Source organism: Electrophorus electricus, chromosome 8, assembly GCF_041902795.1.
Source record: "Electrophorus electricus isolate QZ-2024a chromosome 8, ASM4190279v1, whole genome shotgun sequence".
In the NCBI taxonomy this organism is placed as follows: domain Eukaryota; kingdom Metazoa; phylum Chordata; class Actinopteri; order Gymnotiformes; family Gymnotidae; genus Electrophorus; species Electrophorus electricus.
The window spans coordinates 12,473,210-12,615,580 of NC_137504.1; the positions used below are offsets into that span (position 1 = coordinate 12,473,210).

General features: G+C 39.5%; 12 protein-coding genes across 18 annotated transcripts in view; 5 read left to right on the plus strand and 7 right to left on the minus strand.

The window, feature by feature from the left end:
* The first annotated feature begins 874 nt into the window (after positions 1–874).
* unc119a2 (unc-119 lipid binding chaperone a2) lies at positions 875–21,368 on the plus strand. The gene is made up of 5 exons (XM_027019132.3): positions 875–1,546; positions 16,585–16,698; positions 17,414–17,513; positions 18,079–18,251; positions 18,745–21,368. Exons 1-5 carry the CDS (start codon positions 1,234–1,236, stop codon positions 18,855–18,857), a joined length of 813 nt encoding a protein of 270 aa, XP_026874933.2. The 5' UTR covers positions 875–1,233; the 3' UTR covers positions 18,858–21,368.
* On the minus strand, positions 19,942–30,360 carry slc13a2 (solute carrier family 13 member 2). The gene is made up of 12 exons (XM_027019118.3): positions 29,510–30,360; positions 28,215–28,343; positions 27,228–27,364; positions 26,911–27,140; positions 26,393–26,582; positions 25,885–26,007; positions 25,485–25,691; positions 24,751–24,884; positions 24,516–24,655; positions 23,268–23,429; positions 22,726–22,863; positions 19,942–22,241 (listed from the first exon to the last, which is right to left on the minus strand). The coding sequence occupies exons 1-12, from the start codon at positions 29,663–29,665 to the stop codon at positions 22,110–22,112; spliced, it is 1,878 nt and encodes a 625-aa protein (XP_026874919.1). The 5' UTR covers positions 29,666–30,360; the 3' UTR covers positions 19,942–22,109.
* A 5,531-nt stretch (positions 30,361–35,891) lies between these two features.
* Positions 35,892–39,546, plus strand: vtnb (vitronectin b). The gene is made up of 9 exons (XM_035527506.2): positions 35,892–36,052; positions 36,632–36,751; positions 36,857–37,048; positions 37,127–37,266; positions 37,688–37,844; positions 37,942–38,097; positions 38,379–38,631; positions 38,923–39,065; positions 39,291–39,546. Exons 1-9 carry the CDS (start codon positions 35,998–36,000, stop codon positions 39,410–39,412), a joined length of 1,338 nt encoding a protein of 445 aa, XP_035383399.1. The 5' UTR covers positions 35,892–35,997; the 3' UTR covers positions 39,413–39,546.
* A 7,834-nt stretch (positions 39,547–47,380) lies between these two features.
* On the plus strand, positions 47,381–58,981 carry aldh3a2b (aldehyde dehydrogenase 3 family, member A2b). Of its 2 annotated transcripts, XM_027019314.3 has the most exons (11): positions 47,381–47,636; positions 48,551–48,713; positions 48,962–49,193; positions 51,697–51,782; positions 52,660–52,868; positions 53,141–53,258; positions 53,391–53,532; positions 53,780–53,946; positions 55,120–55,219; positions 55,433–55,671; positions 57,969–58,981. In XM_027019314.3, exons 2-11 carry the CDS (start codon positions 48,552–48,554, stop codon positions 57,984–57,986), a joined length of 1,473 nt encoding a protein of 490 aa, XP_026875115.2. In that variant the 5' UTR covers positions 47,381–47,636; position 48,551; the 3' UTR covers positions 57,987–58,981. The 2 variants fall into 2 exon arrangements, with proteins under 2 accessions (XP_026875115.2, XP_081575781.1); XM_081719655.1 differs by lacking the exons at positions 47,381–47,636; positions 48,962–49,193 and having other exon boundaries at positions 48,578–48,713.
* A 1,144-nt stretch (positions 58,982–60,125) lies between these two features.
* On the plus strand, positions 60,126–71,221 carry traf4b (tnf receptor-associated factor 4b). The gene is made up of 7 exons (XM_027019302.3): positions 60,126–60,516; positions 63,966–64,017; positions 65,130–65,234; positions 66,525–66,686; positions 68,386–68,547; positions 68,732–68,887; positions 69,505–71,221. Exons 1-7 carry the CDS (start codon positions 60,374–60,376, stop codon positions 70,159–70,161), a joined length of 1,437 nt encoding a protein of 478 aa, XP_026875103.2. The 5' UTR covers positions 60,126–60,373; the 3' UTR covers positions 70,162–71,221.
* Positions 71,222–89,900: 18,679 nt separating this feature from the next.
* ddx52 (DEAD (Asp-Glu-Ala-Asp) box polypeptide 52) lies at positions 89,901–99,621 on the minus strand. Its single transcript, XM_027019324.3, has 15 exons — positions 99,467–99,621; positions 98,574–98,802; positions 97,986–98,143; positions 97,674–97,859; positions 97,443–97,586; positions 97,188–97,299; positions 97,029–97,101; positions 95,258–95,461; positions 94,597–94,687; positions 94,086–94,208; positions 91,024–91,174; positions 90,783–90,858; positions 90,617–90,688; positions 90,279–90,377; positions 89,901–90,038 (listed from the first exon to the last, which is right to left on the minus strand). The coding sequence occupies exons 1-15, from the start codon at positions 99,551–99,553 to the stop codon at positions 89,975–89,977; spliced, it is 1,869 nt and encodes a 622-aa protein (XP_026875125.2). The 5' UTR covers positions 99,554–99,621; the 3' UTR covers positions 89,901–89,974.
* A 39-nt stretch (positions 99,622–99,660) lies between these two features.
* On the plus strand, positions 99,661–103,946 carry tlr22 (toll-like receptor 22). The gene is given in 4 exon segments (XM_035526904.2): positions 99,661–99,714; positions 101,268–101,405; positions 101,407–102,286; positions 102,289–103,946. Coding segments are annotated over 4 exon segments (2,730 nt in total).
* Positions 103,947–106,007: 2,061 nt separating this feature from the next.
* Positions 106,008–113,629, minus strand: hnf1bb (HNF1 homeobox Bb). Of its 2 annotated transcripts, none has more exons than XM_081720165.1 (9): positions 113,103–113,629; positions 111,465–111,664; positions 110,781–111,057; positions 110,430–110,650; positions 109,280–109,425; positions 108,576–108,696; positions 107,829–107,986; positions 107,275–107,372; positions 106,008–106,983 (listed from the first exon to the last, which is right to left on the minus strand). In XM_081720165.1, exons 1-9 carry the CDS (start codon positions 113,465–113,467, stop codon positions 106,947–106,949), a joined length of 1,623 nt encoding a protein of 540 aa, XP_081576291.1. In that variant the 5' UTR covers positions 113,468–113,629; the 3' UTR covers positions 106,008–106,946. The 2 variants fall into 2 exon arrangements, with proteins under 2 accessions (XP_081576291.1, XP_026873973.1); XM_027018172.3 differs by having other exon boundaries at positions 106,009–106,983; positions 107,840–107,986; positions 113,103–113,505.
* A 6,213-nt stretch (positions 113,630–119,842) lies between these two features.
* heatr6 (HEAT repeat containing 6) lies at positions 119,843–127,870 on the minus strand. 3 transcript variants are annotated; one of them, XM_027019168.3, is made up of 20 exons: positions 127,560–127,870; positions 127,142–127,249; positions 126,914–127,054; positions 126,711–126,826; positions 126,351–126,465; positions 126,135–126,236; positions 125,682–125,825; positions 125,223–125,503; positions 124,826–125,003; positions 124,490–124,696; positions 124,007–124,106; positions 123,228–123,577; positions 123,008–123,130; positions 122,782–122,871; positions 122,559–122,693; positions 122,326–122,448; positions 122,053–122,177; positions 121,853–121,949; positions 121,277–121,481; positions 119,843–120,922 (listed from the first exon to the last, which is right to left on the minus strand). In XM_027019168.3, the coding sequence occupies exons 1-20, from the start codon at positions 127,857–127,859 to the stop codon at positions 120,297–120,299; spliced, it is 3,666 nt and encodes a 1,221-aa protein (XP_026874969.3). In that variant the 5' UTR covers positions 127,860–127,870; the 3' UTR covers positions 119,843–120,296. The 3 variants fall into 3 exon arrangements, with proteins under 3 accessions (XP_026874969.3, XP_026874961.3, XP_081576082.1); XM_027019160.3 differs by having other exon boundaries at positions 124,826–125,006; XM_081719956.1 differs by lacking the exons at positions 121,853–121,949; positions 122,053–122,177; positions 122,326–122,448 and having other exon boundaries at positions 124,826–125,006.
* Positions 127,871–128,446: 576 nt separating this feature from the next.
* On the minus strand, positions 128,447–132,127 carry dynll2b (dynein, light chain, LC8-type 2b). The gene is made up of 3 exons (XM_027019582.3): positions 131,971–132,127; positions 129,065–129,201; positions 128,447–128,914 (listed from the first exon to the last, which is right to left on the minus strand). The coding sequence occupies exons 2-3, from the start codon at positions 129,194–129,196 to the stop codon at positions 128,777–128,779; spliced, it is 270 nt and encodes an 89-aa protein (XP_026875383.1). The 5' UTR covers positions 129,197–129,201; positions 131,971–132,127; the 3' UTR covers positions 128,447–128,776.
* Positions 132,128–132,936: 809 nt separating this feature from the next.
* On the minus strand, positions 132,937–137,860 carry srsf1b (serine and arginine rich splicing factor 1b). 3 transcript variants are annotated; one of them, XR_014124888.1, is made up of 5 exons: positions 137,411–137,789; positions 135,992–136,170; positions 135,616–135,788; positions 134,285–135,135; positions 132,937–133,580 (listed from the first exon to the last, which is right to left on the minus strand). XR_014124888.1 is itself a non-coding variant. In XM_081719212.1 (5 exons), exons 2-5 carry the CDS (start codon positions 137,602–137,604, stop codon positions 134,947–134,949), a joined length of 735 nt encoding a protein of 244 aa, XP_081575338.1. In that variant the 5' UTR covers positions 137,605–137,610; positions 137,726–137,860; the 3' UTR covers positions 132,937–134,946. The 3 variants fall into 3 exon arrangements, 2 of the variants coding, with proteins under 2 accessions (XP_081575338.1, XP_081575337.1); XM_081719212.1 differs by having other exon boundaries at positions 132,937–135,135; positions 137,411–137,610; positions 137,726–137,860; XM_081719211.1 differs by having other exon boundaries at positions 132,937–135,135.
* Positions 137,861–137,920: 60 nt separating this feature from the next.
* The window catches only part of pigs (phosphatidylinositol glycan anchor biosynthesis, class S), a 5,654-nt gene continuing 1,203 nt past the window's right edge, over positions 137,921–142,371 (minus strand). The window contains exons 6-12 of the mRNA XM_027018546.3: positions 142,078–142,315; positions 141,705–141,847; positions 141,506–141,620; positions 141,145–141,290; positions 140,877–140,977; positions 140,392–140,602; positions 137,921–139,686 (exon numbers count right to left, since the gene is read on the minus strand). Of these exons, the coding sequence (XP_026874347.1) occupies positions 139,408–139,686; positions 140,392–140,602; positions 140,877–140,977; positions 141,145–141,290; positions 141,506–141,620; positions 141,705–141,847; positions 142,078–142,315 (1,233 nt within the window). The 3' untranslated portion in view covers positions 137,921–139,407. The remainder of the gene's footprint in view (positions 139,687–140,391; positions 140,603–140,876; positions 140,978–141,144; positions 141,291–141,505; positions 141,621–141,704; positions 141,848–142,077; positions 142,316–142,371) is intronic.

Below are 142,371 nucleotides of genomic sequence, written 5' to 3' on the forward strand. Positions count from 1 at the left end.
AGCATATGTTTTCTGCTGATGAGAGCAGCTGATGACAAAGAGCATAACCAGTCAGCAGTTCTGTGAGATAAAATAACAGTGTGGGGGGCACAGGTACGCACATTGTACCCCCTTTCATTCTCAGTCTTTACTATCCTCTGGACAAAATGCTGTAGGTCTTATATGGCTATAATCTTACTTTTATTTTATGCTCCTCAATGTAATGAATCTACATGTGGTTAGCTTCATAGTTATGGAATGGAATACTGCACAAGTTAATGTGACAAACTGCTGCATGCCATGTTGTGTTTTTATCTTATTGTACAGTTTTAAACTGACAGCATAATGGATGGAATTGTTACTAATCAAATAGAATACATAATAAAGTACACAGTCCAAAAGTCATCCAGGCAAAAAAAAAAAAAAAAGGTTTTAATAAAAGAATATTTAAGTTTTATTTTAGTAAGCTTATTTCGTTTATTTTTGACAATGGCGTCCTCTTGTGGATAAAACCATAGACTACACAATGCCAATGTCAACTGGTAAACTGATCTATTTTTGACAGGACTTTATTTTGAGCATAAATATTTTTCTCTGGAAAGTAGTTTCCTCTCTTTATAAAATAGGGCAGACTTTCTGAGCACCATATGAAGTCTTAACATGATTCACTGTCCCCTACATATTTACTGGCACGTAAAATTTGTATTTCTTTTTAACATATTTCAAACACCTTACATAGATGCACTTCACATGTATAGGCTACTATTAAACCGTTAAAACACTGAACCAATTCGGCTCATTACATCAAAATGGGTCGTACCACAAGGAGAGGGGTGAAGAGGCTACACAGATGTCTTAAAAATTGCCTTGGAAGATAGTTGTTGTTCGCATGTTCACATTTGGTATAGAACAAAAGGTTTTATTCAACGTATTTTCGTGGGAGGCTATTGCACTTTACTCCATGCAGTTTACACACACAGTAGGATGAAGACTTTCATCAAACGGCGAATGTTGCCGCTGCGCGCGGGTGACTTCGTCGATTTAACGATAAGCGACCCCCTCCAGCGCTCTAGTGCACCCTCGGCTTCAGCGTGGTAGCTGGGAAGGCGATAAGTGTGACTGTGCGTGCGTACATCGTGTGAGTGGAGATCTAAGGTTTTTAATAAACGGGCGACCTGCTCAGCCCTACGGGTGAGGGAGGGTAACTGTTTTGTATCTTGCTAGACCGAGGGGCAGTGGGAGGAGGGACGGATAATGAGCTATTCTTGTACCAGCACAGGCAATAGCCAGGACCCATCGAGCTCTAAGTCCGGCGGCGTTAATCCCGACAGTTGCAATAGCAGTAACAGCAGCAGCAGAAGCAGCGGAGACATCGATCACAGTACCAACAGCCACAGCATCCGCGGCGGAAAGCCGAACTCGAACCCCAATTCAGCAGAGGCCATGAAAGTCAAGAAGGGCTGCAACACGACCGACGTGGGGGTACCCGTTACCACAGAGGAGGAATTGCTTGCCAACACGATAATTACGCCAGAGGATGTATTAGGATTACAGAAGATCACCGAAAGTAAGCAGTCTGTTTCTACGTTTGATTGATGAAACACCAGTTGTGGTCAAGGACTTAAATATATTGCGATTGTGCCTTATCACCATAAGGGTGTTCATTTTCTCATCTCAAAGGACACGGCGCTCAGATACCGCTGCTGTAGCAGCCTACTGCCGTTAGTGAACATGTATTTGGCTATGGTTGTTTTAAATGCGTCATGTACAAGCTGCCTTAGATACCATTGAATTTAAGTGATTGAAAGCCAGTGGCTTGCCATCGAAATCTTCTAAAGAATTATCCGCTGTCACTTTGATGACACGGAAGTACCATGTGTAGTATATTTCTTGGTTTTAGACGATGCTTTTTAAACAATAATTTTGACTACTCGATTGTGCACGTGTTCGGTTGGTGACCTTATTATTCCAAAATCTACCTAAAGCGTTAGTTTTTATCCAGACCTGGTTGAAGTGAGAGTAGAAGTGTTAGCCTTGATGATAAAAGTCAAATCTACTGGTATAGCTCAGGCAACAGATGCTATTTGTCTCTCTTGAATAATACAAAGATACAGAAAATAATATCAGTTTGTAATGAATAACAGGGTCGTATATCACCAGCTATATCAAATTGGGCTGCAGATCAGTTTAAAATACAATGACACACACAGGGATCATTCTTAAGGATCAGCGATATTCAGCCTTATCAGACTGTCCATTCTTGCAGTCCCAAATTGTTAGGTAACAGGTGGTAAGAAGGCCCTCCATCACTGTCTTTAAAGATGAATGCTTAGAAAACACCTACTACATGTACTTCTAAGCTTTTATTGTACTGGTCATCAGTGATTTTACTTCCTGCAAGAAATACTTGTTTATTGTGTATTTTTGCACAGTGAATCTAAATGTGTTTTCAGAATTTCTCTAGCACACATAGTTCTGTTGTTCCAGTCTACTCGTATGTCGCTATGTACAGTATGAAAAAGCGGTACCAAAGAATGTGGATCCCCTCTATGTTGACAGAGCACTGCTGGACAGTGAGGAGGGATATTCCTGAGGTCAAGTATAAGGGGGGAAAAATCATACATTGTACATTTTCGAAGTAAGTTTGTACAAATTTTATGTGTAATAACAGCCTTATTTTCAGATTAATGTATGCATGATTAATGTAAAGCTTAATTACCCTGTCATTTAAAAACCAAAATACTCAAACAAAAAAATTCTAAAACCAGATTTGATTCTACTATAAGCACTATAAGATACATCTATTTTAGTTTGTGAAGCAAGAAAAAAGTTAAGATTTTGTTTCCCAGTGTTATTTGTGCCCAGAGAATACGTCCCTTCACAATGGTGTCAATAAACGTGCCATATATCCTTAGGCCTGTCTGTTTTGCCCCAGCCAATCCATTCATTAATTAATGTAATTTATGCTATGTGATGCATCATGCTCACTCACTTGCTGTAAATGTCATTTGAGTTAACACCCATGTACTATTATACCTCCCTATCACACCCTAACCCACTGCACAGGTATCCATTGAGACAAAACATAAAGCCATGATATTCTAATCATAATCCATATAATTCTAGTGCAATGTTATAAATTGCTGGTTGAAAGACCTAAGATCTGACTGTTTTATCTTGCAATAATCAAAATAATTTCTTTGGAAAAGTGCATCATGAGTATCATTTTTGGAAACACTTTACCTTCTTTAGTATGGTACTGAGTGATGTCAGTGATTTGTTTAAAAAATGTTCAACTTAATGGTGTCTAGGAACTTTATACATGAATGGCTGTAGTGATTATTTTCAGAGATGTTGGAGAACTATTAGATAGGAAATATTTAAATATTAGATGTTAGTTTCCTGGAAATTATGTCTAGAACAAGAAAATGCTAATTAACAGGTAATGGAGAAGGTGAAGACTCTTTTATTGTCAATATATTGATGGACTAATATACATTCATTGTGAGGTACCAGTGGTAACGATCGTTATTAGGGACTCATGTCATGTTATGTCATCTTTTTATATAGAAGAAGCATATATTCCAGTGTGACTTGAAAGAGGAATCAGAAATGTAGGCATAGTAATCTAGATATAGGTTGAGCACAGGAAAGGAAGTATTATATCTGGGTTTCGTATAACAGTACATGGGGGTTTTCAATCTGGTCCTTAGGGACCCCAAGCAATTCCATATTCTCATTTCCACTTCCTAGCAAACCTGATCCAGGTAATCTGCACTTTGCAGGCCCTGATTAACTGTCTTTGGTGCTTTAGAGCTGAAACAGAGCAAAAATGTGCACTGTACGCAGTCCCTGAAAATTGGATGGAAAAGCCGTGTGTTAACATGTTTATTACCTCACTTTGAAGTTTTTCAGTACTTGGCACTAATATGTTCAAAATGCCAACTTTCTAAATAAATGCTCTTAAAATTTTCAGATATTTATTAAAGTTAAAAGGATTTAATGAAATTGTCATTCTAACAATAGGAAATCTTCTGTCTACACTTTTGAAAATGTGATATTTGTTTTTCTGCATGCAAGCTGCATGCACGAATTTATGAAGCAGTTCAAGAATTCATATTTCTAAAAAGAGCAGCTAAAAGAGGATGAAGACCCACTATGATATCTCCTTTATTAGACCCACTGGTGAATTAATGCCAAACACTACTGACCTTAATCCCTGATGCATACACCTGGAGTTTATTGTGGTAACAGGATCTCCTGTTTCAAGGTGGGGACTATAAGCCCTCATCACCTCTCCCTAATGAGTGAGCCTTAGAGCACATTTTAGGGCATTGGACAGAACTCCTCTTTTTTGGCAAATTATATAATAACATAGCCTGCTTTAGTAAGATTTAACAAATCCTCATATCAGATTAAGTTAATTTAACAATCTTTTTTAAGGTGTTAATCCTTGTTCATCTGGCAGATTTATATTGACATCACTCCTCATATATATTTCACCTAGCTTTAAAGGAATGCAAACATGCTGTTACTTAAAAGGGTTAATCAAAGTGGATTTTGCAGTGTTGTTGTTACAGAGGTTACTTTTATTTGTAAATGAACCAAGCTGGTAGTATGAATGCAATATATAGGAGAAAACATCCATGCACCCAACTATCCAGGTTTGATCTTGGCATAAATCACTGACATAGTGGATTTATCTTAAATGGGCTTTAGGGTTGGTGCATAAAGTGAAATTCAAAGAACGTCTTGAGAAATGCAGGTACACAGATCTTTTGCATTGCACTCTCAAACAGATTTGGGGAAAAAAATTGTTCAGAGCAAATTCACCTCAAGGCCCAAAAACTGAGTGCCATACTGGGACTAATCCAGCCTGCCAGTCTGGAGCCTGTCTGCTACACCATAATGAACCTGGCCCAAGGGTTAAGTCCATGCTGATTGGAACTGACAGTGTTGCACATTGTCTTTGGTGTCCACAACACTGCTGTATTTGTTTGTGTGTTATCTGTGCAGCCTCAAGAGACTATATTTTTGGACAAATAAAAAAAATCAGTCATGAAAGCTGTTGAATACAGGGTAGAATGAGAGTGTTTCCAAATTGTAAAGAAGAAGGTAAATAACATTATGGAATGAACCAGCACCTTGGAAACAATAAAGCATTTTCATCCTCAGTATTTGTGTAATCAGGAGCTGAATTATGAATTCTGTGTGATCTAAGCAGATGATTTAGTGACCAGAGACTACATTATGATATAATACTTATAGCTTTTCAATGTAGTGTCTAAATGTAAGACTTTAGAATAGTGTGTCATTTGTCCCTCATCTTTATGGCTGAATGAGATTTCCTTTTCCCTGTGCAGCGCACACAGGATGGCAAAAGAGGTCATATTTTAGTGCTGCAATTGTTGTTCCTAGAAATAACATCTAAAAATGTTTAAAGAGCTGCAAGATAGAAGGGCCATAATAAATATTTTCAACACATGATTACAGAAATGGGAGGAAAAAAAAGATTTTATAGCTTCATCAATCTCCATCTTTGTGTTAAAAAGTACTACAATGTTCTTGTCCATTGCTATGTTTTCAATAATAATTGGATGTGTATTATCCCAGGATGAAAAGAGGATATCCTTATTATTTTGTTTCCTGTTCTTGCAGTACATTTTATTGCTGTACTGTTAGAAGGAGAAAAGATGGACTTCCTCTGACCATAATACTTTTAGATTTTAGTTAGTATGACCCACTTTATAATAAATTGAATAATTGTGTTGAATTGTATTGTTTATTTCACTTTCAACTGTCAAGTAATGTATTAGCTTTTTGCTGGATCCCCATCTCCTTGATCTTCAGGACCAGATAAATTAACACACACTACTAGTTTGTTGTTTATCCCCTCAGCCTAAAACATGCATTCAGAAATATAGAAAGGTACACACTGCTACATAATGCCACACAGTAAGGTCTTTATGAAGCATGACAGCAGAAGCTCTGTCACAGACATCCTAGGCCACTGGTGCATTATTAACAAAGCATCGATATAAAGCCCACTTTTCGATGCCAGATGCATTGAGTCCACTGTCAGTTATTGCCCTGGCACACTGCCTAGCTTTCCTGCCATCTTATTAGAATACTGCCATTTGTCATATCATCAGCATTGAGGAATGTTTCATATTCGTGGCTTATCTTATGAACACACAAAGATGGGTATGCGTGCACTTTCTGGATGTTCCAACACTCTCTGTGGAGTAGCCAGTGGAATCGTTCTTCACTACCTTTCCCACTTTATTCCTTCCCGTCTCTCCCATTGCTCTCTGGTATGATTTGTTTTTTTATTTTTCTGTGTGCTGACTGCATGGGTCCTTCATTTAGCTTGCTCATGTTGCTGTGCTGGCCGTATCCTCTGATTAAATGGATTTGCTCCCACCACTAAACTAGATTAGAGAAGTTCAGCTTCAGTGGGCTGGAATGCCTTCCTCTGCTCGTCTCTTTGTTCTAAATGGACACCAATAATTACTGCTTCCTTTGTTTTACTACAGGCTGCTGTTTAGTGAAGGCTTAAATCCCCTTTACTGTGCATTTTTGTGTGAGATTATATCAGGCCTTGATCAGGTGGCCTTTTCTGACATGCACACCTTGCAGTGAAATATGGCCCATTGTTTGCAGTGATCACAGGTGAAGGGTAATAAAATACACATATTTCAGTTTTTGAAGTTGGATACTTACAAGAGACTTTGAACCTTCACTCCACAACAGACAAATGCAAATTTTGAAATTATATCTACCAAGTGTCCAATTAGTTTGACAATTACATAAACTGTGAACTCTGTACTTTTGTATAATTAAGTAAATTTAATGTTTCTGGCTAACATAGATATCTGTTTTCTATTGTATCTGTGGTTTATTGGTTTTATTCCAGATATCTGCCTCATGTAATTTTACTCACTGGTTTTGTGAACATTTTCCACTAAGGTCGGACTGTTTTTTTCCATCCTAAAACACACTGAAAAAAATAAAACAAAACCACTTTAAGATGTTGAATTTTTTAAAAAGGAAAATTTTGACAGATTCATTTGCAGTTGAATTCAAATATGTTTGTATGCATTTGTAGCTGTTCATCTACAAGTGTTTTGATCTGGAACATAAGTCCATGCATTATCAATATTCAATATAGTGTGATTTATATATTTAATACCTGAGTAGTGTTGATGAATTGCAGCTTCAAACAATTTGTTCCCTTTGCTAATTCCAGCATACATTTTTCTCTCATCAACATCTGATGAACCCGTCACACTGTGTTCCAATCTTGCAGGCTCACGCACTTGAAAGATGGCACTATGCTGCGCAGTATGCAGATTCACTATATAGACTCAAATATATCAGGCTTTTAAAAAAAATTCACCATGTTGCTACCTTGACAGTAACTGCATGGAAGGAAAATCCATTTCAAGGCTCTTCTTTTTAAATGTGCCAGCATTAGGCTGTATCAGCATGTGGGCTCATTATAGAAAGGACAGGTTTAAATGGGAAGCCTTGGACTGTTGCCAGGTTAAGGTATCATCTTTTTACCATTTGAATATTGTGAAGGAAAAAGCCTTTGAGAAATGGGCAAGCTTTGTGCCCTGGTGTACCTGTGGCTTCCTGTGGCTTATAACTATATCAGCACTTCTTAGCTCCAGATGGCTAATCTGCCAGCTTACTGCCCTATAAATGGCTGCTATTCTTTTGCAACCCAGTGGCCTGAAAAGACACACTTTTTTTCAGATCACATAATCTATGAGGTTTATATTGTACACAGTGCAGAATAACCATGCAAGAAGTAATAGGATTCTACTGGGATTAGTGGACAGCAGAGTATTTCAGGAAGCATGATGTTCTGTGTTAAGTCATGACTGTGATTTCAAGACGTTTATGTTTAAAGCATCTTTTTATGTTTAAAGCATGTTTAAAGGTGTCATTGATAAATTGTGATATCCAACCTGTATTTATGTCTAGCATTCAGCACTTGTGTGTCTCAACACACCATGGCTATCATGTAGCTATTAAAAAAAGAAATGACTAGTAAGCTAGTGTTGTATCTTCTGTGCTGTATGACTAGGGGTCCCCAAAAAGGCAGAGCTAGTGACAGGACAGGGTGGAGGGGCAGTTTGAGGAGATGAGAAAGAAATGCAGTTGGAGTCCAAATCTGAATGAGGGCATACTGAAAGAGAGGACAGCAGGGAAAATGGGTGGAGAAGAACAAGGAAGCTGGATATCTGACAGAGAAGAACCAGGTTACATGAGAACATCATATAGCTCATGGGCATGTGCCACTCAGTGGGAGAAGTAAATCTCTCAATCAAGAAGCCTCTACAGAATTTCCTTTAAAAAATGATAAATATGGAAAGAAAAACAATTTTCTGCTACTATGGATGCCACTTTTAAAGATTTCTTTATTTTCACTTTTTATTAAAGTGATTTACTAATGACAACTACAAGCAAACATTCAGCCAGGTTCACATAACACAACTGATTCCTTTCATTGTTGAGGTAAACATTTTCTCCATTTCCTCCCACAGCCAATGAACTTGGTTATTTATTTGTTTTTTAAAAGATATATATATATATATATATATATATATATATATATATATATATATATATATATATAATAAAATCATGTTGGAACATCAGAAACACTTGAAAACCTAATGAGCGTTAGTTCATGTTAGTCTTGATGAATATTGATTTCAAAGTTCTTTGTATATTCACATTCACTATTCATCTCTCTGTGTGGAGTTTGATATATAGGCTAGTATGGTATGTTACTGTTCATCTCACTGTGTTGAGTGTGATATATAGGCTACCATGATATGTGTATAGTGTACGTTGCCTTATGCCCACATCAGTTCTTGGGAAAATATGCTGGGACAGAATATTAACAGTTCTTGCTAAACTCCAGTTTGGGGGAATTGAATGACCAGTCTCTGTTAAGAAATAGGGGTGAAAAGAGCACTGGTGCCTTAAATCACACCATGAATCATCACCCTGTATCATCTGGATGAATCATGAAAAAGTGAGTTCACAATGAGTGACACTGTAGGAGTCTGTCACTTTTCTTGTTTGTCTCTGTGACATTATAGAACTACAGAAAAAAAGAAATTGCATGTACATGAATAGTCACATGCATAATTACAGATGTAGTGCCTGCCACCCCTTACTGCATGTAGATGTGCTAAACACTTGGTCTTGCTGGGAGTTTGTGAAGATTGGTGCTGCCCAGGCTACCGCATCTGTGTTGAATATGCATGCATGCTTATTTTCCTTCTTCAGACTATTTGGAGAGATATAGGCCTATAGAGTGAATAACCTAAATGCATGAAGGTTTTGCAACTTCTGTTTTACTGGTTGTGTGTGTGCGCGCGTGTGATGGAGAGAGAACGAAAGTGACAGAGAGATGAACACATTAAAAATGTTTCAGATGGCTCTTCCTTTGTGTTTCCTGTTGATATCAGATTCTTGTCATAGGCAGCTTACTGAGGGCTCTCATTTACCACGACATGGCACTCAAATCATCATGGACCTTAAATCGCCTCATAAAAGGTCTGTGAAGTGTTATAAAAGTCAAATTACATATACAGTAGACTGTACACTATTGAAATATGTATAAATAGTGTGGAGAGTGAGCAAGACAGAGTTTGGTGGTCCAGATTAAACTAATTTGGCTATTTGATGACAATTTACAACTATTTCCATGCAATGTTTTTGGGCATTATACATTTTGAGATTTCATTTTCGTTATGATAACAACGTGTTGCTGTCCTGGTTTCCTTTTTTTGTGTGTGTGTGTATACAGGCACATGTTTGTGAGTGGGAGAGAAGAAAAGATTAACTACCCACAATGTATGCCCAAAATAATGTTACTTATTTACAGACACACACGTAAGCCTACATACACACGCATACATGCGCATTCACACACACACGTGTAGTCATTGTCTCTTCCTCCTTTGCTTCTGTCCTGCTAGCATATTACATACTGCTTTATACCTCATGCTTTTACATTCATTCACTCATCCATGCTTTCCTTCTGTCTCCTTCTCAAGCTCTCTGATATTCCATGGAGAGCAGTATATGGTATAATGCTTCCACTTTTTCTATTTCTCCAGTATAATTTTGTTAAGGATTATATCAGGGCATTACACTAGTGTCATGCAAGTTCCTTAGTGGGAATTAGTTAATAGGTTTGAGATGAGATGGAGAGTTACATCTCATGGTGCAAATACCACAGCAAGAATGGGTATCATATTTGATTAAATGAATTTGTGGCCTTTAGAAGTCTTCATGATAAAAGCAGCCAGGTTCATATGGGGAAGTGTACATTCAGCCATGTGTACATGGTGAATACCAGGTTTACTGCTTGGTTGAAACCAGCAGGCAATGAGCACAAAATGTCACTGCCATTTGTAGCGGAGTGATAAAATTAGACACAGTGGGAACCGAGGTGTGGGAGCCCCATATAGAGTGTGAAAAACAGAAAGTGGTGGTCAAACGTCGGCAGCTGCGACAACGATAGTGCAGGTCGGCACAGTCGGCTCTGTCACGGCGGAAAGACGGGAACGCAGCCAACATCACCTCAAACAAGGCCACAGAACTGTGGCATATGCTGCAGTAGTGGGACTTTTATCACAGCCCCTCTGGTTTGCTCTCCCATTACCTTTCAGTAAGGTGGTGTCTGTCAAGATTGTGTACACACTGGCAAGTTTCAGTCTTTCGTTTGTAGCTGTGATATTGTGGCCATTCGTCTTGTTGATGCACATATATTACAATACTTAACCCCCCCCCCCCCCAATGAATAATAGTGGCTTTGGACAGTCTTTAAATGCAAATAAGAGGTGCATTCTCCTGTACTGTTTCACAACAGTGTTCTTTAATTAATGTTTATTATGGTTATGTTAATGAGCTCAAATTGCATTACAACTGGTATGAAAAAGTTTTACATTACAGTGGATTAAACAAAACTGTTGACCTGTTGATGCCCTATGGCTTTTAGTTTGGTATATATGCATGCCCACTAAAATGATGCTAAACTGAATGTGTTTCACATTCTATGAAATGGTATTGTGACATTGGTGAATCTTTGTTCTCCACAACAGCTTGACTTCAGTGAAACTCTAAAACAAAAAGATGACAGTTCGGCCGTAATGGCTCGTTGCGTTGAAATAAACTCAGGGCGCTTTTGAGTAAGTACAGACTCCAGGCGCAGAATGACTGGCCTTGTGCGGCACCAATGACAGGTACCTGTGGGCTTACATAACAGAGAGAACAAAAGAGTGAACATTGTGACAGGTGTCTTATCATAAAGAGCGACAATTACCTCAAATGATCAAAAGAGGATAATTTAGCATACATATTTATTGTTGCACTTGGTATCATATAAAAGATAGCAATGTGCAAGACACTGAACAGATATATTCATGCTCTGTTTTTGTTTGATAATTTGCCCTCTATATCTATTAACATATTTGAATGCAAATCTTTTTAATGCAAATGTATTTAGCTTTTTATTTTATATATTCAGCTTTTGGTTTTATACATGAAGCATTTTGCTCTTCAGAAGCACATATGACTAGCTTTCTCTGTGTGTCTGTCTCTTCCTATATTAATTTTTTATGTGGGTTTTTACTGTGGGTTTCCTAAGGAAGTCATGGATGATGTCTTTGGTTGTTTTACCTGTTCAGACAATGGACATATTGACCCATAAAATCTAAGACAAGAATTCCTCTGGCTAGAACAGTGGCTAATATTATACTTAGACATTTCAGAATCCTCCAGGATGATGCAGGGACCACATCCCTTTTAAGGATCATCCACTAATCTCCTACAGATGCAATAAAAAATAAATCAGACATGAAAATGAGAAATGTCTAGTCAAATAATAACTGTTGTACAGTAGCCTGTAACTGCTCTAGATGTGTACCTGACATCAAGACAATTTATAGCTACTAAATTAACTAGCACAGTAGGTTCAGTTGTTATCACCCATTATGCATTACTGTAGGAATTGTCTATTGTATTTCTTGCAAGAAAAGTAATCTGCTTTACATCTGAGAAACCAAGAGAAGACTTGTTGTTCATTTTTGGAACACCTTTGAACCATCGGAATGAAGGATTTGTTGTTTCTAATGGCATTTTAATGCTAACGGATACTGCATTAATAACATATCTGTTTGAATTGGTATGCTATGGTAGCAGTGAAATTATGAAACTCAAAGAAAAATAATTGATCTACACTCTTGGGACTTTAGTACTCCATGGAATGAATGTTATGTTTTTAAACATCTATTTTTTTAAAATTAAAAAATAAACTAATTTCACCTCCTAGAACTTTGTAGTTTGCACTTAGCACTTTGCTTGCACAACTGTCTATTGTCTATATACACCGCCCATATATGACGAAGATTCCAAGTGAATAACTGCAGTGTACTATAATAATAGATGTAGAGATATTAAAAATTGTAGTGAAATACATAAAGTTTCCAGCTAAACAGGATGTTTTGGATAGAGAGCCTTTATCAGCTGTGCAAGCTAAATGTTTCTGAATTCTGTATATACAAATGTATTTGTGAAAAAAACAAAAGAGGAAACATGATCAGGACAGGGAATTGAACTATCAAATTGCCATATAAGGAAGCCTTTGGATAGCTGCAAATATGTGAGCATTCTCTAATCACACAAGTACCATAAAGCAGAAATTGGAATTAAAGCAACATTCAAGTACCCCCATAGGGTAAGACAGGTCCTCAAGATTTAGTTGAATGGGAATAATGAGATCAAAAACACTTGTGCTAATCACTAGATATCCAGTAGGCACAATAAGCTGTCCAAGATTGAAGCTGCTGTTGTCATGACCAGAAAATTTCTCACAATGTATACATGGGGCACTCCACTCGAGATCCAAAACTCAAAGGTTGTACACCAGATAGAAGGAGGTGGGAAGGAGCCCTACAAAATGTGACATCCACTATTCAGGGTGAGTCACACAACATCCATTAATACATCCAAGGCCCCCAAGTATAAGCTGATGAGGGAGTGCCTCAGACAGAAATGAGATATGGTCACCATGGAAGCAAAGGTGGTTCCATTGCAGGATAAGTCCCTCCATGGAATGTACCACCGACTGTCAGCAGAGGGAGCTGAGCTAATGTAAGAAACTCCTACCAATGTCTGCTACAGAAGGCAGGAGTGAAAGACAGCACAGGCACTAATCATGGCTGCAAAGGTCCACACATTAAGCACTACTTCAGTCAATGCAAGATGCTGGTAGGTAAATCATATACTGAGAGGCAAAGAAATGGGAAGAATCATTTGCAAGAACATATATGCAAGGTGTATGAACTGAACACCCACAAGTGCAAATGGGAGGAGCCACAGAGATTAACAAGGTTTAGATCGTCTGGGACCTTCAGGTCCAAACAGATAAGCAAGTAGTGGTGAACCATCCAGACATTGTAATAGTAGATAGCATGCCATAAACAGCAGTGGTAATCGATGTGGCACTCCCAAGAGCTGTAAACATTTAAAGGAAGTTATATGAAAAGTTGGAAATATATGAGGAGTGGAAAAGAAATGGAGAGAGAATGTGGAAGGTTGTCCCAGTGGAGACCGACGCTGTGACCTGGACTGTGTGTGTGTGTGTGTGTGTGTGTGTGTGTGTGTGTGTGTGTGTGTGTGTGTGTGTGTGTGTGTGTGTGTGTGTGTGTGTGTATGTGTGCAGTATCCTCAAGTCTGCAATTGGTCAAATCATTATGTGCAAAGGTGCAGCTTACCTCAGGGACACAAGTTGTGTTCTTCACAGTATACTGCACTATATATCTACCTATGTCCTTCCTGTGACCTTCCTGTGATTGCCAGTTGCTAAGTAACAGTAATAGACACTTTATACTAAGCTGCATCAAAGTTGTTGTTTTGGGTTTTTTTGTTGTTGTTTTTTTGCTATAAGAACTTGCCAATATTCACAAGACAACTAGGCAATCCCAGTTTCACTGGACCAACATCCACTGCATTGCTTGGAAATGTCTGAAGGACACATGAAATTAGAGTGGTTTTCTGTATTTTAAGTGCTGGGAAAAGGGTTCAACAGAAATATATGTTTGAAACAATATTTGGAGCTTGCATTACTATTTTTAAATTGAAAACAAGTCATGTGTTACAGGCAAAAACAGGCAAAAGCTAAAGAAAAGGGTTGTTCAGCTCATGCCTGTGACAATATCATGATGTAGTCCTATTTGTGCTCTGTTGCTTTAAGATATCATACCAGTTAGTTTTCTGCTAGTAGCAAAGTCACAAAAGTTTTCTAATATTTTATATTATCCAAGTTGTCTAGGATTACATTAGCCAGGCCAGTTATGTAAAACCATGACACAGTAGGCAAATTTTCCATCTATAGTCATGGCCAAAAGGTTTGAGACTGACAGTTTTTGGTTTTCACAAATTTTACTGCCTCAGTTTTTTTTAGATCCTTGTCAGGTGTTTATGTGGTATAGTGAATTGCAATTATAAGCATTTCATAGGTTTTTTTCAAAAACGTTTTATTGACCAATACATCCAGTTTAAGCAAAGACTTTATATTTACAGTGTTGACCCTTCTCTTTTAAGACTTCTGCAATTTGCCTCGGCATGCTGGATATAAGCTACTGTGCAAAATCTTGACCGATGGTAACCCGTTCTTGCCTAATCAGTGCTTGGAGTTGATCAGTTTCTGTTTTTGTCCAACATCTTTTTGAGGATTGACCACAGGTTTAAGGGGATTGAGAGCCAGGGAGTTTCCTGGTCATGGACCCAAAATTTCAATGTTTTGTTCACCAAGCCACTTGGTCATCACTTTTGTCTTGGGACATGGTGCTCAGTCATGCTGGAAGAAGCATCAAGTTGCTGATGGAGGATGTTAAGGTACCATTTCTTATTCATGGCAGTGTTCTTACGCAAAAGTTTGAGCAACCCCGTACATGAATGGTCTCAGGATGCCTCACTGTTGGCATGAGACAGGACTCATGGTAACGCTCACCTTCTCTTCTCTGGACAATCATTTGTCCAGATGTCCTAAACAGTCTGCAGAGGGATTTGTCAGAGAAAATAACTTTTGCCCAAACCTCCCCAGTCCAGTCCCTATACTTCCTGCAGAATGTTAGTCTGTCCTCGATGTTTTTCTTGGAGAGAAGTGGCTTCTTTGCTGCCCTTCTTGACACCAAGCCATCCTCCAAAAATCCTTGTCTGACTATGCATACAGATGCAATCACATCTGCCTTTCCTGAGCAAGCTCTGCACTGGTGGTGACATAATCCCGTAGATGCATCCTCTTTAGGAGACAGTCCTGGTGCTTGCTTGACTTTCTTGGGCACCCTGAAGCCTTCTTCACTGCAGTTGAACCTCTCTCCTTGAAGTTCTTGATGATTTGATAAATTGGTTGATTTTGGTGCTTTCTTACAAGCAGCAATGTCCTTGCTTGTGAAGCCCCTTTTGATGCGCTGCAATGATGACTGCACATATTTCCTTCAAGCACCACCACCCTTTTAAAGCCACAAGTCTGCTCTTCTAATCAGCATGACGGTGATATCAGCTGTATTGTCCTCGTTAAGACTTTCTCCTGAGCTATCAAGATCACCACTGAAATGATGTTAGCAGGCCATTTTGTGGCAGGGCTGAAATGCAGTGGCTGGAATGCAGTAATCTTTGTGATTAAAAGTTCATTTTCATGGCAAGGAATGACTTTGCAATTAATTGCAATTCATCTAATCATGCTTCACAATCTAGAGTTAATGCAAATTGCCACCATAAAAATTTACTTTGAAAAACAAAATTTGTGCTAATCTCAACTTTTGGCCACAACTGTATGTGTCCTGTCTTTTTTCTGTTCCTTCTTAATTAATAATTAATTCTCAATGAACAGAACCTCAACTAATGTGATATCTCACCAACTGTACATTAATGGATAGAATCATCAAACAGACTCAGATTACCCAGTTTATTAGAAACACTTACATTCACTGGCCACTTAATGACTAACAGATGGGCCATAAGTCTTTAACTGTACACCTACAAGGTGTTTCTAATAATAAATGTTATAATCAAAATTTCTAATAAAGTGAGCAGTGAGTGCAGCAGTTTTTTAAGATAAAATAAAAACATCAATGACACATTCATCAAATAACTCAAAAGTTAAAGTATATTAATAAACTTCTGTTCAGTGTTTTGTGATTATATAAATCTGACATCAATTCACTGTCCATGGAGATGTTTATTTGGGTGGTGCTGACTGACAGTGTCACTTTTCACAACAGCAAGACAGATTATTGATGCAAAAATAGCTGTAGCATGTATGTGTAAAAGTGAGCGTGTATGCCTTTCACCTAGAGCAAAAATAACAGTTGGCAATCATGAATTTATAGTAATTATGTAACTTCACAGCCTGGAGTCCCTGGAAGGACGGAGGGCAGAAACTGAACATGTTGTACTCTGACTCATTCTTTATTACATACTAATTTCATCTTCTGATGGTAATTTGTGATTTGAAATTAAATAAAGATTGATTTGCAATGTATGTTCATTGCCACACTGTCCTTTCCCCAGACTACTTGTGTGGCCCAGAAGACAATGTATACAACATCGACTTCACACGTTTTAAGATCAGAGACATGGAAACAGGAACAGTGCTCTTTGAGATCACAAAGCCTCCAGCAACTGGTGAGTTTGACTGGGTGCAAATGACCCACTTATGCACTTGTTCTCCACCCACATTCAATGCAAATCACCCTGTTTCTAGTAACTAAAAGCATCTTTGTACATTTCATGCAAAATATTGTATGCAATTACCATTATACAATGGATTCAACAACAAAACATTTGATTGGTTACAGCGTGTCACATGTAACACCATGTTTTTTCACCATATCCTTATCATTCCTGTGGCCACCTTTTCCTGAGTAACAGCAATGAATGCTTTACTCTAAGCTGCTGATACCTACTTTTTGGGCCGAAGGAATTACCAATATTAAAATATATTTGAAACAATGTTTAAAGCTTCATTGCTCATGATTTTCTCTTTGCTGTGCAAAATTATATAAAAACAAAAATAAATTTAAAAACAACAATTAAACTCTTTTATTGCGCTATTGTGAAATACATTCACATCTTGTTCACATCTGTGACAAAATCACACTCCCTCTTGTGTTCTGCCTCCATTCAAAATACCTGCTGACATTAATTTTCTCATTTAATGAAACATCACCCATAGGAATTGATTTAATATACAGTAAGCTTACATTGTTTTCATTATCACAAAAAGTGAAAAAAGTTGTAATTTTCTTTAAATGCAATGTCAATCAAACACAAAGTGGCTAGACACCCCTACGGTTGTAAAAATGTTTGAATGTATCAGTTCTTATGTGCTTTACATTAGACAAAGGTGGAGAGAAAAGAGACATCGACCCCAATGCCGGACGCTTCGTACGATATCAGTTCACGCCAGCATTTCTGCGGCTGCGTCAGGTTGGAGCCACGTGAGTGAACCTGAGCTTTTTGGGACTGAGCAAGATATCGTGGAAATTAATATTTCTGAATCATTTGATCTTTAAATTGTTTAATTCTTGAATAAGCTATAGATGTGACTGATGACAGTAAATGCCGTGTAGAGGTCTTGGAGTGGATGTGCTCCACAGTAGAGTTCTGCTTTCAGTCATGTAATAGTGAATGTCTTACTGAGGTCTGAGAAAATAAGATGAAATGAAAAAGTGTCAAACATCACTCCTAATTAACACCACACAGTGATTTCAGTTGTGAAATGGATAAGGAAAACAAGACTAATGCAACAAGTATGTAATAAATAATGAGAGTGAATTCCCATATGCCATGCTCAGGACAAGCAGATGTCAGGCATGTGGAGCAAATGAGGAATGTGATTATTAATGGAATCTTGGAGAATATGACCTTCATATTAAATTTCATAAACACTCAGATACAGCGTAGACTATACAGCTGACTGCAGTACACTGAAGGCATACTGAAGATGATCAGATTCTAAATGAATCCTCCCCCGTGCTTCATTCGTCAGTGTTGTCATTTCAGTGTCGAATTCACTGTGGGCGACATCCCCATCAACAACTTCCGCATGATCGAAAGGCACTACTTTCGCGATCAGCTGCTGAAGAGCTTCGACTTTGAGTTCGGATTCTGCATCCCCAGCAGCAAGAACACATGCGAGCACATCTATGAGTTCCCCCCACTCTCCGAAGAGATCAGTAAGTACCGCCACACCTACACATAGACCCACTGCTCCATCTGCACCCATTTGAGCACAGTGGTCCTGGGTGGAGCGCAGGGTCAGGTTTACATAAGACTCAGGTGACTAAAGGTAATTAATAAAATTTGTTGAATGTTAATAAAGTCTGATGGTCTGTAGTAAAGCTGTGAAATGCAGAACATACTAATGGTGAGTTTAGCCTATGAGTTGGTGGGTTTTTTTTCTCCCCACCCATACAACAGCCTGCATTTCCATCAGTAATATAAACCGGTAGGACTCCAATTCCTAGATTGCTGGCATGGATGTAACCAGTTGTAGCATTATCAAAGTAAGATATACACCAATGTATTTGCAAACAACATGCAGTAGATCTTGTATTACAAAACACTGAATTTGGTGGTTAAGTTGAACTGGATCTTGATCAATGCCACATTTCCCTTTAAAAACGATTGAAATCTTTTCAAAACCAATTCTGATCTCTTCTCTTCCAGTGCGCGAGATGATCCTGCACCCCTATGAGACACAGTCAGACAGCTTCTACTTTGTGGACAACAAGCTGGTCATGCACAACAAAGCAGATTACTCCTACAGCGGAGGGCCCTAGGGAGGCCATACAAGCTGATCCAGGAGGATGGTCTGATTGGCTGAACTAAGGCCTTCCCACATTTTTTTTTGTGTGCACCAATCATGCTTTCCCTGAATCTGTCACTGACAATCTGCCTGCCACACATTAATGCCTGTCTGTGTGAGAACCAGTCAGTGATTCAAGCATTATGATTTCTCACACACATACATATCATAAATATGTTTGACACTGCCATTATTTACTACACACCAGCAGGAATGGCCACTTGAGCATTTATTAGTTACTCAACATTAGGGAATATTTTGAGGGAGAAGTGGAGTTAATTTCATGTATTGCTTTGTATGCATGAGAATGGCCAAGGGGATGATTTCTAGGTGATGTTTAGGGCTGTAAGCATGACTGCTCCACTGTGTGTGTGACTGGGTAGAGATTAATTCCAAGATCCTGCTGATTGGAGGTGTGTGTATGTGTTTGTGTGTGTGCGTAGGGCACTGGTAGACCCAGGCTGAGAAATATTTGATTTACTTTATCCTGCAGATATTTAAATATAGAAATACAAACATTTACTTAATTCTTTCCATTTACCAGTTTTCATACCTGTAAATGTTAGTCTTCATGTATTGATTTTTTTATTATGAGATTGATAGAATAGTTGATACAGTGAGCTTATATTTGTGATACATTACACACATTTTGATATGGAATAAATAACTTGTCACTTCGGCATATTATGTGAAAATATTTAATTAACCCACAAAAACAGAGCACATTATCCAAGACCAAAATATACTGTAATATACCAACAATTTAGATCAACATTTATTGTTACTGTAATAACTTGATCGCAAAAGATAACCTTCCTATATGTCTGTGTGAGGTTCTTGTTCATGTCTACATTGTATGTTCATTCAGGCATGAAGCAAAGAACGAAACGGGTTCTGTAAATAGACATAATACAGGTGAACCAAAAACGGTCTTACAGGACAGAAGAAGGAGTGCAATGTGCGTCATGGCCTTTGACATAAGTTCTTGTCTGTTTTTTGTGGGCTCTTTTGTACTTTTCAAAAAGCAGAAAAAAACTGCTTTTATGTTTTGTTCTGTGTTCTTAAAAAAAAAAAAAGGTCTGCAGACATATCTACGAGAGCTCGGGCCCTGTTTTTTTGGGTGCGTAAATACTGTCGCTACGTATTGGTTGCAGCGCCACGAGACCTTGTGCATTTGCGTAACTTGCACCACATGCGTTTCGATAGAGTTCGGCCTTGCCTGCCTTGTTCCTAGAGTTCTGCATAGGAGGGCGGTGCAAAAAGGTGGGCGGTCCATGCACCTGAGGCAGAGCATGTCGAGGTGTCGCTGTTTTCATGAGGGTTCAAGAAGCTGCACAAAGACATGGAATTAAAATATGACTATCTGTTTTACTGCTAAATAAGTGCAGTCTACTATGCTAATCAAGGCACTATATGTTGGGTGGAAGCAAAATCCTTGCTGAAAATCCAGATTTCAAGAGGTCATGGAATAATGTTCTTTGCGAACATAGTTTTAAAATTGTGGCAGTAAATGGACGTGACTACTAACAGTTACAAAACTATCCTTTGCGATAATTGTGGCAGTAAATGGACGTGACTACTAACAGTTACAAAACTATCCTTTGCAATATAGCTTAACAATTTTGTTTAATTAGAAGGTTAGATGTAATCAGTCTTAACTGACCCGACCTTTACGAGATGCGCACACTATATTTTGACTGTTAACTACAAGCGAACGGTCTGCCTGTCTCTGTTACTATAGTTCACAGAAGGCCGAAATACACGATCGCGGTCATAAATATTTTCTAAATATATCTGGCTTGCACCTTGGATACAAGTACAACATCTGTTCTGTAGTAAAATGTGTGTTATGTTTTCTAGATTGCACATAGGACAGAGATTTGAAAGGAACTGGCTGAGACGATCTAAGAGAATCACAATACCGTTCTGATTAAATTTCACTTAAACCAACCCTAACCCGCACAGTGCTATTATTGCGCCAGCATGAAAATAGCACACCTCTTATATATATACAACACCGTGACTTCGCAAGGAGTAGTAGCACTAAGACGCTGTGCTTTGTGTCATTGTGTTCCTCCCAGCCTTTGCATCGAGCATTCCTTCTCAAATGTTCCAGTGAGTTACGTCCTTATGGGTGTTAGAGTATATAGCTGAGAGTAGATTTAATATTCTATCCACAACTGTGTTGTATATATGATCTGTTTATTTGTAGTGCAAAAAGGTGCATTTAGGAAACTAATTTAATAAACCCTGTTTGTTTTTATTTCGAGTTGAATGGATGCTCTCAAACACTTGTCTAGAATCATAACAGTCAAGGTGGATGAACTACAATAATGTTTCTAGTAAGAACATGTAACAGCTCTTTATTTATTGTGAGTTACTGTACATGACTTTGAGGGGGGAAAACCCTGAAAAAACTGTAAAGTTTTGGACACTTCAAATGCCAGTCTGGAATACAAGAAATAAATGTATATGTGAATTTTGAGATTTAGGTGATGTCTTTTTTTCATGCATATTTAAATATTTATAATTTGTTAATCAGATTCTTAAGCACAGAAAATTATTAGTGATCAAATTTTCATTATATTTTCCTATGAAAATGCATAGTGAAAATGTAGCTATTTGTCTACCACAGTAGAGTATTGATTTGAATTCGAGAAGCATGTTTTGTTTGTTTTTTTAAATTTTCATAAGGATTTAAGCAACATTTGTGCCATTTTATTGTGAGATGGTATGTGTCTTCTCTCTCACGCTATCGTATGACTTTACGGAAATCAAGAGGCATCACATGCCTCCTCTGACAACTACAGAGTAACTAATGATCTTCCTGCCAGGTGCCACTGCCAAAAAGGCTCTGGAGAACTAGCTGTAAAGCAGCAACTGGGCTTACATTTGAGTAAGTATGTGACCACACAGATCCACATGGACTCTAGCTTTTCTTGGAGCAAAGTGATGGCTTGTTGTGTTGGCATCGATTGTAAAAGTAAAGATCTTCCTTGAAGAGCTTTTGGAGGCTGGCATTCAATAAGCACTTTAAAATGATTCAGAACTTTACCTCTGAATGTTTACTTAAGGTAGAGTACAAGAGAAAATAAATAAATATAAATATAAAGGTTGAGCTTTCAGAAAGACTCCCTCCTTGAGGCAGCATAAATTTGATCATTTTACTCTGTCCTCTCTCGTCATTGCTGCCTCACTTATTCCGAAGTATGTGGGATGCACTCGCTCATGGTTTCATGTGGGTGACATTGGCCCACGAGGGGAAGGTATCTAGGTGGAACATTGCCATTCCCCACGTGTTAATTCCCAAGTTGATGCACAGGATGCTGATCATGTTTAGTATGAAGCCAGCCTTCGCCTATGGAAAGAGCAAAAACAATTATCCTTCCACCTGTCAGGAATAAACAGAAATAATACTGCTGATGACAGACCTGGTCACATATTCTAAATGGAAAGGTATGACTAAAGTCCATCTTTCAACTGCCTTCTTAAATTAGGGCCAAGGTTGTCTATATTTTCTGATAGATGCAGAGGACTAGTAAGTAGAAATAAAGCTTTTTGTTTGCAGTGTTAGCTTATTAATGTTACCCACATTTCTGTGATGTAGAACTACTTGTAATAAAACCCTAACCTTTTTTTTTTAAATTTTTTATTTTTTACCAAGTTCATTGCACATCTTTATTTTATTTTATTCTATACTCTCAAGACCCAACTGTATACAACTGTTGTCTAATTTCCCCTAACCCATTGATGGCTGCTATTGATTGGTGGAAAATTCAGAAATGGTCACTTTCAGAAGTTCATACACCTATTGTAGGAAAATGGGTAAAGTGCATCTTTACCATGTCCAGAACTTTAAGTGTCCCATAGGAGAATGCAATGGCATTGGGTGGAGTGGCCACAGGAAGCATGAAGGCCATGGAGGCACTGATAGTGCAGGGCAGCATGACATACAGTGGGTGGAGCTCAATAGCAGTGGCCTGAAAGACAGATATTGTACACACAGCCAGATGAAACCTGCTGTGTGTATACTGTGGAGCTGCTTAAAGGAAAGAATTTATGTTCGTTCCAGAATTAATGGTTTATTAGAAAATTCTCTGTGGGTAGATCAATAATATTCTGGGCTTTCAAAATGCTACCATAACAAATGTGCTTCATGGCCTGTTAGTCATTATTCATAATTCATGAATCCTATATTTAACATTATTTAGCATGTAATTTCTCAGTGGTCAAAATAAAAGTAACTTCAATATGTTATTTATGCTTCAGAGGCTGATATTTGTCCTCAGCAGCAAATAATCACAGCTGCAAATAGTCACCTAATGATCTCTACTAGCCTAGTACACTTAGTCAACAAGGCAATGGTGTTCCACTAAAATCTTACCATAGAGGCAAGTATGGGTAGGAAGAGGGTAGTAGTGGCTGTGTTGCTGGAGCACTCAGTGAAAGTGCTCACCAACAGGCAGAGCAGCAAGGAGATGGAAAAGGGTGGGATGGTCTTCAAGGGGGCAAGACTCTCACCCAGCCATATTGATAGTCCAGACACCTCCAGAACAACAACAAGGTTAGCGTTACAGCTCTGTAGCATTACAAAGAGAACCTCCTATAGACTTCCATGGGGCATAATTTCAAGATTTAAAAATACTTTTAATCTTCTAACATGCTTCTAATGTACATATGATTAATTAATCTGTGCTCAATTGAGCAGTAGTTATGGGTTTATCACACTATATTATACCATGACTCATTACAATGACACCTGTTAAGTGGTGGGATATATTAAACAGCAAACAGTTAGTTCTTGAAATTAATGTGTTCAAGGGGCAAGTATAAGAATCCAAGCAACTTAACAAGGGCTAAATAATGATGGCTAGATGAGTTGGTCAGAGTATCTCCAAAATGGCAGGTCTTGTGGGGTATCCCTGGTATGCATTGGTTAGTATCTACTAAAAGTTGTTCAAGGATGAACAATCAGTGAACCGGCAAAAGAGTTATGTGCCCTCAAGACACTGATGTGCTTGGGGAGTGAACGCTAGCCCATCTAAACCAAACCCACTGATATGCTACTGCAGCATAATTTGCTGAAAAAGTTCATGCTTGTCAGAGTGTCTATGCTGTCCATTGCTGAATTTGGCACCAGGTTGTACTATGGGAAAAAGGTAATCTGACATGATTCACTGGTGTGTAATGCTCTAGGCAATGTTTTTCTCAGAAACCTTGTATCCTGGCATCATGTGTGCTATAGACCATCTACTAAACATTGTTGCAGACCATGTATACCCCTTGGCAATGGTTTTTCCTAATGGTAGTGGCCTCCACCAGGAGAATAATGTACACTGCCACACTAAAAATTGTTCAGGAATGGTCTGAAGAACATGACAAAGAGGCCTTCAAATTCCCCAGATCTCAGTCTGATAGAGTATCTGTGGGATGGGCTGGAAAAACAAGTCTGAGTCATGGAGGCTGCACTTTGCAACTTACAAGACTTAAGAAATCTTCTGCTAACATTGGTAACATATACAACAGGACAACTTCAAATATGTTGATGGCTCAGAGCTGTTTTGTGATCTACACAATATTAGGCATGTGGTTTTAATGGTATGACTTATCTGTGTATATTCTCTCTTTTTACCTTACTGCCGCTAGCCAAAGCAAATCCACCGCCCAGGAGCAGAATGATGTTCCAGGGCATGCGCTCGTGCACCACCGACCAGACAAGCAGAGCTGGGGGTGACTTCAGTTTTCTTGGGGCTGGCATTGTCGCATTCTCTTCTGCTTAACACAATGTCTGCTCAATTAATCTGTCTCAGGAGCTGTCTGCAGAGCTAGATGATGAGTTACCAGGAATCCCATAGAAGAGGTCTCACCTCCTTCACCTGTTTCTTCCTGCCCATAACCTTCCTCCTCCTCATCACTGCAGGAGGAGCTACGTGACAGCTGGGAAGGGATGATGAAGAACAGAGTTGCCATGAGAATGGCCACTGTGCCATCAGTCACGAACCTGTAACCGAGATTATTGAATGAATGATTCAGTTATTGACCTTGTAACCAAGATTATTGAATTAATTATGCAGTTCGTTGTAGAAAGAGTTTTTTTTTCCTGGTATTTTGTCATGAGGTTTGTGTTGATCTGAAGCAAATGCTGAACAGAAGAGTAGAATATAGGAAAATGATTTCCATAATGGTCATTCTCACATTTGATCACAGTAGCATTCTCTGTGCGTTTATATAATTACAACAGATATAACATACAGAAGCAGCTTTACTTTGTACTTTTTTAAAATTCACTGCAGGTCCAAGAATTCTGTTAGACTTTTTGATATGTTATTTTTTAAACTAGTTTGCACTGCATCAGGTTGACAGACTGGTGTTTGGAATAATTGTATTTCTAACATATTTTGTGGGAAATTATCAAGGACACTGCTTGTTTCCTGCTTTTGCATTAAATGGGACAATTTACTATTTATTTACAGTGCCCATTGCTGTTGAATGATGTATGTTCTGGATGATTACATTTATGATATAACATCAAATGACTGAGAAACAGCAGTGGAAAATTCTTCAAAAATGTATCTTTTAAATGTGTCAGTTTTGCACTTACTCTCCATCCTTGTTAAAGTAAGCTGCCCAACCTGGCATGAAGCCTGGATCCCTGGTGAACCACAAGACCACCAGTATCACAAAAATGGTGAGCACTGCACCTTCAGCAAACTTCATCCTGCCCAGCTTCTTATATTCATCTTTTATCACTTTGTAAGCCTCATGGTCCCCTTCGGTGTATGAGCCGCAGCCAAATGATTTCTTGAAGCTGAAGAGGAACAGCAGTGCTGTGGTAACAGGTCTCGGGTTACACATCAAGCATCGACAGCATATCATATTGAAGTAGGCAGTCTGACTGTTCTGTTATGTCAAACATTAAAAACCCATGAAAATTTAATATTTTACCACACACAAGTCTTAGTTCTACGTCCCACACATATGCAAAGCTTGCTATAACTCACTTAAAGCCCAAAAACATGCACTGCAGCCACATCCAGGACAGGAGAAGCATCAGCAACATGTTTGGGAAGGAAAAGCCAAACCAGCTGGCAAAGTTGATCACGCCACTGTTATTTGGGAAGATGCTATAAAGATAGAAATGTGGTTAGGAGGAAGAATGTCTAGATGGACTGACATTAGGATTGGAGGTTTGAATCAATATCAAAACTATCAAAATATTTTGCAAGGTGTGGAATTTGTTATGTTAACACAGAACACATGGAATGTCTAATGATTGGATTTTAACATTTCTCAGATGCTACAGTACTAAATTGGGGTTAAATGGTGTAACAATGCAAAATAAAAATACATTTTCATTTTTTAACAAGATTTGAACAAGTCTAAGAAATTCTCATAAAGCTATAAGAGGTTCCTCCCATTGTACATAAATTGCATATCTCCTGTCTAATAGAAACAGCTCAACCATGCATGTGAGAGTGCCCAAAGACAAGATTAGCTAAGGAGCCTTACTGGTCCATCTGGCCCTTGAGGATGAGGTTGGGCGTGGTGCCCGTAAGTGTGGCAGTGCCCCCAATGCTAGCAGAGTAGCACACACTCAAGCTCATCCCTTTATTTAGCAGGAGGTACTTCTGCTCACGAGCCTTCTTCCTGTTCTCCAAGTCAAGGTCAATTCCATGCGCTGCATCGGAGATCCCACCTGCTATGATCCAGGGCAGCAGAGTTGTAAGTGGGATTCTGTGGCTGCTGCCAGGTCAGTGTTTGCTCACCCCAGGCCTGTAGCACAATTGTGCTGTTGTTCTTTGTTTGCTCTAATACAGTATAATGAAGAGCTTGTTCATTAGCTATACAGTAAAGTGGGACTCCAGGACAGGGGCCTCCAAACACTGAACTCGACCAACCAGAAATTCAGCTTATATTAACATCAAACTAATATTAACATTTTGCTGCTCTTGAAAATGCTTACACAGTCTTGTAAACAAAAAAAAAAAAAACTTGTTAAATGTGAAGCACACACTAATGAATTTTACTTTTCGCCTTGATAATGTTTTCCAGGGGCAGTTTGGTGTTGATGACATCCACCATCTCGAAAGCTTTGTTATCTTGGCCCTTTCTCACTTCCCTCTCATCCTGCTCGGCCTCGGTACTGGTGAGCTGCTCTAGCACAGCCTGGGCTATGGGCAGCATCATTGCGGTGCTGGCCGTGTTACTGATCCACATTGAGAGGAAGGCTGTTACCGACATGAACCCCATCATCAGCCTAGAGGCAAAGGAGAAAGGCAATGTAAATATATATTTAAATGTATATGTCATGAGTTGCTTCCAGTGAGTAAGGTTGCACTCTCACAGGGCAGGTCGAACTCCCACTACCATCAAGACTGCCATGGCGATACGCTTGTGTAAATTCCAGTACTCCACAGCTATTGCCACCAGCAAACCACCAATGAACAGCATGTTGGAGTCATTCAAGTACTGCACACAGACCTACAACCAATAAATAAATTGCATGTGTGTTATTTATACTTTGCTTTTAATTTGCCAGGTTTCAGGAAGCAAAGAGCAAAATCATTGGAACAATGGGGAACTGTAACATTAGAAGGCCCTGTGTGACATTTTGATTCAGAAGGATTTACTATTTTTTGAGTATTTTTGGCTGTCAGACACCTAAAGGACACTTTAGACCACCGGCAATCAAGCTTCTTCTCATGATTTACATTCCCTTAAGAGTTTAGGTTAATGTGAGCAAACCTGGAATGTTATAGATGCCCAGGTTGGCATAGTAGCCATTAAAATGAAGTCCAGTGTGGAACAATTAGGAACTTACACATGAATAACTGTTCAAATTATGTCATCTCATCTGCTAGCTTTAGTTTATGTGGACAATGTTTGATGAATGTTGTGCTGGTGGGACTGAATTCTAGATACAGATAAAACAGATCCTTAAAGTCATATCTGTCAGTATTATATTATATCTCTGTTAAACCTTTAGCAATTTGTACCTGGGATATCAACCTAATAATGTAATAAGATATCTGAGACTATTGGTGAAGGATGAACTTTAACCAGTAATAACTGATCATATGCAAAAACTTTTATTAGCTATAAAAGAACATCATGCATCATCACATGACAAAATTATGGAAAAGTTCTTTGTCTTTCTTTCAAGTCCATTGTTTGAGTAGAAGGTTTTCTACTCAAAACCTGCATCAGTCTACTTCCACAGCTTTTATAGTTTTAGAAATACATTTTACATTTCTAAAATTAGATCTTCTGCAGTTTGAATTAAGTTATTCTAGGTTGCTAGACTATAGGGTAAAGGCTGATCAGTGATTACCTCCCCGGATTCCATGATGCCCAGCATAGGGAAAAGTATGACTGGCAGCAAGGCAGTGACAGACAGAGGCATGCACTCTGTGCACCAGTACAGTGCCATCACAATGATGACGAAGCCACATTTTGCCTCCTGCAGTACATAATAAATTTAAAAACATTTTAAAAAACTTTGTCAATGATAACGGCGCGAAGATTTAAACTGGTTTAATGTGACGAATACATTAAATACTCCAAAGCTGTTTTCGACTTGTTACAAAATACATCAATAGGGAACTGAAAATTTGAACAGTGTGTGTCAGCATGGAATGCATCTTTCGATCTCCATTTCTTTTACTATAGTGAACTAGTTGAACCTTGTATCCCATAACAAGCTGCAACTAGCTCTATGAGAATATCTCTTTAAGACACCTCAGGACAGATCCATTGCTCTGGAGCAACCTGATAAAATAACACTTTATTAATCCTTAAAGGAAAATTAGAGTGTTACAGCAGTATACATAACAGTATAATATGATAATACTAACCTCTACACATAGATAAGTCATAAAGTCATAATTCATGAACAATTGTTCCTTAATTTGACTTTTATCTTTTGGACCACTGAGTTGTATAGATCTAGAAAAACCATAAGACATTCACAATGAATAATTAGAATGTTCTGGCCCACCATCTACTGATTAAATGTGAATCCCAGTAAGTTATTCTGGATAACTAATAAAGAAAAACACAATTAAGAGGACCTAACCTTTGTGAAAAAGGGTGGCACAGTAATGGTCAGCATAAAGTTGTGAATTAAGCATACTTCACACACTACAAGAGCAGGACTGTTAGTCCCTAGTGCCCTTGTAAATAAATTACTTACAGAAAGTGAAAAGATAATAGTATATGAATACTGTGGAGAATTATGATCATAATTAGTTAGAATTAACTTGGTTTGAGGTTGGAGTCATATTTAAGGTTATGATTACTTTACATTAATTTAAATATTTAAAAGCCAAGTGTTGCTCAAGTGCAAAGCATCCATTTCTGAAATATATTCCATTCTCTTCCATATATTCCTTCCATTTCTGTAATATCATTTTAATCTTGTTTTATGTTTTACTTTTTTGGTGAAAATCTTTTTGTCAAGGTGTGTTTTGTATAACTAGTGCAATGCAGTTGCCCAGACCTTGTCTAAGAAATAATAATGCATAAAATCTCACTCACGCAGTGTACAAATGACAGTTACACATTACACACTCTCAACTAATAACACATTCCTGCACATTCCCATAATTCCAAAAGACAAGCTCTTACCTTGGTAGGGATGAGCAAGGGCAGGAGAAGAGCAAGGAGGGGGGTGAGGATGATGAGCAGGTATTTACGGTAGCTCCACAGACACTGGCCGACTGCCTCCAGGCATCCCCTGAACGCAGCACAGCTCACACTCAGCTTGCGCAGGCTTTGTGGCATGATTCAAAATGTCAGGGGAACGTAAAAGACCGGGCACTACTCTCAATTTAGTGTTTATAATCTTTATCACAGCAGGAAAATTAAACAGTAACTTATTAAGAGAAAAAGAGGTGTGGGGGGGCAGTGGAAGAACAGGGTGAACTTTTAGAAAACAGATGAGAATAAGAATATAAAAGTGAGAAGAAGAGACACACAGAATGAGGTACAACTAACAAAAGAAGAGGCTGCCAAAACAAAAGAAGAACTAGTCAAAAAATGTTTCGCTTTTGTAATACTTATCTTGTTCCACTTATCTTGGGTGATATGTAATAGCCATGTACTCCACTGCAATTCCACTGCTTCACATTCAAACAGGTTGGCTGCTGCCTTTATAATGGCCATTCATGTGAAAATGTAACCTTTCACTGCTTGTGAAATGCTGATGTTGGCAGATAATCTTTATTCTTTCAAAAACAGTAAGAGGCCTATAGAATCATTAGTATCACTCTATTTTGCATTGCCGCAAAAGATCTTGCAGATATTAATAACTGTGATGTTAGTTGTTGCAATGATAGGATATGATGATAACAGGACCTGTTGAATAAGAATCTAAATATAGCTAGTGACAGTACATATGCCTGTACATATCACTGTACATATCATTATCAGTGTCAACACCCTGGGAGCTTTAGGAATGTCTTGCATTAATCATTCCACAAATACTGTTATTGTTTGAAAAGTGGAGATAAAAAAGAATAAAAATTTTTTTAAAGGTTTTCTTGACTGCAAACAAATGTTTAGTATTGCTTAATGACACTTGACAGGAATTATTGGGTTTCTCAAAAACCAAGAGGAGAATGAACTATATCCAGCTCAGTCATAAGACTGGAGAGTTAGCACAAGGCAGAATTCTTAACTTATTCTTAGCTATAGGTTAAAGGGTATTACTACAGCTGTTTGATATCTATCTTAATCTCAGCCACAGAGAAGGTTAAACTGTAGTTCAAGTGAACAAGAAGAATTTGGTTCTTAATCAATCATACTATGTTCAGTGCCACTACCAACCAGTCTTTACAGACCATTCCTATAACTAAACCACTACTCTGTCCATTTAACCTAAGTCCTTCAATCTAGCAGGCAACTTGGAGATGAAGGTTGACACACCATTGGTGTGTCACCATGCGGCTTTTAGAGATGGGATTATCACCACCATGATCAATGATATGTCCAGCAGGCTTCGCCATCCTAGGTGTCCTACAGTTTGACAGCACCTGTGCCTTTATCCCACTGTGCAGCATTGATGATTCATTCAAACCAACAGTGGCTGGCAACACACCTGCTGTGGCCCTAATTGCGTCCAACTTGGGGCACTACTTGCAATGCTAAAGTGGACCATACCACAATCTGTTGACCAGCAACACAGAATGTACCTGGAACAGTTCTGATGGATATTATGGGGTTCTGAGTGGATTCTGATGGCTATTATGTGGTTCTCAGTGGGTTCTTATGACTATTATGGTTCCCAATCCCTGTTTGTTGGTATTGTATTTGTAAAAATCCAGTGATAATTAAAGATGAATCCAATAAGAAATAAAGATGCAGATTCAATAGTTACTTGAAGAGAATAGCTTGTCCCACTGCTTTATTCCAGGTAAGGTTAATACATGTTACAGAGATACACTCCAGAGAATGAGTTACACAAAGACAATCCAATGTTTATACATTTTTTTAATCAAATTTTTTTCAGTTTTCAGGGGTGTTGTAATGTAAGTGTGATGTTTGTGGCATGGAGGAAGCGAGAGGTGAGGTTGCAACAAAGTGCTCTTTATTATCCATCATTCCACAGCAATGGAAGAACCAAGCAAGCATAAACAGTGGCTCTCAAAAGGGAGCGTGAACATAGTTCTCAGACATGGCTGGTGTCTTAGGTCCACTAATGTGCAGCCTCGTCTCTTGGTTTCTGTGGGTTTAAATATGCACAGTCTGAGTAACGCACAGGTGAACACAATTAGTATTCTGGTGATAGTGAGCGGGGCAGGTAAGGGGTGTGATCCCTAGCAGGAGTGGGCGTGTCCCTCCTGTTAGCCGGCCACCCAACCGTGACAGTAAGAAATTACCACCATTATATCCAAAACATGAATTTATTCATCATTATTCAAACCAATTTTTGACACCATTATATTATATTGAAAAATGTTACTTAAAAAAAAAAGTTCTCACCTCCTGTCATCCTATACCATTTTAAAAATGTATCTCTGCAAACCAAACTAGTTTACCCTGTACTGCATAATGGCCTTGAAGCCCTCTGCACCTGTGCCCAAAGACTCACTAGGGTGGCACCTATACCCAAAGACTCACTAATATTTCTAGTTGTACACACAGGGGCAATGTTTTAAGCCTTACTCATAAAACCTCCATACCTACTAATGGTCTTTTCATTGCTTAATTTAAAATGTTTCCAACTGAATAGTGAAGACAATGAACTTCACACAGAAACCCACGGACTTCTGCAACACTTCATGCTTACTTCAGGAATAAACTAGAATAACTCGCTTTGCTCCTGCCCAATGGCCTTAAATGTCCTCAGAAACATTATTAAAGTTTCTAATTGAATGAATAAACCTTTGTATCCTCTGAAATACTTCTGAATCATTCTATGCCTGTTGAACCTGCATATGCTTTCAAAGGCCATTACACTGAGATCACAGATCACTTCAGTAATGCTGCCTTACACAAAACATAATATAAAATAATAAAACAATGATCATTCTTATAAAAGTAGTGGGTACAATTATCATGAATGTCTGGAGAAGGATCTGCTGCAGGTGAATTAGAATTATTGCAATGTGGCAGAGAGCTTATAGATGCTGTTTATGGCCCTTGACATTTGACTCTGTTGTTTTCAGCAGTGTGCATGTAGTAGCCAGACCAGGATTAGTATCTTATGTGTTCTTTGCAGTGGTGCAGTAGCCCTTTTTTGCATAAGGTCCTCAGCATGAGATCCTGCAGAATGAGGTCCTCCTATGAGTGGATTATCTTCTAGATGTATTTTACCAGAATACAGAACATGATTAACAATTAGATAACACTGCCAAAGAGAGCATAGCATAAAGAAAATGTTAGAGAAAAACTCCTGCAAACTGAAATAGCATTAGCAGAGCATACAAATTTTACACATTCCTATTTTACATGAGTGAATTTGGTCTATACAATTCATGAGCCACAAAAGTGATTCATTGTATTGAAAATGCTTTAGTTGACACCTTACTAGCAAAGAAGTAAACATCTAGTCCTTAAAACAGGCAATACATGATAACAAATGAACCATGTTTCCATATATACCTATTTCCTTATAGTTACAACAAAATAATTCTTTATGTTCCTCAGCTGCCAGTGTGCAGTGTGCCAATATATTATACATCACAAGAAAGGTTTTGAGATAAGGCCCTAATTGTACTGCAATAAAGCAATAAAATATACATCCAACATTTCAAAGACTTTTTTTAATAGTACACTGATGGGTTACACCTCTAATAAAGTGTGAAAGCATGACAAAAAAGAGTTTTCCAAAACCTTTCTTTTATTATCTGATTTTCTGCATGTGCATCTCATTTTTAGATCCAGGTTAAATCTAATCCCTAAAGGATGTTACCAGAGAACAGGGGGTGATTTATAACTGCAATTTTGTCAAAGATTAAGATTAGTCACTATCCATGAAATGTTCTCAGTTCAGATTGTACAAACAGAAATCAAAGTCTGCTTAGACCACCATTAATATAGTGTTAATTATTAACCATTCTAGCCATCCTGATCATATCAATTTAGTCCCTCCTGTGTTCCCGTCTCTATCTCTCAAAGAGAGATTGCATTGTATCTTTTAGTAAATGGGGTCAAAAGACCCATGACTTAAACAACCTCACAGTGTCATTCTGGCATGTGTTATGATTTTGATTCAATTACTTGTAAATACAACTGTTTATTACAAGAACACTTTAAAAACACCTAGTATCATATCTACTATCATATCTACTATCATATTATATTCCAGTACATCTGCTTTTTCTGACTTATTTCTATGACTTATGGCAGTGGTTACTGTGACAGCATGGTCTCATGACCCTGATAATGAGATCATGATAATAGAGAAAAAGATGGCTGATTTCCTGAAGCGATAACTAGATTAATAAATTACCATAAGGCATAATACTTGATCATAATTCCTCTAAGTTTTTTTATCAGTGCTTTAAAAACATGATGCATTTCTTTAGTTCTTGTGCAATATATTTAAAATGTAGTTTTAATACACAGTCTAATTTTTATAGATGACAATTATATGACAATATTCTATAAAAATAAATAGGTTCAGTAATAACATTAACTGTAAACCTTATTGAAAACTGCTTCTTAATAGGACATTGGAGTCTGTGTGCAGGTATATATACAAGAAAAATATTTTTCCTTCCTGGTTCTTCAGGTTTTTTGCATTTTGGTAAAAGCAGTAGTGTGGTGGTGGAATGTATCACATTCATTACCACACAACTCTTTATATCACATAAAAACTAAGATTAAATGTTACAAAAATGCAGTCCAAATATCTTTAGCCTTTCTCTGTTCTTGACTGCTCTATATAGCATAACCCATCTCGTGATGAAAAGCTGAGATAGCATGGAAGCTCTTACTTCCCCAAACCCCAAAGAGTTTCACATTCTGTTTAAAATGCAGGTGGAACTTGCATATTTTATGCAATTTATAATGTGTATTTCACACACATGTACACCAACAAACAGGTTGCCTTTGGTTGCAAGTTTTCTATACAGTGTGCCTCCACAGCAATTGTCTTATCAGTTCAATGTAAGAAACCAATCTTCATTTCTTTGTCATTTAAGATGGTGTCTGTTTCTGCACATTGAGCCCCTTTGTTATTTTGAATGAATTATTCGCCGCTTTGCTGAAAAAGTTCTTTGAAATTCCATTGCATCAACACTGAGATCTTATCTTGAACTATAATGTAATGCATAGTTATTCAGCAATCATCAAATTAGGTGAAACAAGGGTCACAGCAAATGAAGACAGTAAGCTTCCCTAGCTGCAGTAAACACCCTGTCCTGGCTCACTCTCTGGCTCACTCACTGGCTATTTCATATTCCATTTTATTGTAGCCATATTGAGAATGTTATGCAGCCATGCTCCTTCTCTAGCACTTACTTGTGTTACACTGAATTTCTGACATCTATGTTTTTTTTGAGTGGAAGATTAAGTCTTTAAAAGGAATGCCTGTTTGGTGTAATGTAAATGTCCTTTGAAACACTATCCTGTCACTTTGTAGCCTATCTCCACCCACCCCCCACCCCCATCCCCCCTCACACACACACACACACACACACACACACACACACACACACACACACACACGCACACACCTTTTTTTAAATACCTGTTGTATGTGTATTATAAATGTAACTACCTATGTAATAAAACATTTTCTTACCCTGATACTAAACATGACCTCAGTAACCAAAGATAAAACCAAAATATTATTTTTAAAAAGGCCACATTATTACATGTAACAATCACTTGTGTAGAACTACATGTTTTATTCAAAACAGACAGGCAGAGGAAGGGGGTATTTTTATTGTAAGAGTTTAGGTTTGTTTTAAGGTCGTCACTGGCAGCTTCAGTAGGTCCAAGGGTCAATGTCTGATGAGCGAATTGCCTCCGCCAGTGTACGAAATACTCAAGCAAATCTCCAGTCAGACCTCACACACGTTTAACTAGCCTATAACGAGCCCAAATAGCTATAGGCTACTTTGTAAATGTATCATTAAATAGGATGTTATAAATGTTAGATGTAACAAAGTGATGCAGTCACGATGTTCTGTGTAGGCTTGTAAATCACTATAAATATTAGATACTAATTGTATGCGTTAGATACTAATTGTATGGGTGGTTATTTTTTTTTGTTTTGTTATTATTTTACACTGTAAAAGTCAGACTAACAAAGGAAAAAGAGACAGGGAAGTGGAAAAAACGAACACAAAATGAACGCTCAATTCGATAGGCTAATTATTCGGGCCAGGACAATCATTCAGATTAACCTAAAACTCTTCCAAATTTGGTGTCTGTTCCAATCACAGCATACCGACAACCCAGCGTCTAGTTTTTAGTTTACTGTCCTAGCTGGGAGTTATATCTGAACAGTGATTGTTCCAGTAAAACGCATTAAATAAACATCGTGGTGAATGACTTTTGAAACGATCGATCTATTGAGCACATCCCAGAGTGGTGACAGTGAGGGGAGGTAAACCGCTAAACGCACTACAAACAGTTCGAGAAACAGCGCATGATTTCCAAACATGAAATTAGCCATCTTGCTATCGCTTGCTGTAGCGACAGCTTTCGCAGCAGAGGGTAAGTGGATTTCGTGTTTGTGGGCTTTTAAACAAAACGCACGTTTCACACACAAAAGTTTCAGTTCATTAAAGTTTAGCCTGGTGTTATATGAAAGTTTGAAGTCAATGATCCTCTAAGTTTAAATAGAATATACACTAAATAAAACGCTTCAAAATGAAAACAAATGTCCCTTGAAACCTTAGGTAGTAGTTAGAAACTAAAGGTTGCACAATTGTTTTCATGTTGCACCTGGATAGAGTATCAACAAACTTCGACTTTTGATCGCTGGAGAGCTGCAGTCGTTAACCTTTAATTGTGCCCTGTCACTGTGCCCTTTTGAAAGAACCTTAATTCCAAGCACTAATAACCCATTGTGGCAAAGGAAAACATTTTCAGCATTACTGGTAGGGCGGTCTCTGCGGTTATAACTCTGGTGCCCATTGCTTCTTACAGAACCTTCATTAGACTATTCTTCTTGATAGCAAAAGGACTCCCCTACAGGAATTTTTTCTTACTTTTTGGATTTTTCTTACTTTTTGGATTTGTTATCATTACATTCTTTAACATCTTATAATGCACTATAATGCTCTTGCTCAGAATCGTGTGTTGGACGTTGTAAGGAAGGCTTCAACTCCCAAAAGAAGTGTCAATGTGACACCTTGTGCAAGTATTACCAAAGCTGTTGTAATGACTTCGACACCATATGTCAAACTAAAAGTAAGAGTGAAGAGTATCAGTACACAAAAAGTATGAGTACAAAAAGCTCTATATTCAAAAGGTATTGCCTGAAACACATGAGACTAATACACGTTTAATCTCCAGTTACCCGTGGAGATGTGTTTGACCTTTCTGAGGAAGAACCCTTGGCTGAGGTGAATACGACAGGCAGCCTAACCATAAACCCCTACACCACCACTCATGCCCTGCCTCCAAACACTGAGGCAGTTACCTGCAGTGGACAGTCTTTCGATGCTTTCCTGCAGCTGAAGAATGAGTCCATTTATGCCTTCAGAGGTGAAATCACTAGTTGTTATTCTCTCTCACACTGGATGTCAGTATACCTGCAATGATTATGACTGTCATTGATGATAGGTGAATACACGTTTGAGCTGGACGAGAAGACTGTGATGCCAGGATCACCTAAACTCATCAAGGATGTGTGGGGTATTTCTGGCCCCATTGATGCGGCCTTCACTCGACTCAATTGTGAGGGAAAGACTTACTTATTCAAGGTATACATTGTGCTATCAAGAAGAACATAGAAATATTCTGCACAGATAATCAAATTTACAGAAGATATTATACACCATTCGGATAAAAGGATCTCCCAAGGGTTTTGTGACCTTAAAAATGTGTTTGAAGTAGGATTTATTGTGTTTGTGTTTAATTACATTTTTAATGAGATAATTTAAACATGTATTCATTAGTAACTATTGTAAAAATAAAAATTGATTAAATTAAATTAATTACATTAATTCTATTTACAATCCTACAGTCAACATGACCACTTAACAGATGTCCCCCTTCAAAAAATTTGAATGTTTCACTGGAATATTTTATTACATTGAGAATTAGAAACATTCCACCATATGAATAAGTAGCTTACCTCATTTTATGAAGGTACTGAACACTTGTGTGTGTGACACCACTCAGGGTAACCAGTACTGGCGTTTTAATGACAATGTCCTGGATGAGGATTACCCCAGAAACATCTCTGTGGGTTTTGAGGGGATTCCAAATAATATTGATGCTGCATTTGCTCTCCCTGCTCCAAGCCACCTTGGGAAGGAGAAAGTGTATTTCTTTAAAGGTGTGTGGACCAGTGACACTAACGTATCGTTCTTTTGTTATCAGGCAGTAATTGACACCATGAATGTCAATGGCTACTAACTCCTCTGTGGTTACAGATGACAAATACTACTACTATGAATTCAAGCATCAGCCATCACATGCAGAGTGTTTCGGCATGACCAAGTCCTCACCCTCCGTCCTTTTTACGAGCTACACTAATCTCTATTGTGATTGTGATTGGGCCGACCTGTTTGCTTTGATCTTCCAAGGCTGTAAGTGTGTGTGAAAGCGTGACAGCACTGTGTTGGCCTCTGCACTGTGTATTTAGGTCCCCAAATCTGGATTTACCTCTCCTGTCTCTTATACACAGAAGCATAAATGTTCAGGTCAAAAAGTAACTGTCCTACCATATTTGTGTATCACATAGCTGGTCGCAATAATGAATTCTACCAGCTGACCTGGCCCTATTAGAAAAACCCGACAGCTGAAGTGAAATCCTAAGATCCTGAATTTCTTCCTTTATGAAATATGCACCTCTGCCTTCTCACCCCAGTAGAGGGATCTCACAAAGGCCCCCGATCCATCGCCAGGGACTGGGTGGGCATCACACCACCAATAGATGCTGCTATGGTTGGCAGGCTGTATGTGAGCCCTGGGCCCTCCCAGCCATGGGCCCCCACTGCAGGCCCAGTAGGAGGGGGCCACAGCAGGAGCCGGCCAGGCCGCAGAAAGAAGGGCAGGGGCCAAGGGGGCAGAGGCAGTCCCTCACGCTTTTGGGAAGACTTCGGCTTGGATTATGAAGAGAGGTACCTTCTCGGTTGGAGGCATATTTATGTTTCTTGTTGAAATTATTCACCCCAGATGATCATGTGAACAGCTGAAGTTCAAGCATCTGAGTTAAGAGGAGTGGAGAGATATAGAACTCTCAGTGCTTGTTCTGCTGAGTTTATGCATTTATGTACCAGTTTATGTGCACACTTGTACTGAAAAGTTTATTTGACTATGGATCTGATGCACACAGATGCACAGGATGGATTCCTATATGTTATCATATTAACAGTTACTAAGAGATAATAAAATAAGTTTCTCTTGGGAAGGTATTTTGGAGCAGAAAGACAAGATAAAGATCTAAAGAAAAAGCGTGGCAGATGCCCCTCTCTCTTTGACTGCATGGACAACACTGACGTTGAGATACAGGACAAGGCCGTGCCAGTGCAGAAAGTCTACTTCTTCAAGAATGGTACCCTCCAACAAGCTGTTATTGTGACAAACATTACAAAACTGCAATTTGGTGCTAGGAACGTTTGTAATACCCCATTGGATTACTTTTGCAAAATGTTACATTAGGGTTAAAATGTGTTAACACCCATAATAGTATGCTGTTTATGTTAGCATTTTAATATTGAACTATGTTATTGTTGGTAAACTGACTACTTGATTGTTTTTATGTATCAATCCAATTTAGATAAGTACTACAGAGTGGATCTGCAGACCAGACGGGTCGATTATGCAAAGCCATCTTTCCCAAGATCCATTGGCAAGTACTGGCTGGGATGTAAAGAAAAGGACTTGGCAGAGAAAAAATGAGAAAGATAGTCTAATTGAACTGGAAGCTGAAAACAATAAACATTATGCACCATACATAGTTATTGAGCACTATGTAAATTAGTCTCATCATGACTGCAAGCGATCATAAGACAAAATGAAATGTCTTCATCATATATTGTTTGTTTGTTTGTGTTTTTCATCATTGTGTAAGTCCTTTTATTTAGTCCTTGCCTGTTATCCATCAAAACACTCTAGGATCCAAAGGTTAAGTAGACAGACAGATAGACACACACACATTATTATCTTTATGGGGTGTTACTTGATAAATATCTATAGCTATACCAGACCCATATCCTAAACTTAATAAATAAAAAGAAGTTTATTTTTGTATTTCAATGTAAACTGCACTTAGTGGGTATTTATTATGTAGTGGTTTTAACACTTTTATATATAGATTCATTGGGGCACCACCCTGATTAAAAAATAAGGGGAAAATAATTGTAATTAATTTGTTAATGACTATTAATTCTGTCTCAACTTATGAAAGTTGCCAGTTTAATAACATGACTATTTCACATCTAGCAAAAATTAGAATATCACTTGACTAACAAGCATTATAAGTATAGTATATTTATTGAATGAACAATGACAGGAGAACATGCATACATTTACCTGAAGCAGCTTACAATTATGACTGAGTACAACTTGAGCAGTGAGAGTTAAGGGCTTTGCTCAGGGGTTCAACAGCCCCGTCGAAATATAAAATATGATCATATTTCATATTATTGAATTTGTGGAAACTGAATAAGTCTGAGCATTGTGTTGGCGCTTCACCTGTCATACTGAACCAGTCATACTGGGTTAGAAGTACTTGGTAAAAAGCTCCCTCTTCCAGTGTTGCTCCTATTGCTTGCCATGAGGGGCAGTGTTGTCCCTAGAAAGAACAGTATGCACCTGCATACAATGTCTTCTCTATGGTGTACTGACTCCTTCTGCGAGTCAATAAGTCACTTAAGTGAAATTTACTTTGAAGACAGCATCTGAAAAGAAAGTAATATGGATAAGATGAATGCTCCATAAATCCTTTTAAGACCAGAATATTCCACCATGGTAAATGGCTTGACCCAGCTGAAATGGCATGAAGTGATACTGAAGTGAAATGAGATTGTATGATATTATAACTGACTTACCGTTAGATAGGAGCGCCAGATTGGGTCCTACTAAGATGGGGTTGATAAGCACAGCAGAAAGTGATCCCAATAAACCCACCATTGTTCATGGAGAGCGCCGAGTGACTGCTGTCCGTCTGTGGGGAGCTACACATGAACCTTAGAGAAAAACATCTTAATGCTCAAATGAGATTAGCAGCAATGTGTTGAGAAGATCTCACAGCTCTCCAGGATATCCAACATCAATAGTAATACCCCAGAATTGTCTGCTGCATGGATATTCTGAAAGGATTACCCACAAAGCCCAGAATGTTGTACTACATGACCCTTATTACCTTTCCAAATCCCCAAGTTTGCATAGCAGCCTGGAGTTCTCTTGATAAAGCTGCTCCCTCTGCTGGCTGAAAGACTCTTGACTACCCAAAAGACTCATGACCAGGTGTTGATGCAGGTCTTGTTAAGAAAAGTGTTACATGAGCTGCATGTGTTGATTGTGACAAGTGATGTCACATACACCCATGAACCATTATCTTGCAGTGATATTCTATATTTCAATGTGTACAGTGTGTATATAATCTGTATATAGGGCAACCCTGATGGTTTGTGCCTTACATGTTTGGCTTTAAGGTTTTGTTTTGTTTTGTTTTTTTTGCTTTGCAGGAATAGCGCAGTGTTTTCATGGTCTCTTGTTGGGTGACAGCAGTGGGAAACACAAATGCAATCTTGAAAGAGAAATGCACAGATTCCACAAAAACAACAAAGCAAGCCTATTTCTCCTTTAAGAATCACTAGCATACCATAGGTGTGATGCCAACACCCCCCAGACAGTCAAACAGAAGCTTAGTGAGCCTGCTGTCCCTGAATGGTATGTGTCCTCCTTTCTTTTTAGGGTCTGCCAGAGAAGAGATACATTTACCTGTGAAGCACAGATGCTCTGGAGTGAGATTAGAATCAATAAGGAATGGTATTAAATTATTAAACTCCTCAAGCATTGCTCGGGGACTGGCAGTGAATCCATCAAAACATTACAAAGTCTGTGAATAATTTCTATCAAAATTACTCCTTGACTGCCCACAATTGGAACTTATTTGGTAATCAGGTACTGAGTGATTGCATTTTGTCTTCTGACCCACCTAAGTCAAGAAGGCAGCGGTTAAGGCTACCCAACTCCTTCAGAAACTCATCTGCAATGGTGCTCATCTTAACTCTCTCACTTCCTGCCAGGGCCATGATACACAGCTTCCTCTGTGTGGCCAGGCCCTCCTCAGCCTGTGTCAACATGACAGTTTCAGGACATGCCTATCTGAATATATAATACACACAGTGTGCTGCATACATATACAGGGTTAAAAGATTTTTCCTGGTCTTAGTTGATAATTTCACTGCATCTTACAGGAGTATCACCTGAAACGTGGTTAAGAACAAGATGCTGCAGCTACAGAGAAAGTAGGGAGTCAATACTGTGTTCTTGAAATAAACAATCAGGCTTTGGCTGGAGGGTTGGAGGAGGTTTGTCTGTTATGAATACCTGTGCATGAGGAGAAGAGAAGGAATGTAATTGCAAGAAAATAGACAGCCAAATAATACTAATCCAATATCTCATTACCATCTTCTAACATCCTCATGAATCCCTCCATAGCGCAGAACTCTATCTGTGACAGGTTTTTCACATGAAATCCCTGTGTCACACTACCCCATGAGTATGAACTTGCTGGTTTGAGGTGTGGTACTGGTTCAGCAGGTATGAGAAAGCTCTTTGCATTAGGCCCTGAAGTTCACTCTCCTGCTTCCTCCCAACAAACTACAGAACAACATAGGTCATGTGTCATACATTACTAATATTAGAATTGAGATAATTAACAAAATCGAAAACCTTTTTAATGGGGCAAATATTACAATTAGTCCCTCCTAGCATCCCTGTTCCATGGTTTCCCTGTCTTGTGTTTTGGTTCTATTCCATAGTTTTGTTTTCTCTGTCCTTCATTTGGTTTTCAACACCTGTTCCTCATTTCTAGTCTTGGTAGTTCATGTATTTAAACCCTGTCTTGTTCCTGTGTCTTGGCTGTTCATTGTTTGGCTGTATGGAAATCTAGTGAATGTCTGAAAGTCCATCTGTGTTTCGAAGTCTTCAATTGTTTTGTGATTCTAGCGGTTTGTTTTTCCATACCCCCGTATGTTTTTTCCTAGTTTCTTTGTTATAGCCTGCTTTCCCTGTTTGCCTTTGTGCGTTTTTGTTAGTTTGATCATGTATGCTCATGTATGCATTGTACTCAATGCATCGGTAAACTGAACCTGGACTGCTATAACGACTCTGAATTTGGATTTGCCCCTAAAAAATCTCTCTTCTCCGCACATGCATCTGCCTCCCTACCAGTCACCATTGCATAAGGCCAGAAATTAACATCATGATTACTAAGGAGTGTGGTCTGGTGATGGTATGTGATCCCAATCAGTTTGGCTACAAACCGGCACATTCTACAGAAACAGTCCTCATAGCAGTGACAGAGAAACTTCATGCTGCTAAAGCTGCCAAAATGTCATCTGTTTTGATTCTTCTAGACCTTTCGGCAGCCTTTGACACAGTGAACCACAACATTCTTCTCTCTGTTCTCTCCAGGCTTGGTGTGACTGGTTCTGCTTGGAGATGGTTTCAGTCCTATCAGGAGGGACAGTCCTATTAGGTTACATGGAGAGGATCTACATCCAAACCATGTAGACTCTCCACTGACGTTCCACAGGGCTCAGTATTAAGCCCCCTTCTCTTCTCTTTGTATACTCCTTCTCTTGGTGATGTAATATCTTCTCAAGGCTTCTCCTACCACTTCTAAGCCGAAGACACTCAATTATTTATTTCTTTTCCTCCCTCTGACATGCAGGTCTCCAGACATATCTCAGCAAGCTTCACTTACATTGCATCATGGATGACAGCCCACCACTTGAAGCTCCACCCCAGTAAAACCGAGCTTCTGAACATCCCAGGTACTCCCAACCCTTACCATGACCTCACAGTTTCCTTTGAGATCTCCCTGGTATCACTATCCAAAGTTGCCCGTAGCCTGGGTATAACTTTGGACAACCAGAGGTCGTTCTCAACTCATGTTTCAAATCTAACCTGGACTTGCAGATTTCTCTTTTGTATCGTAGGAAGCTACCCAGGTGCTTGTGCAGTTTCTTGTAATCTCAAAGCTACACCACTGCAACTTGCTACTTGCTGGTGTTCTTCTAAGAGCCATCAAACCTCTACAACTTGTCCAGTATGCAGCAGCACAACTAGTCTTCAATCTTCCGAAGTTCACACGTTACTCCACTGCTGCACTCCCTTCATTGGCTTCCAGTAGCTGGACGCATCAGATTTAAAACCTTGACACTTGCCTACAAAGCCAAAAATGGACCAGTCCTTTCATACATGAGGTCAATGATCAAAGCCTGATCCGTACCTCGAGTACTTTGAACCTCAAGTACAGTTCGGCTTGAAATGCCATGCTTCAGGTCTCATGGAAGACAAGCATCGAGACTATTTTCTGTCCTGGCTCTAAGATGGTGGAATATTCATGGAATATTTAAATGACAACTGACCCTGCTCCCATATTGACTGACCAAATTAGTACTTATTGTAGGGTATTGTTTATTACACTGATGTTGTTTAACAAATTTTATCACTTATTTTTTATTGCACTTATCATTGTTTAAGATAGACCTTATGTATTTTGTATTTCTAGGTATCAGCATTGATCCCTGTATTTCTATAGGATTCTAGTTAGTATGTTGGACTCTAACCTACTGTACTGTACTAGGATATATTCTATGAATAAATAACAAAGCACTTTTGTAAGTTGATCTGGATAAGAGTGTCTGCTAAATACCCTAAATGTAAATGTATGTTTTCCCTGAACCAGTCTGGCCAAATGCAAAAGACGTACATGAGTACCTGACATAGCAAGACTAAGACACATAGGACCTAAACACATAGGAACTGTAAATAAAACAAAAAAGGAAAATCAACAGTTTTAATAGATCTGATTCATGTGCTGTATCTGTCACCCAGTAATGGCCAAGTCTGTCAGACTTTTCATGCCAGTCTCCTCAAAGACATTATGCTGGGGGCTTTCTGGGCCTAGAACCAAGGCAAAGGCATGGACAAGCTTTCCTGTCCCCTACCTGTTTACCAAGTGACATCTACAGTTTAGATAATATTATTATAAAGATTGCCCAAGATGACCAACATGATAAAAGAAACGAACAAAGTCATTGTTTAAAATTGTGTATTTTCTTACCAGCAGATTGTATTGATCAGGGCATTGCACAATACTTTCTTCACCCTTGTACCGTTCCTCTTCATTTAATGGCCTAACCCTGCTCAGGTGTGAAGTGTGAAATACATAAACGGCACAGAAGCCTAGAACCCTAACGTCTGTGTTCAGTATGTTCAGAGATTACTATGGATTGTACCTGAATGATGTTTGACTCAACCCGCCTTCACCATTCACAATGGCTTTGTAGTTACACTTGATACATATTTGTTTATGTGGACTCTTTTGAATTTGTAATCATGCTATGATGTTGGAAGACACTTATCCTAAATAGGAATGCCCTTTTCAAGTTCTAAGCACTGACATGAAAGCCTAGAAAGCATTGCTGGCTGATCACACATGGTGATTCCAAAATGCTAAGGAGGGATATGTATTAAATATTCATTTATTTAGCCTGAAATTAAAATGCATTTATTCATATTTTCAAATTCTATTGTATGTACTATACGGCACAAGTGGAACTGGGGAAGAAAAAAGGAGACGCTAAAGCAGTTATCTTTAGTATGAGCATGTGCAGGGGAGCCCCTTGTAGACTCAACTATGCTTACAATGTGTAGTATTTAAAATACAGCTTAGTACTGAGACAAGGTAATTGAATGACAGGATAATTGTTAGTTACTGGGACTGTCTGTGTCCCAAGTGAGGGGAAGTATACTTTTGATCTATTTAGGTCTATGGAATATACAAAGAACCACATGCACTATTCCCTTCCCTAAATGAAAAGAACTGCAAGATAGAGAAGTTAATGTTTATATGAGGAGATGATAGTCCTTTTTCCCATACGATTTTACTTTATATTCTCTAAGTCTTAAAACCAGTATGTGATGGTGGCCTGTAAGCATTTGTCTGTGTGTGCGTGTATGTGTGTGTGTGTGTGTGTCTGTGTGAGTGTGTGTTTGTGTACCAGGAAGTGCTGACCTCTGTGCAATGGATCCTCTGTCTTTTCCTCTTTCTGAAGGCATGCCACTGACACACAGGTGCTCATGACGTGTCATGGCCATTGAGATTCTCCCCCCTCCACAATATGCAAACACCACAGCCCTACACTGTTTGATGTGGAAACACACACAATATATCCCACCAACCTGCGGAGAAATCTCAAGGAGAGGTGTCAAATAGTGTGCTCTGTGGAATGGTGGTAGTAGAGAGAATTTTTGATATGGGTCCAACATTATGCCATGGGACTCCAACTAAAAGAGATTTGAGAGCTATGATAGATTATGCACAAATCCATGTCAAATATGTGTTTGAATAGCTGTGTTTGAGAGTTAGATGAATTGCTTTTCAGTGCTGGTGAGGTGGTTATTGCAGTTTAAAGCTAGAGTTTCCTGAATGATGAGATTAAGTACCTCATGTTTTTGTGTCCAGCATTTTTAATTGTTATACACAATGTCATTCTTTTTGTCCACTTCATCTTGCATATCAGACTCTAACTTTATTCAGAGCATATCTGAAATTTATTTTAGAATTCACTCTAAATTCCAAGTCATTTTCACTACCAAGAACAACCAAGTATTTAACTATACTCCAGTTATATACAGTATGCTGTATTAACAGTGTTTACTCATCCTTGATTTTTATAACAACTTGAAAACAAGCATATATTGGATTTTGTCATTGAAAAGATTGATAGTAGGACTAGAGAAGTGATGAGTATCTTAGCTGACTGGAAATTGTTTTTCCACATTCCACCAATGTTAAAGGAGGTGAGGACCTTGCTACAGGTCACAATAACAGTAGACAGAGCAGAAGAGTTATGTTTTAACTTGATTCTACTTCATTCATCACAGTATTTAAATTTGCATGCTTGCCTGAAATTGGAAACTGATACACCTACTTGCCTACCAGGTAGTTTTTTAGACACAATGTTTAAATATTTAATATTTAATGCAACTTTTATAGTAGTTTTACAGTGTTTAAGTGTAGGTAAAGAAGACACCATAAATGTGTTTATAGGAAAATTAACCATATATTTGTATATTAAAATATAATATCTTTTCTGTTAGGATAATATAACTACTATTGGTAAATTGTATCATATTGCTGCATTTGCAAGCATTTATTTGGCCTTTATATCCAAACCACAAAATAACTAATTATGAGGAGTTTGTATGTTAAAAAGAAAACAGTCAATCAAACAAACAAACAAACAAATATAAAACAATAATATAGTAAAGTGCCTTTAAAATGAAGACATAATTCCAATTATACCGTAATCAAAAGTCTACGGGTTCAGCCATTCGTTTTATAGCTGATACTATCTGAGTGACATGTGAAGAGACCAATCAAATCCTTCTCTCCAACAAACTGGCTTCATAAAATGGTTCATAAAACACGAAACTTCCTGTAAACCGTCCCACAATAAAATTTAAATCCAAAGCATCCAAAATCGTAAGAATTTGTTTCTATCGTTGTTATGAACCTTAATAAAATAACCATCAAACACGCCTTTACGCTTCACGTGATTTCATGTTATTGGCTACAAAGAATGACACGTCAAAACAGATGCTTAGTCTTAACACTTTTTTGCTCAATGTACCCGTCTGTAAGAACAAGCTTAATATTTAACAGTCCATTATATGTGTAGCATGATAAACTGAGCTCGAAGCATTCGACATCCTTAATCCACTCCCCCATTCATATCTTCCCACCCTCTCCTCTTGCCGTACTATTAACGGGACAATGTTTACCATGGTCGGTTGCTAGCATCATTCTGCCTGATAGAAGTATCGGGAATCGCCAAGTTCGGTGGAGCTCCTAAGTGCTAGACGGAACTGAATTAGGGTAACGTTTCAACTTGTTACAATTTGCGTCGTTATTTCGTAGAAGATACACTGTATTCACTGTTCTGCTAATGTTACATATATCAAGTATCCGTTTTCAAAGCCAAAGAACTGAAACGCTGTAAATAGCTCACGATTTGCTATTCCGTTTCAGAGGCCATTTCATATACGTCTACGTTATTACTGTGTCGTAATGTCATGGTTAATAGAAATTAACATTTTACAGTTATTTTTCCTTGTCTAACGCTGTTTTTTACTTGGCAAAACTACGAATGCATATAAGCAAAGCTGCAGAACAGTCTGCCTTCCAAGTTACTGGTTTGAGATGTAGCTATATCCGCTATGACATGCACTATTAGTGAATTCTAGCTGATGTCACATGACACAGCCTGCTTCTGAAAATGAGCCCTCAGGGCTACTTCAATTAAAAAAAAAAAAAGATTTAGAATTAAAGTGTGTACACTAAACTCTTGCTTTTGACTAAATGTTGTAACCCTGGGTACATTCGTTGGTGTGATTATTCCACACAGTCCTTGAAGTTCCAGTCGGGCTTAGACTACAGCGCATATATGATCAGTCTCGGGCAGACCTTTGGTTTGTTTTTTTTCTCATAAATGTTTTTGCCTACGTTTGTGCATCAGAGTTGTCCTGCAGTATTTCTATTTTGTTGTATATAAGCCTTTCTTCATTTACCAGTCCCAATTACTGAGCTTTTTGTACATTCCTGTTCACTAGATTAAATTCAGTTGATTGTTTTTAGGTGCTTTGACGGGTGTAAAATGTTGATTTATGGAACTTCTTCCTCATATGTGCTTAGCTGGCTCTCACCATGTATGGGCCTTTCAAATGAATGAAATCAGCTCAGATGTGACAGAAGTAGAACTTTAGTGAAATAAACGGCCTCCCCTTTCACAGGATGTCTCAAGAGCAGAGGGCCGTGGAGCGTGCCAGAAAGGCCTTTTGTACTGGCCGAACCAAACCACTGCAGTATCGCATTGACCAGCTCAAGAACCTGCAGCGCTTCATTGTGGAGCGGCAGAAGGAAATAGCCGATGCCCTCAAAAAGGACCTCAATAAGGTGGGATGCCCCCAGACTGCTGGTTACATTGGCATCACACAGAAAAGGTGTACAGAATTCAACTCAGTACAGTTTATTGTCATTCATATATGTACAGCTGTGTACAGTACAACAAAATGTGAGAACATATCCATAATGGATTCATATTATAGCTTATGTTATTTGGCTACAGAGTAGTTCTGTAAAAGTTTGGCATGTGTGCTAATATTAGCATTTGCAATTTTCTGTGTGGGCTTCTCTCTTGTCAGAGTGAGTTTGGCACCCCCCTTTATGAGACAATGGGGCTGGAGGGGGAGATCAGTCTGGCCGTGAGCAAGCTGGCGGAATGGGCTGCCCCTCGACCAGCCACTAAAAACCTTCTAACCGTTTCCGATGAGGTGTACATCCAACCTGAGCCTCTGGGAGTGGTGCTGATTATCGGTGCCTGGAACTACCCATGGGCTGTCACCCTTCAGCCCCTCATTGGTGCCATAGCAGCAGGTGCATTTTATGCTTATGTCAGCTGACAATGCTGGGTGTCAATTGAGTGTTACGGTGCCAGGCATGGCATGATATAAGACAAAACCAGGCCATTCCTGGTCTGAAATATACACAGATCTCAATACTCTGCAATCTGATACACTGTGTTTTTCTCAAAAGACAGCATGCTGAGATGTAGGATTTTGTCAGTTCATTTATGCTGTTTAATCTGCGTGTTTATCTTGGCTGGCATACTGATGGCCATCCTTGGCAAACACAAATCATGTGCCTTTATCAGCATCATGTATAATATGAGTGAATTCTACTTTGGTGGAACATTAGGGATCAGACATAGTGAAAGTTTACCACCTTTTCAACAACCTTTCTTTTTGATGAATCTGATGTCTTTTAAACTGAAACTATAACATAAATTAATCTAGAGAGTAGAATATGTTCTCTTTACTATTAGCGGTTATCTAGTGATATTTTCTGATGGTCTTCCTCTGTTGGGTTTATGCATTCTCATCCAAGCCATGTGCATGCATGCATCCAAATTGCAGAGAATCAATGAAAAGGAACTTGGCCCTGAGTGGCACTGCACTTTGTCCCAGTCCTCTGGAAAAGCTATTTGCTAAGAGAACATAGTACATTATAGATTCCCTCCCTATAGCTGTTATCATTGTTAGGTTAGAAGCAGAGTCAGTGCCCTCTTAGTCATTAATCTCTATGTGCTAAGGTTCACAATGATACACGAGAATGTTGTAGGCTTATCAGGCAAAATATCTGATCTTGTAAGGGTTGGTGCCAGGCTGAGGCCCCCTCCAGCCACCAGAGGGAGGCCTTGAGTCAGGCATGCCACTAATTAGGCTTAATAACCAACAGCTGGGCTAGACCTTATATAAGCCCAGTGAGCCAGTCCTTCAGTGCTGGGTCTTTGCCATAGTTCTGAGCCAAGCGCCTAACCGGTAACTTGAGGTATTGAGGTCTATGAGCCCGCATGCTACACCTCACTTCTTGTCTGTGAGGGTGTTTGTGTTTTTACATGTCCACTCCCCTCTCCAGTTTTTCCTCTCGAGTCTGTCTCTCTCCCGAGGCTTCCCTTAGCCATTCAGGTTCCTCCCTGTTTTCTGGTTTTGTTTGGGAAGTTTTAGTTTGGTTTTCCCCAGTGCATCGGGGTTGCCATTTCCCGTGGCGTCCTTTGTTCTCCTTTTTTCCACGCTCAGTGTGGTGTTTAGTTTTTTTCCTTTTGTTTTATCTGATCCAAGCTCTAGCAGTTCTGCACCATTCTTAGAGTGTGGTTGCTCACCCAGTAGGCTGTTGGTGTCATCACCTAGCTAACCTGGGTTTGAGCCCACCTTACAGAAAGACCCAGCCATGGACCCAGTTCAACAGTTAGATCTGGAACAAGTAAAGGTGGCTCTGACTAGTCAGGGGGTGACTGTTGGTTATGAGCAGGACTTGCAACAGATCCTCTCTCAGTTGCAGGCCCTGACAGACCTCCTGACATGAACACCAGTGCCTCTGGCTGACCCTAGTCAGGAGGCTGCTGGGGCTGCAGGAGGTTGTAGGAGGTTCCTCCTTCAATGCTCACTGGCTTTTGAGCAGCAGCCATCTCTGTTCCCCAAAGAGCGAACAAAGGTGGCATACATCATCTCCCTTCTGACTGGGTTGGCTCTGGCATGGGCTACCCTGGTCTGGGAGCACCAAACTGATGTATGTTCCACTGCAGCAGAATTTGCTGCTGCCCTTAAGTTGACTTTCAACCATCCAGTCACTGGAGGGGAGATGATTTCCTGTCTCCTTAATACATGTCAGGGGAAAAGATAATGCGATTGAATTCCGCACTGTGGCAGCTGAGAGTGGATGGAGTGATGGCTCATCCTCAGCGAGGACCTTAAAGATGAACAGATCCACTGTGATACCTCCCGCCTCTCTCGACGACCTGATCAATCTGGTCTTGCGTAATGACAATCGTGTGTGGCAGAGGCGCAGAGATCAGAGATCAGTCGAGGCTCTCGTGGAGCTCTGTGCACCCTTAGCCCTGTTCATGTGCATGGCAAGCAGGAGGAGTCCAGGGGGAGTCCAGAGCCCAGCCAGATCCTAACTGTTCTGCACACAGGCCCAACATTGTTAGAGCATGGTTGCTCACCCAGCCCACCTTACAGATCTCAAAATAAGGCCATGTTTTATGAGCCAGCAGGATGAACTTTACTTTTCATGGTCAGAAAATTCTTAGATTGGCATTTTCTCATCACTGTGTCAAACTAAGTGTCACAAAATATGTTATGTTCTCATCCTAAAAGTTAGCTTGCCTTTGACAACAATTCAAATCATCAGTACTCTTTACCACCATAATAATCCTCTCAAGTAGTTTACATGCTATTATGTAGTATAGAGGCTATCGTCCATATACCTTTTACATTTGTTATGTATAGTTTTATTGCATTAAGATTTTAATGTAAATCTTTGACATATTCACTGATTAAGTTTTGTTGCATGCTCACAATATGTGCTTAACTTTTAGGTAATGCTGCTGTTATTAAGCCATCCGAGGTGTGTGTTCACACTTCCAAAGTGATGGGGGCGCTCCTGCCATTGTACATTGACAAGGTTAGATATCATTAATCACTGTAATTAGGTTTATGTACTGGAAAACACTATTTCATGAAAATAGTGAAGTCTGATTCGCACTAGAGGGTTCTCTGATCACAAACATTTTTTAAAATGTGTATTCATGACAGCTTGGTGACCTGCTTTATTTAAGGATGTAGTGATCCAATACAAAAGAATGACAAAGATCTTAGAACATTGAAGTCTCTGAAATTATTATTATTATTATTATTATTATTATTATTATTATTATTATTATTGCCTGATTCAAAACTTTTAAGTCTTGCATGCTATGAAATAGACCACTGGACACTGAGATTTGACATGTTTATGAAATAGATGGTGGACAACATAAGCTAGCTGGCTTGCGAGTAAGTGGATGTTAGTGGAATGGGGAGATGGTGCTTAATAAATAGTTATGTGTGATGTTTCTTTAGCAATTTGGGGATGTCAAAAGGATAGGCAGCCATTTCTGCACAATCTTAAGTCATCATTATTCACCATAGTTCAGAAATTGCACTTTTTCCATACTTTAAACCTTTATTGAGAACTTATTTACCTGTGGTTATGTAGTAATCTCTAGCAATTTAAATCTTGAAAGTGGATCTTTAGCTGTTGTCTAGCCTTTCAACTTTAATATTGTAACTTCTTTGGTGTGTTTGTAAAGTTTTTAAATTACTCCTATGGAGTATTTCAGGAAAGCAGAAGCTCAATACTTCATATGGTCATCACATGACCAACCCAAACGTTTTCAGAACCACCACTGATGGTTCCCTTCTTTTACTGATGTTTGTTTGCTGCATTCATAGTTCAGCTCTTTGTCAGTGATGTCAAGTAATGGACACATGCTTTGTGATTGTGATGGTGGTTGTTTCAGGAGGTTTACCCAGTTGTTACGGGTGGAGTCCAAGAGACCCAGGAACTGCTGCAGCACCGTTTTGATTACATCTTCTACACAGGCAACTGCACGGTGGGCAAGGTGATCATGGAGGCTGCCGCCAAGCACTTAACACCTGTTACCCTGGAGCTTGGTGGAAAGAGCCCCTGCTATATTGATAAGAACTGTGATATTACCATTGCCTGCCGGTGAGTGCAATCAAGCCAGGTGAATCGACATGTAGGTTAGATATAAATGTTTTAAAACATTAATAAATGCTTCATTACTGTCAGAGATTTTTGTGTCAAGTATTAATGTAAGTATTTTTGATAACATTTGTTATTAGTTGTAATTAATACATTTTTTTATTCAGACTTGTTAGTAAAACCATTAATGAATTACTATAGATTGAATGTGCTTATTATATAATTGTAACCTTTTTTGTACAAGGTAAAAATATGTTTGTTTTCTTTTATTACAGCCGTATTGCTTGGGGAAAGTACACAAACTGTGGTCAGACTTGCATTGCCCCAGACTATATCCTCTGTGACCCCAGCATCCAAGACAGAATTATTGAAGAGATCAAGAAGAGTGTAAAGGTATCTTTATCCAATTTCAAAACAAATATATCTTTCACATCAGAAGGAAAGTTTAATGTTGTCACTTCACATTAATTGCGAAAGTGAATTTAATAACTACTTCTTCATTTTGGTGGGTTTCATATCTCCAAGGAATTCTACACTGAAGATCCCAAAACCTGCTCAGACTATGGACGCATCATCAACAAGCGCCACTTCAAGAGAGTGATGACACTGCTAGAAGACAGCACCATAGCTATGGGAGGACAGAATGATGAGTCAGAGTGTTACATTGGTAAATACACTGGGCTTTTATGCCAGCGCTTAGTCTGTACAGCAGCATGTTCAAATGCTGCACTGTGTGAATTAGCTTCAGCAGAAATCACAACAAATATCAATAACTATTTCAAAATAAGAGACATATTCATATTTTCATACTATGCAAACATGTTGCTTTTAATTGATCTGCTTTAAAAATGGTCATGAACTGGTCTAAAACTGGTCTAAAATTGTCATAATCTGGCTGTGCTTACCCCACGCAGCCCCAACAGTCTTAAAGGATGTAAAGCCAGGGGCAAAGGTCATGCAGGAGGAGATCTTTGGGCCGGTGCTTCCCATTCTGTGCATAGGAAATGTGGACGAGGCCATTGACTTTATCAACCAGAGGGAGAAACCCCTGGCTCTCTATATCTTCAGCTCAGACAACAAGGTAAATAAATTCCCTATAAAGGTGAAACTTTAACTGAAATAAGTATTTAAGGGACCAGATAAGCTTCTTCATGATTATTTGTTAGTGTAATGCAACACAACCACTGAGACACTCGCAGTAAATCTTTACTGAAGAATGTCACAAACAGGCCAAGGTCAAAACCACCATAAGATGGAAACAGGGATATTCAAAGGGATGAACCAGGGACAAAAAGGCAGTCAAAACCAGAAAGTAAAATACAACCAGGCAAACATACAAAAAGAGCAAATAAAAAACAACAAAAACAAGAACAGCAAATACTTAGTAACTCATAACAAGAACATGATAACAAGCAGTATATATAGGCAGTGGAAATTAGAAACAGGTGATGAGGATCTGGAAAGCAATGTCTGAGGGTTGAGCTCCACTTGACTCTCCAGAAGATTATGGGAATTTTATTTCAGAGCTGCAAGGCCATGGAGTGGAGTGACAGTTAGCAAATACACAAGTCCATAATCAGTGGCAGACAGAATTTTTGGTAAAACTGAAAAATGTCATATGGTTATTGTAACACTGTAGGGAGGCAGAGGCAGGATGCCTAGGCGAGCTCTGTTGTGTATGCACAGAGTTTATTGAACACACAACAAACAAGAATCAAACACAAAACACTCTACTGAATGATAGCAAAACAAAACACTAGAAACGACAATATGACATAAAACACAACATACAACTGCAGGCCTAATCGAGTGGGCTGAAGAACAGCATAAGTCTAGTTAAACACAGACAACAAACAACAGTAAAACAGGGCTTTAAATATGTGTGTTAACAAGGAACATAACTATAGGTGTGACAGGATCAATGAACATGCTAGACAGACAGACACACACACACACACACACACACACACAGGGAAGGGCCTAGGAGGAGGGGGCCATACCATGACAATTATGATTCTCTCCTAAAATTTGTAGTACTAGAAGCACATTTAAAAGCCTAAATTAACCTTTAAATGGTCTGCTTATCTCACCGTATTAAAAACCTGTTAAACCATAAGCCCTAAAAAAAGGCTTTTCAAAATTGTCTTTACAGATCCCCAATTGTGGCTTTACACAGCTGTATAAGGTCTAGGTCAGGTCTAATAAAGTTGTTGTTTGCTTCAAAACTACAATTTTTTCTCATATTCTGTTTTAGCTGATCAAGCATATGATCACAGAGACCTCTAGTGGAGGGGTACTAGCCAATGACTGCTTGGTCCATTTCTCAGTCAGCTCTCTCCCTTTTGGTGGTGTTGGTGAGCAAAAATTATATACCCTTAAATTGCATATAACCGCAGAATGCCTCAGCATTGTTTCAGCAGCTACTCTAAACTTATGTTATTGTTGCAGTTCAAACCATGTTTGACCATGTTTTTATATTAACATAATTTCCCTATAATGCCAGTCCTCTCAGTTTCAGCTAGTGCATTGCATTAAGAAAGCCACTGTGTTTGTGGCTCTCCCTGCAGGCAACAGTGGGATGGGCAGCTACCACGGCAAGTTCAGCTTCGACCAGCTGAGTCACCTGCGTGGCTGCCTCATCAAGCAGCTAAAGATGGAGGGCATGAACAAGATGCGCTACCCGCCACACACGGCCAAGAAGCTCAGCTGGGCTCGCTTCTTCATCCTGAACCAGGTGGAACTGAGCAAGCTGGGCCGCTGGGCTCTCTTTGCTCTGCTTGCTGTTGTTGTTGCTGTGATACTGCAGGTAAGAGCTATCCCTGCTGCATGATAATCAGATAATGGCACAATCCTCATAATTTTATACACCATTATATGTCACTATATTCTCATATATATATATATGTGTGTGTGTGTGTGTGTGTGTGTGTGTGTGTGTGTGTGTGTGTGTGTGTGTGTTTTAAAATAGCTGAGAATATAGTAGTATATAATGGTGTACAAAATCAGAAGAGAACCAATAATCTCTTCAATCACCCCTCCTACACACTCACAAGCACACACTCACTGAAACACTGAATGGCCAGTTTATTACAGACACTTGCTCTTTCATGATTGGACATTCCCTGTATGGAAATTAGACATGTGACCCTGGAGTGCATTATAAAATATTGTCAGCAAGTTTTCCCTGGATCAGTTTCAGTATGAATCTACATTAGAATGAGAAAATAGAGTATTCTGGGTAATGTTAAACAAGACATGGTCATCAGTGCTATGCTAGCTGGGGCCAGTATTTCAAAAACTGCCAACCTTGTGGGGTTTTCTCATGTAATGTTGCCAAGACTTTACTGAGAATGGTGTGATCAAGAGAAAAAAATCCAGCAAAAGGGGATCCTGTGGATGTGAACAACTCATTGATGATCGAAGGGGTCACAGGAGGATGTCAAGAATTGTTCTGACAAATAGGTTGCACACAAATTACAGCTGAATACAAAGCTGTTGCTTCATCTAATGTATCCGAAAGCACAACTCATTGTTCCTTTGCATAGATGGGCTATAACAGCAGACAACCAGTTTGAGTGCCATTCTGTCTAAGGGAAACAGAGAGGCAAGACTTCAGTGGGCACAAGAGTGCAAAAATTAGCTTACTGAGAAATGGAAAAACATTGCCTGGTCAGATTAATCCAAATTTCTGTTGAACCATGCTGATGGGAGGGTCAGAATTTGGTTCAAGCTGTATGAATCAACAAGCCCTGCCTTTCAGGTGTCAGCAGTTTAGGCTGGAAGAGGTGGAGTAATGCTGTGGAGAATGTTTTATTGGCACACCATGGGTCCTCCAATACCTCTGGATGGATGTTTGGATAGTAGAGCCTACCTAAACATTGTTGCTGATCAAGCTCATCCTGTCACGGCAGCTGTTTATCCAGTGACAGGAGACTTTCAGCAGGGCCATGCACCATTCCACAAGGATTGTATAGACGTGGACTGGTTCCATAACAGAAATATGATGTCAAGATTTTTTTTGCTTCCCTTACATCCACAGTACCCAGATATTCATCCTATAGAGTATCTCTGGGACGAGGTAGAATGGGCTGTTCAAAGCATGACAGTATCTCCATCTGTCCTGTGTGCATGGGCCAAGATTCCATCAGAATGATTTTACAACCTAGTGGAATCTATGACATGACAAATTGTTGTACTTCTGAAGGCCAAAGGAGGTCCAACATGCTACTAGGGCGCGGAGCAGGATGCACAGACTCCCTTGACTGTGAATAACGTTTATTGACATTGTAGACGTTTATTGACATTGTAGACGACGATGGTGGCACTCACATACAACATCTACAGTGAACATGACTAAGCGATTAACATTAGACAAAGAACACATACACTAACACGTGACTACGCATACTAGCGTTATGGCTACAGAGATCTAAATTAACACACATGTAGCGACAATGACCAACAAGGATACACACACTGACAGGGGTTTAAATAGACTGACATTCAACATTAAACTCTGTGCAAGCGTGTGCAATCCCGGGGGGCGTGGTTACAAACAGTACAAATGTGAAACCCCTGCATGTGCCGGACCGTACTATGTGACTCGTGGGGAGAGGAGCCTTCCGTGACAAACACACGTACACATATCACACAAAGAACCTTATGCTTGCCCATTTTCCTGCTTCCAACACTTCAAAACTGACTTGCTGCCTAATTTATCCCACCATATGGCAGATGCCATGGAATGAGATAATCAGTGTTATTCACTACTGATCAGTGTATTTATTTATTTCTTATTGGTGGATGCACCAATGTGGATTTTTTTTTTTTATTCTGTGATAAATAGTGTTTTTGTTATAACTGTAGTAATAAACAAGCAAGGTCTAAATTAAACAGAAGGCTTAATGTGATGGATAGATGAAAATGATCACTTGTAATAATTGTCTGACATTCCAATATCAAACCGATAACAATAAAGTAAAAACTGCAAATATGAACGATGTAGTTTACATGCAAATGAAATTTTCAATTAAAAACAGCTCATTTGCTCACACACTGATAGACCTCTGCTCTGATTACTGAAACATGTACTCTTCTTTACAGAGGTATTTTGCTGACTAAGCGAGTCAGTTGTATGCCGACAATTTCATCACCAGTCTTGAAGAAAACCACCAACCAGGATTTTGGTCACTTCGTGGTCAATGCCTATGCCTATGTGTAGCTCTGCTTCCCTGATTTAACCAGAAGTTTTAATGGGCCGTAAAACCAGACATTTTAAATAATTTGAATCTAATGAAGGAGTTCCAGTGAATTCATGGCATTCATATGAAGTTCATTCTAATTAATAATGATTTCCTCATGTGATGTTATTAGCACTTTATGATTTATTTGCTTCCATCTGTTAGCTTTTTTATATATTTTTTGCTTTCAAAATGGAATACTTTAATGAAGGAAAATATAACATTTCACAGTGATTCAGGGCTATTTACAATTTATCAACACATGATTTGCAAAATATACAGTATGCTTAAGTGAATAGGTAAGGATGTACTTTTTAAGAATAAGAGTGTGAACTTAAGAATTTTATTTTTGCCTTTAAAAGTGTTCAACAGACAGTGATTTTGTGCATAATCAATGAATTCTGGATGATCCGTTGGCTTTAGAAGCTAAAATATTTAAGGTTTCCAAAAAATGTAACACGGTATATTGAATAGTTTCCAAAACCAAGGTTAAAGTACTGAACAGTTTTGTTTTTTCTCTACTCTCTACTCAATGATTTAGTTTGTCAACTTTGTGAGTTCAGTTTGGCATGTTAAAGAAGTGGAATCACTAAAATGTTCAGTGCTGTGGCGTTTAGGACTGGGATTTTGTTTTAGAATGCTTCAGAAAGCTGAGTATTCACATAGCAGGGACCTATTAATCATTTCACTTAAAGTACTGTGAGCACTCTGGGATTGTCACTATTCACCATTCATTTCAAATTTTACATCTCCCATGTTTCAACTTTACTATCTCATTTTCATGTAAATGATTTTGGAATGATAAGTGAATTTTATGAAGTAGAATTTTTTTTTTTTTTTTACCTGTAAAATAAACCCCTTTCTGCAGAGATTAAATTGTGCAATTTGTGGTTTCATATTAAATTGTATGTCACTGATTTTAATAGCTTAGGTAAACAACCTTATTTATATGTGAAAACTTTCTTGTGTAATTTTATTGAATTACATTCAATACATTCTGAAAACACACTGTGCCAAATTTCAGCATTGCCAATACTATAATATACTGACTACAAATAATCCATGTTAATCAAGTGATGCAGCTCTTCATGTCATACTTCTACTAACATATTTCATTGTAAAATGAAAACTGACCTCCATGATTATTATTCAGTTTTAAGGCATATTATTTATAACTACTATGATTTATTCAGGATCTGGAGTGAAACTAATATGAAAGGTAACGTTTTAGTAATGAGGAATGCAGACTTTAAAACACCAAAGCGTCCCTACTGAGTCATTACACTTCAAACATAACAAAGACAAATATGACTTGCTAGGCCACTTTTCAAGCAAGAAGCACAATGACAATGATCCCTGCTGAGAGCACAGTCTAATGCTGCTTCATGCTACTTCCTCCAGTAATCCACAATATAGGATGTTGTCATTCTGGTGTTCTGCTGCTCTTCTATATTAGTTAATTCTTTGGAGAAATGTTTTCGCTTCATTGTTTTTCTTGGGTCGTAAAGTGAGATTAAACCATATCCCGGTGAGGAATGAGGAAGTAAAACCAGTTCTGCAAGCCGAAACTCGTTTCGATGAGAACATTAATCAAAGCCCCGACTGCCGTCATGTATAGTATAAAGAGTCCATATTTAATGTGTGGTTAGCTATGCATTTATGATAAAAATTACCCTTTTAATCAGAAGCCTAAAAAATCAGCGTTAATAACATGAAGACTGGAGTTTCAAATTTTTTTTTCAAAGCCCTTTTCACAAAAAAAAAAAAAAAAAAAGACAGAGAAAGAGAGAGACGGGTATATCAAAGGCACATACTTTTTGTAAGTGTAATAAGTCTGAGTGAGTGAATTAACAAAGATTGTCTACCTTGCGGCACCTGTTAACGGCTCAACATTAAGATCAAGATGATTGTCATGCTATTGTTATGCTAAGTGGAATTTTGTTGGATTAATGGATCAAAATATGGCTCCTCCTTCTCCTCGGGTAGAGGGAGATGGTGTGCAACTGAAAGTAGACTGTGACTCAAATTACAAAACCCTTTTCTCGAGACACCTTGATTCCGGAAATGTCACACAGTAACATCGCTCTACAGCTTCTGGAGGAAGATTTAAACAACAAAGCTGACGTTAGCGAGTTATTTATTCACTTAGTAGTCTTTGTTTTTGTTTTGTTTGTTTTTTTGTTTTTTTTTTCCAGAAGAAAGAGGCAAGTCAGTTTAAACATAAATCTGGGCTTTTGGGACTGTTGAGCCCGAAGCGATAAATACATTATGCCAGGTTTAGATTACAAGTTTCTGGAGCGACCGAGAAGGCGGTTTCAGTGCCCTTTGTGTTACAAGCCTATGAGAGAACCCGTACAGGTCTCCACCTGTGGACACAGGTTTTGTGATACCTGTCTACAAGAATTTCTCAGGTAGGGCTTTTTCATAGTTATCCTTAAATTTAACATTAACGCTAATTTTAAAGGTGAAAAATCCTAACGTTTTACTTAATGGTAAATATATAGACATGCACGTAAGGTGGGTATGCAAATTAACATACCTCCTTCCATTTCCCTTTACGAGTCATGTTTGTTATTGTGACACACCCCAACTCTCTAATAAACAGACTTTTAGGGGCATAATTAAGAGGCTACATTTAAAAAACAAACGACAAAACCCTTACATTTCCGTAGGCTATATAAATCGGCCAAACAACTAAAAACAGCCCTATTGGACTTAATATGATAGCTTTTAATGATTATTTATCTTGATTTAATGACTATTTATCTTGAAATATAGAAGTGCATTTTATTAAGTGTTCAACTTCCACTGCACCTGTCTACCTACAAGTATCAGTTACAAGCAGAAGCTCTTTTGACATGGTAGCACTATAGTGAATTATAGCTAAACAGGTTCATTAAGATAACTTTGAACTTTGAACTATTTCTACAGCCTGGTAGAGAAATAAATGGAAACAAAATACTTTAATAACATATCAAAATTTGAGTACTGTAACATAATTACAGACTATCACTTACTACACGAAACAGTTTTCTAATGTACTAGTGATTGAGCACTTGGTAATAACACAAACACAGCACAAGTTTTTGAAGTGACTGGTCTTGTCATAGTATCACAAAAAGTGTGTGTGTGTGTGTGTGTGTGTGTGTGTGTGTGTGTGTGTGTGTGTGTGTTTTAAACAATAACACTCACAATTCAAGCTTTGCTGCTGATGTAATCTCTATGATGGTATGTTACCAGTTTCATTTATGTTATCAGTTGACCACATGCCTCAGCATCAGTAACTGGTTTTGAAGGCTTTGGTGTGGGACCAGGTTGATTGTAAAGTTCCTGTTTCTTTGTGAAGTCATGTAACTGCTTCGCTTTTAGTGTAAACAGTCTATAAACAGAAGAACTGTTGCGTTAGTCAGTAGACAAAAAATGCCTCTTAAAGTAAGTCTCTCTCATGCGAAGAAAAATACACAGTGGGTAAAAGTACTTGACTAGTAATCAGAATGTTGCCAGTTCAAGCCCCACCACTGTCAGGTTGCTACTGTTGGGCCTGAGCAAAGAACTTAGCCCTCAACCGCTCAAGTTGTTTTCAGTCCAAATTGTAAGTTGCTTTGGATAAAAGTGTCAGGTAAATGTAATATTTTCCATCAGCATCCTCCTGGTCCATACACACAGGCTCCACAAATTAATGTAATTCATGATATAACTAACATAGCTGCAGCATGTCTAAAAACATAATTATTTAAATGGAATGGAATAAGCCTGTCTTGGGAACGACCTGACACACTGTATCCCATGTCTCACTGCTGTCTCTGTTTCTTGTTGTCTACCATAACGTTATTCAATGTTATTTTTGTACATGACAAGATACACTATATTGCCAGAAGTTTTCACTTGTCTGCCTTCACACGCACTGAGTGACAACCCAATCTTAATCCATAGGGTTTAACATGATGTCGGCCCACCCTTTGTAGCTATAGCAGCTTCAACTCTTCTGGGAAGGCTTTCCACAAGTTTTAGGAGTGTGCTTATGGGATTTTTTGACTATTCTTCCAGAAGCGCATTTGTGAGGTCAGACAATGATGTTGGACAAGAAGGCCTAGCTCACAGTCTCCACTCTAATTCATCCCAAAGGTGTTCTATCAGGTTGAGGTCAGGACTGCCTGCAGGCCAGTCAAGTTCTTCGACACCAAACTCACTCATCCATGTCTTTATGGACCTTGTTTGTGCACTGGTGCGCAGTCATGTTGGAACAGGAAGGGGCCATCCCCAAACTGTTCCCATAAAGTTGGGAGCATGAAATTGTCTAAAATCTCATGGTATGCTAAAGCATTAAAAGTTCCTTTCACTGGAAGTAAGGGGCTGAGCCCAGCTCCTGAAAAACAATCCCACATCATAATCCTTCCTCCACCAAACTTTACACTTGGCATCATGCAGTCAGACAAGTACCATTCTCCTGGCAACCACAAAACCCAGACTTGTCCACCGGATTGCCAAACGGAGAAGTGTGATTAATCAGTCCAGAGAACACGTCTCTACTGCTTAGAGTCCAGTGGCGGCGTGCTTTACACCACTGCATCTCACCATTGCATGCGCTTGGTGATGTAAGGCTTGGATACAGCTGCTCAGCCATTTAAACCAATGCCATGAAGCTCTCTACAACCTATTCTTGAGCTAACCTGAAGGCCACATGAAGTTTGGAGGTCTGTAGCGATTGACTTTGCAGAAAGTTGGCGACCTCTGTGCACTATGCACCTCGTCATCCTCTGACCCTGATTTTACATGGCCTTCCACTTCATGGCTGAGTTGCTGTCATTCTCAGTCACTTCCACTTTGTTATAATACCACTGACAGTTGACTGTGGAATATTTAGTAGTGAGGAAATTTCACGACTGGACTTGTTGCACAGGTGGCATCCTATCACGGTACCACGCTGCAATTCACTGAGCTCCTGAGAGCAACCCATTCTTTCACAAATGTTTGTAGAAGCAGTCTGCATGCCTAGGTGTTTGGTTTTATACACCTGTGGCCATGGAGGTGATTGGAACACCTGAATTAAATTATTTGGATGGGTGAGTGAATACCTTTGGCAATAGAATGTATGTGCTGGATTTAATCATTGACATAATGGTGACTGAGCAACAGGAGTGTTGTAAAAATGTTCTGGATGGCTCAGGTTTTAGGGAGACATGCCCTTTTTGTACAAAACACTGAGGTTCTTCCTGTGAAGAGAAATCTCAATGCTTGCAGCAGATTTCCAGAGAAAAATGCTTACAGGAGATGTCCAGAGCCAATTCTTAAGAAAAGTTTCAAAAGGAAAGGAAAACCTATGAGTCACAGGTATTTGGCAGTTTAAAGGCTTACTGTCTAGTGGCTCATCCAGTTAGATGGAGAAGGGCATTTTCAACAAGCCAGACATTTCCATAGGTTGTATCACACATCTATATGTTTTATGTATGAGAGAGCATTGTTTTGCTTGTGAGTGTGTGGTGGGCACATACCTATGTACAGGCACCTATTTAAACACTTAAACACAAATTTATAGGCTTAATTAGGCTAGTCAATTATCACATAGTAATAAGCTCTTTGTGTTATTTGGGGCAGATGCTGTCCCTCAACAGCAGCTGCAGACTACACCATGTTATGACCCGATCATATCTCCACAGTAGCCAGTGAAATACAGTTAGCAAGCAACAGATGTTTACTGATCCCCCCAACATTCCCATAGTAAATCCGCAGCCAGTTTAGTGCAACTTTAAATGAAACCTGTTAAGCTTGCCAGCATCATAATAGCAAGTACTGTTATGGTTGCAAGGGAAGTGCCTTAATTTAAAGCTTACAACTTCCTTGACATTCATGTTTTCTACAGTGAGGGGGTGTTTAAGTGCCCAGAAGATCAGCTGCCTCTCGACTATGCCAAAGTAAGTACATCGCCGTCAACGTCAGAGCACTGACATGCACTTCACTGGCTTGCAGAGTTAACATTTTGCAAAGAGCGTGTGGTCTTAAGGAGCAGTGGTGGTTCACACCTTCAGTTTTGAGCCAGCTCAAGTTCAGGCATGAGAGTCTCCAAAACTGTTATCCTCTATTATATAATATCACCCACTATTTATGAGTCAGAATTACATGGAATATTTGCAGTACTGTGCAAAGGTCATTGGCCACACAAGAAAAATATACGCTATTTATCTGTACAGTAAGTGTACAGATAAATAACAGATATAACATTAAAATAAACACTAATACAATAAAACATCAATGAAAATAAATATCATTATAGTAAAGAATAAGATTTTTTTTGCCACAAACACACTGAAACCCAGGTAAAACCTACAGATGGAATATAGCCTGGGCAGTACCGACCACAACCTCAACATAACCAGAGCTGTGTGGTTTCACTTGGACTGGGAAAAGAACAAAACCAGCTAAAGTCAGAAGAAAAAGCTCAGAAGAATTTGCCATGAGACCATTTTGAGCTGTAAAACTATTAAAATGAACCCAATGTAAATATAATATAATAATATAAATGTAACTATAATAATAGAAATATAAATGACAATTTTCTTAGGTGGCCTAAAACCTTTGCACAGTACTAGACAATTTAAATATAGATAAAATGTATTCTCTCCTGAATTAAAATTACACACCCACACTCCTTATGGTCCCAACTGATAATGTCCATATTGATGAGACTATAAAATGTTTTGCTCTGGATGCTCTTAATAACATCACTTTTGCATGGAAAAGGCCCAGGATTAATTGCTTTTGCTCTGCTTCTTTCTACATCAGGTGTTGAAAGCCCTTAGTGCCTTAGTGGTTATGTTATAATAACCAGATTATGCAATTGCATTGTTAGTTGTTATACTGTACATCTGCATTTGCAGCACACACTTTTGCCTGTAAGAGAGTATACTTATACAAAGTACAGAAAGTTTTCTTTGTATGTTTTTGCATATAATTTGCATATTATTGCAAAGATATTTAGTGTTGTGAAAACTGAAATGATGCATGGATGATTATTGTTGGTGCTTAGATTTTTCCAGATGTGGAGCTGGAGGAGCAGATTCTGGCTTTGCCTATACGTTGCATCCACAGTGAGGAGGGTTGCCGCTGGACAGCACAGAACAAGCAACTTCAGGTAAAACACACATATTCGTACACACACCCACCCATCCACATGCACACACACATCCAGACATGTCCATGTAGTCTTCTTGGATTAAAAACTTACCTGTGTTTAGAGGAATAAGATGAGACACGTGTATACTCACCAGTCATGTTATTAAGTTCAAGTTCAAGTTCAGGTTTGGTTTATTTGTCACATACATAGTCATACACAGTATAACTCGCAGTGAAATGGTTGAGAGTGCTCTGTCCAAACTGAGGAAAAAGAAAACAGGGGTGCATAGAGAAATATGTATTCTATATATGTACAAAAATATATTAACAATGTATGTACAATATATGTATATTATGTTTATATACAAAATGTACAATGTATATGGTTGTGTATGTATATGTACACTGTACAGAATGTACAGATCCATTTGTAAAATGACATATTTACAGTTTTTATGTTACATGGTGGAATAGAATATCTATATATATACAGTTATGTTACATGGTGGTGGTGGTCCCCACAGTTTATCAGTTTCCCTGATTCAGGGCCCGAATGGCTTGTGGGAAGAAGCTCTTATTAGAAATGTTTATTTATTGGATACAAATACAGTCAATTTATTTATATAGCCCTTTTTACAACAGATATCACAAAACATCTTTTCAAGTCCAAGCCCCCAGTGAGCAAGCCAAGGGCGACAGTGACAAGTTAAAACTTCCTAGAGCATGAGGAAGAAACCAGCATCAGACAGGGAGCAAGCTCTGTTGCCGAGTCTCTATAACATAAAAATCAATATGCACAGCAGCGGGCTAACAATAAAAAAGGTAACAAACAAGCAGCTGGCAATAATGGCTCACTGTGGGAGCAGGCTTGCATGCGATGTCTTCTAGGCACTGTACAGGCGAGCAATGCGCAGCACTAGAAGAGAGTACCTGCTTTAAATAAGAGAGAGCGAAAAAAGGCACAGCTGCCAGTTCTTAGTAATCTGGTGATTGGGAATGGAGCAAGTGTGTGTGAGTGTGTGTCAGTGAGCATGTCCCTAATTCTGGGTGCCTGATATAACGTGCCACAGACACAAAACAATAGTAACAGTTCAGTTGAGGTAAGAAATTCGGTTGCTTACAGATGTCTTAAATATGCTTTCCATGACATCATGTTTTTATTTTGCCTTTATTTTTAGGACATTGCCCAAGTAATACATTTGTGTTAAATAATTTTGGTGTTTCAGTCAATTCATGTCAGATCACTGCTGGATAAAGAGCTTGTTTTCACATTAGTACAGTAGCTAAACCTCTCATCTCTCTAATATAGGCTCACCTAGCAGTGTGTGCATATAACGTGGTGCCTTGCCCGAACCGCTGTGCCATGAAGCTGCTGCGGCGTGACCTCCCCGAGCACCTGCAGCATGACTGCACCAAGAGGAAGCTCCGCTGTGAACACTGCACTGAAGAGTTCACTGGGGAGGCACATGAGGTAAGCCAAAGAGCCACACCAACCAGTCCCCACTCTTAATTCCCCCAGTCCCTTCACAGCATTTGCACTTTAGGGGTTAATGGTGAAGTAGCAACACAGCGACATGCTTGGAGAGAAGAAAAAATGTGTAGCTACAGCTACAGCAACATGACCTCATCAAGATTTTGCAGGTATGGCAGTAAGAGCAATTTTGCTGACTTTCAGAGTGCATGAATTCCGGCAACAGGTAAAACTTTACCTGGTCCTCACCTCAACAATTTATAGGAACTGCCTTTCCTTTAATTTGATTTTTCATACAAGTCAACTTGTGTAAATTTCTATGAACTGACAATATGTTAGCTGCACACACAGAAGCAGGTTCATGCACGTAGACAAGTTGTATTTTTGATGATTCATTTTATTATTGAACAACTGCAATGCTCTCGGTCAATCCAAAATGTTAATAAACCTCAAACCTGAATATTAGTAAAGGTAAAAGTGAGGTTTTGGCTTTCTTAGGAGTATATATACGTGTGTGCATATTTATTGGACAACTATTAGTGTACAGAATTATTATGAAATTAAATGAAAAATGGAAATTTTCCCATATAATTCAATCTTGTTTATTTTCATCTGTTAAAGTGAAAATAATAAACAAACAACTTAAAATTGACAAAAACATTTCTGACATTTATAAAAAAAATTAATTGACCAATATAGCCACCCAGGGCCATTTCATTCTTCTTTCATCTTTAAGGCCTTTACTAGCTACCCATGCAGCGGAGTACTTCAATGTATGTGATGGAGCAATGTCCTGCATAAAAATCAAGGTCTTGATTTTGAGTACATCTTCAACCTAAAAAGGTCCAACTAGCTCATCTTTAATAATACCAGCCTATAGCAGTACCCCTTCTCCACCTAGATGGTGTCTGAGTCAAAGTGGAGCTCTGTGCCCATTACTGATCCAGCCACAGGCCCATCCATCTGGTCTGTCAAGAATCACTTTTGTCTAATCATTCCATACCTTGGCCATGTCTCTTAGTACTGAACACCTTGTACTCCTGGGCACTCCAGGTAGGTTGCAGTTCTGGAATATGACAACACTGGAGGATAATGGGTTCCTGGTCGCTTCATGTTTGAGTCTTCTCAAATCTTTGGCAGTTAATTTGCGTCTTTTTTTACTTAAAACGTTTCTTGCGACCATGTTGACTATTTTCAATCCATCCCCAATATCTTAATAATTTTAAGAGTTGCTGCAGTCCTTTGAAAGATTTTCTTCAATTTTTGACTTTTCAGAGTCAGTTAAGTCTCTTTTTTGGCCCATTTTGCCTGAGGAAAAGGAGCTGCCTAATACTTATGCACACCTTGATATAAGATGTTGATCTCCTTAGGCCACACCCTCCCTCTTTACACAAATACATATCACCTGATATGCTTAATTCCAATAAGTTTATACAGCATGCAGTTGGAAAACATGCATCAAGATGATGATATGGTCAAAATACTGTCTTGCCTAATAATTGTGCACACAGTGTAAAGCCATTAGACAGTTGTAGGGGGACTGTTTCTCTTATTTTTACAGTTATTTTTGCTACTTATGACACTTCAGCACCTGAAACACATTTTCTGTGCAAGTTACTTATTACTTTATTATTAAGTGTTATTACATTGAGGCCAGCTGTGGCTCATGAAGGTTTCAGTACCTTTCTCTACCCCACAGAGGCACCAGGATGTGTGTCCAGAAGAGATGCTGTACTGTGAGAATAAGTGTGGAGCTCGCGTGGCACGCAGAGTACTGGCCCAGCACACTCTATCTGAATGCCCCAAACGCAAGCTACACTGCAAGTACTGTAACAAGGAGTTCCTCTGTGACACCATTCAGGTTTGTGCGCTAAGGCAGACCTTAATATGAGGATTTGCACATGGCTTTGCACATGTCTGGCAAGATGCAGAGATGTAATCAAGCTGTAGTTATCCCAATGCATACATTTTTTAAAAGAAGAAAACATTGCTCTATAATTTAATTCTTTTTTTTAATTTGTATAAAAATTCTTGGTTTTAAACAGCATCATCAGAACCAGTGCCCACGCTTCCCAGTACTATGCCCAAACAAGTGTGGCACGCTTGGCATCGCGCGAGAGGATTTAATGGCCCACGTTAAGGAGAGCTGTGGGACGGCCATTGTGCTCTGCCCCTTTAAAGAGGCTGGCTGCAAATACAGGGTATGGATTAGGAATTCATTTACCAAACATGAGTGTGATATTACCCCCATGGGATTTGCTTAATGGATAACTGACATCTGACTAACCCACCCACAAAATATACCTGCCCTGACTTTATTACAAATATTTTAATATTAGGAAAAAAGTATAGGTGTACAATTTGAGACTGAAACCTCTCTTGTCAGAAACAAACTGTGTTAGTGTTCCTCCAACTTCACTCCATCAATTGTTAGTATCTCACTACAGTACCATATTTGGCTGAGTGTTTTAGGTGGGAGACCACTCTCAGCCTAGCAATGACATGATGTGTATAAACTCCATCAACACTTACAGTCACACCAGTACAACACCACTATCATGCTAGTGTGTTAACTGTTGTGTTAATAATGAGCCACCACCAAAAGAAATTCAGTCAGCAGTGGTCTAGTGGTCAGATTCTGACCAGTGATGAAGAGGGTAGTAGGTGCCTGACCAATTGTGCATGGCAACTGATTGGCCTAATATAGCAGTGAGTGAGTGATAGTGCCAGGTGGGAGTTTTCTAATAAAATGGGTGGTGAATGTTTTGTCTGTCTTCCTTCTCTCTCATTCCTATCTTCCCACTCTCTTTCTTGCTAGTGTTCCAAGCCTGCGGTGGCCCGTCACCTAGAAGAGGCCACCCACTCCCACCTAAACTTACTGTGTGGTCTAGTAAGTCGGCAGAGGCTCGAGCTGAGGGATCTCCGACGTCGTGTGGAGGAACTTTCTGGAAGTGAAGATGGCACTCTGCTCTGGAAAATCTCTGATTACACCAGTCACCTTCGGGATGCCAGGAGCAGGACCAGTGGTATCTTGGAGCTCTTTAGTTCCCCTTTTTACTCCCATCGCTATGGGTACCACCTCCAAGTGTCTGCCTTCCCTAATGGGAATGGCAGTGGCGAGGGATCCCACTTGTCTGTCTATGTCAGAATTCTACCAGGCGAATATGATGGGCTGCTGGAATGGCCCTTCCCTTACCGTGTCACTTTCTCACTGCTGGACCAGAGTGACCCAGCGCTCTCTAAGCCCCAGAACATCACAGAGAGCTTTAGCCCAGATCCAACTTGGAAGAACTTCCAGAGGCCACAGCCTGGGGCAACGGGAAGTGTCTGCAGAAGCAGTCTGGATGAGAGCTTGCTTGGGTTTGGCTACCCCAAGTTCATCTCCCATGAGCAGATGAAGAAAAGGAACTACATCAGGGATAATGCTATCTTCATCAAAGCCTCTGTAGAAGTGGTCCAGAGAATAATTAATTGAACTGAACTTGAAGTATATAGGATTTAAATAAAATGTCCTTAATATCTTCCTTTGTATAACTGTTTGTCCTAGCATGCCTATATTTTTAATGAGAGAATGGCAGAGACTGGTAGAGAAAAAGGTAGAGGAAAGTTAACAGGGACAGATTTGAAAACAATGGACAAACTTTTAAAAAAATGCAGAAAACAATTGTAGTTTTGAGCCACTTACTCATCAAAAATGGAAATCCAAGTCCTTAATAGGATGAGTCTAATAAAACAATTGGTAACGCTTTACTGAAGGGCACTGCTTAGAAAGCTAAATGACACCTACATAAGCCCCTCATAAAAACTGACTTGTACAGAAACATTTATAAATTCTTATGCCAACAAGAATAAGATGTCATAAAAGCTGCTTTTGCCAAGTTTGTCAAGTTGACATAAGGACTTCAGAAAAGGACTTCAGGACTTCAGAAAGATGCTCTGTAGCATCTCCTGTACTGTTGTAACAATGACATTAAAAAAAAAAAATGTTTTGACATTGACAGTTTATAAAGTTATGTTCAAAAACACTATGGGAATGAAAATATGCTGGCTCAAAATAGAATTGACATTTTCCAAAACAGGAAAATGTGTTCCAATCACTATAATTATGATTCAATTCAAAAAGGTTATATTCAGTCATAACTGAATGATAACTGTGCTCAGTCAACCTTTGAGACTTTTCAAAACTAAGAAAAAACATTGATGTTTGCTGAGGAAAGTAGGTGCACATGAAAAACAAAGCATATAGCATGTCAAGGAAAAACATGGATTATACCCAGCTGGAAGTCACTTATGAGAAATTGTTATTTAATGTAACAATACTTTTACTTGAGTAGAAATTGGCTATTGTTCTTACCTCTGATCAGACTTATATTTTCAGATATATAAAGTTGGTGGTCAGTATGTCTTTCCTTTGCATTTGTGTATTGCATGTTGTCATGTAGTTAAGTAACTTGGCCTTGTACAGTACTATGTTCAACATCTATTATAAATGTAAATAAAATTCACTTAATAGTAGCAAAAGGTAGCACTCAAACCATAAGCAAGACATCATAAATACTTTATTTCAGATGAAAAAATGCTGTGCACACCAGCGCTGCTGCTTCTCTATGTTTCCAATGTCTTAATTTTCGACCACGACCGTCTCCAGTCTTGTTGGTCATTTTCTTTATTGGATTAGCAGTACTCCCCTTCCACTACTGCTGCTTTTGCTTCTTCTGTGCATTAAGTTACATATGGCCGGATTTCATTGACAGCGCTTGTCCATACACAGACTTACCAGTAGAGTAGTAGCAGAGTAAGCTGCTACCCCTTTGACTTTCACCACATTGCAGACAACTCCAGGTGCTGCTAGCCACATACTTTTACTATTAAAGTGTCTTTTCTAGTCTGGTAAGACTGTTTTCTGACATGCCCTTTTCATTGTGATAGTGGCAGCAAAGAGGGAGCGAGAGGCAAAGGAAAGTTTGAAGTCTTTATTTTCCATGACTTGACTAAACAATTCAAAAACAAGCAAGCTGCAAGGCAGTGGTAAGCAAACAAAAGAAACAGTTTTGTGCAGGAAGACAGCTCAGCGGAAAATGGTAGGCAACATGCAGCGCCGACGGTGGGACTGTGGGCTTATATAGCTAGAGGAAAAAAAGTGGGAGAAATAATGAACAGGTGTGCACTCTCTAATAGGCAAGAGATTGGGACCGGTGCATGAGCTGTGTGTGAGTAAGTCAGCCAAGGACATGAAAAACTTCCGGTAAATCTTCCAGTGTGTATGCTACGCAGTTGCTTGTTTTCCAGAAGACTAATGGGCTTTTGGCTACATGTTGCAGTGAATTAGTATGCTGTGCTTGGTTGAGTTACTTTTACAGCAGCCATTGTTATGGTGTCTAGCTGGGGACAGTATGACTAGGATAACTAGCCTGGTTTCCACTGTTCTTGTTGGCTAACTGTTTAGCTGCTAGCTTCTTTGCCATCTGAAGTGATGCACATTTCACTCATCATTGCTTGACATCTATCAAAAGTGAGGGACTCCCTTTGCTGGATCACAGGAGGGGGGCATAATTCTAAGCTAATACCATAGAATGATCAGACTGTACATCTGAACTTTTTAGCCTTATTCCAAATGTTTCTAGAAGAAGCAATCTGTTCTTGAGATTGAGCTTTGTGGTCTGGATTAAATTCTCAATACTCTGAATAGTTAGAAGGTTCTCCAACCCTCTCTGCAATTTCTGATGACCTAAAATTTAGGAGGCTTCCAGTCTGACTAAGGATTAAGACAGAAAATCAATTCCCACCCAACAGAATTAGGGACAATCTTTCTCGAGGCCATCAATTTAGGGTTTAAAAAAAAAAACCAAAAAAAAAACAAACAAAAAAAAAAAACCACACACCATGGTGTCATGGTGCGCTGGGTACCTAGCCAGGGGGACATGCCCACTGATACTGTCCCTACACAAGCATTAACCCATTAAAGGGATAACATGATGACCATGTAAAATTATCTAAATTTATCCAAGCAGACTAAAACTGGCAGATCACAAACAAAAATGAACCATGTCACTACAGATAGTGAAGTGAGCGCAGGTTCACTCAATTTGCACAATCGTGTTAAATCTTAATAGTTAAAAATAGCATATACATCTCATTCTCCATTTGTCACATCCAATTTTCCCTTAATATATATTAAAGCAACAATATTGTTGAGCGGTTAGGAGGCGGACGCATGTGCAAAATAGAGCGAGATTTATGGGCAAATCCAAAATCAGAGTCGTTATAGCAGTCCAGGGTGAGAGCCAACACGGAGTATACGTGGATACATGAGCAAAAACACACGAAGGCAAACGGGTATCTGGCTATAACAGACTAGGGAAAACTCGGGGCTAAGAAACACGAAGGCTGGGATAAACGGAGTACAAACTTGGGTATACAGAGAGGGGCTTTCAAAAACATTTCACTAAAACACGCAGAGCTCAAGACAGGGTTTAAATACATAAACTAAACGAGGGACAGGTGTGGAAAATCAAACGAGGATCGGAGAAAACGAAACTGGCATGGAACAAATACACAAGACAGGGAAAACACGGAACATGGAAGCTGGGAGGGACTAATCGTGATATTTGACTATAGTTTCACTCTTAGCGTACCAAGTACATAACTTGTTCCGCACTGGCTCTAAACGTCAGCAGCTCATGTAAAAAATACATAAAACATAGCTTACACCACTATAAAGTAACCATATAAATACTAATACCCACCAACATTAAAAGAACAAAATAAGAGCATCATACATACATAATTTCATCAACTTCATAAAAAACTCCGTCTACTTTGGAGAGGCGATAATCTTAATGGTTTTGTGTTCCCCAACATCTAGTATAAGTCTTTTGCGATTGTCTAATAACTGTATCGATTAACAATACATTCAAATCACTAACCATTCTCCCAGCATATCTGCGTACCGACCGTGATTCATTCACTTAGTTTAAAGCCTATGACAGAAACCTCCTCATACCACCAACCACTGCCAACCTCCATTGTATTGAAGTTCACTTACTACTACAAAAAAACAAAAAACAAAAAGTGATGGTTTACCAACTTTGCTGTTTCACCCACCACAATGATGCCAAAACCCGCACCACAGCTAATCACATTAACTGCAACTCACCTGGACAAATGTATGCTCAGCCCTATTTTACTGCCCTGTACTGATGCTACTGTGACCAAAGCGGTTGAGTGGAAGCAAGAGGCAGTGTTGCAAAAAGACGTTCTTTATTATCCATCAGGTTTACATTGATAGAAGCACTCAACAATATACAAATTATAGAAGTCTTACTCTCTTCAGAGAAATGCAAAAACTCAGTTTACCATGACATAGAAGGACCACTAATGTGCAGCCCCATCTCCTGGGATCTGTAGGTTTAAATATGGCAGAATGTGAGTAAGGAACAGGTGAAGGCAATCCGTAATCAGGGGACTGTGAACGGGGCAGGTAAGAGGTGTGAGCCTTAGCAGGAGTGGGCGTGTCCCTCCTGCTAGCCGGCTGACCAACCGTGGCAGAACCCTCCCCAAAAAACCTCGCCAGCCTCCTGGTGCATGGCCCTCGTTTATTTTGCGGCTAGCTTCCCATTGGATTTTGTTGACACCCACACCATCTGTCCAGGTTCATAGCAGGGGGTCTCCCCATGCCTCCTATCCACCTTCCTCTTATAGGCGGCGATGGCTTTGCCTACTATGATGGACCTCCTCCCACACCCGCTCACTGCGCCGACACCACGTCTCCACCATTGGCTGGTTTGACGTGGGTGGATTCCATGGATAGAGCAGGGGCTGGAAACCTAGGATGCATTCAAAAGGCATTAACCCAGTTGCTTCATGACACAGTTCTGGGCATACTCTGCGCAGGGGAGGTAGGTACTCCAGGTCTCTGGATGTTTGACAATATAACCTCAGAAATTTACCCAGTTCTTGGTTTGCCCTCTCTACCTGACCATTGGCTTGAGGGTGGTAGCCAGATGTCAGGCTGACCGTGATGTTCAATTTTCCAAGCAATTCCCTCCACTCTAGACATGAATTGTGGGCCCCTGTCTGAAATGATTTCCTCAGGCAGCCCAAATAATCGGAAGACCTGGTGGAAGAGCAACTCCGCTGTCTCCCAAGCGGTAGGTAGACCTTTCAGTGGAAGGAATCTCACCATTTTAGAAAACCGATCCAATCACTAAGATCACTGTTTTGCCCTCAGAAACAGGTAGATCAGTTACGAAATCTATAGCTAAATGAGATCAGTGTCAGGGAGGTGTGGGTAGCAGAAGCAGCTTACCTGCAGGCTGTGTGCGAGGAGTTTTGCTGCGGGAACACTCCGCAAGACGCCACATATCTGACAACCTCCGTGTTCATGGCAGGCCACCAATAGTGAGAACTTAGGAGCTGTGCTGTACGGGTTGCTCCTGGGTGGCCTGTCCCCACGGAGATGTGTGCCCAAGTGATCATGGCTCGCCAATGAGGAAGTGGCACAAAGAGATGGTTAGGTGGGCAGTGCGGGTGTGGATTCACTGCTGTTATTTTCCAGTCTAGGTCTCATCTTAATATGGCCAGGAAACAGGTGGGTGAGAGAACTGGCTCCAGAATGGTGGATTGGGCTTCTGCATAGTGTTATCACCAGAGTGCGTCCGCCCTCATGTTTATCGCACTTGGTCTATAGGTCACGTGAAAATTAAATCTCTTAAAGAAAAGCAACTACCGAGCTTGTCTGGAATTGAGCCTCTTAGCGGTTTGGAGGTATTCCAAATTCTTGTGGTCTGTAGTGACCAAAAAGGGGTGCCATGCTCCCTCTAACCAGTGCCTCCACTCTTCGAACAGTAGTTTCATTGCGAGGAGTTCATGATCTCCCACGCCATAATTATTCTCCCCGGAGCTTAGTTTCTTTGAGAAGTATGCAACGGGCTTTAGCTGCCTTGCCTCTCCCTTATTTTGGGACAGCACCACGCCCACCCCCACATTTGACACATCTATCTCCAGCAACCAGATCCGAACAAGCAATTTGTGGTGAAATACCAGAGTGGTGGAGAAGGCGGCTTTTAGCTCCGTGAAGGACTTTTCCACCTCCGAGTTCCATGTTTTTAGATTGTCCGTGCAGTAGAGGTGGTAAGAGGTCTGATCCTTAGCAGGAGTGGGCGTGTCCATCCTGCTAGCCAGCTGACCAACCGTGACAGCTACTACTTACTGACTCCTAGAGCCTACTAACTGAGATTTCAATGTGTACTGTCACTATTGTCTGCTATATCCTATAGCCTGCTGTTATCAACCTGACCTAGCATGTATAGATTCCTACTGCCTACATCCACCCCCTCCTCTTTAAGTTTAAGAGTTAGTGTTACGCCCCCCCCCTCCCCCCCCCACACACACACACATCATTTTGCCATCATTTGGTTTTTATATAGGGAATGCACCTCATCCAGATCACTTCATACACCTTAGAGTCCCACACATCTTGGATTTTAAGTCGCCCAAAGGGAAGACTCCATCGAAAGTCTAGACTCCCTGGGGAAAGAATGGGTCGTGTGACTCCAATTCCTCTACCTTGCCCCTTCTTCCAGCCTTTGCTTAGCACTGGCATAAACACCTGCTAGGTGATCTTGGTGTCATACACTGGGTTGTCTTGCAGTATCTCTATATTCTGCTCTAACAGGGAGTCAACTGGCAGATGGGGTTCTTGACCAAACATCATTTCATATGGGGAATGGCTTGTGGACTGGTGAACTGTAGTATTATAGGCAAACAGCAAGATAATGGTAGATAATGAGGCCATCACTGCTTCTTTTCAGGGAATAGGGGTCTCAGCAAGTCATGCTTGGTTTTGTTGAATAGTTCACACTGACAAATGCTGAAACATCTCACCCTCAAAATTTCTGTTGATTTCTTGATTTGTATGGATCCACTATGGAACTCTATGAACAAAGAACCACCAGTCCACTAATACATGATTTGCAGTACTTGCCTTCTGGTCTTTAGTGCAATAAGCTTATGTAAACATTGAAAACACATCTGTAATAACAAGCACATTTTGCCTTCCATCACTCAGATCAAGGTTGAGATGTTTTCAGTCCACCTCTAAATGTCCACAATTCTGGTTGAACATCTTTCGCAATCTACATTGCTGTCACCATTTTTCAGTGGCTTTTCCCCATTCATGACCAGTAGCATCTATGTCTAATTAGAATAGTGGTCCTCTCAATCCCTTGATGGCCATGCTTATCATGAACACCACTCAATACCTCAGTCTTGAGGGCCGTGGGTAAAACCAGCTTCAATATAGGGTTCCTACTTCCTGGCAAATGTGATACCTGGTACAGAACACCCTCTTTTTCCTGTAGTTTTTTTTTTCCCACTCCAGCCTCCTCCTGGGATCATTCTGTCCCTGAGGGGGCTTTACCCATCTTCCAGTATTTAAAAAAAAAGGCCAACCACAGGGTCCTGTTTCTGCAGGACCTGCAACTTGGCTTGATCTCATCCAGGGATCTATGGTAGCCAGGGATGCAACTTGGGACTGTGAAGAATTTCCAGTTGGAAATTCCAGTCAGACACTTGATAATTGATGCTACCTCCTCCTGGCTGAGGGGTTCCTCTGACGCTAACTGTGACAAAGCATCTGCATTTATATTGGTAGCTCTGGCTGATATACTACCTGGAAGTCAAACAGAGCCAGTTGTGTCAACAATCGCTGTTCTACTCCTCCTAAATTTTCAGTTCAGAGATAACAGAGGTCATTGCCCATATACAGTACAAACTTAGTGTAACAGGTACCATCTTATGTGTTTTTTGAAACACAACACCACCAGTGCCACGTCAAACTACAGGTGTATTAATACAATTTAAGAACCATAAAATTAAATACAACGAGCAGAAAATCTTGTTGTGGTTTCTCAAGTGCATTGCTTGCCTTAAGCAGAAGCCTGCTAAATGACTGCAACTTGTCCTGGACCTGGGGCTGAAAATGTCTAAAATATCCTCTCTGTAATTGTTGTTACCATAAAGCCAGTGTCAAGTAACAACAAGTAACAAACTCTCTCTCCTGCCATTACTATTTCAACTACAGGGCATTGCCCTGTAAGTTTTGAAGAGGCCTTATATTAGAGTAGAGACTTGCTTCTCTGCTCCTGATGGTTGGCTCCCTACACCAGGAGATGCTAGTTTAAAGTTGACTCACTGTTTGATGCAGAAGCTGGTCCCTTATTCAAATTCTGCTCCATCATTCCCTGCACTCCAGATTTTACCCCTAAAGAGCAGTGCTTAGCTATATGAGCAATGCCATTACAATTAAGGCAAATAGGCTTGCCACCGGGAGCAAACAATATCACCCAGAGTGAAAATGCTGCTTCCATACTGTTACTGGTGCTAGTGCTATATTCACCTGCTTCAGCATAGCATCTAACTGGGTTAGATGCTATGTTTTTTGAGCTTCTAAATAAAATGGTGAGCAGCCAAAACTGTCTAACACAATAGTGTAACATTTCCCATAGGAACAGGCGAGAGGCAGAATGCATCCGCAGGGTGCGGTTTATTAAATGAGGAAAACACAATCACTGAGGGCAAAATCAACAGGAGCAAGGGGAAGACACTGAGGTAGAACAAAACATGAACTAGACAAATGGAAAATCAAGGGCGATGACAATGTAAGCAAGCAGAATTGAAACACGACAGAACAAATCAGATTTACCAAATCTGAGTACATACGAGTGGAGTTCATGTCTGCATCTAGGGTCTCGTCATCTTCCTCATTTGTAGGGACAGTAATGAGCTGCTCCTGCCTGATCTCTTTCAGCTGCAGGATCTTCTCCAAAGCCTGGGGGATCTTTGGCCCAATGCCAACCTCCTCACTCTGCCACATCTCTCTAGCATCCTCTCCAGGTGGAGGCGGTACTCTCTGCCTCTGACTGGCCTGTGGTACCATGGAAACACCAGCAGAAAATGGGCCACTAGGTGTCAAGGTTATTAATGGAGGAATGCGGGGCAGCAGGTTGGGGCCAGGGCCAGGCTCTGGGCCCCAAGTGCTCAGTGGGCCCTGCTGCATCTTAGCCAGCTCCTGCTGCCACTCATGCTCTAGCAGCTGTGTGGCCCTCTTCTGCTGCTCAAGAAGCTCCTGTTCTTTCAGCTGCTCCTCCATCACTCTGGAGTCACTCTGACCCGCTCTGTCCTCCTGCTGCCATCATCATGGCAGCCCTCTGATGGACCATCTTCAGCGGGTCGTCTGGTGCCAGCCCAGGGGGTTTCATGCCCATATGCATGCTGGCCGGAGGGGGGCCTCCCATCATGCCCATAGCCTGAAGAATGGGGGCAGAGGCATGGAGGGCATTGCGGGCATGGGAGGCAGACCTGGTATTGTGGTCATGGCCTTGTCATCTCCACCTGCCATGCTGTATTTACTTACAATCATTCCAGTCTGCATCATACATGTTTTCAGCCGGTCAATTAACTCTTCTCTTGGGCCCATAACAGGAGCCCTGATCTCTGCCAATTTGGTTTGCAACTCCGGAATGCTCCATGTGTTCAAACCCGCACTGCGGCACCCAAATCTGCGTTAGACTAGGGGGTTCGTCGCTCGCCATTTTCACTCACGTTCAGAAGCACAGCAACAACAGACACAAGTGGCATAATGCGCCCGGCCTGTCCCCGTGGTCGCTCCTCGAGACTCCCCTGTGACCCCTGTGGCTGCAACAGGTGTGCCTCCAAGGACGTTTGGGACTCCCTCAGCCACACCTCGTAGCGAGCCAGTGACCCTTGAGGCTCCTCCGTCAGCCTCCCGGACCCAGACGGATTCTTTGTTTATGCCGGATGTCACTTCTTAAACTCCTCTGCCACCTGAGGCTGCTGTGCCATCCCCCATTACTGCTCCCTTGTCTGTTTCAGTGTCTCCAGTTCCTGTGTTGCCTGCTGCTATTCCCGGTTTTGTCTGTGTTCCTGTCTGTACATCCATGCCTGTTTGTCAACCTGGTGAAACCTGTTACCCTGCCTTGTGGCATTAGTGTTTCCTTGCCTATCCCAGTGTCTGTGTCCATGTCGGTCGTGTATTTTGTTCCTGCTCCTGTGCCTGTTGTGCTGGGGATACTTACCTCTGTTCCTTGCTTCTGTTCCTGTCCCTGTTCCCACAACTGTGCCCTCTACCGGCTTTCCTCATCTCCTCTCCTCTCCTCTCCTCTCCTAACTCTGCACCTGCATCCTGTTCTGGCTGCATCGCCAGTCCGACTCCCTTTCCCCAGCCTTTTTCCATCCGTCAATCTGCCTGGACTCCTGTACCCCTATGGGTTATGGGATTGGATCCCATGTATGCCCCGGGATTTGCGACTAAGCCTGAATGTAGTCCTGCCCCTGGGCCTGTCCCTTCTTTGTTTGCTCTGCGTGTCCCCCCATCTGTCTCCTGTCCCATCTCATCATCCCTGGCTCCTCCTATTGGCCCTGTCTCTGCCTCGTACAGCCCCTTTCCTAGTCCTGTTTGTTTTTGGTTTTAATGGTCCCTGTGTTTGCACACCCCACTGTTACGTGCTTTGGGGTGGGGTACTGTGATGATCAGCCCCTCCCTGGTTCCATGTTCCATGTTTACCCTGTCTTTTGTGTTTTTTAGTTCCTTAGTTTCATTTTCTCCAGCCCTCGTTTGATTGCTTGTACCTATACCTCGTTTGTAGCTTTGGTTCCTGTATTTAAACCCTGTCTTGATGCCTGTGTTTTGGATGTTCATTGTTAGGCTTCATTGCGTTTATGATGTTTGGTTGTATGTTTATTTTGAATAATTGTGTTTAAGTTTGTATTCCGTGCCTTTGTGTTTCTTAGTCCTGATTTTTATTTATTTTTTCCCTAGCCTTAGTTATAGCCTGCTTCCCAGTTTGCCTTCGTGTGTGTTTATTTCGTTTACTCATGTATCCCCGTGCTTTCCGTAAAAAAGAAGAAAGATGATGAGACCCTAGATGCAGACATGAGCTTCACTCGTATGTACTTAGATTTGGTAAGTCTGATGAGGTTCTGTCGTTTTAAATTCCGCTCGCTACATTGTCGTCACCCTTGATTTTCCGTTTGTCTAGATCATGCTTTGTTCTACGTCAGTGTCCCCTTACACCTCGCCTGTTCCTATGGGAAACATTACAAATAGCAATAATACCTGCAGGTATTATTTTTTTCAGCTTTCTCCTTCCTATAATTCATACATATAAAAAATAGCTTGTTTGTCTAAAGGCATATGTCTAGTGTTTGGGTGAGAACTAGCTGGTAGTAAGTTCTAGCTTGCTATCTCACTGCCATTTTTTTTTCAGTATTGCAGCACATGTAACCTGATAGTTAATCAGTATCCATGTAATATTCAATGTTATTCGTATGAGGTGACTTGTTAATTACTGCTTATGTAACAATGATTATTGTATGATGTAAAGATGTATTAGTGGAGTTTTGTGCCTTCATGATCTGTAATACAGGTCAGGTTTTTCACTCTTTTTCCTTTCTCTGATCATTCCAACGTGTAAGTTACACACTGGACTGAGTGACGAACATTGCAGACACAAGATGTCAAGCCAACCCATGGCTACCATGCCTAACTACTGATGTATGCTACCATGTTCTTCCAGTATGGTAGGATGGGACTGAGTTGAAGTTTATATCACTCAGATGGAGCTATATTTTGAGTTGAAGGAGAACTAATTTTGATGAGGAATTTTTTCCTACACCTGTTATATTCCTGGGTAGAACCACTCAGAGCTAAGAGTTACTCAGTAGAGGTAAACCCACAAAGGACACCAAAGACAGAAAACAGACTTTTTTTCCTTTTCTTGTTACTGTACATATTGTTTACATAAAATTGTATTGATTTATTTGAACTGAGGCATTTACTTCTCATCTTGTGTTCCATTGTGCATTAATAGCCTGATAAAATAAAGGTTAGTATTCACAGTACAAGCTATTTGTTTATTCAAAGCTTTCCTTCTCCAAATACAGCATAAATTGTTAAGTACAGACAATGTTGGCATAACATGGCATAAATATCATGCACAGCATGTGAGATTTTCATTTTAGTAAAATTGACAGACAAAATACCACATTGGTTGCATGGTATGATGAAGGAAATTGTATAATTTAAGTGTCTTTATATCCATACATATCAGTCTTTTACTGAATTATATTAAGAGGCCATGCTTGCTGCTAGCTTGCAGCTGAGAACAGCTCAATGAGGCTTGCACATAACTGCAAAATAATTTTACTTGTGTAACAAAATCATAATATTGCAACTTAACTAGATTCCTTAATCATGATGTCAGTCTTACAAAAGTAAACAAATTATATAACATATGTACTACATAATGCTGTTAACAATTATAACCAAGTAATATATTTACCTTGACCATATTAGACCTGAGAACTTGATTACATTAAATAGGTGGAATTCATAAACCTGAACAATTATATTGAATAAGCATAGCTCTTAATATCAAGGACCTAATTCCAAAGCATAATTGCACAACCCTAAAATCAGGAGCCTAATTTCAAGGTATAACCAATAACTTGATGTAAAGCAGTTATTACTCCTTTGGGAGTTGGGATTAGATGAGAACCCAAAATCAAACTCGGATAAATATAAGACATGCTAAGTAAATTAACAAACCCTGGAAGGTAGACCACATTAGGGATGAATACTGGATGTCATTTATTTGATCTTGAATATTGAATGTAATACCATGGTCACAACCCATGGCTTTTAATAACAATAAAACTAATAATTTACATCATAATAATTTACACAAACCAAACATTCACAATCCCAAGGTTACTTTATAATGCAACAATTAAAGACAAAAATACTGTTGAAAGAGGAGTCTTCAGAAGAGTCTTAAAGGAGGAAATACAAGTACAGTTTTGTAGCACTGAAAGATATACCACCCTAGAAGAGAGTACAAAGTAAGGGAATATAGGTTGTTTGAGGATCTGAGAAGGCAGGAGGGGTTGGATGAGCTCCCCAAGATAAACTAGGACCAACCCATGAAGAGCTTTGAAGGTAGTGAGGAGTATTTTGTACTGGATATATGATGCAACTAGTAACCAGTGCAGCTCACTAGAAATAGGATTGATGTGAGCAGATTTTATGTTGTAGGTAATCAGTATATTCAAAATTCAGCAGCTGGAGCGAAATTTGTTCATGTTTGTCTGGAAGACCAGTAAAATGTGAGTTACAGTAATCAATGTGAGAAAATATGAAGGCATGAGTTTTGGTATCACCAAAGTAATGGGTGTGAGTAATAGCTGGAGGACATTGTGTCAATAAATGTCTGTGTCCTCTGAACCACAGCTCGTCTCTGCATCCTGCCTCACCTCCCAAAGTCACAGAGGCACAGACCACTGAGGGATGCCATAAGTCAAGGTAAAGAGAAAAAATGCAAAGAAGCACAACCCATGCAAGTCTTTCATCCTGGTGGGCACACTCTCTGCCATTACAATGTGGGAGTCCATCCCTGCAGGATTTATGGGGGGCACTGGTGGTGGTCCAGGGTCGGACTCCACAGAGTCCTACCTGCCTTCGCTGACTACCAGGACCGATATGATTACGACTATCAGGATCCAGGGTCAGACTCCGCAGGGTCCTACCTGCCCCCATGGATTACTGAGAAAACTACAAGGATTACAGCAAGGATGAGAATTATGACTACATCAGGCTCCTGTTGGACAAGGAATCTGACCACTCCGTCGAGGGAGGTGGAGGAGGCCCTCCATGAGGATCTCACTTTGGGTACAGAGACGGGGTCAGCGGACTCTGAAAGCGACGAGCCTCTGGCGCCTAAGGCACCACCCAAAGCACACCACTCTAGAGCCTGGAATCTTCTTCTATAAAGGGGCTCTCCTTCACCTGAAGCACACAAACCTTGAGCCTGTGTGCCTGCTTGGGTGCTAGACAAGGAGAAAAGGAAGCACGTGTGGTGTGTTCCCCAGCTTGTCAGGCAAAAAAGCGGAGACACCATCACCACCCAAGTTGGCACTGGGTGCCTGCCTGCCCAGGACTCATCAGACCTTGCCTCAAACAATGACAGGGGTACTTGCTGGGGTTCCTGCCAGCCTCTCCAGACTCTTTCCCTATCCTTTGTGTAGTTTCATTATGCATATGCCTGTCCTTTGTTATCATGCTTGTTACACTGTGTGCACAATTATTAGGCAAGTTGTATATTTGATGATTAATTTTATTATCGAACAACTACAGTGCTCTCGGGCAATCAAATGTTAATAAACCTCAGACCTGAATATTTAAGATAGAAAAAGTGAAGGTTTGTCTTTCTTAGGAGAATATCTATGTGTGCATAATTAATGGGCAATTATTAGTGTGCAGAATGTGTAACGTTTCTGGCCCGAGTACTGCAGGGCGAGTGGCAGGATGTACAGACTTGCTCGACAGTGCAGAACATTTATTAATATTAAACATGTAAGACAAAGGTGGCACTCATATACAACATTTACAATGAACATGAATTAACATGAAACAAAGAACATATACACTTTAACACTGGACTCATACAAACTAACGTTACAGCTACAAAGATCTAATTGAACACACGTAGCAACAATGACCAACACCGGTGCACACACTGACAGGGGTGTAAATAGACAGACAAACAGTAAACCCTATGCAGGTGTGTGGCGTGGTTACAAAACACATGTGAATCCCCCTGCATGTGGTGAGCCATACCACATGACTCATGGAGGGAGGAGCATTATGCAACTAAACAAAAAACACAAATTTTCCCATCTCACTTGTTTATTTTCATTTGTTAAAGTGAGAATAAAAAACACACAACTCAAAATTTACAAATAAACATTTCTGACATTAAAAAATAAATAAATAATTGACCAACATAGCCATCCTTCTTTTCAATAACAGCCATAATCCTTCCATTCACGGAGTCTGTCTGTTTTTTAATCTGTTGACGTTCAACTTTTTGTGCAGCAGCAACCACAGCCTCCCTGACACTGTTTAGAGTGCTGTACTGTATTCCTTCACCATATATCTCCCATTTAAGAAGGGCTCACAAGTTCTCAATAGGGTTTAGGTCAGGTGAGGAAGGGGGTCCATGTCATTGTTCTTTCATCTTTAAGGCCTTTACTGGCTAACCACACAGTGGAGTACTTCGATGTTTGCGATGGAGCATTGTCCTGCATAAAAATCATGGTCTTGAATTTCAGCCCATTTTCAACCTGAAAAGGTCTAACTAGCTCATCTTTATTAATACCAGCCTATAGCAGTACCCCATCTCCACCTTGCTGGTGTCTGAGTCAAAGTGGAGCTCTCTGCCCATTACTGTTCCAACCACAGGCCTGTCAAGAGTTACTCTTGCCTCATCAGTCCATAAACTCTGTCTTCAAATTTTTCTTGGCCCAGTCTTGATGTTTCATCTTATATATCTTGTTCAGTGGTTGTTGGGTTTCAGCCTTCCTTACATTGGCCATGTCTCTGAGTACTGAACATCTTGTACTTCTGGGCACTCCAGGTAGGTTGCAGTTTTGGAATATAACAGCACTGGAGAATAATGGGTTCCTCATTGCTTTATGTTTGATTCTTCTCAAATATTTGGCAATTAATTTGTGTCTTTTTTCTCAACATGTTTCTTGCAACCCTGTTGACTATTTGCAACAAAACGTTTGAAGGTTCTGTGATCAAGCCCCAATATCTTAGCAATTTTAAGAGTGCTGCATCCCACTGAAAGACTTTTTACAATTTCTGACTTTTCAGAATCAGTCAAATCTCTTTTTTGGCCCATTTTGACTGAGGAAAATGTAAGGAAGGCTGAAACCCTGAACAAGATTGAACAAGATATATAAGGTCAAACATTAAGACTGGGCCAAGAAAAATCTGAAGACAGATTTTATGGACTGATGAGGCAAGAGTGAAACACGGTGTACTATGTGTATTCAATGTCTTGTTTAGTTATCAATTTTGTAAGTTATTGACCCAGTGCTTTTTCTAATATTACATGTGCCTATACCACCTATTTTGTTTAACTGTTTATTGAGTATTCCTTGTTAGCATAGTGTTATTCTTTGTGCTCTTCATTTACAACTCTTAAAAGGGCAGATTCAGTGCTACAGATGAGTATGGAAACCTGACTGAAAACGCTAAAAAAGATTGTACCGTGAGAAACGTAAAATTCGGTAGCTACCGGCTGATGAATGTATATTTTATTACATATGATCACACTAACAGAGAAAATTACATACACATACTTATTCATTACAGGGTGTAATATAATTTTGCATCATTTGATTATTTTTGGAAGAAAGGATGTATCTGTTAAAAGTTCTGTTAATCATGGTTCATAAAAAAGCACACTGGTGGCACTACACTGTTATTCACTAAGCCAAGTATAGATTCTAAGATGGCTGGTGTTATTACACTTTAAGTACACATGAGGGCATTCTTTTTGTTTTAGTTGGTTAAAAAGCTGTATGCTGAGACTGCTTTGTTGCTGATTTTTAAATGAGAACTTTAGTTTATAAGTGCAAAAAAGCTTAAATGGATTATTGTTATTATTGTTTTAAGTTATTCATACAGAATTATTTGAATTAATGTAATTATTTAATTTTATAATAGTATACTACTGTATGTAAGTGTATGTACATTACTGAAAGTGCACATTTGAACATTGATTTGGAACAAATACACAATTAAATGTCTGTTTTATATATCGTTTGATTTTATTGGAATTTGGAGAGTCATTGTGGATCCTTTCCATCTTAATTCTCTGGTAAGGCATGGCAAGCAAACCTAAAGAAAGACAAAAGAAAAAAATACAAGTAGAAGATTGGTGCTACATTGAGTACTGTTAAATGATGCTTAGCTGGTATTCGATAGGTACGACTGAACTAAAAAATCCTAGAAAAGAGATACAAATTGGAGCCATACCAATTCTTTTTTTAATCATGAAGCTGTGAATTTTAATTAAATTCATTTAAATTTAAAAATACATTTAAATTTAAATGTGCAGTCATTCTCCATAAATATAACACAATGTAGACCATTTCCAAGCAACTGCCAAATAAATAAAACATTACTTCAAACTAAGGCATTGTGTGTTAATCCATTTTTAAAGTAACAATTCGGTGTTCTTAAATATAGAAACCTTCTAAAACAAAATGAAGAAGAATAAGTACTGCATCTTTATTAAATTTCATTATTACCAAGAATAGCACAAGTAAGCCATAACACTTTAACAGAGGGATCTGTAAATACTGATTAAATGCCTGTTTTCAACAGCATTTATATTCTTAATGTTGCGACATGTTTAGAAACTTTTTTTTTTTTGTCTAAAAATGTTATATATATTTTAAGAAATTACCTCATCATGGCTCCATGATAATTTTATCTTTCTGCCTCTACCAGAAAAGGAAACAATGAAAATAACAATATAAAAAAAACTACCCTTCATTTTAAAGCTAACAGAAAGTGACTGTTTCATGAGTATGTTTATTACAGGACACTTACTGCAGACTGTTTAGTCATGGGGAACATCTCAGATTCATATACCACCATAACCTCATGTCCCTCTGGATTATCCACGCACTGAACTGGGAGCTACATAAAAAGAAAATATACTGTGGGAAAGAAAAGACTGTACCAACCATCTTTAAATATCATCAAACAAAAGATAACTGTAATGTTATGGGAAAAGCTATGGATGGTATGTCAAATACCTTAACCAGATCAGATGTGTATAAAAATATAATTGGTAAAAAAAAGCAAAATACCTTAAGTTGTCCCTCCAGAGGTAGAGGAACATAGCTCTCTGATATGTTTGCCTTAGATTTGACTTTTGAAAACTTAAGACCCTACATCAAAAGTAAAATGTACATTTTGTTACACAAGGTTCACACAGGTATTAAAAAAATTAATTCAGCAAAATATATAAATCTAGTAAAAAGTGGCAAAACTAAAATATTAAATCAATATTATCTGCATTGTTCAAACCATATGAAATAACATTTTGAAAAAAAAATATCTTTCCCTTCTGTTTTTTTTTTCCTCATTACTTGACAAAATACATATCCATTTATATACATCTATGCTAAATGCATTAAAACTCAAACTCATTTCAAGTTAGGATATGTACTTAATTTCCATAAGATATAGTTTCAAAATAATAGCTAAAAGACTATACCAGATTACTAGACCAGGTTTATATTGGGTCAAAGTTTACACACACTTTATTAATATTTGGTGGCATTGCCTTTTAACAGGTTAAATTGAACACTTGGGATCGCTTTTCATAAGATTCTCACAATTGTTTGTTGGAATTTTTGTGCATTACTGCTGGAATAACTGGCGTAACTAAGTCAGGATGTCAGCCCCTTTGCTCAGACATGCTTTGACAATCGCTGAACATGTATGAATGTTTTTCCCCCTTACATTATAACAGTTTCAACAAGACTAAATAAAAAGTCAAACTAAATGCTAAGCTAAATGCTATGCTAAATGCTAGTTTACGGACATAATGGTTGGCATTAGATTTATAGTATTTATACATTCTCATCAATGCCTATTAAATATACAAGCTTTACAAAATCCACTTCAGTTTCTACCTGTTATAAAGTTATATGAACATGATTTTTTCTCAGAACAAGTGTAAATGAATTGTATCAAAATATGTTAAAACCCCAAACATATAGAATAACAGTAGCTATTACAATACTAAGTATTTTACAAGCTACACATGCTGTTATAAATCAACCTCTGCATGTCTGGCAATTTTAAAATCTTTTTTACATGCATTTCTTAAAAATCTTACCATGTTTGCTGTGTAAGCAATAGTTTTGTTCACCAAATTGCAACTGCAACATGGGAGAGGGCACGTGACCTGACACCTAACTTTAAATTGTAATTCTAATATTAATGTTAGGAATAGATCTTTCTAAATTTAAATTAAATGACTCATTAATTACCTTTAATTTGAATAAATTAGTAATCCAAACCACAACCCAAACGATATAACTACTATATATCCAAGTTGATAAATCAAGTATGAACACACTACTCTGTGAACAGTACTGTTGATCTCTAGACATCTGACACACTGTAGCCCTTTTGCTGGCACCTGATGTATGAATGGAACATTAATTAATTAATTAATTAATACAACATTAAACTGTTGTCTTAATTGAAGTAATCCATTTACAGTGTAATGAGAAAAATATCCCATCTATGTAAATGTACTGATGCTAGATCCTTTCAAGTAACAAGGTCAAAAATTTTTCTACCTTTTCTGTATATAAATCAGAAGTACCATCCTGACAATTATTTAAGGTAATGTTTGAAGTCAACCAGCCTTCATCCAACCAGTTTTTTTGTTTTTTTCAAAAGGGTTTAGGCAGCCATGTGACTATGCATGCAAACATTCTACAATATGCAAAATGGTTCAACAGCATACTGATCCCTAAGAAAGCAAAAACTAGATCCATCTGTAACCTACTCCATATATTTACAGTAAATTATTAAACAGTTATTAAACAGTATGGAGTTAATTTTGCATAGATTTTTAAAGGCTGAAATCTCAGAATGCAAAAACATACAAATTGACAATCCCTATACCAAACACATAATTTAACAGAATTATTGATATTTATATTTTGAATGGTTTCTTAGAATAGTTGCTACTAAAAAAGTAGTTTAGGAATTCATGGCCAACTATTTTCCTCAAATTACACAGCATCACCTAGTTTTACCAGTATTAATTAGTATTTTATTAAATTTTATCTGAATGCATTTTTTCTATATTTACACAATGTCATACTTATTTAATGTAATAGGTAACATAAATAATCAAACTTTCACATCATGTAGAAATAAGATCAAAACTCACCAATCATTTTAAATTCATGAAAATCCAGTGGTGCCCCAGATTTTGGCCCCAGAGCTTGAGAATTCCGAAAACCCCATGACTTAATCTCAACTAAGTAGAAAGTTTCACAATTTCCATGTATTTAGCCATGTGCGATGCAGTCCCAGTGACATGCAGCGAGAAAATGGTTCTAGAATGTTCCTTCTGAACATTTCTAACACAAACCTCAACAACAACCCACAGTTTTCACTTTTGTTCATATTAACGCGACCTTCTCAGAAAGGCAGGAAACTAGTCACGGAAACTCTTCTGTTGCACTTTGTAGAAATACTTTGTAGCTTGTTCAAATTTCCCAAAATCATGGACATGAAATCAAAGCTTTTGTTATTACTTTATTAGAAAAACAAGGCAGGAAACATCCATACACATTTTACAGCAGTAATTCCCTACATCTCAGGTGTTTCTTCTCTCTTCTTGTTCAATTGCTTTCACATTTGCCTCAATTTTTAATTTTTTTCTGAAAAAAAAAATGGTGAAAGAAATTGTTGGAACATTAAACTTTTAGATTACAATTAAATTTAGATTTGACAACAGCTGACCATAAACTAGTTAATACAAAATAATAAAAATGGAAGACTTTTTGCAGTTTTATTCAACAAGACCCATCCAATGTCATTTGTGCTTCATCACCACATTAGACTTGAAGCTTCAAACATGCTCCACACCATAACTCGACAGTTAAGATTGAGAACCCAACCTTTTCCCCTTGTTGGGTTTCTTTTTCGTGAGTAAGCGGGGTGTTGTGCGGATTGTTGATCTCCTTGGTGGTTTCTTCTCAAGCTGTCGTTTCACTTTGCTATGAAAACAAAAATGTTTAAACAGGAAAACAAAGCACAAATTCCACCCAGGGCTTAATCTCTAAGATTACTACAGTACTACAATCTCATTACAATAATCAAAACAATTCCAACAGATATGCTGATTTATCTTTAGAAACCAGAATTAAGACAAACTAAACTTGTTTAGAAGCAAATCACAAGGGGGACAAAATCCAAAACTGCCTCTGGTGTGTAAGACATCACTGACTGTGACTACCTTTTCATTTTCTTGAATCCAATCATGTACTCTGGTACAGGACATCCAGCTTGTTTTATCACAGTCGCAATGCTTAAAAAATGATGAGGTAGATAGAATAAACATATATTTAATATAGATTATGCACTGGTGAAGAGTCATACAAAAAGCTGTGTTGTAATGGTACCTGCGCAGAAGCGGTTTGTCACTCTCAGTGAAAAACGTAATGGCTTTCCCCTTATGGCCTGCCCTTCCAGTGCGACCTACAGAAGGGCAAAAGAAGAATCCTAAAGATGATTTCATTTACATTTTTCAAAATGTTAAAAAGTCCTCAAACTGATCCATGTTTCAGCCATTACAAATACTTGAAAGCAAATTCCATGCAGTGCATAGTTTTTCTTTCTGTGCTATAAAACACCATTACTGACCTATCCGATGGATGTACTCTACCGCGCTAGTGGGGAAGTCATAGTTGACAACCAAGTTGACTCCTTTAAAGTCGATGCCTCGGGCCATTAGTGCCGTACAGATCAGCACCCAAATCTTACCAGATCGAAAGCTGCTAACCACGTTGTCTCTCTAAGCACACAGAGTAACAAAATAAATAGAAATCTCACACACACATTTATTACACATTATAAGGAAAACTGTCAGTTTATTAAACTTGTAAATAAGATTTACCATAAAAAGTGTTACTGTAGTATTATAATTTAACATTTTCAGATAAATATAGCTGACACCTTGGCCTGTTTAGAGGTGAAAGTATTAAGTGCACTGATGTTGAAGCATCTGCTTTAAAACATTTATCATTTTATCAGTGGTGTGCAGCCAGGTCTGATGAACCCTTTTTTTTTTTTAAGTGCATTGCATCTGCATAGAGTGTTGCAAGGTGGATTCCTCTGACACATTTCACACCTCCTCCAGTTCCAGAGAGCAGAAACCTAAAAAACGTGCAGGCCACAAAACGGCTCAATGATTTATATAAGTAATAAATGAAGAGTTATTGTTTAAATGTGATACATATAACATAAATTAATGCAGACAGACAGATTTTGGGATGGCCAAGGAGAGTCACACTTCCCTACACCAATCAAAAAGAAAAACAAAGACAAGCAGACTTCCATACCTCCCTGTCTAGCCACAAAACAACAAATGCCAAAACTACAAAGTAAACAGCAGCCAACCCTACACCTGGTGTGATGTACAAACAGTGAATGGAATATATACAGTTATACAAGGAAATGTCTGCAAGTCATGAAAACAGCAAATGCAGTCACATGGGGGGCACACCAGTCACATTGGGGGCTATCAGAAGCACAGGAGACTAGCACAGGCACTGAAAGACACATACACACACCCAAAACAGAGAACACACGCGCAAACACACCCAAGCCTACAGACGTAACACCCACCCCTTTAACAGTGAACCCTTAAGGTGAAATAACAGCAGGAAAGTGGATCTGTAACTACTGTATCTAACTCCAGAAATACTTTTGAATTACTCTGAATGGGAGCTGGGCACATGGGAGACTGTACTGGCCTATCTGAAGACCATCAGTCTCCAGAAAGTACTCTGCAGGGCTAAGGGGAGAAATTACCTGTACCACAGTTACCATAGTGGGAACAGAAGTGGACTGAGACACAGATGGATGAGAAAATATGGTTTATTCAAGCCCACTAGACTTGCACGGGCTGGGGATTGTATCAGTCTGTTTGAGTCTGGGGGCCTCGACTCAGATGCCACAGAAAAGGTACGCGACGTTGAGTCTAGAATTATGGTCTCTCTCTCAGTGAGAAAAGAACAAAGAACAAAAAGGAAACAAGTTAAAGACAGAACACACACATGCAGGAACACCACCCGCAAAAGGGGATTTCTGTGCGCAGTGTCAGGCCACGTGCTGCGGATTAATCAGTTCTTCCGCAGGTGACCCCAGTCAATTTCTTTTTATTATTGGTTTCTCCTGACTTGACTGTGCTAATTAGTTGTGTCAGTAGAAATATAGGAACGGGGGGATAAGCACCCCAGAACTGCAAAAATGAAAAATAACCATCCATCACCTGATCTAAATACTGCATTACTCAATTCAAAAGTTTTGTTTGATTTTTAAGACACATTACATTAGCATTTGTTCATCAGGGTTCCTCTGACAATTTCATTTTGCACAATTGTAATATACATTCAGATTATGCATTTTCTTTACTTTTATGTTGAAGTTACACATCTTCAGGAACATTCTCTGACATTCTCTCATTGTCCATTCTCCACATAGCACAACAAACTGAGATTTTATCAAAGCAGTTATAAGCAATAGGCAGTGTCAGTATTTTTTTTTTTTGGGGGGGGGGGGGGGGGGGCATAGCCCTGCAGGGCAATAGCAAAAATGGAAAATCACAAGCCATTTCACTAACACCTGCCCAATCTCAAATTTTTTAATGCAAAAGTCAGTTTTTATTTGCTTTTTAAGTAATGCTACATTAGCATTTGTTCATAAGTCATCAGGGTTCCTCTTCTAACTTAATGGTATTTTCAGTAGCATGTCAATGTGATTTCATTTCGGATAATTGTATCAGACATGCAAATTATGTATTTTCTTTACTTTTAAGTTTAAGTTCTTTAGTTTTATGTTGAATTCTTTAGCAACATTATCCATCACAGAGATCCTCTCTCGCACACATACTGTGCGACAAACTATGAGATTTTAGCAAAGTAGAGTGATTGGTAATGGTGGCACAGATTGCCTAAACATGAACTCTTTCAGACTCAAATTGTGATTCAGGTTTCAGGGCTATTGCATGATATCAACACCCCTCCCAGGTCCTAATGCTGCATTTATCTCCATATATTGTGTATTTAGAGTGAGACAGTTAAATAAGATAGAATGCATCAGCAATTTCAGATTTATGGCATTTTAGCTGACGTTTTTATCCAAAGCATTTTACAAATATGTCTAAATACAACTTGAGCAACAGATGGTTAATGGTCTTGCTCACAACAGTGGTAACTTGGCAGTGGGGCTTTAACTGGCAACCTTCCGATTACAAGTACCTTAACCACTGAGCTACCACTGCCCCTCACACAGTGGTCAGAGTAAGCTGTATATCTTTCATGAATGTAGTTTGGTATATTAATATTGTAATTATGTACAGATAGTAACTGTTTTATTACACACCGACTCATTTCACAGCTGGACATACTGACTCAGCCCTGTAAGGGATCAGTGTTCCAGCACTCTTTTACACTTAATTGCTTATTTAGTGTAGCTTTTAATTAACCTTTGACTTCTGCATTTTATTTTTATAATTCTTGGGTTTATGTTTTATTTTTCCATATCATTTTACTTCATTTTTTATTCCATATCATTTTACTTCTGTATCATATCTGCACCCAGCAATACTAATGGCCGACAATATCACAAAAATGAAATTTTCAGAAATAACACTGAATAGAACACCCTTAATACGCACACATTACTATTTCTTTGTAACTAACCTGTTGTTGTGTGCGGTCAGCATGGATCACATCCACATTGATGCCCTCATACACCAGCTCGTGGAACAATTCACGGGCGCGATCAATGGACTGAACAAACACTAGCATCGGTGGCAGAAAACCCTGTAAACAGTTGAGAAACCACATAACTGCTGTAGAGTCACAAAGACTTTTTTTTTTTTTTTTACCCCAGACCAAAAGCATAGAACTCTATTGTGATATTATAGGCAAGCTTAAACCCAGGATGCAAAGCCCTGAACCACTGAATTCATGTTGCCACCTGCATGCATCATAATAATTCTTCGAAAGAATTGACACCATTTTAAAACTGTGGAAGTGAAGTGCGCATTCATGTTTTTAAATGGGTGGCATCTAAATGCACATGTTTTTGTATGCTCTGACATTGAAACTAAGGACAAGAGCTCATGGCTAATATTAATGTTCAACTGTCAGTGTTTTTATATTAGCCAAGATTAATTCTCTGTGTTTATAAAGTCCAAAACTGCCCAACCTTCTTTATCAGGTCCCTCATAGCTAGCAGTTTTCCATTCTCTGCACCGACAAACAGAAGCTCCTGCTCTACCGTCTCTGCTGCTGAGTTCCTATGGACGTGAACAGGGTTAATAAAATTCCATTATTCACAAAGATAAAAACAGCCAGGCAAATGATACATTAAATAGGAAAGAACACCTGCATGAACTAGACTGGTTTCCTCTACTGCTCCTTTCACACATGCAGCTGTACCCTTGAACAGTCTGATAATTTTCCAGGACAGAGTTATGGGTGAACAAACTGGTGTTGACATTCCATTAAAGTTGATCTGCAAATTTGATGGGACTAGATAACATTGATGAGACCGAACAGATCACATCAAGTGTCCATTTGCTGGCAAAGTTATTCATTAAACTCATTTAAAAACAAGCTCATCCTCTGTCATGGCATCTAAATTAGCTGTCACAGTATTCCATTGTGTGGTTTCACATATGAACAAGCTAGACTGGGCAAGGTTACAACAAAAGTTGGCCTGAACTGCTAGCATAGAAAAAAGTAACTTGGCAATGATCCATGTTTAAATCTGGAATGCTATTTTGTGGTTTTGCTAAATTATTAACAGCACTACATTAAATGAGCAAACCAAGCTGTCTGATAAATGTGCCAGAGAACTTTCATACCTGGGTCCAATGTTCACACAGACAAGGTTGTCCAAGTTGAGCTTACACCACTGCTCCACCTCAGTGGTGAAGGTCGCGCTGAAGAGTGCTCGGCGGATCTTGGGAGAGGAGCAGGCCAGGAATATGGTGGCCAGTTGCTCCCTAAAGCCGGTCTTGCCATCCTCAAACAGCTTATCGGACTCGTCGACCACCAGCCACTCCACACTGAGTGCACCAAGAGAGAAAGGCAGCTATTACTGGGCAATGTACCTTAATATACCTCAATTCCACAATGTACCCAAATACACATCAATAAACCACAGATGAGCTTCTTCAAATATACTGGCAGTGAATTTGAATTACAATCTATACTGCATACGTGGGCTGTTAAGGAGCAAGGCACCCTACTCATTTAAATGCATCCCAGTAGGCCACGTTTTGCAATATACTGATTCACACCTGACTGTGCCTTAGTTTATATTTTCAGAGCATGTAAATATGTACTTTAAACTATGTCAGAAATGTACATTATAGGGCATCCGTGGAGCATGTGACAGCCAAAGATGGCAACACTTCAAATCTGCCCTCTAAAATAAAAGTTCACCATTTGCTCAATATTTTCAATTTGTTCTGTGTGACGCAAGGACAGGGCTCAAAGCCACAGCAGACAATAACCACTGTCCATTTCATTGTGAAGGTAAGTGGGTGTTTAAATTTTATTTTCAAAAAATACTTAAATGCTCTAAAACCATAGTTGGCCAATAGAAACATCATAGTTAAAAACAGAGTTTATGCATGTCCCAATTCAGTTATCTCTTCCTGACTGACATGGGGTCAAGCATCATCATGACTATCAATTCGCATAACTGGACATCACCACATCCGACTAAAGAACAAGGTCAAAATATCTTCAGACAAGATTCAAACCAAAAGACCACACACAGCAGATTACTTAACTGAAGCGTTCTTTGTAACAAAGTACTGAAAACCGAATGAAAGGGATCTCACCTGCACTGCAAAAAACGATGCTGCCAACACAACTAGAGCAACAAAGAAGTTGAAATGGAAAGTGATGAACTATTTTAGACAACTATTTTCTGACAAATTCTTCACAAAATGTGGTTTGGGACAACTGGGACATTAGAAAAGCCCAAGCAGAACTTGGTCTCCTCAAGTATGCTCTTATTGCTTTTTCTTTTTTTGTATTAAATTCTTAAATCATTCTGAACATAAGAGCATGTATTATGTGTATAATGTATTATAAACTATAAATAAAAAATCTTTAACAGGGTAAATTGATGCTATTTTGCAGTTATTTCAAAGGACTGCCCACTTGATGGGGCTTCAAACAAAAGATGACTATGGTGAAAATGGAGAAAGCACAGGCAATTAGGTGGGTTCTGGCATGTGACAGGCACGCTCATCTCTGACCGGGCAATACATCATGCTTACTTAAAACACCACTCTTAAACCAACAATCATGTTCACTGACACGCTGTCACTGATGTTGCAATGAACTCACTTTGTGCAGTACTCCAAACAGCATGTTGGATTCAGATGAGGATACTCAACTAACCAAATAAACCTGAAAATACCCTCCAAAAACCAAAGCTAAGGGCAAAGTACAAGAATAACGCTATCAAATGTATGCATTCTGCCATACTTTTGGAAGATCAGTACCATACTGATTATGATAATGCCCTAGAAAAAAATGTATATTTCCTAATGTCGTAGTCTCCATATTTAGAAAACAGTTCAGGCTATGTTAGCAAAAGTGCCAAATTAGGCTCACCTGCTTAAATCTACAGCCGGTGGGTCCTGGTTAAGCAGGTATACCAGCCTATTAGGAGTTGTCACCAATATGTCTGAGGGTAAAAGAAAATAAAATTGCTTTTATAAACACGTGGCACAATTTTGGCCTGAATGCTTGGTTCAAGAAATGGCAACTTACCAAACTTCTTAGCTGACGTAGGACCGTATTTTCTGGCTGCATCTACTCCTTTGTTAATGATGTGAATCCTGAAGCCCACTCCCTCAGACAGTTTCAGCAATTCTCTGTGTGTCTACAAGCAAATGTACAGCCAAATGAAGTAGAAAATCACCTTATCCCATGGTAAATAAGTCAGCTTCATGGTTTTATGGTTAGTACCGTCAACTAAGACCCGTTTAAAAGTGTCATAGTAACACCAATGTCATAACATCTCACCTGGCTGGCCAACTCTCGGGTAGGAGCTACGATGAGGGCCCTGAAGCCCTTATTAAGTGGCTGCCGGAGGTGGGAAAGCACGGGCAAGCAGAAGGCTATAGTTTTCCCAGAACCTGTGGGGGCACATGCCAGGATCTCTCGCCTCTTAAACACACAGCATAAAAAGACATTAAATCTCAGAATTCCTTTTACATTTTAAAACATGCTGAAAGCTGATAAAGGTTAACCTACATGCATCATGAGTGGTATGGCCTGCATCTGAATGGGCGTGGGGGTCTGGAAGCCTGCTGCTTTGATGTTCTGAATGATTCTTGGATCCAGCTCATATTCCTGGCGAAGCTCTTCAAAGGTGCTAAGAGGGTCTGGGACATCTGTGCCATGCACATTAATCCTGTTCTTGTGCCTTAACTGACTGACCTGAAATTAACAGTTGAAAATAGCACACATGCTGAGAAAAGGGTGAGGATTGTTTACAACTTTCAAAGTTTTTTTTAAATCACAAACAACACAGATGCTACAGTAGAAGATGCGTCTTTTCTTGACCTTCTCTTGATGAAGTTGTTTTAGTCTCATCAGTGAGGGACTGTCTTTGGCCTTTGTCTTAGGTCCTTCTGCCTTCTTGCTTTGTGAAGACATCCACTGAATCCCCCCCTTCTCTGGTTCTGATTTGTCATCACCATCAGGTTCCTCAATCTCTGCATCTATGTACCAACAGATAGGACTGAGTTAGATGCAAGAAAAAGAGTTTGTTAGTTTACAGTGTGGGAACGCACATCTAAATCAGCATATTCTGCAATGGCTGCATTTAAGATGAAACATTACTAGAGTGTTTCAGCTGCGTACATATAAGAAACAGTACACAGTGGTAGGTGGACAAGATATGTTTTGTGTGTGTGTGTGTGTGTATGTATGTATGTATGTATGTATGTATGTACACACACACACACACACACACACACACACACACACACACACACACACACACACACACCTACAGTGATGCTAAAGTGCAAAGAGTAGTGTATAGTTGTTAGGACTTGACATTATATAACTACAAATAAATACATCAATATACAGTGCATTAGCTGTAAAATTGCACAAGTTCAGAAAGTGGCAGGCCTGGGCTCTTACCATCAGTGTTCTTTTTATCCTTTTTCCTTTTCTTTCTTTGTATGCTCAATGGTTCATCCTCATCAGAACCTTTTCTCTTTTCTGCAAAGACTGCCTGTTCTTCCTCTGACTTTTCCTCTTCACTGTCATCATGTGTGCACTCTACAGCAGTCTCATCATCTCTCTTTATGCCAAAGAAGCTAATCCTGGCCAAGGGGTTAGAGATATCTTTGCTCTGAGACCTCACCACCTGTTTAATAGTGAGATGGTTAAGGAAAAAGAGAAGCAGTTTAGACAAATTAATTATTATGACAATGAATGAATTAAATTAATAAATTACTAAAAACGTGTCATGTTTAGAACACCTTGAGGAATATTTCGATAATGCAATATCACAAAATACTAGCCAATACGAGACATAGACTAAGGTAAGGATCATTTACATGAGACGTTTATTGCTTTCCTACAAAGCAAGCGCTAGTTAAAGCTAGGTTAGCTAGGTTAGCTACCTAGCTAGCTAGATAAGAGAGCTAGGTTAGCTACCTAGCAAGCTACTTAATAAATACTTTGGCTAGCTAACTTATCCAACTGTCGTTATGTTACGAGTCATCATACTAACTTAATCCAGATATTCCTTAGATATAATTCTTTTGTATAATCTCATTGTTGGGCGAATACATTAGCCACTTATGCAGTTAGATAGCTAACTATCTGACAAATTAATCCTTGGATTGCTGCCTAGGTAACTAGCTAGCTAGCCACCAAGCCATCTAACCTTACACGAATAGAAACACATGTTAGCTAGGGCTAACAGACTTTAATAAAGAAGTTCACGCAAAAAGTCATCGCCTACTTCGAACTAACTAGCTACTACACATGAAAGCATTCATAGCAAAAAGGTGTTTATACGTCACCTTAAATCTTTCCGCATCTTTTCCAAAACGCTTGAAATCAAATTTTGCACCAACACCAAGCTTCTTGAACAATTCCACCGCGTCCATGGCGGCTCAGAACATATAAAAGAAATAAGGTATTATTAATCGATTGTAGAGTGTGACATGACTTGTAGCTCGACAATTGATTATTACACGTTTTGATTTCCTTTCTAATGTCCACGTGGGTGCGCTGCTTCTTCTTCAAACCGAGGCGAAGCAGTAGCACGGTTATATCTATTACATAAATCAGTAAAGGTCTTGGCAATTAGCTAAAAAGTCACGTAGCTAACGTGAGTCACACTATTAAACACTATTAAATGATTCTGCCTGACACCAAAATAATATATTTTTCCATTTATTAACATTTGTACATTTTTAGATTATAGATAGCTAGGGAGTTATCATATACTTACTTAAATGTGTTAAAATTGTATTATTATATATTACTGTATTATTTTGATGTTTTTATTTTGGTGTGAGTGGAACAACACCAGTTGTTTTCAACCTTGAGACTGTGGCAAAATCCCTCACACCCAACTTCCTCATGTCATTGTTGAACAAGCCCAGAGAGAATAAATGAGGACAAATCAAGCATAAGTTATGAGAAGACTTCGTGTTTATCTTCTGTTTTCACTCATCATCGACTTTATTGGAAACATTTACGTATATATAGAATGTGCATGTGCTTAGTTTCCGACCCCAGACATGTAGTTGACTGATTGTAGTTTTTTTGTGAGGCAGATCAAACCTGCATTGGCATTGCATGTGTAAACACCAATGCAGGGTAGTGCCTGATACTTTCATATCAGTGCACCACACTTCTACCACGTCAGTGTCAGTGCTGTGTTGAGAATGGCCCAACACCCAAATAATATCCAGCCATCAGTGATCCTGTGGTTAGAAACTAAGGAGTGATGAATGTGATAACGTATGAACTACAGTCAGATAGCTTTACATAATAAAAATATTACTTTGAGCCTGTCTCTATAATTGTAACAAATACATGCAATTTACAATTTTAAACTAAAAATAAAATAATAATAATAATGAATTTTCAGTAGATCATTTGTTCTCTGTTCAAATGTGGTTATTAACCATTAAAAGTATATTTAGGATATAATAAGGATAAATGTGATTTGGTGCAAATTAAACTTCTAATTTTCTGTGACTTTGAAGTGAGACTTGATTTCAATGTCACTGAATATTACAATATTGCATAATAATGGAGTTATTGCATACAAAAATGCTAGACAGAAGCAGTAAGTTGAAATATCTGGAAATTTCAGTTCCCTTATCTTGAGAATACTACACAAATGTTGTTGCCATGGAAGAAAAATCAAACAAAACCATTTTAGTATTTCAGCATTAAGGCGGTTTTGTTGTAAACCTACTGTATTAATGTTATTACTGTTATGCAGATAACATTACTTATTAATGTTATTACTGTTATGCAGATGCAGTATGTGGCTATGACACTGTATTTTTTTTTTAGATCAAGTTCTACAAATCTGCTGGATTTGGTATGAAATTAAAGAAGGACTATCATCTAAGACGCCATTACCGGATGATAACTAGCTCATCTTTTTAAAGAATGCCAGCAAATCTTGAAAAAGGATGTTCAAAAATAACCATATGTCAGACTGTTTTCTCTATATATGTCTTTATTGTCCAGGTTAATACATTTTCTTTAGAAAACTGCACTGTCAAAGGTGCTCTAAATGATACCTACCAGTTGAAAGTGCTTTGCTAAAAAATTGATTTTTTAAAGGTTCTTTCTCAGATACCCAACAAGGTCAGATACTTAGATATTTCCTTCAACTTAATTTCAAACATCAAAGCCAGTGAATTTGATGATATTTGGAACTTAAGATATCTGAACTTATCAGACAACAACATTTCATGGATACAAGAAGGAACTTCTTGAACACTTCCCCAACTTGACCAATCTTAATCTGGCCAATAACAAGTTGAAAAACGTGTCAAGAGGTCTACTACAAGGTCTAACCCAGCTGCAAGTGTTACGACTGGATGGTAATAGAATTGAAGGAATTGAGCAACATTCTTTCAGCACCCTTCTGAATTTAAAGGTCTTGAACCTCACAAAAAATAAGATCCAACACATTGACAGGCTCAAGCCTGTGCTTTCATCACCAGTTTTGGAAGAATTGTTCATTGGATGCAACAAATTACATAGATTTAACTCATATGACCTGTCAAAGTCACCTTTGTCACTACGAAAAATAGATTTTTCTTACAATCTTTTGATCAGTTTTCAAATAATTGAAAACATTTTTCCAGTTCTATATCACCTTGATATATCACACTGTGGTCAAGACAGAGCCATGTTATGGAACATCACAGATAAAGCATATTTGAATTCAGTAATGACACTTTACATGAGTGGGATTCATATTCCACTGGAGAGCATAGCTACATTTCTTCAGATCTTGGCTTCATTGTATAAGATAAGATTAAGTGAAATCAACCAGGTAAAGGTAGAGGCTCTTCTACAGTATGTGTCTTCTCCTGAGCTTGGCATATTGCTCTTGAAGGGAAACAACATCTCAGTGCTGACCGAGCATATGTTTAAACACTGTTTCAACCTAATAGAACTAGACTTGTCAGATAATGAAATATCTAACATATCTGCACTGGTATTCATAGGACTTACACAGTTGAACGTAATGCGCCTGCAACTCAATCAGTTGATACAGGTCAAACGTACTTTCCAGATGCTCCCTACACTCAAGTTTATAGACCTCAGTAGAAATCTAATTCATACATTGACCTGTTCAGACTTTGCCAGCTCTACTTGTACAGCAACACATTCTCTGCAATTAATCCATGCCTGTTCAAAGATCTGAATAATCTTGAAGTTCTAAAACTGGGGTCTAACAAATTATTGACAATTGACAATGCTTTCAAAAATTGTCTACCTTCCTTGAAGAATTTACAACTGGTATATAATAAGTTAAGCACACTTACAGATGGAAGCTTTAAGAGTTTGTCCAATCTTAAGTCCCTGAGCATTTCTGACAATCAGATTTCTGAGATTGAAAGACATGCATTTACAGGACTTATAAACCTAGATCAATTGTTACTTTCCTCAAACAGGATAACCAAGAAAAGTATCAGAGACCCAACAGTGTTCTCAGGGATGCCTAACTTGAAACACCTAGACCTATTTAGCAATGTCATTTCATATATGGATGATAATTTGAACAATCCTCCTTTTATACATTTAAAGTCACTAAAATGTTTGTCTATTCATAGTCAAAGATGAGGGTTTGGTAAAATACCCTCAAATCTGCTTCAAGGTTTAACCTCCTTGGAAATGTTCTATGGTGGAAGCATGAACCTTGATCATCTACATCCTGATACATTTAACTCCACCCCTAAACTTTGGTTTTTGGACCGCTCAAAGAATGCATTTTCAGCTGACAATTCAATTCCTCCAGAAGTGTTCCACCCAGTTCCAGGGCTGACCAAGCTCATCATCTCAAAAGCTCAGCTTCATTCCTTGAGCTTCTTATTAAATGCAAGGCTCTCCAGATTGTCAGTTATACAAGCCTCTGAAAACATGTTAGATGTCATCAACCAGACACTGATTAAGTCTCTCTCTCGACTGAGATACCTTGACATGAAAAGAAACACCTTCACTTGTGACTGTAGCAATGAGATTTTTATTGACTGGGCTATGAAAAGTAACTATACTCAGGTAATTTACCTGAGCAGATATACCTGCAGTTACCCACCTTCAATGAGAGGCATGAGATTTGTAAACCTCAACACAGAGTCTTGTATCGTGAGTATAGACTTCATCTGCTTTATATGCACCTCTGTCTTGGCTGTCTTCACCCTTCTGGCCTCTTTCATCTATCACTTCCTGTACTGGCAAATGGTTTATGCATATTACCTATTCCTTGCCTTCCTACATGATAATAAGAAGAAACAGATGCACCAGCAGCATGGATTTCAGTATGATGCTTTTATTTCCTACAATGCCCAAGATGAACCTTGGGTTGTGCAGGAGCTGCTCCCCAATCTGGAGAGTGAGCAGGGCTGGAGACTGTGTCTGCATTACAGGGACTTTGAGCCAGGAAAGCCCATCATAGACAATATCATAGATGGAATATACAGTAGTCATAAGACCATTTGCTTGATCACCCACAGTTACTTGAGGAGTACATGGTGCTCAAAGGAAATACAAATGGCTAATTTCAGACTATTTGATGAACAGAAAGATGTGCTGATCCTAGTATTTTTGGAGGATATTCCTACTCAACAGCTGTCTCCTTACCATCAAATGCGGAAGCTGGTGAAGAAGATGACCTGTCTTAGATGGCCCAAAGCTGGAGAAGATATTAGACTCTTTTGGCAAAAGCTGAGACAGGCTTTAGAGACCAAAGGAGACCCAGAAGAAGAGAATACTATTCTGGATGTTAAGCTTTCAGACTGACATTAGAACAATACCTCTATAATATAAAGGTTATCATGTATGTATTAGCAAAAATCCTGTTTTTGCTGACAAATGAAATTCTCCATCAGACACTGTCTCACTGTTTTAAAGAAAAGAGTAAGGCTGGAGGGGTAAAGAGTTGCAGGAACTGTGTCAGCAGCTCCACTTCATCTTAAATTACTGACCTTTGAACCTAATGTGGGCCCAGGAGGAGCTGACTTGGAATCCAGTCTTCAGAGATAGGCTGAACAGAACGCCTCCATGCTTTCTGTTTCCACTTTGTCCCTATTGTCTATCTCCCAGCATGAGTCCCTCCTTCTACATAAGAAGCTAAAGTGACCACATGCTATGATCTGCTAATTCGAATATAGGAGAAAATTGCTTCCATAGCCTTGATTGCTGAGGCTGCTGTGTAAGAAATCAGACCAGACAAAATAGCATTTTCTAAAGTTTCAATTGTGGAGTCTTTTTTTCACTTCCCTCACTGGCACACATGTAACATATGCAGTGTATGTAATCAAGTCACAGAGATAATCAAATGTGTGAGAACCAGGATGTTAGTTAAGGTCATTTCATGGCTGACACAGTTTCATCTGTAGTATAGCTTTCCTCTTATCATGATCTTCGGTTTACAAATTAATGTCTTTGGACAGAGTACAGGAAGAATGAAGTCTGGACATAAAGGCAGCCTTAAAGCCACAGTCTGGGACTTGTAAATCTGAAAACCTAACTACATTTTGATGCTTTTTTAAAACTGTAATATACCATCTAGAGTCAAATCAGTATAAACAATAAAAATGTATCTACATAATGTCCTTTATTCTACTGGAGGAACTGTTGAAAGGTTGAACACCATTCTTCATTGATTTACAAAATGCATTTATCTGAAATCCCTTTTTGTGGTATGGGTACAAACCTCTATGATTTAACCTTTTATATAATTCATGTTCTTAACTCTTCAATATATGTGTGCATTTATACATGGCCTTCATGTCCACCTTTGTGTCAACTGATCTGCAAATTCAGATACTGTTGTACTTATGTTAGCTAACAACTAGGATTTCACAAAAAATTAATTCATAATTATAATCATAACTTTCTCTTTCTCTCTGATGGTGCCCTCTGTCTGTTACACTGTGAACAGTTGATTTCCTGTCAATTATGATAGTGTGCATCTCATCTTTTAATAAAAAAATAATTCCATCAAAAAAAAATAAACAATATAAAATGGAAATTATGTTGTTTATCCTTCTGCCAAAGTAGAGCAGAAAACATATCTAACTAATCTACCAGCATACCTGTACATAACATACTATATATTTAAATGAAACTGTATTTTTTTCTGTAATTTCCTTTTTTTGTGATTTTCTTAAAGTATGTAATTTAATTTTTAATGTAATTGAAGTTTTAATTTCTATTGCCTCTAATGTTCAAACTATTATATATATTTGTTTAATGCATATGTATGTTTTATTAAATATGTATGTGAAATATCACAATAGGTTTGATTAAAAAAAAAACACTGCTATTCATTTTCTGTGTAACACTAATGAACCCCAGCTATTAACTCCAGCTAGGTGCTAGTTGTCTTTTTGGGAATTGACAGGCAAAAGACATTTTTGTGTTTGTGTAGCAGTGAGTACCTTTTTTCCCCCACTCCGTAAAGTAAGTGGGTTGCTTGTGGCATTTTCCTTTGGGAAAATGCACATTTAAATCACATTCTAAGAAGGTTGATGATGAAAGGGAAAACATAATGACTTCATTTGTTCACTTCCTCGGGTTGGACGCTCAAATGATTTTTACGCGCCCTTTGACCAGAGGGCTAAGACAGAGGAAATAGACCTAATGGGGTGAATCTAAAAAAACAAACCCTGCAATCATGTCTGCTTTCCTTCTCATATCTTCCTACAGCCTCACAGTCTCCCTCAGTATACTGCCATAGTAGTGGTGCCACAGAAGCTGGGTTGTATTGGGAATGTAATTGCATTAATGCTGAATGTCATAGTCAACATGAAAAACCTTACAGCTGTTTATGTTATGTGGTATATATAATCTACAGAGGTGGCATTTTTTCTAATTCCTTAGAAAAAATGAAACAAACAATTTTTTATGATATTCTTTAAAAATAATTTCAATATACACTATTTTTACAAGACTATAAATATGATTAAAACAATTTATGAATTTACTAAAAAACAAGTCAAAACCTTTTTTCGCACACTTTCACAACAGGGTAGTGTAAAATCAGTCCCTGAGAGACAATAACATTGATTGCATCTTGTGGGATGATCATTATGTGCAGGTCCACTAGATGGACAGATTCACAAAAAACAATAGATACAATTTTTATATCCTACAAAATACAGGAAATTTCATGATACAAACATGATTTGGAAAATTGTACTAGATCAAAACTTATGATTAAAAATACATTGTCCATGATAAATTGTCTATTACATTCTCTTTCTTGACCTCATACTGCAAACCAAATCCACATTTTACCATCAGAAAAATTACAATTTCAAAATATGGCATACAATCTTATCCAGACAATTTAGGTTGAGATTATTCTCTGAGCTTGTTTGAGTACAGAGGTCCATGCATGCCTTGCAGTGGGTTTATGGTACACCTCCATACACATTTTAAAGCAGAAAATCTAGCAGAGGTCTCTGAAAACTGTACATAATGGATAGTGATGATTGGTCAGCATGTGTAAGGATGTTTAATTTTCCTTGATGTTTTAAACTCCTTAAAAGATGAGCAGAAACTGCCTTGAAACTGCAGAGATTTCATCGCCCATAAAGACCATCAATCAGGCCACAGGGCTGAGTCGTCCAAATGTCTCAGGGAGTGCTCACAGATCCATCCTCTTGGCTTCCGTAATCTTTATTCGTCGTCTTCTGCAGAAACAGTGCTCTATCTGATGTTCCTATGCCTTGAGGGGTCACCATGGCTACTGTGGTAAGGCACTCCTGTTGCTTAGCTGCCAAGGAAGTTCTTTCACAGAGGTATGCTCTCACCAAGCTTGTAAAGGGCACTACGGTAGAGTGACAGAGTGTTACCACAGCATGTAGTTAACACAGCCTCTTAAACATATCATATATATGTTTATATACATATCCAAGAATGTATGCAGTGCTTGTGGAAAAGATTCCTGCTGAATACTGACATTCAGTACAATAACTAAAGCACTGATGCATATTTATTTAAGCAGTTAATTTCTGTGTTCTGTCATATGCGTAGGTATGTGTCTTTGGGGAAGTGGGCTACTTTTGGCTTTGAATGACACATAGTGAGGGTTTAAGCAGGAAAGGCTATAGAGAGAAACCTGCTTGCTGGAGCCCAGATGAGAGATCGTGCTGGCGTCCATGGAGGAGAATCGGGAGGCGTGGGAGTACTGAGGAGGCTCCTGCTTAGGGGAGTATACTGGGGGCGGGAACAGACATTTTGTCAATCATCAACTCTGTGAGAAGCAAACCATCAATGTAATAATAATAATAATAATAATAATAATAATAATAACAAGAAGAAGAAGAAGAAGAAGAAGAAGAAGAAGAAGAACTTTTCATACATAAAATGCAACAAAAATGCTTCACAGAAACAAAACCTTACATTATAAGAGAAAGAAGAAAACTTATGAAATTAATTCAGAATGTAAAATACTGTTTGCAGAACATAACAGAAAGATACCCTCAATAAGGTAATAAGGAAGGGCAATATATTATATACAAATAAAACATTTTAAAAACCACAAAAATTCAAATAAAATAATGAATTTAAAACAGTTATTTTTAAACATCTGATGAAGGTTAGAAGCATCTTGGGTGTATGTGTGTGTGTGTGTGTGTGTTTGTTTATGTGTGGGAACCGGCAGCCACGTACAGTGCACTCACCGTGTGAGTGTGCGTATGGCTGGTGGGAGTGTGCAGTGGTGAGGGGTGTGAGGCCAGAGCTGTGGGGGAATTGCATCGGCTGCAGAGTGGTCAGTCCTGACACACTGTTAATGACTGGCACACCCTGCGATGGAGAGGAGCTCAGGCCTGAGGAAGAAGGTTGCCAGGGTTACATTTATCCATCACATGGCATATAACACAAGCCTTTTGACACTGCTTTAGAACCTTCTAAGCTGAACACTTATCATAACCTTAACCCTAAGTGAAAGACTGGCTCGAGGTCAAGGTCGAAGTAACTCTCATCCTTCCACAGTTTGGTTAAACTCTGCTAGATGGAGTCCTACAACTTTAAACTTGTTGATTTTACTGCACAACTGTAATGTCCTGTGATTGGTTGTTTGATTCTTTTGGTTTTTTCTCTTATGCTATGGTCATGTATCTGTGTGTGCTTTCCAGTTTGCACTGCTGTGTGTTTGGATGCTTTGCCTTCCTGTTGTGTAACTGGTTGCTCCATAAGGTGTCAGCTATAAAAACGCCTTTCCACCTATTGATGACAAGCAGCTTATGCGTCCGGTTTGCTGCTTTATTGATTGTCTGCCTGTCGCAGACCAAAATGCCTCTGATTAAATTTGTTTGATCTGCATTTAGTCTGAAGATTGCAGTTTGCTCCAGTTAACATTTTTTTTTAATAGAAAGGAAAGAGAGAGGAAGAGAGTTGAAAAGGTGCTGTACTTACTCTGAGCAGCAAGTGTCATAATGAGGTTCTGGGCCTGTTGGTGATGGTGAGAAGACTGTGACAGGCTATGGATATTGGTCAGAGTGCTTACTGGGGGCAAGACGCCACCTGAGGCTGAGATCTGGACAGACAAACACACACACACACACACACATGAGGTAAATGCATATAAGATCCAAAGACATATTATAAGTCAAGGCATGGCTTCTCACTTTGTTTGTCCCAAAGAACAAATTACCTCTCTATCTTCAAACACTTGGTTACAAGTATCTTTGTGAGAGTGCGGTTGGGTTAAGAATACACAGCAGTGAGTCATGTTTATTAGAGGGCTCATTCACTCCAGTCATAAAGTTGAGCAATGACATTGTTACAGTGTTATGGGCTCTGCCTACACATGCTACTTTCTATGACACAGTTCATGCTACAGCATATGCAGCTGGAAGTCAACTTTTACAGGTAATAGTGCTGTGTTGGAGCAATTCTTTGAACAAATATTAGGATCTACATCTCAGATACATGCAGCAGTAATTTATTCAGCAGACAATCTCAACATTCACCTATGTTTTATCTTTCCATAAACTTTCTGATATTTTATATTGAATTTTCTAGTTTTAATATTTAATTGCTTGGCTGATATTGATAATACTGACAGTAAACAATATTCAATTTTAACCACTGGCATTATACCAGAACACCAAACTCACCATTTTGGCTTCGGGTGATAACAGGCTGTGACAAGCGTCCAGACCACTTGGAGACACCTGTTGTAACACTGATTGGCTGTTGGCATGGTGACTGATGGTCATTGAGGAAGTGACCTCACTGGCTGCCTGCTGGTTATACCTGACTTCTGTAAAAGAAAGAGAAAAGAGAGAAGAACAAAAACAAAAAAATAAAAGTTAAAATGTGTGTGTGTGTGTGTGTGTGTGTGTGTGTGTGTGTGTGTGTGTGTGTGTGTGTGTGTGTGTGTTTGCTTTAGTGACATGCTTCCATGTATCTATATTTGACCTAGTTTCTTGCATACCTTTGTATCAACTGATAAGCGTCTGTACTGAACAAACACACCTCCAAACCAAATGTGACCGTTCCTACAGCTTTCTCTGTGCTTTCATTCAGTCTTTTGAACTTTCTTTACCATCTTATCTTCCCAAAACAATTCCAAAAAATGTACCAATTTCTGTTTCTATAATCAGGCTGCCACATAAACACAATCAGAGAGTATTTCGGTAATCTAAGGCAAGGAACTGCAGCAGAACACACAGCACAAGTAAACACACAGTCCTCTGTCTCTCACATTGCTGACGTAACATGTGATCCAACTGCAAACATTACACGAAATACGAAATTCACCTTGTTTCACCCTGGTAGGTACATGAGGGAGACATAACCCTTTATGTTTTTTACAGAAAAAAATAAAAGAAATGTTAGAAAATTTCATCTGGGAGATTGATTTGTACTGTTTCCTTTGGAGAAATATGTTTTAGCTCACTGACTGCCCTGAATCTGCCAAGCCCTGGTTCCAGGTTAGCCAGGAACTGACCCAGAGCATGTGGCAAGACTTTTATGTGCTCTACTCTTAAAAGTAGAGCTGTAGGTGTGGTTGTGTCGATTGGCCAACAGAAGAATTTCTGATCACACACCCACACAAATGTACAGAAACAATGCACTGGCCAGTTTACACACTGGCTCATTTGCTTTCACCTTTCAGATTTTCCCCTCTGTTAGGCCATAAATATTAATATGTGAGAACACAAAATCAAGTGTGTGTGTGTGTGCGAGTGCCTGTGCGTGTGTGCGTGTGTGTGTGTGAAAGGGACAGAGACAGTATGAATGCAGGTGCACAGTAGGTCTTACTTGTGTCAGGACTGCTGTGATGGTGCTGATTGTGTGTTGGTGTGGAAGGTAGCAGGGTGTTCATGCTGTGAACTGGGTATGTGTCCATAGCCAGCTTCTGCCTGAAGGCCTCCTCTTTGCGCCGGTTAGCAAACCAGTTGTAGACACGCACCTCTGTGACCAGGTTCGAGCCCAGACCATGAGCTTTAGAGGGTGACACGCCCCTCTGTACACATTCAGCCCTGAAAAATGACAAAAAAGCATTCAAAACTAAAAGAAATTTTCAGTGAAACTCAGAATCTTAAACAGTATATATATATATATTTTAATATTAATATACAGATATCTGGCAATTCTGGTAGACAATTCTACCTGTTGCATTCTTCCACAAGTGCCTCTCTCTCCTCTTTGCTGGGGTTCTTCTGCCTCTCATAGGCCTGGTACAGAATACCTTGAGATGCAGGCCCCCATTTGAAGCGGTTCCTCCTTACTCTCTTTGAACCCGGCTCCCCCTCTTCCCCAAGCGGTCCTCCAGGCCCTGCTGCAGTGCCCACACTCTGCCCGGCATGGTTGAACTCTGGGAAAAAAAACAGGACCTGATCCTGACTGCCTGAGTCACTGGGGTCAGAGCCCTGAACACGGTCGAACTCTGCGAAAATAAGAGGAGAACATGATTGTGGGTAGTGTAAGACACTGGTTGGGCACAGAACTGAGAGGGGGATTCCCACAGAGTAAACTAAAATACCTGCTTGAGTGTGAAGCTGAGCACAATTTTAAAAAACAAAACAAAAATAAGATTAGATTTCACATAAAAATATAGGTTATTACAGAAAAAAAAGGCTCAGCTAGAGGAAAAGATGGTAATTATCACAAAGTATACTTAACCTAGTAAATTGTTTATTACAACAGTAAAACTAACTGATGTCAGTATGTTTTTAAAGGATATAACAGACTAACAAAATGAGACAAATAGCACAATGCTTGAAAACATTAATAATAACAACAATAACTAATAATAATAATAATAATAATAATAATATGCAAATGCTAACTTACGTCGGTCAATTTCGCGCTGTTTTTGGACGTACCAAGTGTAGAGGGCGGCACGTTTAGCAGTTTTCATGGGGGTTCCTTTATTAAGGTGTTGGGACAGGTGAGACTGATTCAGGCCCGTCACGTCCACCACCTCGCGCTGCGGAATGTTGTGCTGTTGCATGTAGCTTTTAATGGTACGTGCTGCCCGCCATGGATCCTCGCTGTATACGGTAATAGAAACATTATTATTATTGTTGTTGTTGTTGTTGTTGTAAATTATTGCTGCTGTGGTTAATAGTACGCTATTATTTTAATCGTTTTAAACGCATTGTTTTATGTATTGGTTATATTTAAACGGTTAAAGAATGTTTTGACTATAACAGAGAAAGTGTATATAATAATTTCGAGCCATTAACCTACAGCAACGTAAATTGAAAACGGTAAACGATTGGTTTCAGGAAGAGAACAAATATTTCCACGGTTATCATACTTAAATAATAAAATAATACACCTTGCACAGTTATCAGAAATCACACCGAAATGATTAAGCAAGTGCTAATAAAATAGACTAGGCTTCCCAGATGTTCGTGATCGGTGGGATAAGCACACCCTGTTTCGAGGTTGTTTCAGTGAACGGTTGAAATTGTTCAAGAGCACTCGTGTATGCCTAATATTTTTGCAATAATATGCAAACACTAAAAAAGCGGGATTTTTACACAATAAATCCAATTTCAGTGTCACAGAAAAACTCAGTACAATCCGCTAGAAAAATGTCGCAGGAAATAATTTCCCAAGTGTTAACATGTTAATAAATCAATTGGTGATACATACAGCAGACATTGTTTATTTTAGGAAATAACCCAGCATCTAAGAGCGTGGGCTAGGATGTTGATTTAGACCTATATCTTTGGACAATGAATAACTACATCTTTTCTCTCTAATCATCTGACATGTGTATCTTTCTGTTGATGATTCATAGAATTAAATTAATAACAACAACTACACGTGGTTTCGTTTTGACTTCAACATTTTCACCAACTGGCTTAGTCGCGTCGACTTCTCACTTCTTCGGTACTCCAAAAAAACGCAAATACCCACAGAAATTACAATGGACTGCATGTTAAAACAGCAGAAGTGACCAAATAAACCAATATAAGAAAAACGATCTAGATAATAATGAATAAACATTAATATGCATTAAAGGATTTTGTACGATTTTTGTTCTGTTGTAAAGTTACTAAAACATACAGACGTCTGTACACCGTTACTGGCTTCATAAAACTTATTTGCCAAATGAGAGTTTTGTGTAAGCGCGTGTTTACCTGTGTTGAAACGCCGCAGATGAAGGGCTTTTGCCCGAAACGTTCAGAGGCAAATAAAACAGTTTGAAGTCAGTTACAGTGTGTAGACTGACAGTTTGAATATTTTCATGATTAGTTATTTGACGTTCTATCACCTGTGCTATAGGTTTACTTCTTTACACTTAGTTTGAGTTGAACTTAGCTTTGTTGTTGTTCATTCATCTTCGTGTTTCTAACAAAGAGCATAATCCAGACTTTATATACATTTTTCAAATGAAATACATTTAATACATTTAAATAAGTATATATGTTTCTTTCTTTCTTTTTTTTAATCGACAAAAGGCGGTTCAAAACTCACGATAACATCCGCTGAACCTCTGACCGCTGTTCTGCAGCCTCCTCCGTGTTCAGAGACTGCAGCTCGCGCAATATCGGTGGCGTATCGAAATCATCCCCGTCCTCGGATCCTTCGTCTCCGGATAGTTTACTCCCTTTGTGCGCGCTGGAAAGTGTGAGGAACACCGGCTTTGAATCATTGTCGCTGCTGCCATTGATACTAGCTGGGGACAAAGATTTTTCAGTTTTTATCCCGAAACCAGGCGGGCAATGATGAAAATCCTCAAGCGCTTCAACAAGTACATCCTTGGTGACCCCAGAATCCAGTAAGGCGCTAAGTAGCTCCTGTTGAAGAGACGTCAACTTGGACACCATTTCAGTAAACATCAATCCGGTAACGTGGTGGTCCGTGCAGTTCCAGTAAATAGCCTAAAAGACTGGATCAATAATTGAGATGAAGAAAAACTTTAAATACATTAGCATTTAAAGCAACTCGTGCGCACCTACACTTTTGCAACTAATACGCCTAAGTCAATTGGATAAATGCACCTGCTGAGGGAAGTCGTCGTCCCACCTTCTATATGGGCGGAGCGGTCGAACATAATGTGACGCCAGTTAAAGGAAGCGATGTTTGGTCATTGATATGCAAAGACTTTCTTCAAACCGTGTAAATGTAAATTAAGTTATTGCATTTTACGTTGTAGGGTGTTGATTGATATACTTAGTAGATTCATAGGCTATTCATATGAGCTCCGATGTCTGGGCAATGTTTTTAACATACGGTCGTGTACTATAATGGGTTAATTAAAACGTATTACCTGGAAAATCGGCTATATTTTGAACCATGCACGATATTCTAACTGTTCAGATGAAGCATGAATACTGGAAACAACAACAACAACAAAAAAAACAGGACACCAGCATTCCAACAATTATTCTGTAACAGATGAAACAAAATAATTTAATGTGTCAAGGTAGAAATAATACGATTCTGCAAACCTATAAACGTTTTAGTTTTGCTTCATGCTAAGTCCTGTTATTTGTTTTCATCCAAACAACATTAATAGGATCATTCCCATTAGGCCACAGTACCATCATAGGTGCATCTCCCCAACCCAAATAATACAAACGGTTGTTGATAAACAATTAATGTAAATGAGTAAAGAATTATGACAAATTTATTTGAATGAAACTCCGTACTTTTCAATATAACCGATAAAGCCTAATAACAGTCAGACTGTAAAACGAAACAATGAGTAAAACACTGTTTATATTTCTGTAATCATTTGTGTGCTCTTACATGGTTTATGTATAAAGGTATTGTGAATAAGAGTTATTAGCTACATGTACAAAATAAATAATTAGTCTTAAAGCCTAATTTAAGTGTCAAAATATGGAGGATAACAGAGATTAAAATAATTCATATAGGCTATAGAAATAAGGGCAAATCATAACCAATTATAAGAATAATTTCTTTAACTTTTCTCTGACTGAATGCTAAATAAGAATGTTATGTGAATTTAGTCATTATCTACTGGCCAACTCAAGAAGTGTGCCTGTTATAGTATCTTCTTTTAAGTACAATAATAAATGAAATTCATACTTTCTTATAATGATCCACAGTCAGAAATCAATTTTAATTTTAGTGACATGCACAGGTAGAGTTTGAGCTCCTCCATTTTCACCTTCTAAAATGAAGCTTGGCTATTGTCCCTGATATAATCCTAATATTGTAGTTCAGACTGGATGCCAACCTTTCTCACACATTTTGGGAGCAGGAGGCTGATGCTCAATGATTAACAGCAGTTAATAACAAACTTAGTGAAATTACATATTTTTTTCCAGGATGTGAAACCAGCCCCATTGCGAAAGGACCAGTGGAGCATAACAGTATCGGATGAATAATTTGTTAAAGTCCCCACCATCCCCCCCACCCCCAAGGTGCATGAGGTGAACAGGCGGCTGTAATCACATTTGCCATGTTTGTGTCCCTGAAAATGCTCTTTGTGTTAGTTGAAATATCTATTATTTGTAATATCCCTGTCTTAGATGTAACACTTATCTATATCTAACTGTACAACTGTAATATCAAAAGTTAAATAACTAATTTCACTTATTGCCTATATCCTGTTAGAGTCGGCCTGTATGCATCTGAAACATTTTTAACCCTTTATTTATGACAAGGTCATATTTTGATGTCTGCATCACAGACACACTATATCTAATTTCATCATGCCAAAACAACATTCGTGAGAGGCGTCATTTCCATGTATCTTTGTTGTATCAGATGTTAATGTCAGATGTGATGTGGAAGAGCCAGAGAATACATAAGCATTTAAATTGAACCTAAATTTTAAAAGATGCACATCTTTCTCGTTACCCCTTTCTCACTTGCTTACACACACACTAAATATTCATTCACTTTCCTAAAACCTAACTTTAGCCTAATCGTAAGGTGTGCAAGCAAAGGCCCACAAGATTTTAATGTAATTGAAAGTCTAACTTTACCCAGTGATGGTATATGTGGATTGTAATATGTCTTTATTTTGTTCTCTCACCATAGAAGTGACTGACCAATGTCTTGGGGGAGCTGGAGTGCTAATCTTGTGAAACTGGAAGTCAATGTCATATGCTCCCTGTGCCATCCATAATACAGTGAACAAATGTTATGTGTATTTCATCCTACCTGACAAATTAAATACACTATTGGAGCAAATCAGGTTAACCATAGTAAGTACATCTAAGGCAGCCATTTTCTGGGAGGCACTATGGGAAAATATTTGTATGGATATTATATGTGTTGGAATTGTAGAGTACTGGTGACTGCTTATCTTTAAGCACAGGCAGTGTATCTTAACAAAAAATAGGTTTGGAGTTGGAGTAAAGAAGAAGAATAGGGCAAAAATCCCTCTGTTCAAGTTCTGAATTGTCTACAGAACTGTAATATAATTTATTAGAGAAACTTTTCAGTTTTTCTTCAGTATAAAGTATTATATTTAAGTACTTAAGTACTTGTTACAGAGTAATTACAGTTACTACCCACCTTTGGGACCCTAGACTGCTACCTCACACACACCTCCTTAGGGCTTAAGGATCCTAACTCAACATCACATTTCAAGCCACCTTTGTTTATGGATCTGGCCCTGGCACCAATCCAGCTCCAGAGGTGACTGATATGATGAATAATAGCAAAGTCCTAGCCACACCACAGACCGCATGCTTCCTTTACCTGGTATGTGTAATTCCTCCAGTCGAACAGTCTAAACAGACAAGCAAAAAACTCTCTACAGTCACAGGTATATAAAGACTCTTTTATCACTGTGTTAGTAATTAACTAGCCCAAGATTTATTTACATGACGAGCAACATTTACTATTCAGTTAACTTGCTATAAAACTACGTGTTTTTCTGAGCATATATACATAATTTATGCAATAAAAATGGACAATCATTTAAGATTAAGGAATAAATGAAATTAAAGGTAAAAACATTTTTGATAATTTTATGATAATATTGTTAAGGTCTTATGTGTTTTTTACATGACTAAATATATTTGTATAGTTTAAACTGATATTTTAATAAGTGCAGTATCAGGTAATATGAAGCAGATACACTGTCTCTGTATTTCTATTTCTCTCTGCTTATCACACGCATGCACGCACGCACGCACGCACGTATACACACACACACACACACACACACACACACAGAGTTTAGAGTCCAAACTTTAGAAAACACACTGTCCACAAATATTATGTTCACAAATGTATATAATGAGCATCTGTCATGACTGATTTCGTATAGGTCATGAATTTATTGTTCTAGCATTCAGTTGTAGGTCCAAGTGCAATGACACTGAGACACACTGTTATACTCACTGTTATACTCACTGTTATACTATAACACTGAAAGGTTATGATGCTGCACTGTGACTTTATGACATAGTAAAGAGCTGAAGGGCACCTCACCAACTATGACTTACAATACAGGATTTAACGGTTCCAACGGGGGTTGGCAGACATTGCAGCCGCAATAAAGTACAGGCCATAAAGGACTCATGGAAATTGTCTTAAAAAGTGCATGTGACGGGTGCAATATCTTATGATACCATATTGTATTGTATACCATATTTCATCAAAAATTTAATTTTTCCTTTCAGGAATTTTTCTCTTTTCCATTCCCCATTCTTTTCCATTTTCCATCCAGTCTGTGAATTGTTTGTAGGTAGTGGTCATTTTTTGTTTGATTCTACACAAATATAATCTTGCTCTTCCACTCATTCCTCCATCTCTTACCTCCTTCCCTGTGAGAGGGTCCTAAGTCATTTAAACCATAAGAACAATCATTCAGTTAAACAGTATCTCAAGTTAATTGAGCATTTCATAACTAATGTGCTTCAACAAATAAGTATGTCATGAAAGCGTCTTTACCGTTTCCACACTATGCATTGACATTACATGGGTAAAGTCTTTTCCACATATGAAATGTGCTTATAGAGTCTGTCTGCCTTTCATTTTCATTTTATTTTGGTTAAATGTTAGCAAACTTCCTCCTGCAGAATCCTAAGACAGTAAAAGACATTCAAATATCATAGGACCATAGGGGCCTAGTCATGGATCTTTGCCTTGGTTGGTATCTGTTGCCATCTTGATTTCCTATGCTGTTTTAATCCAGTGGGAGACAATGTCCACTCACCCCCCCACCCCCCCAGGGACGGGAGGATGGGGATGAGCGCCCAGGGACGTGCTTGATTCAGCATTCCCTCCATCCCCCCGTCTGTTTAGAGACGAGTGGACTCTGCCCCCCTGCTGCTCTCTCTGAACCTCACGCTTGCCTGAACTGCTCTTCGGCACTGTCACACGCTTACCCCTCATCTTCCTCCCCTTTGCATTCTCTCTTTCACACCTCAGTGAATGGAGTTCTTAGAGGACAGGTTTTCATTGGAACACTGTGCCAATATTATAGATGCTTCAATTCCACATGGTTCAAAGCTGAAACTTCCATAACGCACACATTTAAATATGTGTCTTTGGAGTTGTGCCATTTTGCCGACATTACTGTTACTTCTGAGGCATTTCATCCACTGCCATCGCCAGCAGCATAGAATTGCTAAGATGAATGTTACATGAAAATTCAAGTGTCAGTCAATTCCATTATATAGCATCCTCATCGTCAACAACATGGAATGAGAGAGGAAAACACTTCAGGCTCTTTCACCTTCCAGGCTACATCCTCATTCCATGCGTGTTTCCCAGTGAGGCAGAAAAAGCCAAAGCAATTTTATAGCCTCACAAACTGCTGTTACATCTTTAAAGCCTGGTAATAAAGACAGGCTTATTATTGAGGTGCTTAGCACTTCTTTGGATGATTGTTAACTTGGGAGGAGGGACTCAAATATGAACCCATCAGCAACAGGCTACAGCTGTTAACAGCAGTAAAGACTGATACATAGTGAATCTTGGCTGCTTACCAAACAATTCATGGTAGCTTGTTTCCACCACCACTAAGAGACCAGAGGAAAAACTTGAATTCTTGCTATCTTTTCAGACTATTATTCATATTTATTTCTGGTTGAAATAAACATATTTTAAATAAGATACATTTTTACTTAAACTTCAATAAAAAGCACTTTTCATATATATGCATTACATGTAAAGATGTATAGAATCACATTGCAGTTTCAGAGGGGAGGTTCTCATAGTACAAGCAAACCCAGGTAAACCCATAAAAATGCTACCCATGTGTTTGTGTTTATACTTACAAACAGGAGTCCAGGTCACATGGTACAGGACAACTGAGTGTTCAGCAAAGGAAAAGGAATAACTTTGATAAAGGGTAGCACCCTTCACCAGATTGGATCTGCTCATCTTTTTGAAGGTTGTACACAATAACTCAAAACAAGTTGTGTAAAATGGGTTTCCTCAAAAGCACTCCAGATCAGGTCTTAGAAGCAAGAAAGGGGTTACTGTGAACACTCACTCAAACAGATTTGCTATGTAGATGTGAGGCATATGGTTTTGTTATTCTCACTGACTTGTCTGAAAATACACTCACTAGATACTTTTGTACAGACAGTTATTTACTAGAATCACTTTCTATGAGTAGTTAGGTACTAAAACCCACAGTTAGATGTTAGCCACTTGACACCTTTTCACCAATGGTCAGTTTCTGATCATAGGACTGCAGTTGACTTGATATCTTCTATGGTGTCAAACAATTCTGACGCTGATATGTAGAAACTCCAGCAACACTGCAGTGTCTGATACACTAATGCTGGTGCAAAACCCAAGCAATTATAATCTGATGCATGGGGTAGACTGTGGTTGGCACATGTGCAAGTCTAGAAAATATTGATAAAGTGGTTAGTGAATTGCAAGGTATGCGCTTCTAATGAAAGTGAGTGGGAGTGTATTGAAGTTCATTATTAATGAAAATTCCTTTTCGAATACATGTAAACGTACAGTATTCTAATATACCCAATATATAAGTGGGTATAAAAATATGCCGAACTTAAATATGGAAATAATATGTATTAAATTAACATGTACCTTGTATATCCAAGGGTTAAAAGAGGGCAAGGAACTTTTATTTTAAGACTGCCATTCGATTGCCAGGCACCAATATTTCATGAAATTAAATTTCCTGTAACTCAAACTTAGGTCTTCCAATAAACTGAAGTAAACCCATGGCTCCACTGCCCTCTGTAGGTCATTATGTAACACAGAGAAACTTGAGTTCGATGAGGACAGGTGAAGTAGCCCGCTTAAAATAAACATCCTTTATTGTTCCTTATTGTTTAGGTCACAGTTCATAAAATATCAGCTCCTATGTGTGTTAAATAAAATGACCGTTCCCACAAAAGCCCCACTTAAAATTCTTGACATTTAGGTATATGGTTTACAACAGAAAATGGTCATTATCAAACAGAGCTTCCCCTTTGTGAATGAGGATTAAGCAAACATATTTTGTACAGATGGAGATCCCACATGCTGATTTACAAGTTTAAAAAAAGCCACTCAATAAATCCGTGAACAAATAAGTATTTCCTAAATAGCTTCTCGACACTTTTGCTCACCATTTTGGCTACATAACTGGACACGTTGTCTCTGACATCTACTCTAGATTTGCACTGCTGTAATCATTTATTGATGGAATTCATATATCTCATGCTCCAATTTCCTTCTTATCCCTGTAAGTGTAGCCTCTATGGTAGGGCTTCAAGGAAGCGTCGGAGATGAGCTACTGTGCGCCAGCCGAGCGTCCAATCCATCCGAAGCCTTCAAATCTTCGCAGCTCTTTGCCACGTCCTCCAGAAAGCCCCGCACGGTGTCCAGGGCAGATGCACCATCTGCCACAGCCTCCGCTTCTAACTCCTTCAGTCTGCTCAGGGCCCGACCCAGCACCTCCAGCCCATTCCCGGTCTCTGTCTGGCCTGCCACATCTTCGTCACCAACAACGTGCCTGGGAGTCAGTGTGCCGTCGCCCAGGTAACTAACCAGGAAGCCCCGGAGTGCCGGCGCCGACTGGCTGCCCAGCGATGCCGCCAAGGCAGGCAGATCGCGTGAAAGACACAGGGTCATGAGGTGTAGCAGTGCGTGGCAGAGCTGGGAGCGCAGGCTGGTGCAGTAGCGGTACTCCAGGAAGTCCTCAGTGTCGCCGCTGTGCTCCAGCGCCCGGGCCAGTGTGCTCCACACTTCGGCGAACTGCCGTGTGTCCCCATAGCGCTCACGTGATGCAGGGACAGAGAGGGCAGCAGCAGATTTGATGCGCACTTTGAAGTTCCTGCAGGATGTGACGGCCGATGAGAGAGCAGAGTAGGCCTCTTCAGACCAGCTGGCAGCTCCTAAGGGGAGTGAGAGATTTTTTTTTTTTTTTTTTTGATTGGACATACCTGGAACCATGTACTCTCATTTCCAAGTCTTTCCAACTGAATGTCACTTCTTAGCAACAAGAGAGGAGAGATGGGGCCAATTTCATGTCTCCCTCCCACTTAGAACCTGGCAACACCCAAGGAACCAAATGACAAATGGTGAACTGCAACTTGAATCCAAGAGGGTGGGCTTAACTTCGGAAAGCAGCAGGTTCACCGGCTGAACCAAAAGAGACATGCACCTAGAGTGCTTTCCCCGTGTTACTCCGTGACTCATAAAACAACACACTTGCACTTGTGTAACGTACATAGTCGGCGTGTACTCACCCAGAGGCAGGCCAGGGTTTCGGAAGGCGTTGCCCAGTGCGTAGCAAGCATTCCAGCGCACCTTCATGGTGGCATCCCCTCTCACCGTGTCTGTGAGAGCCCTCATGGCATGCTGGAGGGGCAGCGCGAACGCCGGCTTGCTCAGGTGCGCTGGCTGCAGAAAGTGCAGCAGATTCCCCAGAGCACGCACGGCATTGCTCTTTACCTGCAACAGGATCATTAAAATACACTAGCAACTAATTATAGATGTAATGCAACAGCCACATCTTACTGAATGGTTTTTAGGTTCTTAACAGAAAGAGCCAATAAACTGACTCCAGGATAAAAGCAACAGGTTATCAATATTGTTTAGCTAGTCATGCAATTGGTCAGGGGGTCCTTGCATCTGTAGCTGAACTTTAGAAACAGCTTTAGCAGCCTTTCCAGGACACAATGACCATGGATGGAAGCAGATCTTTCAATATTTGAAGCAGGCAGGTCAAGCAATACTGATGAAGTCCTCTTTTAATTTATGTATATTCCTTTCCCAGTGACACATCCACACCTCAGGTGGTTGACATAACGCTCTAAACATACCCTATCCTTGTCTGCTGATGCCTGCGTGGCAGATAGGAGCATCTTCAGAAGAAGCATGTCAGAAATGTCCTCCTGAAAGTCTAGTCCGACTGCTTCCCTGATCATGAAGACATAGACAACCCCACCGCTCAAAAATCCGCAGTGATTAAAAGAAAGATGTAAAGCACACAGATACACATGCAGATTTATTATTTCCCTACATGTTGACAATAAGGGTGTCGGTGAGGTTGCCTAGCGACCAGGCAGCCTTGGCACGAACATTGGGAGAGCGATCGTCCAGAGCGGTGAGGATGGCATTGGCCGTGTCCGCCACAAACATCACGTCCTGTGAGTCAGAGAGAGCAACAGATGACGTAGAAGATCTGACTAAGCACAGGGTGCGGAGGGCTCTCAGGAGAGCAGACTCTCCTGTAGTCACTAGCCTGGTGGGAGGAGGGGGCAGAGCGTTCAGACACCAAGGGCATGTTCCGTACCTCTCTGAGGCAGGGGAACAGAATGTAGACACCCAGAGCCCTCACAGCTGCTGCCTTCACCAAGGAGTTTTCACTGTATGTGAGGCCAAGCAGTACCGTGATACAAAGAACTTGGGTTTTGTCCTTTGAAACACACACACACACAATTACAGATACTTCAGGTAACATTTACTCATGAGACAGTTAAAAGGCATGCTTCCATACTTTACAAACACACATGCTCGTACACTCACAGGAAGCTGGCTGAAGGCCTGCGGTAGCACGGATGAGAGTGTATCACATGCGCTGGTCTGTAGGGTCAGGTGCTGTTCATTCTGTAGGGCTCCTATCAGAGGACCAGTCAGGACCTCAGACCAGAACTGCACCACCTGCTCCAAGGAACCAATGACATGTTAATGACATTAATATATCGCACTGGCATTTCTACACTATTCATGTAGATGCTTATTGCCTCACCTGGCACATGGGTACAGCAGTGGCAGCATCTGAAGGGCTGGCATCAGTTCTGTACTGCTGGATAATCCCAGTGCCCAGCTCCTCCAACAGCTACAAGAACACACAGATCATTTTAGAGGAGGGTCGGGGGGGTGGGGGGTGGAGGAAAGAAAAAGAACAATGGCTTTTTCTTTCTGATGGCTGAGTGAACAGATAAACGGCCAGCCAGTCTGACAGACAGAGGAACCTTGGCTCCATGTAGCTGAACTGAAGGGTCCTGCTCCCTGAGACAGCGTGCGCTGAGCTGGCCCAACTCCAGTAGACACGCCTGAGCCAGAGGGAAGTAGCCCTTCACCAGGTGGGCTAGCACCTGAGCACCACACATACATGACTGGTCAGTCTCCACATACCACATACGGCCACATAATCAGAGCCCTCCTCGCCTGCCTCCCCCTAACCCCGCTCACCTGCAGCGCCTCCAGGCGGACAGGTGAGGGCTCCAGCGAACCAGAGCTGGCCGCGTCGCTGTCCGAGTGGGGCTCCTCGCGGGGCTGGGTGACTAGGGCCACACACAGCTGCAGCAGCCAGCATGGCGCCTCTGGGGTGCCTTCTGTGCCCGACCCGGGCACCGCCGGCTCTCCGTGGCCAGGATGCCTCCATCCGGGCGGATGGGGCCCTTGTGGTGTGGACCCCCCAGAGGCAGGGGGCCCGTGGGCTGAGCCAGGCTGCTGCAGGAAGAGTCGCACCTCGGGCAGGGGGGCCTGAGCAGAGACAAGCGCACCCAGCAGGGTGAGGCTGGACACGCGCACATTCACATCTGCAGAGGGGACAGGGTTGAAAAAGGGGAGAGAGACAGAACGACAACCATAAAAATATATGTAAATATACAGCCATTTTTCTGACTGACATTATGACTGCAGTTTCCATTTGTGTTTACATTTTGATTAAACTCCAGAAGTGTATTTGTGGTCCACATGCGTGATACTATCTACAAATCATAATTACGAGGTATATGAAAGAATCAGATAAAATGACAAAATACTGAAAGTATTTTTGCTACAAATATTGACAATAATAATAATAGCAATTAAAATAGTGTTTAAAAAAAAAATCACTGCTCTTTTAGAAGTTGGTTAGAAAATGACACTCTCTATAAATCCCTGTTTCAGTATGAAAGCCACTGATGATTCAGCCCTGTGGTGGACATTTTATGAGTTTTATGAGTGGGTGGAAATATCTGGCCCACCTCTGTGCCGGACATACGGACGGATCTGTTTCCACAGAGGGATGAGCAAGCCAGGCTTGAGGCGGTTGTAGGGTGCGTTGGACACCAAGTGGGCGAAGCACTGAAACACATCACACCGCTCATTATACAAAAGACCCAGAGCATGATATGTGTTGTGTTTGTTTAAATATAATATATAAGAAATAAGGAATTAAATTCAAGAGTGATCCCCAGCAGGGCCGAGCCAATAGTGAAAAGGTTGGACAAGTGAAAAATAAATACAATATTTGTATAGATTTGTAAAAACTAACAATTAAACTTGCGTCCTACACGCATTCTTGTAAAACATACACTAAACAGAACCTCAGATTTGTAAAAAAAAAACAACAACTACTTTAAAAATAATCTGACGGACAGGAGCCTATGTGAAGTAAAGTCTCAAAAGCAACAGATATTATAAACTCCACTGTGCATGTGGGTGTGTATTTGTGCGCGTTTTACTACCTTTATGACCTGCGTGAGCGTCTGAGAGGAGGACTCAGCAAGCAGTGCGAGCAGGAGGCAGCGGTGGAGCTCCCTTATGCTGGCCGCCAGGGTGGCCGAGAATGGTGTGAAGGCTTGCCGGGGTGCGCCGGTGTCCTCAGCCACGGACAAGAACTGCCGCGAGCCTTCCAGGAGGGCGGAGAGTACCTGCAGGGATCCCGCGCGCGCCTGCGTGGGCAGTCACGGCACAGAAACAGAACGACATAGCGCATGAGTGGCATGCGCATGACTGGCAAGCCAGCATTTCTTTCGGTTTATGAACAAGCAAGCGTCTGGGGTCGCGGCTCACTCTGGCACCTTGGGGGACGGGTCTTTCAGAGCGATGTTGAGTAGGGTCAGCGACGGGGGGCTTCCGATGCCAGGGGCATCGGGGATGAAACTGGACCAGTAGCCATAAAGCACCTTCTTCTCCACGCACTTCACCACAGCCAGGAAGCAGTGCAGAGCACCCTGCCGCACGCGAGCGTGATACAGCCTGCTAGACACAGAGCAGCCAGTTAAACATTGCCGAAATGTGCATTTCAGAGATTTAACAGTGTGGTGCAACAGCAAAGGCTACCATGGCTAACATAAAAGAAATCTAGCAAGCCACCAATTAGCATGCGGCCAGTTTCACGACGCTAATTCGTGCCTCTTACCTTTTGTCCACTATTAGAAGAACTACTCCTTTGAGAGTATGAGGATTTGCCCGAACCTGAGTTTGGACTGCATGCCTCCTTCGGGATCGGAGAAATCAGAATCAGAGCTGCTTTTCTTCCATTGGGGGCAGAACTGAGTTCTAACTCCTGGCTGGAGAGGCGGAGCGAGGTGGGCAGACAGGCGAGGGTGCCCCGCCGGGCCCTCCCCTCGAGTCTCCCCCACGCCTCCTCCACTCCTCAGCTCTTCATCATCTCCCTCGTCCTGTCCTCCTTTCCCCCCTTCCGCCCTGACTTTCTTCCCTTTCCCACGGGACCTTCGCTTCTTACTCTGTTGGGACTGGAGTGAAGGGATGGCAGAGCAGTGGTTATTTCCGTGAGCCACAGCTCTCTGACCAGTCCTCACCAATTGACTTTTACAGTCATTGACTTTAAGTCAAGCATGAGTAGTCACTGGTTCAAACAGCACCGTAAATATTGCCTTTTCCTCCAGAGCAAAAACAAACTTCTTGGCATACCGCTGGTGTTTTCCTTTGTACTGGCATGTCCTGTGCAGGGTCTGTTTTGGCTGCAGGAATGGTTTCGTATTGGGGGAGAGGCGCGGGGTACAAAACTCGAGGCATCTCCACATTTATCCCGGGAAGCCCATAAAACATGAATTTCTGCGAAAAGAGATAAGAATATAGTCCCTTAAGACAACAAATGTTAGTCTCCCATAATATCAGTTGAAATTAAATCCACATGTAAACCAACAAGAAAATTAAAGAAACTTGGCAATGTCCTTATATCAGAACATTAGTAATAATATTCTGCTTAACAAAGATGAAGGAAGCCTAAACGGTACCAACAAATTTCAACTATAAAGTCTAATAAAACATGACTTCCACAGACATACAGCAGAGATGGCCAGAGTTCTCTTTCAATTTTTCAATAACTTTATGAACAGTGTAGCTGTGCCTGTGTTGTGTTACCTTGAGCACAGCCAATAAGCAGCCCAGGTCCTGATCAGGACTAGCTCTCCATTTCTCCCCATTCAGAAAATACTGCATGCCCTTTAAGGCACTCTGCAATAGCTGCAAGAAGAAAAACGAAAATATAGTTTAGAACAGAGTTAAAATGGTGAGAAACAGGCATACAAGTAACAGAAATTGGTGTCTTACTAAAACAGACTAAAGGAAAACACTTACTGTACAGAAGGATATTTCCTCCACACCTGGAGGCTTTGGGGACTGAAGAGTCTGCATGAAGATTGTGTAACATATTTGCTTGTGTGGTTCTTCAAAATAAGAATGACCTGGGACTCTAACACAGAAGAACACAAATCCACACACAAGCACATGCGCACGCGCACACACACAAAATATTTTATCAATATCTCATTTTCCTGGTAATTAGATTCTTATATGAATATAAATACTTTATTGAAAATTAGTTGTACTACAACAGTCTAAAAAAAAGACCATTCAAGAACTCTGATGCCTAGGCTATATTTCTTTTCATATACATACTTTTGCTTTTTATGAATTTATAAACTTTTGACAACTAACCCAAGGCAAAGGTTGGCCATGCAGTGCACAGCAGAACGACATAGTTCTATGTCAGTCTGACAGGAATCACTGTAGTTCAGAAGGATACCATTCTGTCCCAGGAGCTCTGGAAGGTACTAGAAGAATAAGTTTGATTATCATGTTAAACAGACACTATCACAAATTATTGAATCATACTTGATTCCTGTCTGAATAACTCTTACCTGCTGGCATCGGGGCCCATTGCCATACACCAGTGACGAAAGGGCCAACAGTATCTCTGCGTGAGTCCACAAGCTGCATGTTCGCAACGCACGTGTACAGTATGACACGAGAGTATCAAGTGTCTGCTCATCAACAATCACCTGCGAAGTAGCTAAATGCTAAGTCTTCTGCCAATCAGTGTAAATGAACACAGCAAAAATATTCATCAATTTCTAACCATAACTTACCTGTAACTGATTTAGCAGCTGATGAATCAACTGGCATAATTTGATGACAAGGTGTTCTTGGCTGTGTGGAACCAGTCGGCTTGCGTGAACGAGCAGAGCGCATACCTCCTAAGAGACAGGTGACAAGAGGAGTATTTCCTGACATAATCGAGGTACAAGTTAGTCTCAGGACCCCAAATTGCCTCAAACTGCTATTTTTAAAGGAACCACCATTAACAGATGACCTCTCTAGCTAGGCAACAAGCTAGCTACGTTTTAGTTAGGTTAGCTAGCTAACCAGTTGTAGGCCTTGTGTGAATTAACTAGCTAGCTAGGTTAGCTAGCTATAGGAATATACTATATGACTACACCATTAGCCAGTATTTCTAGCTGCGGTATAAAAAGCAGAAAAGCATAAAATGTAAGGTTAGAAAATTACTTCTTGTCGTATGTTTTCATTGGTAAAACTGCTGCTAGAATTTTCCGAAATCAGCTGATCGAACAGCAGGTTGAGTTCAGTTTTGAAGCTTGGTCTGTCAGAAGGTCTGAGGGCTCTTAGTCTGCTGAATAATCTCCTGAATTGTTCATCTGCATCCGATGAAGGAATGAGCGCAGACTCCATCGTTACGTGCAAAGCATTTTGTGCTGCTTTATGTGGAGGCAATACAGGCCGATGATGATATCCATTTAAATCTAAATCAGAAGGGGGAAATGAGCTCGAAGTTACCCTAACGGCCATCTTGCAGGGTTCAAAATAGATTTGCTACGGTAACTGGAATACACATCCGATGTCGATCGGAAGTTGTACAGATTCAATCTAAAAGTCATGTTCTCAATATGTATGTATGTGACGCAAGAGAAATACATAACGACCTCACTGTATTATGGCTGTATACATATATTACATTAGCACCTATGCCCTTATTTGAAATTGTCACGATAAACAGGTTCTATGCTATAGCTGTTTAAGGTATTTAGTATACATAATAGACTAAATAGTTTTAATTTTAAATGTATAGTCATGACAACACCCCATTAGTAAATCTACAGATAGACAGGAAAGGTCAGACCCACAAGCATGTTTCATGATGGGACCAGTTAAATATTCAGTTTTTCTACCATTGTTTCATCTTTTTTCCACTTTACATCAGATTTACTTGTTTTTGAAATCCCTATTAACAGATTGCTGATTAACAAGATTTCACAATGATCTTTTTAGGTAATTTGTTATATTGGATGCAGGTTACTAAGTAAATTTAATTTTAAATGAATACTTGTATACTTTTCATTCCCTTTAACACTCATCCCCAAAATGAAGACACATACTTTATGATATCATTCTTTAATATTACTTAAAGGTAGCAGTCAAAGCATTTTATACAACTTCAGTGCAAAAACAAATTTTAAACTTCAAGAAACACTAAAAAAAATATAATCTGCCAAAACTACAGCAACCACAAAAGCGCCATAATTTTTGTATTGCAACATATACAAATTAAATATTGTACATGGTCCATGCACTTATGCATAGCCTCTATAGCTATTTTCTCAAGAAGAGTTAAGTGTGTGTGTGCGCATGTGTGTTGTGTCAGTCATTAGTGCATCACAGTCCAGGTTTGGAGCTGAAGCTCAATTTGAGAGATGAAAAACTGGCCCTCAGCCTGATTTGAACAGCAGAATGGCCACTTGACCAAGGTAGAAGTAGATGAAATGCTTTGTTTCATGCGTCACGTAGCTGCCAAAGTTACGTCCCACAATGCAATGCCACGTGGGATTGTACTTCTTGTCAAACTCCTGTTGATGCAAAGATGTTTAGAATGACCTCATCTGCTTTTCAAGTAAAAGGGGAAACTCAACAGATGCTTAATGGTATCTTATTTATTCAAGACTACATTTTAAAATGGTACACCAACAACAATGCCTATTTAGCATCACCCAAGTTACCTTTTTGATGTATGCAGCAATGTCTTTCTCGATGTTGTACTTCTCCATGGCCTGAGTAGCACAGTCCACGGCATCTTGCTGCATGTCCTCGGACATGTCAGCATTCTTTATCACTGCCTTCCGGTCAGTCATGATGTCTAAACACAGAAAGAGTATACAGTCCACACAGCATTGAATGAAAGTTGGCAAGGTAAATGTACAAAACAAGATCATCATCAGCAATGCTGGCATACTGGGAATTAAACATTTCATGTCTTTTCTGAGTGCTGCATTTTTCTATGAGATGCTTTGGAAAGTAGACAATTCAACATAATCTATATCAGCCAATCTGTTTAGTCATCCTTTTGCTTTGTGCTGACTTAGCCATAACCAGATCTGGGCACATTGGGGCTCTTCCTTATCACTCCAGACCTCTAATCTTTGAAAGCTAAGACTGCACATGCCTGCTCTATTGTGTATGGAGTTACATTTTTGTCCCTGGCTGGTGTGTCACTTAGCAACAGGGTCGAGTGGGACCCCTCCGTCTTTTCCTCTCAACGAAAACTGCAACCAGCGGTGGCCTCAGGGACCTTCACTAATGGGTAGCACATTACACAGCCGTGACTCAAACATTAATCCAAGTTCAAGGGCCAACCTGTGCAATGCCCCGAAGTGTCAAACAAAAGGTTATCATCAAGATGACTGGTCTAATGAAAGTTGTCAAGAGTTTACTATGTGACCCAAAAAGTCTTAAATTAGATTAGGAATGAAATATAAAGAATGTTAGACAAAAATATTTCTTCCAGAGTGTCTGAATTGTGGAAATACAAGTTGAAAAGGTGAAATTATGACTAGGCCATGAAAACAAGTGGAGCACAACCTTACTAGTGTCATTTAACTGCATTAAAACATAGCTATACAATGTTGAGTAGTGTCAAGCAAATGCAGGAAAAAGAAGCATTACAAGTTCTTCACTTGTAATTTCCAATGCAAAGTCTCAGACCTAATGGCCAGGCATTCCATGGCCCAATACCCGTATCCTCTCATCCTCACTGCAGGTATGCGTGTTGGAACAAAAATAAATAAATCAGGGACAGCTTCAACGCTTACTGTCCATTACAGGAAACATTTCCCCCTGGCAATTTTCCATTGAACATCCCGTGGTGGTCACATTTCATGAGCCTGCATCAGGACACGTATACCTTTGGAGACACTTCAACATGGTGAAGGTACACGAGAACACAGACGGATGTGGAGGCAGAGGACGTAAGGATGACTTTGGGATTGGGCCCATGTTTGCTATAGCAAATTTCACATACAAGTACTTCACCTCACCAGTACTGTGGCCAACAATTTCATAGAGTAAGATTTGCTAAATATTCTGCAGGTTACCATGGTCAATTATAAAGGTGTTTTAAAAAAACAGCACCACCCAATGCTTTGTGCAATATTCTTATGGAATTTATAACAGAACATAAACCCAAGCACTGTTTTAATAAATTTGGTAGGAACAGACTCAGCACTTTTGAAAAGTCCCTATGAAAATAAGAGCTATGCTGACATTCATTCATTCATCTCAAATTTGAGATTTCTTGACAGGGACAGCTTTAAAGTTCAATTTTAAACTGTTTGCAGTGTCTGAGTGGGGGAAACAAATATAAAATGAACCATTTCTTGGCAACATACTCAATACTGAAACAGCTCCCAGCCTAAGAAAACCAGCTTTCAATTTTAGATTAAAATGTGACTACTCTAGAACAATTATTATTCTGCCTGGTTTCGTTACATTTACTTGTGAAGTATAGCAAGTAAAGCCAGTTCGGGATCTGTCTGAGTTTACACAGTCATCTACCTTCCCAGTCATCCATTTAAAGAACTAGTGCAGCTACCAAAAAAGAAACGGACACTTATGATTTGACAAAAAGGAGGCCACCTCAGTCAACTCCCTCGTCAAAAGAATCTATGGCTCTCCCATGGTCTGCCCAGGATAGGGAAATAATGTTGACGGAACCCAAGCTGTGAAAATAGCGACGTTAAATATATGCTTTACTCCACATAAGTAACAAAACCAGATTTACTGTTGATTGAAATTATTAAAAATCAAAAGCATTGCTTTGGAATTCACGACCACAATTAATCTGCATGGACCCAAAGATACTTTGAGATTTCCAGTCAGTTTCAATGACCAGTGTGGGTTTAGGTATGTTGTATAATACCATTTTTGTGCTTTGCTTTTAAATATTTAATTTAGCCAACCAGTTGATTATTTAGACATGGTCAAACAATCTCTGCATTACTTGTTTAAATTACATATCGTGGGTAGCAAGAGGAACATCCGGGCTGTTTTAGTCAAAAGTTAACGTAATGGCACGTGTGGTCTGAGGTGATTGTTGCAGACTCATAAGCCAGCATAGGGCCCTATGCATCCAAGTAGTTCACAAAAATAAAAATTCTTAAAAACAAAATGTACACAACGTAATAAAAAATTACTCTATTTATAAAAGGTGACAAACCGTGCGATGATGTGCGGTGCATCTGTTCACAATTTCACGTCACACAAATTACATAATAGCATTAGCTATCTACTTCAGTCAAAAGCGCCTTGCTTTCAACTTTGTAACAAGGCTAGTCGGAATGTACTGCTCTCCATGGGGAACGAAAATGTTAGCTAGCTATAAGTAGAAGACAGCATTCTTTACATAAATATGCCTGTATAAATCACAGCCAACAACGATTTCACGCACAACCCGCTTGTTTACTGCGGGAAATGCCGGCAGACTGTTAGCTGCCATTTCGTGGCACATTTGCATGTCATGCTTCCTTGGTCCCGGTACTTCTTTAAAAATGTCAACAGGCATAGAAACGTAAGATTCCCAAATAGCCATTTCACATGCTTACATAAGCAAAATGTATATTGCTTAGCTTACCTTATTTTGATAAATCTAGAATAGTGTAGTTTCGTTCAGGTTTGTCTTAAACTGACGTGCTCCACGCTTAAGATAAGATATTAACGACTACTCAACTCGCGACAATGTCCATGCGGTGCCTAAGCTTGTAACTCATATTCAGCTGCGTGTCATGAAAAACCACCTGCCCCACCTACCATACTGCACCGACTCACTCATTGGCTAAAACGTTGCCTCTCTCTGCATGTTACAAGCGTTTTTCACTAGCTTCCCACTCTCCGCGTTTTATTTCATCCCACAATGCATTAGGGGAGAGGCGAGAACCAGAGGACGTGCTTGAGAGCGTACGTTCATCCTTCGTAGTGTTTAAACGAGGGTTATGACCAAACATCTAATCACTAATATTAATGTTCAGCACAGGACGTTTATGATTGAAGATGCTAGTTCACCTTGAACTTCGTCTTTTGATTATTTTTTTTTGCATAAGTTATTCTGATCCCATATAAAATATTGCTTTATATTTCCTGCATTATGGTTTCTTAGGATAGTAATGTGCAAACTGATTAGCGTTAACCTGTATGAGCTTTGCTATCAGTCACGTAATCGTCACTATTCAAATAAAGTTTTACACGTGTTTCTCGGTGAACATCAGCTACATTCGTCCACTAAAGCTACATTGCACTTCGACTGCGCAAGGCCTAATGTCAGTGAAATGTGACCTCTACAGCATTCATCATTTATGGAAAATATCAATTTACGTGCAGTTCTGCAACAATATTTGATACCTTTCAGCTTCTGCAAGAAATGTTAGTGAAGATCCAGAATGAAAACGAATACAAGCCTTTTTCAAACTGCTGGTCGTGTCCACGTTGGTATTTAGACATCCTATTTTCTCATTCCTATACGTTTTGCAACGCATTGTGACTTCGGACATGTTATAAAACAGACACCCGACAAAATGCAGTAGAGCAATACTCCCACACATACTAGACTTTCAAACTTTATTTTAAGGGAGGGTGAGGGGGATGGGGGAGGGAAACCCACTACAAATAAGGAATCTGAAATAGCAAAATCAAGGAAAATCCCAATTCCAACACAGCAATTGCCTAAAAATGCAGAAGCACTTTGTATATTTGAATCCCTAAATAAACTACAAAATCCCCATCAAAATAAGTCTCCCAGCCCACCCTCCCCAGACTCTATATCCCCCTATTTACCAAGCTCCTCACGTGGATTCCATCCAAAGCAACTGATCCGGCCTCCTGGTTCCTGGCATTGCTCCACTTTATACCAAAATCTCATAAAAACAAAAACAACTGCAGGATCCCTTCAGTGTGCACATCTTTGGTCTGGCTCCACAAAAACAAAGAACAAAAAATATTTAAATTTGGTTCAACAATAGCCAATTAAAAAGCCAAGTTTTCCGCTTTATGTTAACTCCAATAACTGCGGTTTGGTGAGGGGGTGTGGGGTTGGGATCCTCTCCTATGGTTCCCGCTCCCGGTAAATTGATCGCGCTCCATGTATGTATCCATCCTTATCCTAATCCTAATCCTGCTCCTGATCCTGAACTGATCCAATGATCCGGCTCCAAGGATCGGGAAACAGAGAGCCCCTCCTCCAATCCAAACCTTTGAATACCAGCAAAATCAAAAAGAGGGAGGCAACAAGTTAGAATCACAGCTAAATCAAAAGCTTCTCTGTGCATCCATCAATATTTCTAAGATCATAGGAGCGGAATTTTTTTTCCTTTTCAGAGCATAAGTAATAAAGAGTACCAGACTACAATATGCTCCAACAAAATCGTTAAGCACCACATTAACAACATTACATTGTGCTAATATCACTGATTTAAAAAAACAAAAAAAAAAAAACAACAACAAAAAAAACAAAAAAACAAAAAAAAAAAAACAAAAAGGCAAACAATTCCTTTGCAGATTAGCAACTGACATGGTACAAATGCACAAAGCAAACCTTTCTCCATCAGTATCTATTGAGATGTTTCTGCCTGGTTGCTCTACAGTGGCACAGTCCCAGTCCAGTTCAGATGAAAGGCAAAATGTTTTGCATTTTGGATAAGCAAAAATAATAGTAAAAAAAATATATGCTGACCTGATGTATGCACGAGCATGGCAACATTCAGACAAAGAACACATGCATGCTTGGCAGAAATGACCAGTGAAAAAAAATAAGAGGGAAGGGGTACTGTAACGGGAGGGTAAATGGCAAAGCAAAAAACTGTTACTTCACTAAGAAAATTTAGAATACTGAAAGTCGGGGGGAGGGGGGGAGGGAATAATCCTGCCATTTTTATTGAATCCGCTTGTTGTCATACCATTGCCAAAATTGAAATGCCTGCTCCTCCTCCTCCTCCTCCAAAAACGCTTTATCCTAATATGAATGAACTGTGCTTCACAATCCTTTATTCCAAAGATTTCTTTAATCCTGCTCCTCTGTTGTCTATAGAAAGACATGAAAAGGTAAAAATAGAACAGTTTTGCAACAAAAATCCTAACCAGCTAAATAAAACCCCAACCCCCCCACCCCAAAACCCACTACTAACAACAAAAAAAGAAAAAAAAAAAACAAAAAAACATACAGTGGCAAATTCCTCAAACATTACATTTTTAAGCATTTGAAGATCTCTCTTGTCCAACATGTACAAATGAGGGGAATGAAAATCCAGTTAAAATGTAGATGCAGAACAAAAGACACAAAGGGAAACAGATAGGACAAAAACACTAGGAAGGATTTAAGAAGACTACAGAGGAAGACAAGGGAACTCCCACTCCCACCTTACTGTCAGCTAAAGGATTAATATGAAAAAAAGAAAGGAAAAAAAACCTGTTGTAAATTTGGCGCTTAACCAAACAAATTAAACTGGGGCCATGGGGAGACGAAACAAGTCAAAAGGGCGATGAAGTACAACAGTGGGTCCAGCAGAGGGCAACACAGGGTGTATGGTTGTGGCTGGCGAACTAGCTGTAATGTGGGTGCTTAGGTGCGGGATCGAGAACGGCTGTGGCGAGGCGAGTAACGTGGAGATCCTCGGCTACGACGTGGAGAGTAGCTGCGACTACGGCTGTTGCTCCGGCTGCGGCTCCGGCTGCGGCTGCGAGAGCGTGAACGCCCATAACTCGGGCTGCGGGGGCCGTCCACCTTTACACGGATGTAAGCTGTCTCGCCCTAGGGAACACACACAACGGATCGCTTTCGAACCAGGAAGAAGCTCAGATGTTCTAATTCAGGAGATACTTACCACTTGCTGACCTGAAATAAAAGTTATTTTAGGCTTTGATTTTTTTTTTGTTTTGTTTTTTGGCCACTCTATGGCAAATGAATTGTAACATTCAAAACCTACAAAAAGTGGCTACTGTGATATTGGTAAAAAGCACAGGAATGGAACATCACACTAAGATAAGAAGTGGATCCCAAAGATACAATAAGCTAGCACAATTTTTCTTCAAGTGAAATGTGCAGCCCAATAGCAAAATCACTTACATTCAAGTGAGCATCATAATCCATCCTTTGGATCCTCCTAGTCCATGTGGCTCCACCATAGGTTTCTCAAATCAAGCTTACCTTCACATATCCCAATCCTTAAGCTATTCCCTGTCCTGTCCTGTCCTTCCCAATGGCGGTTCCTATTTAAAAACTCAAACCTACCTCGTGTGACCGGAACTTAGTGTTATCCAGCTTTCGAACAGCGTAGGTCATGTCTTCTTTGCGCACAAACTCCACAACACCGGTGCCATCTCGGAAAACATCAGCGTAACATACATCACCTGCTTCACGCATGTGATCCTTCAGGTCCTGCCAGCTTCCGCTAGGAGGGAGTCCTGCGTGAAAAGAAACCGGCATCAGACATAAATTAAGCCTAGCCTGGTTTCCCCAGACATTGGTTCAGCTTAGTCTTGAACTAAATGGCAGGCCAACAGTAAATTGCTGTAGAAAATTAATCATCTTACACTCACTTAATGCTCAATCTAGGTTTGAAAAACTGGCCCATTACACCAAAATCCTATTTTAAAACATCACTGACCTGAAACTATTACCCTATACTCAGAGCGCCTAGAAGGAGGGCCATATCTGCCTCTCGGGGCTCCAACACCGCCTCCCACTCCACCTCTTCCACCTCTGCCACTCCTGGGAAACTCCACCCGCAAACGGTAGCCATCATAGTCATAACCATCCCGTCCATACACAGCATCCTCTGCATCTCTAGAGGAACAAGACAAAAACAAACATGCTGACTTGACTGGCCATGAACACTGTTACTGTTCTTCAAATTATAACTCATTTAGTAAGCAGGAAATGACATTCATTGATACCAAGGAACTTTAATAAAATGACAATTTCACTCAGTACTATTGTCCAGACATGGATCAAATCCATTCCTGACCTAAAATGGAGTGGCATTGGAGTCACGATTAGAAATATTTTACTGGAAGGCTTAGTCTGGGTCTTTGAAACTGGGCCTACGCATTTGGGAGCTGTCCTCCAACAGTAAACTTTTCGTTTCTCTAGTGAGCAAGATCCCCCCCCCTCACACACCTGTACTATTGCCATTCTTTGTCCTTTCAATGTAGTTAGATTAGCTACCTGGCATTCAAAGAGCTACCGCATAATATTAAAGGAATGCGTTTCTAGGATTCTGAGCCATTTTTCTGTTTACCGTCGTATTTTATGTCAACATTTTGTTGAACTTTCAAGTTTCAGTACACGTATTGAAGGCAGTAGCTAAACCAACGAGGTCTTTTACGCCTACTATCACTGTAATGGAATATTTTTAATAAATGGGTAAATTAAACTTAGGTTTTGTTGGCCAACATTGTATTTCAGTGTTTCTGAAAGACTAGCTTTCGGTTGTCTTAATAGCTAGCTAATTTAAAAGCGACGTTTTTTTCTTTCAGTAACTTTAGATTTTCTTAAGTGATTTGTTTCCCCTTTAAGTTACATCAAATTTTAACAAAGAAATTGTTAGAAAATAAAGTAGTTTATGCATACAAACTAAGTCCTAACTAACCTAGCTGGTTAAATAGAGACTGACCTCCCTAAAGCTTGTTTTGCTAGAGATATTTAACTACCATCTTACTTTCCAATTAATCTTAGATTGCTAGGCTAGCTAACCTATGTTAGTTAACTAGAGATACACAGGATAGCTAGGAGTTAGCTAAGATAGCTAACGAACAGCTTCTTCATCTAGGTAACGCCAGTTGATACGTTCAAGCAAAATAAAATAAATTACCATTGACGTTGCCTTTTATCAGCAGGTAATTGCCTTAATTTTAAGATTTCTTTCTACATTTTTCATAGGAAGATCATCTGCAGTTAAATATTACAAATCAACGCTAGCCAGCTAGGTAAGCTAACATAACCTAGCTAGGTTATCCTAGCTAACTTAGCAACCACCACCCTAGCGAAACACAGCTAAGGCCCACTGGATAGCTTTTGTTTTTACCTGGGATCCTCGAATTCAACAAATGCAAAAGGTGGTCCTCCTCTTCGATTTTTCAAGTCGATATCACGAATTGCCCCATATTTGTAAAAAACGTCCTCGACGTCCTTGGTACGAATATCGGGAGGCAAATTTCCGACGTATATCCGACAATCGTTGTTCCCTGCAGGACCCCGGATCACACCACCGCCAGACATATTCTACTGTGATTAAACAAAAACCCTAAGTTGCACCGAAAGTAATACTTCGTGGTAACGTTTACTTACTGCTATGAATTAATCAAGTAATGTAAATTAATATCCGTCAAAGCAAAACTACCAGAAAGCTTCGGACCACGGCTATAAAACACACGTCTCTTAAAATGGCGCCTTCACGTCTTCCTGCTTCGGCGGACGAATACAAGACAGAATTCAAGTTATGCGCGTGGCAAATAGGTGGTTGCTGGCCGGCGCGTGGTGACTTATGTGCAAACATACCATGCAAAATACGAAAACACACACGTGAGGGACGAAATATGCTCGAAAGTTTTAGATTTTATAATCTGTGACGTAATTTGTAATTTGCAAATATTTTCAAGATTTTTTGGGTTACGTTGAGTGCGTGAGAGATGTTCATAACAAAGAAAAAAAAGACATGCAGTTCTTCGTAATGTCCGGATGCATCACAGCAACATCATGTATCAAGTACGGCAAGACCTTCAAGTAAACAGACACGCCAAAGAAAAGCTCGCATTGTTAAACGTGTTTACACCCCTTTGTCATCCTTTGCATTTTGTGATGTTATTAGGCTATTCCAGATTTCAGTTGAACTATTTTTATGTCCATCCAACAAGAAAAAAGAAAATGTGTATATTGTCATGGCCAGCAACAAGGCGTAAAAGAAAACGATCAGTAGTTTAAAAAAAAAAGACTGGTTTGACAGTAGACCTACATTTTTGTATAAACACCGTTATACAGTACATAAAAAACAGTTACTTGCACAAGATAGTCAACAACAACAACAAAAACTTGCAGTGTGATAAATAGTAAGACCGTTCTAATATAAAAGATAAAGAAGTAAAATACTTAGGGGCTACCCAACTCCAGTTCTGGAGATCTACCGCCCTGTAGAGTTCTCACACATCTGATCTTAATATGTAGATAGTGCTGAAGGCATTGATTAACCAGATCAGGGCTGGATGTAATTTTTGCAGGGAAGTATTTCTTCAGGAGTGGATATGCTCATCCTTGCTCTTGAGATTTTAAACCATCCCATTCAGTGAACGTTTCGCTTTGTTTTACAACCATATGGGATTAAGATCTCTGTTGCTCTCAGAACATACCTTGCATCTTTTTAGCATATCTTCCATGATATGCTATTGTACAGACTTGTTCAGTAAAACCTAAAATGAGCAAACATTCTGCACTAAATGGAGCCATACAACAAAACATCTGGTTTTAATAAAATCTAAGCTCCCTTGGCACAGAAGCTGCTGCTGTTAGTATGCAGCAACTAAACTTCATTTAAATGCTGCCATGAGACCATTATATAAATATGCTAATGTACCATGACAGATCAGTGACTGTAGCTAATATTGCGAGATCATTCTGTCAGAGTGTATCTTAAGAGCATCATGTAAAGGTCTAACACTCAAATCTCTGGTCAAGTTAATACTAAACTGACTATAACGGACATGCCAACATTAAAGAAAATCAGAGAAGTACCTGAAAATGTGGGTTCATGTTAAAGGGAATTTGGGAAGAGTGTTCTGGATGACTGAAGTGTAAATTAATAAAGTATTATGCATGCCTGCATTACAATCAGCCTTGTGATTGAACAAAAAATCTAATGGTCATTCTTCAAAAGGAAACACTTCTAGGAATAACATACTTGGATTAACCAAATATTAAACAAACACACACACACACACACACACACACACACACACACACACAAAACAACAGTGCATTGACTTAATAGTTAAAATGCACCCACACTTTGTGTGTAGGAGTTGGGGGTGTTCAGTCCCTTTTGGCCAGTTTGTCTGCACGTCTTTGTCTAACCTCATTGCCAATCTTAAGCAGCGAGAGTACAATTGGCACACACATGGGCAAGAACAGGGGGATGTAGATGGCAAACTTCTGGTCGTCCGGAAAGTACAGAAGATGCAAAAGAGAGGGATCAAAAAATGCCTTCTCCGAAGCCAAAATGGCCTCTTGGCTGTACTGCAGGGCAAGGGCCAAGTCTCCAACCTCTAGCTCAGCCAGGGCAGCGTGAAGAGACATTACCGCACTGGAAACCTGTGACAAGAAGAATTGCTTAGTTACAGAATATTAGTAGGAAAATGCACAATATCTATTTAATGTAAACAGAACCTCATATGTAAAATGGATACTTAATTTTTTTCCAGGCCTTTACTCTGTACAAATTAGTGTGAAATAAGCACTATTACAAGGTCAGCAACCTAAACTTGATGCATTTAAAATAGCTGAGACTTCTAACAAGCATCATATCATTATCGCAGATTTTGGTCACAATGGAAAAAGCCTCTGGGTGCTATGGAAGTCTTTGAATATTATGCTAAGATATTCAGTTTTGACACTGTTCAAGGAAAAAGGGGATCATCTGATCAACTTGGCTGTGGGTAAACTGAAGCAGGGACCAACGGTGCAAATCTTTTGCAATGGTGTCAAATGCTTGCTTTCTCCAGGAAACTAGCACCTTATAAAACACAAAGTATTTACTTCACTTCTTACAACCATCCTGAAAGTGGGAAGTGTCCTTTTTTGTTTCACTTAACTGTTTTTGATTTGGCACTGTATATTTTAGAAACATTTGGGTAGATTGGGATTGTGAGAATAAACAAAATTCAGTTACTGTAGCCTTCCCAGTTGTTGCTACTAGCCATCAGAGGGCACTGCCTGCCAACCAAAAAAAGGGCAGCGTGGAAATCACTGCCCACAGACGGGAAGGCTCGGAGTCTGCATGCAGTGCTGGCGCTTCACCTGCTGGGCGATGTTGTCGTTGATGACGATGTTGCTGATCTGGTCAAGAAGCTGTGCAAGGGATGTGATGGTGGTGCTGGCCGTGGCCACGTTCTCCACACTGCGGCTCCAGAGCAGCCGGTCAAGCTCCCAGTCGGCCAAGCCAGCACTGCCCGGGCTCTGTAGCAGGAAACCGGGGGGAGGCTGGGTCTTCTGCACTCCCAGCAACAACCTGTGAGTGAGTGAATGCGGCTCAAATAGGCAATAGTGGAAAATTGTATGTAGAAAACCACAGACTTTGTAAATGCAAACCTTGCCTTTAGTGACAGTTTATTTAGGTAGGAAGTGATTGTGAAATTGGGAGCAGTAATTGTGACATGGATGAAGGAAGATGGTTTTATAGTACAAATATGGTGCAGAAGGGGAGGAGTCTCAGACATAGCCAGGAAACCAGGAAGTAGTGATAGTACCATATTTGACATTAACTCTTGCTGCTAAATACAGACCTTAACTGGGCCAAGAATACGCCCATTACTTTGGCCATGCTGATGTCGATATCTACAGGAAATTCTGCCTTGGAGTCATACATGTCATTCACATTGTAGACCTGAAAAAGTGACAACAAATATAAAGAAAGCATTGTCATGGAATGAAATTATGACATGCCACCATGTTTGCAATGCCCAGTATATTCTTTTAGATCATTGCAAAAATCACCCTACTGCAGCATGTGCTGTGTTGTTCAGTAAAACAGACCCTACATGCAGACTGTACCATTATTCCCCCCCAGCGGGGGCTGTGGAAGGCATTGGAGGGCACCTCCTTCTGGCTGCGGTCCCTGATAAAGAGCGGAGAGTGGCGGGCATCCGGAACATACAGGAGGAAATTCAGCACGGGGTTTGAAGACGCAGCATTGGAGCCTCCACAGGAAAAAAAAAATGGATAATGCAGATATTCTTTTCAATAAGAAAATATGGGGGGGATGTGCATATGAGACAGCTTTCTTTAAAAGTGCACGAATAATTGTACTGTGGGGAGGTTTGTTTTGAGAGACCACACCGAGTTTCGAGATTAACTTTTCTTCCTTTGCGAGTGTACATGTTGTTCATGTTTAAAGGCAAAATATTATCTTCACCTAGCCTGGCTTCCACAGGGTTGATGACGTGGGCCAGGCTGTCTGCATTAAGTGTATAGGCTGATACACTGTTGTCGAAACGAGGATTAACCCCTAACACTGCATAGTACAGGATCTGATGATGGGAGACAAAATGTTAAATGAGGAAGATACTGTATGAAATAGCAAAAGATATATTTCAAAATCTATTGTGAACAACCTGTGAGTCCACTGAGAAGTTCGCTATTGGAGTCAGCTTATCCAGAAGAGGCTGGATGTAGCTATGAACAGCCCCCTCAATGTCCCAGTGCAGGCTGTGGGACTTTGGGTCAGGGTTTAGGAGACTGAAGGTGATTTCATAACCTAAGGCATAGGAAAAAGAGCAAATTAAAAATAAGGGAAGAAGAAGGGAGATGCAATAAATTGAAGACTTTGTCTGCACTAAATATTGTGTTCATATTATACACTGTTTTGATTTTCCAAGGCATTTTTTCACAACTATATATTTTATATATTTTCACAAAGACGTGATTTTTTTAAGGTAATATCATTGGTGATGAAAGAGTAAAAATCTGAATGAGGAGAGCTCTAACCTGGACTGGACTTGATGGCCCTCATGCTGTCAGCCAGGCTCTCCTTGCTGATCTGACCTGCACGCATGCGGTCACTTAGGGAAGCCAGTATGTCCTGGTGGCTGAAGGACATGGTGTCGACCACCTGCTTCACAAGAGGGTGCAGAGCAGACAACACCTCCTTCAGGCCCCCCCTCCCTTGAAACACAGTGGTGCGTAACAGGGCAGTGCGCCGCTGGCCAACATACACCGTCACACCCTAGATGGACGGAGGGAGGGAGAAAAAAACATGCTTCCTTTTTAAAATACCATGAG

Bases quoted from the DNA above. Each gene is read 5' to 3' on its own strand.
- unc119a2 (XM_027019132.3), top strand. From the start codon at position 1,234: ATGAGCTATTCTTGTACCAGCACAGGCAATAGCCAGGACCCATCGAGC. The intron at 17,514-18,078 runs GTGAGTGAACCT...TTGTCATTTCAG, and splicing joins CTGCGTCAGGTTGGAGCCAC to TGTCGAATTCACTGTGGGCG. The intron at 18,252-18,744 runs GTAAGTACCGCC...CTTCTCTTCCAG, and splicing joins CCCACTCTCCGAAGAGATCA to TGCGCGAGATGATCCTGCAC.
- slc13a2 (XM_027019118.3), bottom strand. From the start codon at position 29,665: ATGCCACAAAGCCTGCGCAAGCTGAGTGTGAGCTGTGCTGCGTTCAGG. The intron at 22,864-23,267 runs GTAAGATTTTAG...TCTGTCTTTCAG, and splicing joins TACCCATACTTGCCTCTATG to GCCACTGCTATTGAGCTCCA. The intron at 22,242-22,725 runs GTAAAGATGCAC...CTCTTTCCATAG, and splicing joins CACTTAAAGTTCTGGACATG to GCGAAGGCTGGCTTCATACT.
- vtnb (XM_035527506.2), top strand. From the start codon at position 35,998: ATGAAATTAGCCATCTTGCTATCGCTTGCTGTAGCGACAGCTTTCGCA. The intron at 36,053-36,631 runs GTAAGTGGATTT...GCTCTTGCTCAG, and splicing joins GACAGCTTTCGCAGCAGAGG to AATCGTGTGTTGGACGTTGT. The intron at 39,066-39,290 runs GTACCCTCCAAC...AATCCAATTTAG, and splicing joins AGTCTACTTCTTCAAGAATG to ATAAGTACTACAGAGTGGAT.
- aldh3a2b (XM_027019314.3), top strand. From the start codon at position 48,552: ATGTCTCAAGAGCAGAGGGCCGTGGAGCGTGCCAGAAAGGCCTTTTGT. The intron at 53,533-53,779 runs GTAAATACACTG...TACCCCACGCAG, and splicing joins TGAGTCAGAGTGTTACATTG to CCCCAACAGTCTTAAAGGAT. The intron at 53,947-55,119 runs GTAAATAAATTC...ATTCTGTTTTAG, and splicing joins TCTTCAGCTCAGACAACAAG to CTGATCAAGCATATGATCAC.
- traf4b (XM_027019302.3), top strand. From the start codon at position 60,374: ATGCCAGGTTTAGATTACAAGTTTCTGGAGCGACCGAGAAGGCGGTTT. The intron at 65,235-66,524 runs GTAAAACACACA...TCTCTAATATAG, and splicing joins CACAGAACAAGCAACTTCAG to GCTCACCTAGCAGTGTGTGC. The intron at 68,888-69,504 runs GTATGGATTAGG...CTTTCTTGCTAG, and splicing joins AGGCTGGCTGCAAATACAGG to TGTTCCAAGCCTGCGGTGGC.
- ddx52 (XM_027019324.3), bottom strand. From the start codon at position 99,553: ATGGACGCGGTGGAATTGTTCAAGAAGCTTGGTGTTGGTGCAAAATTT. The intron at 94,209-94,596 runs GTTGGGCAGTTT...AACTGTTTACAG, and splicing joins TGAGGGACCTGATAAAGAAG to GGTTTTCTGCCACCGATGCT. The intron at 90,859-91,023 runs GTCAGTAATGGT...GCCCTTCTGTAG, and splicing joins AGAGTACATCCATCGGATAG to GTCGCACTGGAAGGGCAGGC.
- hnf1bb (XM_081720165.1), bottom strand. From the start codon at position 113,467: ATGTTTACTGAAATGGTGTCCAAGTTGACGTCTCTTCAACAGGAGCTA. The intron at 109,426-110,429 runs GTAAGACCTACT...TTTCTTTTACAG, and splicing joins TCACAGCAGTCCTGACACAA to AAGTCAGGTATAACCAGCAG. The intron at 107,987-108,575 runs GTAAGTACAGCA...CTTCTTCCTCAG, and splicing joins TATGACACTTGCTGCTCAGA to GCCTGAGCTCCTCTCCATCG.
- heatr6 (XM_027019160.3), bottom strand. From the start codon at position 127,859: ATGGCCGTTAGGGTAACTTCGAGCTCATTTCCCCCTTCTGATTTAGAT. The intron at 124,107-124,489 runs GTAGTAAAACGC...GATGTGTTTCAG, and splicing joins CGCTCACGCAGGTCATAAAG to TGCTTCGCCCACTTGGTGTC. The intron at 122,694-122,781 runs GTGAGGCAATAA...TCCTTGGAGCAG, and splicing joins CTGCTGTACCCATGTGCCAG to GTGGTGCAGTTCTGGTCTGA.
- dynll2b (XM_027019582.3), bottom strand. From the start codon at position 129,196: ATGACTGACCGGAAGGCAGTGATAAAGAATGCTGACATGTCCGAGGAC. The intron at 128,915-129,064 runs GTAACTTGGGTG...TTGCATCAACAG, and splicing joins TTGCTGCATACATCAAAAAG to GAGTTTGACAAGAAGTACAA.
- srsf1b (XM_081719212.1), bottom strand. From the start codon at position 137,604: ATGTCTGGCGGTGGTGTGATCCGGGGTCCTGCAGGGAACAACGATTGT. The intron at 135,789-135,991 runs GTCAGTGATGTT...CTTTTCACGCAG, and splicing joins GTATAGGGTAATAGTTTCAG to GACTCCCTCCTAGCGGAAGC. The intron at 135,136-135,615 runs GTAGGTTTGAGT...TGTGTTCCCTAG, and splicing joins CTAAGTTCCGGTCACACGAG to GGCGAGACAGCTTACATCCG.